Genomic DNA, 109,475 nt, shown 5'->3' on the forward strand with positions numbered 1-109,475 from the left:
TGCTCCAAATATGAGTGTTGCAGCATGTAACCCGGGAGCTGTATCATTTTTTATCACCTAGCCTTGCATGACATGCAGTGTCATTTTGATCACATTCCATTAGTTACAAGTAAGCCATAAGCCCACTCAGATCCTGGAGTCCTAAGCCCACTCAGATTCCCACTCAGATTCTCAGCCCACTCTGGGGGCACATACCTTACCTCCTGATGAGAGGAGTGTCAAGGTCACATTGTGTCAAGGTCACATGTGGCAGAGCAGATATTGTTGGGGCCGTAGTTGGAAAATATAATCTCCCATACAGGGTTAGTTATTAAAAATAGAATGTGTGAAGTCACTGAATACAAGGTAGAGTGTAGAGGTCACCAGACTTCGTGGAGAAACAAAGTAAGGAGGCAGAAACTGCAGAATGTTTACATCCTCACATTCAAAAGAGCAAAAGGATCCAAGAAAACAGTGGGAGTTTAGTCAAGTCAGGCTAAAGTTTCAATAAAGGCTTCACTGCATGCTACACCGCAGGTGACCTGGCTAACGGTTCTCTTATGGCAATTCATTCATCATTTCACAGACTTTTAGTGAGTGCCTACTACATGTGCCAGGGACTATTCCAGGCTCTTGGTACAGATCAGTAAATTAACGTAGCAAAAAGCCCTACCTTCACGGAGAGTATATTCCAGTGGAGTCATGATATTAAAATCAACGACACTGCCTGCAAATTAAGTAAATGACGATTAGAGGCGAGGCTTCACGTGGTCTAACTAGCTAACTTTGCCCTGAAGAATGTTCTGTGCCGAGAATTTGCCAGGTAACTGTGCAACAAAGCGGCAAGGTCTTTGGGAAAGAAGTTTACAGGTAAAAGGGTTAATTTCTCCTGTGAGTTTAAGAGGGCTTCTAGATACCACTAATTTCTTGCTTCTCCCACACCAGGCTGTTTCTCATCCATCTTGTGACCTTTGTTCTACTTGTGGGCATCACTGCAGAAAAGAAACCCCTAGGAACCCTAATACTTCACCCCACCCTGTATACACACCCTTTGTCATGTAGCTTTGGAGTTACATAAAGACACCTTGTATTTCCTGAGGTAATTTGCCAATAGAATAAGGCAGACAAGAGTGTGTCAGCTCTGAGACCAGACCTAAAGAAGTCTTGCATGTTTCCTCTTGTGCTCTGGCCCCTCTGCCATTGCCATGCAGTCATGCCGGAGTTGAACTGCTGCAGGATGAGACATGTGGACCACAGCCCAGTCAACCCAGTCTCCCCAGGCAACAGCCAGCCCACCCCCAGAGTGCAGCCAAGATCCCAGACGCGTGAGCAATAAACGTATTATGATGCGCTACAAGATGTCGTGATGCTTGTTATGCAGCATTTTTTGGCAGGACGTGGGAGGGGCACACGACTGGAAAAAAGCAGAGTCCTTCTCTCGGACACCTGCTTCCATTTAATTCTGAAGGCAATCAGCCCAAGTCCCTTTCATTGCTGCTGCTGCTACCTTGGTGCTGGGCTGTGTGGAAGGATAATCAGAGCCAGAATGAACAGAGTTGCCTCTAGATTCATGACGAGGGTGAGGTGGGGAGGAATAAAGTAGAATAAGGCTTCATTTCTGCTTATGCAGGTTTGCAGTTGATGACTCCTTGCCCAAAGGGGCAAAAATCACTCCTAATGCCTACTACGACTGAGGGATGAGCAAGAAGCCCCAAGGAGAAACAGAACATTCCAGATGCTCCTTTGATACCGTTAGCCCATCACACTCCCTGCCTAAAAGTGGACTTAGCTTTTTATTATTATAATTAAAAATGAACCTGTTTCGGCACGTTACAGGAGAACGGAGGCCATGCCATCCACTCTATGGATGTGTCAGTCCTGGCGGTCACCTTGGCAAACTGAACTTCTCCAGAATACATCAAGCAAGGACAGAGGGGCAGCCTATTTAATCTCTGCTTCCAAATCATTGTGACAATTAACACTTTTGAGGAAAACAATTACCTCCAAGCAAAACTGGCCTTTCAAGTAAGTGGAGTTGCTGCTCTCCCAACAAAGTGTCAGAAACTTTTCCATGAGTCACTCATTCTTTTCTGTCTTGCACCGTCCCTATCAAAATGCAAATACCCCTGCGAAAGGTGAGCTCTTTGGCCTTCACTAGTCAACACTTTGGGAAAGGAAGAATTATTTCAAACAGCTGAGCAAAAGAAAGGCAATTCATTTGTTTAATTGTTCATTTTCTGTCTTTCCCACTGGACTGTAAGCTCCAAGAGGTCTAGGACCATGTCTATTTTGTTTATCCATCTATTTTCAGGGTCCAGGACCCATAGGAGACACTCAATACGCCTGTAGCGGGTGGGGGGGGGCGGCGGAGGAGCAGATGGGAAGAAACATGGGAAGGAAGGAAAGGAGGGAAGGAAGTAACTAAGGACACACAGAAAAGGGTCAAAACGCCTAATTAAAATTCTCAGCACCGTTTACCCTTATATTCACTAGTTAATGGCCTCAAGACATTTATGGGGCGCTCACTACGCATGAGTGGGGGTCGGGGGCGGTCTCTAGAGTAGGAGAAAGACAGACCCCCATCCCTTACCTTATCCTGGTGTGGTTCTTTGAACTTTTACTCCTGGATAGTCCAAGAAAAACAACACGACAGCCAAGGCCGAGAAAAAATTACCCTATGGGGCATTTCACCGTTTTACCGCACGAAACGTGCGTGATGCATTCAAATCCCTCAGCCTTTGGGATGAAACACTCAGAATGAGAAAGCCAAGTTGACCAAGACGAAAAACAAGTTTCAGGAGGGCGCTCAGTTTTTTCCCAGTAGCCTCTACTACTTGCGTGGCTTCTCAACCTTTACTGTGCATGAGAATCACCTGGGGATCTTGCTAAACATGCTGATTTTGATTCACTAATCAAAGACTTCTGGGGTCAAGTCTGAGCTGCTGCAGTTTTAACATGCTCCCAGGTGATGCTGATCTGCTGACTCGAGGAGGGCCACCCTGGAGTCCACGAGGGATTCGAGGTCTTCACCTCCGCCGCCAGGTGTGCGTATACCCAGCCTCGGCGTTCCGGATCGGTGTCCCGCGCGTTCCTGGCCTTCCGCCGAGAGGGGAGGAGCCGGGGGCGGAGCGAGAGGAGTGGCGCGGCCCCCGCGTGGGTCCTGCCGAAGATCACCTCGGCCCCTAGGAGAGGCGGCCGAGCTGCGGCGGCGCAGGAGGGGGCGGGTTCGGCAAGGGCGCGGCCTCTGTGAGGGGAGCGCGAGACGCACATCCCCCGCGCTCGCCGGGGCCACTCGGGAGCCTCGCGGCCATCCGGTGCCCCACTTGGCAATCCGCTCCGCGCTCCTTCCTCGCGCCCGCCTCCTCTTGTCACCTCCCGTCTCAGCCTCCTCGCTCCATTCCGGCCGCATCCACCGCCATCCGAGTGCCTCAAAGAGCGAGAGGTGGTGCGCGGGACCGCAAGGCGCGCCCTCCGGCAGACCCCAGCCCGGCCTTGGGGGGCACGGGCGGCAGCATGGACACCAAGCGCTGCTTCGCCAACCGCTTCGATGACTACCAGGGCAGCCTGCTGGCGGGCCAGTGCGAGGAGGCGGTGGCGCCCTTGGTCACCGCCACCATCGAGCGCATCCTCCAGGAGCTGCCCCCGCTGGGGGGCGGCGCTGAGGGCCGGGGGGCGGCGGCCGCGGCCAGCAGTTGCCAGGGAGGGCTGTACGGCGGCGTGGCCGGGGTGGCCTACATGCTCTACCACGTCTCTCAGAGCCCGCTCTTCGCCGGGGCCCGGGAGCGCTACCTGCGCTCGGCCAAGCGCCTCATCGACGCGTGCGCCCGCGCCGAGGAGTGGGGCGAGCCGGACGCCGACACCCGCGCCGCCTTCCTGCTCGGGGGCGCGGGCGTGTACGCCGTGGCCACGCTTGTGTACCACGCCCTGGGCCGGTCCGACTACGTGCAGCCGCTGGGCAAGTTCCGGTCTCTGTGCGCCGTCTGCGCGCCGGTTTCCTTCCTCGAGTGCGGCTCCGACGAGCTGTTCGTGGGCCGCGCGGGCTACCTGTGCGCCGCGCTCGTGCTCAAGCAGAAACTCGCCCAGGAGGTAAGAGGCAGCCCCGGCCGCGAGGCGGCGCTCGCCGCCTGCCCGGCCCTGCCCCGCCTCCCTGCCCCGGACTCGCGGCTCCGGGAACAGCGTCCCTGGCTGTTCTCCACCTCTCTTTGTTACTCTTTGTCTGACAGTGTCGTTTCTTCAGGTTTATCTTCAGGTTTACCTTCAGGTTTATCTCCTGGCTTTTCCCCTCTCCCTCTTCTCCCCCCACCCACGCTCAGTCTCTCGGTTGGGATTCTGAGCCTTCGCGCTTTGCTCGTGTTTTACGGCGGACGTGGCACCTCCCCAAAAGCCTCTTTGCCCAGTAGTTTTCTGGAGGCCCTTTCAAGTGAGATATTTTTTAATCCCAAATGAAAGAGATTTCCTTTCCTTTGACCCTCCTGTCAAAAGCTGAAGCACCCTCGAATGTTAGAGTACTAGAAAATAATAGAAGTATGGGGGTCTGATTATGCTATTATTGTTTCCATCATTAAGGTGAAGATAAGTGGCTTCTACGACCCCCAGGTCTGTAACCCAGAATAACTGCCCAGCTATAGGTCTGATGTGCTTCCTGTGTTGCTTTCTATTCAGTTCATTTTATGGCTCTCCTAACATGCATATCTGATGGGGTGTCCTCTTTTAAATAAATGTAGACAGAATTTTACCCCATTGTAATCGAATGTGTTTTTGTTTTTTTCATTTTCAAATGCGTCTTTAGGATTGTCAAGACGACAGCATACTTGACAGGGCAGGTTTTCTTAATGAATAGCTTTCCAGTGGCTCCTTGAAGTGAATTGGATTTCACAACTGCATATGGGGTGTTTGTTTGTTTGTTTTTCTGGATTCACTTTGAATGCAGCCTGTGGATATTAGAAGAGAATGTGCCAGTTCCTATAGAGTAGGAAAAAAAAATCCTCCAAAGGATCATAGTAACTAGAACTGAAAGAGAGGTACTTTCATTCATAACCCACTGGAGCCAAATACTGTTCTAGGGAGGACGTGACACATTTAACTTGGCTGTGCTTGGGCGAGAGCGGCGTTTGAAGAACAATTAAAGGCACACAGTGTTTTTAAAGTGTAATTAACTTAGATAACTTCTACAGAGGCAGGCTTGATTTTTGTTTTAATTTATAGCAGGTTAATTCAAGTGAGAAAAAAGATTACTAAAGACTGCACTGTGCTAGCAGGGAAGCAAAGGGCTGTGTGACAAAGTTGTCTTGAAATAGTTCACTCTGCTTCTGAGTCACTGTTATCTGCTGGCGGTTTCCCAAGGGCCCTTCCAGTTGTATAAACCCTTTGAGAAGGCCACAGGGCGATTTACATCTCATTTGCATTATATTTGCATCTGCTTCTCAGACCTTGCTGTCTGGCAGCAGGCAATTTTCAAATTGTGCGGGTTTTTCTTCCCCGCCCCCCCCAGTTGTTTTCCTTAAACTTGCTGCTTTCCCTTTCTTTGCTTTTCTCTGGAATGGAATGGCAGAGTGGGAGACCCATCAGGCTACGCAGGTGGCAGCAGATCAGAAGGACTCCTTGCCCCAAGACTGGTGGCCCAGGGCCAGTCTGCAATGCTGATTCACGAAGACATTTATTAAGACGTCTCTTTTGCCCTGCTGCCAAACCAGATCTCTCTTTTTATACTAATCAAGTTGAGGTGCTCTGTCCCCTGCTCCCAGGACATAGAACAAGCTCTGAGAGTAAAACAAAAAGCAAAACAAAACCCATCTCTTAGCCTGAGCAAATCAGCTAGTCTCAGTGCCAGCCTCAGCTGTGGTAACCCAAAAAGTTCAGGCTTGAAAGGCGCAGGGCAGAGGCTAAGCACGCCAGGCTGGAAGCCCTTTGAGGGGAAAATACACGTCTTCTGCACCATCCCCACCCCCACGTCCTAGCCTGCATATGGCTTTGCCCTCAGTAGATGATCCATAAGCCTTGATTAAATTGAATTGTGAACTTCTGTCATTTCTCTATAATGTGTCATTCTGTCCTGGGTTTCTTTTCCTCCAATGTCATTTATGTTGACTTTCCTCTGGCTCGGTCACCACCCTAGTCTAGCTCCGCCCTACCCTACTAGGCACATCTTTGCCACCTCATAAGTAGCTGAATGAATGAATCACCCTGTACTGGGATTAGTGCAATATATGTACTCTGAGCTGGCTTCTCTCACTCAAGCCGTTCCATGTATCTCTGAGACCCTAGGTTTCTTTAAAACACTTTTCATTATGTCACTACCTTGCTCAACATCCTGCAGTGGCTCCCTATTACCTTTTCTCTAGTGGCTGCTCATCTCACTCGCCGTTAGAGCTAAGATCCTTAAAATGGCTGACGAAGCCCCATGTGACCTGGCCCCTGCTTACCTGTTCTACTTTTTGCTCACTCGGCTTCAAGCAGACCACCTTCTTGCTGTTTCAGGTATTTATTGTCTCAGAGTGTTTGTACTCTCTGTTCCCTCTGCTGGGAATACTCTTCCCCTAGCTATTTTTATGGTTAGCTCCCTGACCTTGTCCAAGTTAGCTCCTCAATGAGGCCTTCCCTCTCCACCCTATTTGAAACTGCCACCTGTCCCCTGACTTATGCCCCTTTCTTACTGCATTTTACTTATTTTGTTTATGTATTTTTTTAAAATAAGAGAACATACTTTATTTTTTAAATTTGTTTATTTTTGGCTGTGTTGGGTCTTCGTTGTGGTGCGCGGGCTTCTCACTGCGGTGGCTTCTCTTGTTGCAGAGCACAGGCTCTAGGCGCCCAGGCTGCAGTAGTTGTGGCACGTGGACTCAGTAGTTGTGGCTCGCAGACTCTAGAGTGCAGGCTCAGTAGTTGTGGCGCACGGGCTTAATTGCTCTGTGGCATGTAGGATCTTCCAGGACCAGGGCTCGAACCCGTGTCCCCGGCATTGGCAGGTGGATTTTTAAGCACTGCACCACCAGGGAAGTCCCTGTTTATGTCTTCTTAATTAGAATGTACGTTCCATAAGAGTAGAGAGTTTTTGTTTGATTTCTGTACTTAAGCATGAAGACAGTGCCTGGTATATATCTGGGTACTCAACTTGGGTATTTGGTATATATCTGGGTACTCAACCTGCCTTGTTTTGGTGGTGCAAATATTATCTACTCTGTGGCTTGCTTCATCACTCAGTTTTAATGGCATCCCATTTATCAATATCTTCCTTTATGGTGGTGCTTTTGGTGTTAATGTTTAAAAACATCCTTTCCTATTTCAATAAAAACGTTAAAAAAATCCTTTCCTACTGCCAAGATATCAGTAAATATTGGTTGAATGCGTGAATAAATGGATACTAGTTTCGTACAAACTTGACCTCAAATCAAACTTAACCACTAGACCAGTGTTTGTTAAACTTTACCATTATAGGCCTCACCTGCAGATCTTGTTAATAAAATACAGATTCTGATTCAGCAGGGCTGGAATGGGGCCTGAGATGCCGCATTTCTGACAAGTTCCCGGGTGACGCTGATGCTGCTGGTCCAGGGGCCACACGTTGACCAGCAAGGCAATACAGTGCTGCAGAGATTTTGGCATTATACCAGCCAGGGCTATTAAGACACCGTTTTGTGAAGCTTGATACATTTATTTATAAGGTTTTAGTTTAGAATACTGATCACTATATCCTACCATGCTTTCATTATAAGGATCCACAAGAGGAATTTCTGTCAGGGCTTCGAAACAGGAAGAGTTGAAATGGATTGGAACTGGATTGGAAATGGATTGAATTTTTTAAATCTCCAGGATAAATTGTGTAACTGATTGTGTTTCTCACTTTATGTTGGCTACTAGGAAGCATATGGCAGAATTGTGGTCCAGGTAGCTTATGTACAATACCTTATCACGTGTATTTTTGCATACTAGACTTTGCCCCGGGTTTATCTCATTTTTTTTCGTCTTTCATTTACGGTTTTCTGAATTTTCTTCCTTACATTTGATTTTATTATTTTTGTTTATAAGATTCATACATTAAAGAAAGTGTGTATGTAGAAAGAGAGACAGACAGACAGACAGAACGAACCACTCTATCCAGGTAATGTATTTTTGGTTAATTTGGCCCTCCTGGAAATACTCAAGGGAAATAGCTTAGAGGGTTTGTTAGGCAGATAGCCTTGAGCAACGGAGCGCTAAAGTCTTAAGAAATCACACCATAAATACTTGCATTGGGTCTATTCTGCTTTCCAAATTGGTGGAAATGTTGCAGGGAAAAGGAAGTTAGAAAGTATGGTGGAGGGATTAAGGGGGAGGCCTAGGGACCACAGTTAAAATAATAACTTTTGCCCCCTGGTGACCTTGGACAAATAATTTAACATCTTGGAGCCTTAATTTCCTCGCTTGTAAAATGGATTAATAATAGCTTCCTCCTTCGCTTAGTCTGTCATTCATTCATTCAGTGAATGTCAGGTTTCCACGTGTGCCAGGCACCTTGCTAGATGCCAGGATTGAGCAGTGAACAAAAATCAATATATAGTTATTTTGTCAGAAGGGCTTGGAAGGAGGTAAACAGGAAATAAGTGCAGGTGGGGCGGGAGAGGGGAGGGGTGCCGCCTGGCATACACTAGCGGGGAAGCATTCTCTGCGGAAGTGATGTCCTAGCTCATCACTGAAGCATGAGAATGAAGTGGCTGCCTTAAGGGCAGGCATCCCAGGCCTTGCTGTTCCTAGGGGACAGCAAGGACAAAGCCCCCGAGGTGGGAAACTGCTTAGAGATTTCGAAGAAAAGGAAGGTGGCCTGCCCAGCTGGAGCAGAGTGCGCGAGGGCTAGAGGGCTGGAGACCAGGTAGCAGCTGCGAGCAGGGGAAAAGCAGATCCTGCAGGGCCAGGGCAGTCCAAGTGAGGAGTTCGCACTTGTTTCAGGTTAAAACGGGAATGTCTTCATCTTAGTCACCTTTCAAAAAAAGATTTCCCTGGTTTTCTGTGTAGATAATGGGTTGACCAGTATTAAGAAGGGTCACAAGGGGGGCTGATTAGAGGGGATCTAAACCCCTTTTGTGCCAAGGACTCCTTTGTAAATCTTGTGAAACCTACAGTACCTCTTTTTCAAGGACATTTTTAGATGCATAAAATACACAGGATTACAAAGGAAGCTAATTATATTAACATTCGGTTACCAAAACATTTATAAAATGTGTGATGCAGTAGCATACGTGCTGCTTGATTAACACATTCAATAAGGTTTTGCAGCGGGGCCTAAGGATTATTGTACATTTGTATCATGAGGGTCAATGATATTGCAAGATATCTTCAACAACTGCAGCGTGACATGAATATATCTGTGATTTCTATAGGTGGCAAAGTCACAAGTACTCCTGCGTGGTTCGTGGTCTGCATTCATAATGAAAGGAAGTGCCAAGTTGTTTAAATAAGATTGGAGAAAATATAGATGTGATTTTCTTTTCCCAAAGGGGACTGTTCTGGAAGTTGCTGCAATGACTCACCCTAGATAAAGTGCCTAGTGTACTGCTTGACACAAAGTACCTGCTTAATGAGATCAATGTTATTTCCCTTTGCACCTACTAACAACAAATCAAAAGGGATTCTGAACATCACATAGAAAATTATACCCAATACAAGGAATCTATCTTACTGCCATGATTAAGGGAAAACACCTTTTGCCAGATTGTTAGTTGTGTCCTTAGCTCATTGCTAAGGCAGGTGGTTGGCAGCTGTCTAAGCGGGGATGCCTTTAGCTGCAAATAATGGAATGTCCAGTGGAAAATGATCTAAATCAGGTAACCGGGCCACACAGCAGGGGGTGAGCGGTGGGCAGACGAGAGAGCGAAGCTTCATCTGCTGCTCTCCATCGCTCACATTACCACCTGAACCATTCCCCCTCCCCCCCCCCCCCTCCCCGTCCATGGAGAAATCGTCTTCCACGAAACTGGTCCCTGGCGCCAAAAAGGTTGGGGACTGCTGATCTAAATAATGGGAACAGTATTACCTCACTTGACAAGGAGTGTAGAGCTAGGTCATTACAGGATTGGTTCAGCAACTCAGGAAAATCATCAGAACCCAAGCCCTTTCCGACCTTTTTCTCTGCTGTTCTGGGTGTGTGAGCTGTATCACTCTTAAAAATTGCAAGATGGCTGCTGCCATTCCAAGCATTGTGTTCCCATACAACTGGGTCTGAGGTTTTTTTCTTTGAATTTTTTTTCTTATCGTATGGAACATTCTATCCTTGAAGAATTTCCCTTCTGCCTCATTGCCCAGCACTTGGTCAACAACCCAGCCCTGGCCACTTCTTGTTTCTGGGGATGCCGAAAAGGCTAATATCCTTCATTTCTAACCTCTGACCTCTAGTGGATGCAGGTTCTGACAAGAAGAAAGGGGAGAGCAATGGCTGTTGGGTCGTTACCAAAGTGTCTGCCCCTTGGCTCCCTTACCAAGGTCTGTCTCATGACCTCCCACTTGGCTATTGTCAATAATGCTGCAATGAACATGGAGATGCAGATATCTCCTCCAGATCCTGTTTTCATTTCATTTGGATAAATGCCCAGAAGTGGGAATTCTTGATCATATGGTAGTTCTAGTTTTACTTTTTTGAGGAACGTCCATACTGTTGTCCGTAGTTGTCGTAGCAACTTACATTCCTTCCAACAGTGTACAACAGTTCTCTTTCTGCATCCTCACCAGTACTTGTTATCTCTTGCCTTTTTGCTGATAGTCATTCTGACAGGTGTGAGGAGATACCTCACCTTGGTTTTGATTTGCATTTCCCTGATAGTGATACTGAACACCTTTTCATCCAACTGCTGACTGTTTGTATGTCTTCTTTGGAGAGATGTCTGTGCAGTTCCTCTGCCCATTTTTTTAATTGAGTTGTTTGTTTTGCTATTGAGTTGTATGAGTTCTTTATATTTTTTGAATATTAGCCTCTTATGGTTCAAAAATATTTGCTCCTATTCCATAGGTTGCATTTCCTTTTTGTTAGTAGTTTCTTTTTGCTGTGCAGAAGCTTTTTAGTTTGATGTAGTTCCACTTATTTTTGATTTTGTTGCTTGTGCTCTTGGTGTCATATCCAGAAAGTCACGGCCAAGACCAGTGTCAAGGAGCTTTTCCCCTATGTTTTTTCCCAGGAGTTTTACATTTTCAGGTCTTATGTTTAAGCCTTTAATCCATTTCAAGCTAATTTTTGTAAGTGGTGTAAGATAGGGGTCCAGTTTCATTTTTCTGCATGTGGTTATCCAGTTTTCTCAATGCCATTTATTATTGAGACTATCATTTCCCCGTTGAGTATTCTTGGCTCCCATATCAAGTATTAGTTGACCATATATGTGAGGGTTTATTTATGGGCTCTCGATTCTGTTCCATTGGTCTGTGTGTCTGTTTTTATGTCAGTATGATACCATTTTGATTACTATAGCATTGTAATATAGTTTGAAATCAGGAAGTATGATGCCTCTAGCCCTGTTCTTTTTTCTCAAGATTGCTTTGGCTATTTGGGGTCTTTTGTGGTTCTGTATGAATTTTAGGACTGTGTTTCTCTTTCTGTGAAAATGCCATTGGAATTTTGATAGCAATTGGATTGAATCTATAGATAGCTTTGGGTAGTATGGACATCTTAATATCATACCTGATCCACAAACACAGGATCTCTTTCCATTTATTTATCTTTAATTTCTTTCATCCAAGTCTTAACAGTTTTCAGTGTATATATCTTTCACCTCCTTGGTTAAATTTATTCAGAAGTATTTTATTTTGATGTTATTATTATAATGGGATTTCTTTATTTTTCAGATAGTTCTTTTAGTGTACAGAAGCACAACTGATTTTTGTATGTTGATGCTGTAACCTGCAACTTTACTGGATTCATTTATTCTAGCAGTTTTTTGGTAGACTCTTTAGGACTTTCTATATATACGATTATGATTATATCATCTGCAAACAGACAATTTTACTTCTTCCTTTCTGATTTGGATACCTTTTATTTCTTTTTATTGCCTAATTGCTCTGGCTAAAACTTCAGTACTATGTTGAATAAAAGTGAGAGTGGGCAGCCTTGTGTTGTTCCTGATCTTAGAGTAAAAGCTTTCAACCTTTCACCATTGAGTATGATGTTAGCTGTGGGCTTGTTGTATATGGTATTTATTAGGTTGAGGTATATCCTGTCTATACCCAATTTGTTCACTTTTCATCATTAAAAGATGTTGAATTTTGTCAGATTCTTTCTTTACCTGCATCTATTGAGATGATCATTATATCTTTCATTATATTAATGTGATGTATCACGTTTTTAGAGGAAAACATTTTTTTATTTACTCATTCAATTACTTATTGAACAGACTATGTGCCATGCAGTGTCCTTTGTACTATGTATTCATTTTTATTTTCTTTTTTTCAGCTGTACTGAGGTATAATTGACAAACAGAATTGTAAGATGTTTAAAGTGTACATCATGGTGACTTGATATATGTAAACATTGTAAAAGGATGCTCACCATATAGTTAATTAACACATCCATCCCCTCACATATTTGCATTTGTTGAACCATCCTTGCATCCCAAGGATCAATCCTACTTGATCCTTGGGTATGATCCTATTAATGTGCTCCTGAATTCAGTTTGCTAGTATTTTGTTGAGAATTTTTACATCTCTATTCATCAGGAATATTGGCCTGCAGTATTCTTTTCTTGTAGTGTTCCTATCTGGCTTTAGTATGAGAGTAATGCTGGGCTCATAAAATGAAGTCAGACATGTTCCCTCCTTCTTTTGGAAGAGTTTGAGAAGGACTGACATTAATTTTTCTTTCAATGTTTGGTAGTATTCACTAGTGAAACCATCTTGTCCTGGACTTTTCTTTTTTGAGAAGTTTTTGATTACTGATTCAATATCCTTAGTCATTATTGGTCTGTTTAGACTTCTATTTCTTCATGATTCAGTCTTGGTAAGTTGTATGTTTCTAGGAATTTATCCATTTCTTCTAGGTTGTCCAATTTGTTGGCATATAATTGTTTATAGTAGTCTCTTATATTTTGTATTTCTGTGATATCAGTTTTAGTGTCTCCTCTTTAATTTCTGATTTTGGGTCTTCTCTCTCTTTTTGTCTTAGTCTAGCTAAAAGTTTGTCAATTTTGTTTGTCTTTTCAAAGAACCAATTCTTAATTTCATTGATTTTTTTCTTGTATTACTCCTGTTCTCCATTTCATTTATTTTGGCTCTAATGTTTGTTTATAATTTCCTTCCTTCTGCTGACTTTGGGCTTAGTTTTTTTTCTTTTTCTGGTTCCTAGAGGTGTAAATGTTAGGTTGTTTGAGAGTTTTTTTCCTGAGTTTTTCTTAAAAATTATTACTGTCATACTCACAAGGTAAACACAAACAATAAGAGAATACAGAAAGATATACAGGCATACCTCAAAGATATTGTGGGTTCAGTTCCAAACCACTGCAATGAAGCGAATGTCTCAATAAAGCAAGTCGCATGAAGTTTTTGATTTCCCAGTGCAGATAAAAGTTATGTTTACTCTTATATTGTAGTCTGTTCAGTGTGCAATAGCATTATGTCTAAAAAAACAGTGTATACACCCTAGTTAAAAAATACTTTATTGCTAAAAAATGCTAACCATCTCAGCCTAACAGTAGCGAATCATGATAGTAACATCAGAGATCACAGACCATCATAACAAATATAATAATAATGAAAAAGTTTGAAATAGGGGGTGAATTACCAAAATGTGACTCAGAGGCACAAAGTGAACAAATGGTGTTGGAAAAATGGCTCTGATACATTTGCTTGACACAGTGCTGCCACAAACCTTCAATTTGTAAAGGAAGAAAAAAAAGGCAATGTCTGTGAAGCACAATGACGTGCATAAAACAAGGTATGCGTGTTTAAAAAATGTCTTCTTTGAACATTTTTAAAGAAATATTCTGGATATATAAAATACCTATATTTTTATCCATTTATGTGATATTCTATATGTGTGTGTGTGTGTGTGTATGTGAGTGTGTGTGTGTATTGGGTTGGCCAAAAAGTTCGTTTGGGTTTTTCCGTAAGATCTGATGGAAAAACCAAACGAACTTTCTGGCCAACCCAATACATGCATACACACACTACAGCTTGTTCTTTTATGTGCCTTGTGCATCTTTGCACATTACTGTGTAGAGAGATCTCATTCTTTATACTGGTTTGATTTAATAGCTGTACCATAATTTAGCTATTATTGATGGACATTAAGTTGATTCAAACTTTTTTCCTTTTTCGCTATCAAAATTAATGCTGTAAAGTATACACACTACTACATATAATGTGCATATATACGTATACAACATTTACATATACATACATACATATGTCTGTATATGTATCTTTGCCTTCTGTTGCAAGTATATATGTAGGATAAATTTTTAAAGCCCAATTGCTGAGTCAAAGTTTATAGATATTTTCCTCTTGATGGAGATTATCAAACTGTTCTCCAAAAAGGTTACATCAGTTTCCATTCTCTCCTTGAGCGTTTGGGGGTGCCTGTTTTCCCACATTATTTTCTTTCTTTTTTTTTTTTACATTTTATAATCTAAACTGTTTTTTTGAATATTATTTATTTTTTATGCAGCAGGTTCTTATTATCTATTTTATACATATTAGTGTATACATGTCAATCCCAATCGCCCAATTCATCCCACCCCCACCTTTTTATGGCTGAGTAATACTCCATTTTATATATGTGCCACATCTTCTTTGTCCATTTGTCTGTCAATGGGCATTTAGGTTGCTTCCATGTCCTGGCTATTGGAAACAGTGCTGCAGTGAACATTTGGGTGCGTGTGTCTTTTTTTTTTTTTTTTTTTTTTTGCGGTACGCGGGCCTCTCACTGTTGTGGCCTCTCCCGTTGCGGAGCACAGGCTCCAGATGCGCAGGCTCAGTGGCCATGGTTCACGGGCCTAGCCACTCCGCGGCATGTGGGATCTTCCCAGACCGGGGCACGAACCCGTGTCCACTGCATCGGCAGGTGGACTCTCAACCACTGCGCCACCAGGGAAGCCCGCATGTGTCTTTTTGAATTATGGTTTTCTCTGGGTATATGCCCAGTAGTGGGATTGCTGGATCATATGGTAATTCTATTTTTAGATTTTTAAGGAACCATCATACTGTTCTCCATAGTGGCTGTATCAATGTACATTCCCACCAGCAGTGCAAGAGGGTTCCCTTTTCTCCACACCCTCTGCAGCATTTGTTGTTCGTAGATTTTCTGATGATGCCCATTCTAACTGGTGTGAGGAGATACCTCATTGTAGTTTTGATTTGCATTTCTCTAATAATTAGTGATGTTGAGCAGCTTTTCATCTGCCTGTTGGCCATCTGTATGTCTTCTTTGGAGAAATGTATATTTAGGTCTTCTGCCCATTTTTTGATTGGGTTGTTTGTTTTTTTAATATTGAGCTGCATGAGCTGTTTATATATTTTGGAGATTAATCCTTTGTCCGTTGATTTGTTTGCATATATTTTCTGCCATTCTGAGGGTTGTCTTTTCATCTTGTTTGTTGTTTCCTTTGCTGTGCAAAAGCTTTTAAGCTTCATTAGGTCCCATTTGTTTATTTTTGTTTTTAGTTCCATTACTCTAGCAGGTGGATCAAAAAAGATCTTGCTGTGATTTATGTCAAAGAGTGTTCTTCCTATGTTTTCCTCTAAGAGTTTTATAGTGTCTGGTCTTACATTTAGGTCTTTAATCCATTTTGAGTTTATTTTTGTGTATGGTGTTAGAGAGTGTTCTAATTTCATTCTTTTACATGTAGCTGTCCAGTTTTCCCAGCACCACTTATTGAAGAGACTGTCTTTTCTCCACTGTATATCCTTGCCTCCTTTGTCATAGATTAGTTGACCATAGGTGTGTGGGCTTATCTCTGGGCTTTCTATCCTGTTCCATTGATCTATATTTCTGTTTTGGGGCCAGTACCATATTGTCTTGATGACTAGCTTTGTATTATAGTCTGAAGTCAGGGAGTCTGATTCCTCCAGCTCCGTTTTTTTCCCTGAAGACTGCTTTGGCTATTTGGGGTCTTTTGTGTCTCCATACAAATTTTAAGATTTTTTGTTCTAGTTCTGTAAAAAATGCCGTTGGTAATTTGCTAGGGATTGCGTTGAATCTGTAGATTGCTTTGGGTGGTATAGTCATTTTCACAATATTGATTCTTCCAGTCCAAGAACGCGGTATATCTCTCCGTTTGTGTCATCTTTGATTTCTTTCATCAGTGTCTTATAGTTTTCTGAATACGGCTCTTTCACCTCCTCAGGCAGGTTTACTCCTAGGTATTTTATTCTTTTTGTTGCAATCCCACATTAGCTTCAGTACTACGTTTCATGAGACTTTTTAGTATATGACAAACTGATGGGTAAAAAATGAGGTTGGAAATTTCTCAGATAGGAAATGTGTCCTCTTTTCGTTCCATTCAGCACTCACTGAACAAAATGCATATGCAAGATTTCACGCAGTCTGAATTTAAGTGGTCCCTGGTTTGTAAGCAGCTGTGTGTTGTTCATTGCATAAGTAAACCCTGCAGTTTGGCTTGAAATGACAGCAGGTTGGGGAAGCTGGATTTTTGTAAGCTGAATCCAGTTCCTAATTGCTCGATTATAGACCTATCAGGAAATGGGGCACTTCTGTGGGCTGCATCCTAGATCCTTTGTTACTCTTGATCCAGAACCCTGTGATGGCTGAAAGGACATAAGAGCTAGCACTGCTTGATCCCTTGTTGTGCACACTGTTGTAAGCACTTTACAGATATTATGTCATTTAATACTTATGACCTAGGCACCAGTACTATCTCCATCCTCCCCAGTGAGGGAACCGAGGCACAGAGAGGCTGTGGAACTTGTTCCAGGTTACACAGCTAGTCAGCGGCAGAGGGGGGTTCCATCCCCACAGGCTGGTTGCCAAATCTGTGCTTTCAGTGCGCGCTCTTCACACTTTAACGTGCACGCAGATCTCCTGGGGATCCTGGTAAAAATCAGGTTTTGATTCAGCAGGTCTGGGGTGAGGCCCAAGATACTGCATCTCTAGCAAGCTCCCAAGTGACGCTGCTGCTGCTGGTTCCTTGAGAAGATTTGAGTAAAAAGCTTGAAGTCACTATTTTTTTTTTTCAATTTTATGGGGTTGCCTGTCAACAGATTTGACTGATCCCCCCCCCCCCACCCGCCTCCGCCAAACTTCATGATTTTCATCGTTTGGCCTTTGTACTGAAAATGATTTCTTCCACAAATGCCAGAATATCAGCTTTCCAATTCGGGGGTGACGCTGAAGGAAAGAATCCCTGCCTGGCACATCTTCTTGCAGGTTTAAGGACTCTGAGTGACTACATGGATTTCTTTTTTTCTGATAAATGTAATTTTGCACTATATACACAAGTATTTTGTTGTTATTATTGTTTGTTTTTTACATTTCTTTAAAGGCCCAAATAGACCATGCTCCAGCAGTTTTAAATCCTTTCATAATAAGAGACACTGTCATTCCCAGATCAGAACGAAAACATGATGCTCATAGAACTACTCCCATTTTAGAATCATTCAGTTAAATTTACCTGTGTGACATAAATTAAGTTGAAGATGCGTAGACTTTTTTCCTTTTTTTTCTTCTGATACAGTAATTTAACTCAGAATAATGTGGATTTCCTTGGAGATAACTTGTTTACCCCTTTTAATTAATCTACTAATATACATTCCACTAAAACCTGAACTTATCGTTCGTATTGTAATTACTTGGAGAGAGCATGGTTCATAATTTTCTTATTACTGAAGAAGTAAATTGGGGAAACGTGCATAGTAAAAATTATTTTTTTGCTGCACCTCGTGACACGCGGAACTTCCCCAACCAGGGGTCGAACCTGTGCCCCCTGCATTGCAAGTGCAGAGTCTTAACCACTGGACCACCAGGGAAGTCCCAAAATTATTTTAAATGTACTGAATTATTTGTTTTGCCAATAACCTGACCTCTCAGTGTTCCATAAGAAGGTGGTTTTAATGGAATTTCACTATATTTATTGACTTCTGAATGTGAAAATGATAGATTGTATTAATTTTTTATTAACTTGGCTAATTTCCTCTTTGCTGGTTAATGAGAGATGTTTGTCACTCGACTGGCTCCTACACAACACACAGTGGATTTCCTCCATGTGGAGGGGGTCCTTTAATATTCCCATGTGGTGATGGTCTCTTGGTAAACTTGCCATGATGTGTCCAAATAAGCATTTCTCTTCGTGATTCACTTTTACTGATTACTCTCTGACCTACATTCACTAATTAAGTACAATGCCTTGGACGTTGGATGTTTGGTTTGTCTCAAAAACATGTTTTTCTCATGCGTTATTTATATATATCTAAGTACCTCTTATCTTTTCCTAGTTACTTTCTTTATGGATCTAGCTACTAAGGAAACCTACCAAGTTAACAGACTCATTATTCTTGGGGTGCTAGCCACTTGGACAAATGGAATTTTCAAGAAGTCATTTGATCCATTCGTTCTTTTTTTGTTTGTTCTTTTTGTTTTTTTTTGCGGTACGCGGGCCTCTCACTGTTGTGGCCTCTCACCGTTGCTGAGCACAGGCTCCGGACGCGCAGGCTCAGCGGCCATGGCTCACGCGCCTAGCCGCTCCGCGGCATGTGGGATCTTCCCGGACCGGGTCACGAACCCGTGTCCCCTGCATCGGCAGGCGGACTCTCAACCACTGCGCCACCAGGGAAGCCCCTGATCCATTCTTAATTTTTAGCATAATTTTTAGCAAGCTGAACAAAGAAGTGTTTTGTGTAAGGTCACATTTCCTTTTCTGAATAGCTTTACACATTCAACAACCCAGACAAATGAATGCCTTTGACACTGTGAAGTGTGAGCATTGCTACCTGGGCCATAAAGAAGCTGTTTCCCACATGAGAGGCAGTCTTACAGACTTCATGGGTGAGAACATCACCTGAATGAGAGGTGGCAAAACAAATATTGGTCATAGCATTATGTGAAGTTAGCTGTTACTGTACCCATCTACTGGCTCCATTGCTTTGCATAGAATGGATTCCCCCTGCTCAGTGGTGTATTGAAGTCTGGTGTCCATGACAACCGAAGCATCACCAATCTCAAAGCAAATACTATGGGGACCAGCTGAATCTCCACTCCTACAGTGACTTTAGGAGGGAGCCACATTCCTAACAAACTTTCCAGCTATCTAAGGCTGAAGAGAACCAGTGCTCAACCAGAAAGGAGGTATTGTTCTCATGCACATTTCAGTAACATAATTTTGCTATTTAAAATGTTTCCTCTTTCCTTGTAAGACAAAGAGAATTGCCCGTGTATCAGTTGCAGCTGTTGAAATAGGTTAGCGTCTCAATGAAGGTATTAAAAGGTGATGGTTAAGAATAGGGCTTTTGGGACTTCCCTGGTGGTCCAGTGGGTAAGACTCTGCACTCCCAATGCAGGAGGCCTGGGTTCCATCCCTGGTCCGGGAACTAGATCCTGCACACATGCCGCAAATAAGCAGTCCACAGGCGGCAGCTAAGAAGCCCAGGGCCGCATACCGCAACTAAAGGTCTGTGTGCTGCAACTGAGACCCAGTGCAGCCGAAATTAAATAAATAAATTAGTATTTTTTTTAAAAAAAGAGATTACTTAAAAAGAACAGGGCTTTCAGTCATATAGCCTTGGGATTGAATCGTGGCTCCATCACAGTAGCTGGTTGACCTCAGCCATGTTACTTAGCATCTTTGAGGCTTGATTTCCTCAACTGCAAAATGTAACACAAGCTATTAAATGCACCCACTTCATAGGTGTGGTATGAAGATCCACTGAGAATGTGCATGTAACATGCTTAGCAGAGGGTCTGCTAGGCACAGGGTAAAGACTCTGTATAAGTCAGTCCTGTTTTATTAGTATTTTGAGTATTATTGTCATTAATGTAAGTGAGACCCTGTGTTAACTAAATAATACAAGTATGCTTTTTGGACATTCAGCCCGTCTAATATTCCCTGTGGTGTTAGTCAGAGCTGCTGTGCCCCTGATAACATAAGCAAGGCTTTGAGATCTTCAAACAGAGGCCATAAAGGGCTGGAGGGAAATATCCTCTGCTCTGCCACACAGGAGATTAAGCTGAGCAGCTCACAGAGATGGTGTCAAAGTAAATTGAGTGGCTGGTCACCACCCCCGAAGCCCGAAGCCATGCAAGTTACCCTTTGCACTTTGCTTCCTCCAGGAGGGTGTTCTTTTCTCTTTTTAAAATTTCAGGCTCCTTGAAGACTTAATCTAGGAATTGGCTTTCCTGTGTCTGATTTGTACTCCTCAGAGTAAATCACCTAATTGGCTTTATCGGCAGTAAATTGCTATGCAGGTGATGTTGGAATGTTTGTTTTTTGCTCTCTTCCCCCAGAACCTGAGTGGTAGATTCAAGGACCTCTTTCCTGCTCTTAAGTTCTCTTCTTTGCTTCTAAAGATCATTTGCTTGCATGGCGCTAATTCAGAATTTCAGACAAATTTCAGTAGTTGTGTCTCTGGCGAAATGACAACTTCAAATGAGTTTTCCTCAGCAAATGTTCCCGATCATGTACAGTCGGTAGCTTGTTTCAGAAAAGGATTAATACAATTAAGGATTCTTCCAAGTGTTTCTTCAGCTTCTGGGCCCAGAAATTATGTTTTTCTTGCATTAATGCACTTTTCTATTCGCATTTCAAGGCTATGTCATATGGACTCACTGTCAATCTTACAAACTTAAATCTATGTTTTACTCTTTAGCTGCTATTCATATTCATTTATGACATGATGATCTTGATATGTATAAACTATACTACTCTGTTAGTAGAGGCATCATTGAGTTCTTATCCCTAGTCATTGAGGTGTCATGTATAATCATTAGTTCTGCTTACAATCTTCAATACCATACCAAGTTTCTAGGTCTGTGGCCTTCATCTCCATGGGGGTCTATTATACCTTCCTCTGATCTGTGGCCTTAGGTCAGTGTTTTGCACACTTGAGGGTGTATTAGAGTCCCTTGGAGGGCTTGTTCCATCCCCAGAGTTTCTGATTCAGTAGGTCTGGAGTCAGGCCTGAGACTTTGCGCTGTTAACAAGTTCCACTGATGCTGATGCTCGCCTGGAGACTACTTTTTTAGAACCACTGCCTTAGACCATACCCTTAACCTTGGCTGAGCGTGTCTGACATGTGGGAACTGGGCGAAGGCATGCGGTGGTAGTACCACAAACTTATCACCACCACCAGAAAAGAACTCAAAAGACAGGACTCAGATTTTCCTGGTGGCGCAGTGGTTAAGAACCCGCCTGCCTATGCAGGGGACACGGGTTCGAGCCCTGGTCCGGGAAGATCCCACACGCCGCTAAGCAACTAAGCCCTGTGCACCACAACTACTGAGCCTGCGCTCTAGAGCCCGCGAGCCACAACTACTGAGCCCGTGCACCACAATTAGTGAGGCTGTGCTCTAGAGCCCGTGAGCCACAACTACTGAGCCCGTTCACCACAATCAGTGAAGCCCGTACTCCTAGAGCCCGTGCTCTGCAGCAAGAGAAGCCACCGCAATGAGAAGGTCATGTACCACAACGAAGAGTAGCCCCCAGTCGCCGCAATGAAGACCCAACGCAGCAAAAAATAAAATGTAGATAAATAAATAAATAAATATATATATAAAGCTAGGACTCACTATATTACAGGCACTGTGGTTAACATATTATATCCATTTCAGGGGAGAAAACTGGGACTTAGGTTCAGTAACTTGCCTGTCATCACACAGCTGGTCAAGCAGTTAAAGCCACATTTTTCAGACTACAGAGCTTCCTTTAGAGCTTTAAGTCAGGTTAGATTTCTGCATGTTTTTCTAGTAATGTATACACTGCCAAGAGGAGAGTGAGTTGTACCCCAAGCCATATGGAAGGATAGTTTTAACTTGGCTCTCTGAACCTCAAGGTGTTTCTGAAGTTCAACTTAAGATTGAATAAAAATGGCAGTACAGGAGAGGGCTCTACATTGGTCCCAAAGTTCCAGAAGCCTGTAAGACTCAACTTCAACTTTGACATTTACAAGTTTGATAGAGTGGTTAGACTCCGGGATCCTTTCCCAAACTCGAGCAGCTAGATGATGGTCTTAGGCCAGGTTCTCCAAAACCTGACTCAGATATGGGCACGCTCCATTAAGGAAGAGTTCTCAGGAGAAACCAGTATGGGAGTGGGGGAAACAGTGCAGGGTCAGAAGCCAAAACAAAGGTGTGATTTTAGGCTAAGCCCCAGCTTTCTGTCTCATTCTGTAGGGGAGCTCCGGAGTGTAAATCACATCTCAGAGTTTGTCCTGACTAGAGGTATCGCTCTCCCACCAGTAATTCACTACAGCTGCGTGTGTGTGAGGGTGATCCTCCGGGTACTTCAAGGCTTCTGAAACCGTGGGGCAAATGTGAAGCCACATGAGTTGCTGGATTTAAGGGGCCCACCAGCAGGTTGGATGGAAAAAGAATAAAAAGAGATTCTAAAGGCTTCTAAGAAGAAAAACAAAACTGCTTCCTTAAAAGGATTTGCACTGGACTTTGAATAGCAACTTAAGAAGCTACAGGACAATGGAGCAAGGCCCCCAAAGTTCACTAAGAAAATTCTCAACTAGAATTCTATAGCAGCCAAAATTATCAAACGTGAGAGTAGAAAAAAATCTTTGCAAGTTCTCAAAAAAACAGAACATTTTTTTTCTTTCAAAAGCATGAGGCAGAGGTAACCTAGCTTCACAGAATGTGTTAAAAAAACTTAGGGGCCAGACGTTCCAAATGAACCAGCCACCATGTGGAACACTGCAAGAGCTGGTAAAACATTTTTAAGGGGGGTCCATTGTGATGGGAGAATGAACCAAGAAATAGGAAAATATGAGATCTCAAAACCTGGAGCTCCAATGCAGGTGGGATCAGAAAACTTCGAGAGTGATGGTAAGGGACAGCCCGAGATGACAGCTCGGTATCAGGCCTTGAAGGCAGCTGGTAAGTACTGAAGCAGAGCTACAGCCTGGATGACGCTAAGAGAAAAAACAAAAAATAGAATAGGCAGCTTACCTGATATGTTTGGCTGTACCTAGGGGAGTTTTGCAAATTTGTTGGAAAGTTTGGGCGTGAATTTGGTGTAGACAAAATAGAAAACCGAACAATATTATAAGAAAAGGAAATTGGGCTTCCCCGGGGGCACAGTGGTTAAGAATCTGCCTGCCAACGCAGGGGACACAGGTTTGAGCCCTGGTCCAGGAAGATCCCACATGCCACGGAGCAACTAAGCCCGTGTGCCACAACTACTGAGCCTGTGCTCTAGAGCCTGCGAGCCACAACTACTGAGCCTACGTGCCACAACTACTGAAGCCCACGTGCCTAGAGCAAGAAGAGAAGCCACCGCAATGAGAAGCCCACGCACCGCAACAAAGAGTAGCCCCCGCTCGCCGCAACTAGAGAAAGCCTGTGCAGCAACGAACACCCAATGCAGCCAAAAATAAATAAAAATAAAATAATTTTTTTTAAAAAGGAAATTATTAACTTGTGCGGGGGGCACGGGGAGAAAGGAAATGGTAATCACTGCACATGGCTTTGTCTAATGGATATTGATTTAACCTCATATTGTTTGGGAAAAAAAGTGATATAACTGTTTTGGGTATTTGGGAAAGGAAATGTATGTGTGGAGAGATTATAAGAGAGCTAAGTCTTCATCTTCCATGTTAGGAGATTAATAGATAACACCTTTGATGGAAAAGTCAAGAAATAGCTGTACAAGTATCTCATCTAGAAATATGAAGATAAGTAGCTAGAAAAAATGCCCAAAACAATGTTTTCAGTTTTTGCCTTGGAGGAGTCAGAATGTGGATGGGGAGGGGTGGGGCAGGAGCCTGCTATTATTTTAAAGAACTCTTCACTTTTTAAGTTATGCACATGTATTTCTTTGAGAAATATAAATGCCAAGAAAATAAGAACTATTTTTCTTAATCTCACCTGTGCTTTTTAGCTGTGATTTCTCCATATTCTCTTCTTCACATATATCTTATTCCTGCTCGATGATTGTTCTCAGAGAGCATCTATGGAATGTTCCTAATAATAGAATTGATGTCATATATAGATAAATTTTGTCAACATATTTCCCCATCAAAAATATAACTGGATATATGCGTTTTATTCTTATAAATAATACTAAATTAGGATTTAGTGATGACATTGTATTAGTTTGAATGGTCGAATAGCTCTGTGTCAATTAAAATCTTCATATGGTTTAATTTAAATAGTTGTGCCTTCCTTAATAAAGTATTGAGTAAAATCATGAGGATCAGAGCTATATTTATTAAGCTGCTACCCAAGAAGAAGGAGGAGAGAGCCCAGTTAAGATAATTAAAAGTGAAAAGATAGGGCTTCCCTGGTGGCGCAGTGGTTGAGAGTCTGCCTGCCGATTCAGGGGACGCGGGTTCGTGCCCCGGTCCGGGAAGATCCCACATGCCGCGGAGCGACTGGGCCCGTGAGCCATGGCCGCTGAGCCAGTGCATCTGGAGCCTGTGCTCCGCAGCGGGAGAGGCCACAACAGTGAGAGGCCCGCGTACCGCAAAAAAAAAAAAAAAAAAAAAAAAAGTGAAAAGATAGATGGTTAGAATACAATGAAGACTGGTGGAACCACTTACATAAAGCAGAATAAGAATAATTTTTTTTTTCGAGGCAATAGCTCTAAGCCGCTCCAAGATTCTAAAATGCTTCCAAGTCATTGCAGCCAGTGGTAACTAATTATTATATAGAACATTAAGTCAGCTAAGTACTTTTTACGTAAGCTGTCCCATTTAATTCTCACAATATCTCTTCGAGTTACATATTATTACTACTACCATCTTCTGAACAGAAAAGAGAAAGCATTGCAGAGAGGTTGAGTAACTTTCCCGAGGACGCAGGGTCGAGGAGTAGGATAATATTTATTGCCCAAGCAGGATACTTTTGGTAGGAACCAGCCAGTTGAGAATGTAAGACAAGAGAGAGAAACCAAGACTTGCCTATGGGACTTACGGTCCCCAATTGATGAGGTTACATGTAGTCTAGAACTCAAGTTCTTCTGCAAACTCATGCTCTTTCTGCTACCTTGGGCTGGTGGTACCCTTAGTGTTAAACAAAGTTCCGCATTCCGTAAATACACCGATAAATGTTGACTGATAAATGGCAAATTGTTTCTGTTGAGAGAACCCTCGAGGGAGTAGGTGGAGCTTCTGAATCAGTTCTGGGGCTTCAGGACCAAATTAGTTGCTCACTCTCACCCCAGATTCCACATAGCAGCTTGAAAACTCAGAGAGGAGGTGTCTGGAAGGCATTCAGTTACAGGTGACAAGTTCCCAAATAGAACATGGTAAAAAAAAAACTGGGGGTGTGATATTGGAGCCAAGCATGGATGATTAAGTGTGGGGATTGAAAGTGGATGGCAAACTGTGAGAGAAAGGATGCTCAGCCGGAAGTGCCTAACACCACCTGAGTTTCTTTTGTTATTTTCCCTTTTTTAAAAAATTATTTATTTTGGCTGCATTGGGTCTTCGTCACTGGGTCTTTGTTGCTGCGTGTGGCCTTTCTCTAGTTGTGGTGAGCAGGGGCTCCTCTTCGTTGCAGTGTGCGGGCTTCTCATTGTGGTGGGTTCTCTTGTTGCGGAACTCGGGCTATAGGGGCACGGGCTTCAGTAGTTGTGGCGCGCAGGCTCAGTAGTTGTGGTGCACAGGCTCAGTCGTTGTGGTGCACAGGCTTACTTGCTCCGCAGCATGTAGGATCTTTTGTTATTTTTCTCACAAGCCTTTTTTCTCAATCGATCCCTTTCCCCGGCACCTCTGGCTGCCCGTTTTGGATGTACTGTTCAATGCACATATCGTGTTTGTTTCCATCCTACATGTTTCCTAGGGAGCCTTGCCTGCAGCATGACTGGGGCAGCTCTAAGCTCTTCATCTCCACTCTGTTTTTACTACTACTGAGCTGAATAATAGGCAGACTCCCGGCAAACAGAAGATTCTTAATACATATTCACGGAAGGAAGGAAGGAATGAAGAGGAACTGTTTTTAATTTCATGAAACTAAATAATCCCCTGTATCTGAGTCTCAAGAAGAGACAACCCACATTTTAAAAGGAGCTCCTATTGAAATGTGTTTTAGCTTTTTGGGGTTTGACAGAGCCACATAGGATGAAATACCTGATGGACAGGATAGTTGATTGGTCGTGAATATTGTCATATTTTCGTTTGCAGTCAGCCTTGTGATAGCCAAGAGATGGTAAAATTCTACCACTTTTACATTACAAAATGAGAAGAGTGCCCAGCTTGTGACAGGTCAAAATGATCCACTTATGCATTTCTGTGCTGACACACAGAACTCTCCGATTGTTAACATTTAATAGACTTTTTAGGAAACTCTTAAGTCTGGACTTGTACAGTACGTGACATCTAAAAAGGCTTTTGTTTTTAAAATAATCTGTTACTTTTATATTCATGCGGGTGATAAAAACTTGTGTGTGTTTCTCAACCTTTATCTCTCTCTTTAAAACTTGCATTCACTCTTGATAAATTAACCACTGACAGATGTAGACACATAATCAAATCAGCTGTTAGAATTTCTTTTTTGTTTGTTTGGAAGGACTTATGCTTTTCCAGCAAAGGAGAACTGAATGTAGAAAACTATCCCTTTAATTGCATATCGAAATACCGTTCCTCAAACAACTGTTAAAGTAAATATTTATGAATAAGAATACATAGGGGAGTAGAAGAATCAAAGCCAGTTTTCAGTAAGTATACTTTTACTACAGCTAAGAAATGAATAGCTCATCACGTCCATCGCATAGTGAATAAACAAATACCTGAAGAGATAACTAAATCAGAAATTAGAAGGAAAAATGTACCCTCAGCATTTTTCTACAGCATACTGTGACTTAATATTTCTCTTCATCTTAGACAGCATGAGCTTTTAATTAGCAAGGCAGTACCCCGTATGGCACAGCTATTTCTGATTTATACTATTGAATATTGACCAACACATAACTAACTCCCCATCAGTATTTTTAGCAGTCAGAGAAGAGTCCCCAATTCTTCTTGGTGCAGGTGACTTCTTAGAGATTCTAACTAAAACTCTGTAAAATGGCTTTTGACATTTAGCTTTCAAGCTTGAGGCATTCTTTTTTCTTTAGGGAAGCCGTGTTCCTGGCCAAATGTGAATCAAAGACAGAACAATACTCTTGATTTCTGTTACTGCCTAGTGTTTTGTTTTTTTCCAGAGATTTCAGGCCAAAGGTGCTACCTTCTGCGTAGTCTCTTCTCCTGATGTTCTGGCAGTTAAGGTGCTATGATGCTTTCAATGTGTTCGCAATGCCCTCTGAATTTTGATTGCCAGGGATTTCCTTGTTTTGGGCTATCTGTAGTTTCACCATAGTGTGTCTAGAGTAGATTTCATGTTAATAACCCTCCTTGTTATAGGTTGTGCTTCTTATATTTATCGATTTGTCTCTTTAATCAGTTCTGGAAATTTCTCAGTCATTGGCCCTTCAAATATCACCTCTTCATTTTTTAACAATTTTACTGAGATATAACAATTCACACATTCAAAGTATACAATTCAATGGTTTTAATGTATCCATACGGTTGTCCACAATTGATTTTATTTATTTATTTTTTTAACATCTTTATTGGAATATAATTGCTTTACAGTGGTGTGTTAGTTTCTGCCGTATAACAAATTGAATCAGCTATACGTATAACACAGTCGATTTTAGAAGATTTTCATCACCCCAGAAGGAAACCCTGATGCCGTTAGCAGTCACTCCTCTATTCCATCCAACCCCTCCTCCTAGTCCCACTGCTCTAGGCAACCACTAATCTACTTCTTTGTCTTTATGGATTTGCCTGTTTTGGACATTTCATAGAAATGGAACAATAGCCTATGTGGTCTTTTGTGATCGGCTGCTTTCACTTAGCAAAATGTTTTCAAAGTCCATCCATGTTAGAGCATGTATCAGTACTTCATTCCTTTTTATTACCAAATATATTTAATTGTATGGATATATCACATTTTATTCATCCTGTTCTGTGTTGATGGACATTTGAGTAATTAAAAGTTATTGGCTACTATGAAAAATGCTTCTGTGAACATTCTTGTGTAGGTTTTTGCTGTGGACATCTGTTTGCAATGTTTTCACTTCTCTTGGGTGTATACCTAGGAATGGAATTGCTGGGTCATATGGTAATTTTATGTTTAATATTTTGAGAAACTGTCAGACTGTTTTCCAAAACAGCTGTGCCATTTTCCATCAACACCAGCAACATACAAGGGTTCTAGTTTCTCCACACCCTCACCAACACTTACTATTATCAGACTTTTTGATTATAGCCATAAGCGGGTGTAAAGTGGTATATAATTGTGCTTTGATATGTTTTTTCTTGATGACTAATGATGTTGAACATCTTTTCATGTACTTATTGGCACATCTTTGGAGAAATGTCTTTTTAGATCCTTTGCCCTTAATTATTTGTTTTTTATTATTGAGTTGTAAAATTTCTTTATTCTGGATACAGATCCCTTATCAGAAATATGATTTACAAATATGTTGTACCATTGTGTGAGTTATCTTTTAACTGTATTGATGGTTTCCTTTGAAGCACACACAGAATTTTAATTTTTATAAAGCCTTATTTATCTACTTTTTCTTTTGCCAGATGTGCTTTTGGCATCACTTCTAAGAAGAGTGACTAAATCAAGTTAGTGATCTTCGCCATTTTTTTTTTATATTAGTGCTTCTCTACCTTGGCTGTACATTAGAATCCCCTGAAGAGCTTTAAAAATTCTGAAGCCCAGGCCATGCTCTAGAACAATTAAATCAGAATGTCCTGGGTGGGACCTAGGCATCAATAGTTTTATAGCTCCACAAGTGCAACCAAGGTAGAGAACCCCTGCTCTACATCCTTCTGAGATCCAGATGCATGTATATTCCATCTTTGTATCACTTCATATTGCTTATCCTCTGTTTTATGTTCTCCATTTACTTATTTCTTTGTGCTGCATTCTAGGTAACTTCACTAGATCTATCTTCCAGTTCACCAGTTCTCCCTTGAGCCACGTTTCACCTGCCGTTAAACCCATCTGTTGAGTTTTACATCTATCAACTTTATTTTTCTTTTCTGTAAGTTCCAGCTGAGCTTTTCTCATGGTTTCATATTGCTTGTTAAGTTTTGTGATTTGACCTTTTTGGGGGAACATTGAATGCAGTTTTGGGGGGTACCTCATATCTGGTAATGTAAATGTTGGAAGTCCTTGATGGTGTCATTTTCTTGTTTGTGGTTTCTGCATACTGTCACTTATGAGGGCTTGTTTCCTTGGGTCCTTGATCTTCTACCATGCACATATATTTGGTTGATTTTAATATGTGGTGTCTAAATGGAGGATGCTTCTTTGCAGAGATCTGTGTTCGCTGCTTCTGGGATTCAGGAATACTGCCAGCCTGGAACCATTTTAGCCTTTTTCCTTGGTGTCCCCAGCTCGATGCAGGAGAATGCAACATTTGCCCTCAGGGCGACCTTGTCTGGCTGATCACTTGTGGTTCTGCTCAAGCTTTTTGTTTCATTTTGCTTTTTTAGGGGGACTTGGGGCTTCCCCTTGCTGTACTTGAGCCTAACTATATACTGGTAAATAAGTTTCATAAAGGATATGCGGTATTTAATCAATTACAAGATTCTGCCAAATTAAGATGCATTTTTTATGTACCAGTAAGAAAAAAAAGGTCCATTAAACTGACGTAATACTTCTTATCACTAGCATTTTACACTTATTGAAAGAGCTCGTTTAGAGTTATTTAGACAGTGATTTTTTATCATATATCACTCTTGTGTATACCTAGGAGAAAAATATAAGCAAAATAAATTCGTTCATATTCACAACACTTTCTTACATTCATACTCCAGCAGGCTTTAATTACTTTCTGCTTAGAGTCGCTAGCATCTGTGATTTTTCTGCAAAATATCATCCTCTGTGCTGTGAAAAGCACTGGTGATGCAGCATTTCTTTAAAAAGTGTTCCACTTTGTCTCTGGCATTTTTCCAAGTGCTTGACACCCATTGTGGAGGTTTTGATGCACCGTGCACAGACCAGGAGAGCTAAGTCCTACTGCCTTTGGGGAGATAGTGATTTTGAGATACGTTTTAATTACAGAGATATTAAAATTTTTAAAAATGGTGCATCTTAGAATCCATAAAATTATGCAGTTCCTCTGTTATAGGGAAAGACCTTTCTGAGTATCCAGATGAGTGCTACTGAAAGTGTGGCTTGCAGGCCAGTGCCATCCTGCAAATTTGTTCCTGGTGTAAAAGGATATAAGTACAGAAATGGAGAGTTAGGCATTTAGGAACTTTTTTAGTAATTATACCAAGTAATTGTTTTGTCAGTTGGATCTAGTAAAAAAAATTGGGACTCATATTTCATATGTCTTTTCCATTTAATTTTCTGGCAATATATCAGGATGTTATTTTACAGAAACATCAGCCCATGATGTATTAGAAATAAACAAAATTGGTCTTTTCACCAAGGATAGTTAGTAGATAGCCTTGATCTTAATGGGTCTCAAAGCTTAACTTCCGGCAGAATCACCTGGAGGGCTCATGAAACAGGTTTTAGGTGGGTCTGAGATAGAGTGTGAGAATTTGCATTTCTAACAGGTCCCCAGATGCTGCTGATGCTGCTGTCCTAGGGACCACAGTTCCAGAGCCTCTGCCCTAGACTCCTGTATTGCTGGAAGCAGAAATCTTATTGCCAAGGATTTCCGGCTTGGTTTGTAGGACAAGCAATCCTGATGCTCTCTTGGAAAGTTCCTGCTTCCAGTGATCACTTTTTTTTTTTTAATGAATTTAGAATAACTGCTCTAAACTTCAGTTTGTTTCAGCTCCATTCCTTGGTACACCGTTCAGAACACCACTGACTTTCAGGGCTGTCACAATCAATGTAGGCTGCAAGGTATATGCGATCGTATTTGGTTAGATGTTCCCACTCTCCTTAGAAGAGCAAAATGTGCATTTTATTTTTTCAGTGAATTGATGCCATGGTTGGGTGTAAATAAGCTCCCAGTTCTTTTGATAATGCCATGGACAGTCCACTGACAGCATTCTAGGGTCTGGTCAAATAGCACCAATGCCCAAGATAACCCTTTCCACTGTAAACCAGACCGCACACCAGACTTCTGAGCTATTTGTGTTGCCTTGTTGAGGTGACAGGAGGAAGCATCTTCATGAAAAATTGGTATTGCATATCCACTGCATAGTTCCTAGCAACAACTCTTGTTATCACTGTCGTCTTGAAGAATATAAATTAACCTCAGAGACCTTGATAAATGACCCTTTAGGGGAAAATTAATATCTTTAGGTGAGTCAAATATATTAATCATTGGTGGCATGGGCAGAATAAATTTCCTTCTTGCTGCCATGGCAAGTGCTGTAAATCCTTGCAAGGTCCACAGGCAACATTTATGGCCCTCTGAATATTGGGCAATGCCTGCCATTCGCTGGGGTGGGAGTAATTAACATCTCCTGATTTCAGGTGTTATAACATGTTAGGAACATTTTTAGTGTTCTAAACCAGTGCTTCTCAAACTTTAATGTATCTGAATCACCTGGAGAATCTATTAAAGATCTGGGATGGGGCCTGAGATTCTGCATTTCTTAGAAGCCCCTAGGTGATGCCAGTGTTCCACTGAGTGGTCCTTTGCTGAACACTTTTGAACAGTGTGCTTTCATAGAGTACCCCTTCTTGCAAACTAGCAAGTGGGGTACTGGTATACCTCTTCACCCAGAAGCTCAGCCTGGTCACCTAAAGGCATTACCTGCTTCTTTATGTTCATTTAGTAAAAAACATTCTGCTTACTCCGTGGACAGTATTCACATTAGCAACTACTGCTTTTATGTCTGTGTCCTTTAAGAACTTTTTACCTTGGTCATTAGAAAGGTCAACTTTATTTTCATCAGAAAATGCTGTTGGGAGACTTCCTGGTGGTCCAGTGGTTAGGACTCCACGTTTCCACTGCAGGGGGCACGGGTTCGATCCCTAGTCAGGGGACTAAGATCCTGCAAGCAGCACCGCACGGCCAAAAAAAAAATGCTGTTGAGGGAAGAGTTGTCATGAATGTCATATTGAAGGTAATTTCATAGCATTGTAGCAGAAGAGAACCCCAAATCCCAAGGAGAGAGATACAATGCAGACTCTGTGCTGTGCCATTTAATGATGTCCTCAGAAGGGCACAGCTTTCCTTTGTAAACTTCAGCTTGTGATCAGTGGTGCATGAGACCGAGTATTACTTTAATAAAATGGTTTCATTGCTTGCTTTGGTCTTGGGTGAAACAGGAGTGATGAGAGATATTATTAGAGCTTGTGTGCGGCCATTGCTTACTGCGAGGCACTCATATGTTTCTATTCCCAAGGAGCAAATTACCATAACCTAACAGGGATTATTTCAAACAACGATATCTACTCAGATCTGAGGGTGGAAGCTGGATTCCTTTCCTGGCCAGATGTATCACTTACCAGTGCTTTTAGCTGTAGGTGACAGAAAACCTGACTACGGTGGCTTAAACAGATTAGGCTTATTATTCTAACATGTAAAGAGGTCTGGCATTAGATGGCTGCTGGTATTTGTAAAATGAGTTGGTGCTGTCAGGGTCTTTCCCAGGTCATAGTTGCAGAATCTGTGGGGAAGCTCCAGACACCATGATTTATATTCAAGGCAGGAAGCAGAGGGAAGGCTGTACTAAGTATGTCTGAACTGACCAGGGAAGCAAAAGCTGTCCAAGACATCACCAAATTTCTCCTTGTATCTGTTGAGCAGGGCGGTTGCATGGCCACACAAGGGAGACTGGGAAAGCTTTCATTTATCTGGGCCACCTTGAAAACTGCTGGGTTTCTGTTAGGAAGAAAGAGGGGATAAATGGATATTGGGTACGCAGCTAACTATACGCCACACATAAAGTAACTAGAAGTAAAATGTCCCTGCCTCTGTCATTCAACTGTTCTTAGCAGAATCCAATATTCACTACTAGGAGAGAGAGCCAGTGTCTGCTGGGGGTAGGGGCTGGGTTTGGTAGAGTGAAGAAGCAAAGGTCAAACAGCCTTTCAACATCCAAAGTCCGTTTCCTCCGAGTGAGATAAATATACATATTGGGTTTTGAAGGCGCAAATTACACCTAAAATCAAAAGGAAAGGTAATAGACATCACACTACACACAGAGTAGTTTGGAAATTCAACAACAGAATTTCCAAAGTCATAAATATGGTGGTACCCGTTATCCTGCAATTTTATTAGACAGTTCAGGTATTAAACAGCTTCTGTTGTCAGCTTAATGAATCCCTAAAGATTTTGAAAAAAAAACCTTGTACTATTAATTATAATTAGACTGCCTCTTGGGACACTTCAAGATTCAGTTCTTGATAAGGAGAAGTCGATAAGGTCTTTTGATAAAGAATGAAGCAGCATGGAACACGAACATCTTGGGGGGTATTATATTCCTTTTAGAAACGTCCTTTGGACATCGATTCTTAAATAATGACTATCTTTCCAAGGATGTTACTGTATATTTTCTGTTGATTTTTAGATGACCTTTTGCATCAATTAGAGTTAATTAGACCTGCATTAGATGAGGGTTTTGCCCACTGTGGAGCTGGGTAACTGCTTTTTTAATTCTTCTTCATTTAACCTTATTAAAATAATTTAGTTGCTAGGAGTTCACTCTTATTTTGAAGATGAAGGAAAATACGGTTTGGTGGGGGAGAGGGTGGTGTATTTCTCCTTCTTGATTAAAAACAGTGTGTGTATATGGTCAAGATCAGGCCTTTTAGCTTGGCTTTGTAACATTTTGAAGGTGATCGCCTTGTTTAATCCTCTCTCTCTGTGCTTTCTGGCTCTGAAGTAGCTCATACATTTTTATCTGTAGCCTGGTCACTGGGTGAGAGGGAATGATGATTTGTGTGGTGCAGGTTTTAGAATTTGGAGGAGAAAGGTGCAATAAAAGACAACTTTTCATTTTGTTTCATTCATCTAAAGGCCATAGAAGTGTTTCACAGATTCCCATAGAAAGTCTGGCAGAAGATGGAGATTGGGAAGAGAGATGGGTGCGCTTCTTTTGCTCTGTCTTGAATCAGGAGATGAGTTCTTACACAGACTTCCCATTCCTGCTTTCCAAAGAGAATGCGGAATAGCTTGTGTCAGGGTCTAAAGGCCCGTTGGGGTCCTGGTGGGATTGTGTGGCAGAGATAAGACAAAGTAGAGTTTTAGGGTTTTCCGTGTGTACCTCCAAGTGGATGGCCTGAACTCACACACCCTGGGAGAGGTGAACGTTGGAGAGCTGTGCTCTGATTTGACATCGGTGCCTCCGCCCTTATTGACAGACCCCGTAAGCATGACTCCCTCTTTTGTGTTCGCCTAGAACCTGGAACCTGCTCCTATCATAGCACTTGGCACTTTGTGTCCAGAGCTCTGCCAGGGCAGAGGGCTCTTTGAGGGTAGACCCAAGGCCTCAGACTCCAAAGGGCAAGGAGTGTGTCGGTCTTGCTTCTCACCATGCACGGTACCAAGTAAACGGACGCAGGATTGAAGCAGCCCACTGTGATGCTTCGATTTGAGTTCATCTCTCATCTTATGATCCCCATTTTCAAGGGAACGTTATGGCTGCTTTCACTGTACTTCTTCCGCTCATGTTGAGAGAGTTCTTGGTGTGACTTCAAAAGGCACTCAAAATATCTTGACCTTTTCTTTTCAGAGCACAATGATTAAAAGGGGATACCTGGTGCAGCAGTCAAGCCAAAAAAAAAAAGTGGGGAGTTGAGGAGAATGAAAAAAGCATGGACGTTGATGGGCATGGATACATTCAGGTTTTCAGTTAACTTGACATGTCACTGCCCAAGAAGCATACAGTGAAGTGGGCAGCTCTGTTATTCTTGGGAGATGAGAATATTCTCTGAGCTCTACAAAATGAGGCTGTGATATTGAAACGCTGCCAGTCTAACTGCTGGGCAGCTTGCCTGCATTTCACCCAGGCCTTGAGTTCTTTCTCAGCTGCTCTGGCGTCTGCGCCCTTCCTGCTGTTCCCCGCTTTGCCAAAGGCCAGCCTCCCTGAGCTGGGAGAGAATCTGCCCTTTGTTGTACTTGAGCAGGGACTGTTTCCAACATTTCAATTGCTCTTCTCCTGGGGAGCTAGAGAGAGAGGGAGAGGGAGAAGCCGTGTGACAATTGTTTGACTCTCAAGCCAAAATGTAAGGGTTTTCCCAAAGCGAAGCATCCCATCTTTAAAGTGAGTGGCCACCCTCCAAGCCCTTCCGGCTTTGAAATGGTTGTCAGACCTGCCTTTGTCCTGAGAGAGCCCGTGAGAGATTCTGCAGTGATTTCGACTTTGAAGCCCCTGTCAGGAGGCATCTGGAGAGCTTTTGCAGAGACATTCAGGCTTGGGCATGTGTCTCAGTTATCTGTTGCTGCCAAAGAACCTTAAAAGTTCCTGGCTTCTGTTTTGGTTATGATTTAGTGCTTCCGAGTCCATCTAGTGGTTTGGCTGGTCTGGGTCAGGCTTGGCTGATCGTGGCTGGGCTTGCCCACGTGTCTGCACTGAGCGGAAAGGTCAGCTGGAACTGGCTGGTCTGGGGTGACTGAACTGCAAGAGTGAGGATGGAAGTATGCAAGGCCTCTGGAGGCTTTGGTTCGGAACTGCTGCATCACCACTTCCGTGCCTGTTGACTGAAGCAAAGTCACGTGGGCAGTCAGTGTCAAAGGGTAGCCAGCTGGACTCCACCTCTTGATGAGAGGAAGTACAAAGTAAAACTGCAAGGGCCTGGATGCAGAGGGGGAGAGACTTTGGCCAGCCTTGAAGTCTGTCAGTGTGTGATGTCAGAGGCAGCATGAAGTCGTGTGTTGGGTGTGGATGTGTGTTCTCAGGGTTCTAGGCTTTGGGGAGGTGTGGGGAGGCAGGTGTGCTGGAGAGGGGGCGGGGCAGGTGCTGAGGAGCTTTCCACATCCCCTTGCCTTCAGCATCTCTCATTAGGGCTGCCGTAAACAGTCCCCAACAGCTTCCTTCACCTCACGGGTATCATAGACCCTTTATCCTCCTGCCCTTCCCAGAAGGCCAATGCTAGGTATTAAATGTATATAACTACAGAGTGAGGCCAGAACAGTGTGGTGGTGTTCAGTAACGTGCTTTTGCCGTTTGCTGTTCACATGAAGAGCCGAAAATGGATAGTGATTATTTATCCCAATTATTAAGCAATTAGAGTTGACCCTTGAACAGCGTGGGGGTTGGGGGCAGTGAGCTTCTGCACAGCTGAAACTCGGCATTATAACTTTACAGTCAGCTCTCCATATCCATAGTTCCACCTCCATGGGGTCAGCCAACCTCGGATCATGTAGTACTGTGGTACGTATTTATTGGGAAAAAATCTGCATATAAGTGGACCTGTGCAGTTCAAACCCATGTTGTTCAAGGGTCAACCCAATATGGTTGCTTTTGCCATAGTTCTTGCCTTAAGACTGAAATACAGGGGCTTCCCTGGTGGCGCAGTGGTTGGGAGCCCGCCTGCCGATGCAGGGGACGTGGGTTCGTGCCCCAGTCCGGGAGGATCCCACATGCCGCGGAGCGGCTGGGCCCACGAGCTATGGCCGCTGAGCCTGCGCGTCCGGAGCCTGTGCCCCGCAACGGGAGAGGCCCCAACAGTGAGAGGCCCACATACCACAAAAAAAAAAAAAAAACCTTTGAAGACTGAAATACAATGACTCGACACCTGAGATTTTTTTCCCCTCAGACCAACCCAAATATACAGCCTACTTACCAACTATGAAGGTCCACGGTGTACATATTTTTGTGTAGTTACCCCACCCTTGGCTTCATCTTAGTTATCCTGCTTATTTTTATTTCTTGTTATCTTCATGGTGGCCTACAAGGTCCTATATGTTGGGCATCCTCCCTTCCTGGCCTCACCTCTCTGACCTCATCTCCTGCCTATCTCCCCCTGGCTCTCACTGCTGCAGACACACCGGCCTCCTTAAACACACAGATACCCTCCCACGTTAGGGCCTTTGCATGAGTTGTGCCCTCTGCCTAGAAAACTCTTCCCTCACACATCACTTTGGCTAGTGTCCTCACCTCTTTCAGGTCTTTGATCAGACGGCACCTTTTCTACGAAACGTGCCCTGACCCTCCTGTTTAATACAGAATACTGTACCCCTCCCTACAACCTCCCAAACCTCCTTCCCCGCTCTACATTCTCTTCTCTCCGTAGTGCTCATCACCTTTTAGTATACTAGATACTCGTTTATCATATTAATTGCATGTTTTCTGAACCTCTTCCTCCTGTGTTTTGGGGGCCCCCAGGACCACCCCAGGATTGATGATGCACTCAGAGAACTCAAAGGACTCAGCACACAGTCATGACCATGGTTATGATTTACTACAGCGACAGGACACAAAGCAAAATCAGTGAAGGGAAGAGGTGCCAGGAGTGAAATCTGGGGGAAAACCAGGCACTGGCTTCCAAGGGTCCTCTCCCTGCAGAGTCAAAAAGGACACGCTTCATTCCCCTGGCAGCTAGTTGTGACAACACATGGGAGATGTGGTTTGCCAGGGAAGCCCATTAGAGACTCAGCACCCCGGGTCTTTACTAGGGGCTGGTCATGTAGGCGCCCTCTGCCCAGCATGTATCAAAATTCTAGACTCCCAGAAGGAAAGCAGGTGTTCAGAATAAACTATATTGTTTGCACAAACAGTTGAGGCACACCTTTACTAGTCCTGGGCGTGGTTGTCTAGAAATCCAAGTTCTCAAATGCCAGCCAAGGCCAGCCTTGCAAACAGGCCTCTCTAAGAATGGCAGTCTCGGGCCTGCTGTGATAACTTTTTTCTCCATACCACGCAGGAATCTAAGCTCCTTGAGGACAGAGATCTTTGTTTTGTGCCATCATGCGCCCCCTAGAGCAGCGTCTGACACATAGTAAGTGCTCCAAGTGCTTAACAAATATTTATTGAATGAAGAGGGGGAACACAGGCCCTTGGGTGGACCATTCCCTGTGGCAGAAATACCTCACAAAGGAGGAATAGTCTCCTGATTTACCCCTACGGGGCTTTACCTGAAGCAGCAGGCCCATATACGAACTACTCCCATCCAGACAGCCCCTGTCCAGGGGACCTGAAACAAGCCCGGCCTCCACACCCTCACAAGTCCATTTGTCCAGGAGCAACGTGTTCAGAGTAGTTGCTTGGTGAGGATCCAGGTCTTTTGATCCTGGTTTTCCTCTTCCCATGTTTGTTTTTTGCCATCCCACAGTGCCGGGGGTTGGGATGAAAACTGGCCTAGTTGTGGACCATTTGACTTGACCTGCATCTGGTTGTGACATTTATGCAAGCAATGTCTTAGTTTCTTCTTCTAGTGTTGATTTTTAAAGGCAAAAGGGCCATGTGAAAGGACTTTTCCCTCACACGATACACATTTCCTCCTTCTCTGTTTCCAGATTCTGAACCATTTTTCACCGTGACTCTGTAAGCTCTGTAGTTTTACCTATGATCAGTGACTCTTCAGGGTAAAAACCTCAGTTTTTCATTCTCCGTTCCCTCAGTAATTGAAAGATTAAGCTAATTTCAAAACTACTTGTGTCAGGATTTCATCCCATCTGGAAAGTCTGTTTCATAAAAGGCTTGCTTGTCTCATTCTGAAGTTTGACAAATTGATGGAATGAATCATTTGTTGAAATTCAGCAAAGAGCGCCCAGCCCCATATTCTATGTCTCAGCTTAAGATTGGTCTCAGCTCAAAAATACTAAATTGCATTTATCAGCAGGAAAAAAAAATGAAAGGTTTTTTAAATGCATATCATAGTACCATCTGAGAATATAAATCTCATGTAACATTCGTCATCAAAATTAAGGTTTAATATTATTGCAAGAATGTGTTGACCCATCATTCCTACCAATAGAATAGGCTAGGTTGGCATATTAATAACAATTCTAACTAATGCTGAGTCACTTTTGTATAGGGAGAATATTCTTCTGAATGGAAGGAATTATGAATCTACTCTTAAAATATGGGCAAATAAAAAATGGGCAAATAAAAAATAATTGCCCATCAAGATTGCCAGACTGATCAGATGAATTAATATTTCTGGCTGAGAAATGGTAAATTCTGAGGGAGAAAACTGTCAGGGAGCATTCACCAGCGACTTTAACAAATGACTTGGTCTTGACAGAAACATTTTAAATACAGCTTCTAGATGTTTAAAGTATTTAGTCATCTTGACAAGATTGGGTTAGCCCTTCCTGAAACTTAAAAAAAAACAAAACAAAACTGACATGTTAGAATAAAGGGAATCATATGGCAGGATATTACAGTACTCGGCCAGTGCTCTTGAGGACAGTGACTTTGTTACTTTCTGGAGCTGGTAAGGACCTAAAAAAATTTCTGATCCATGTCCTTCTTTTTTTTTCTTTCTTTTTTTTTTTTTTGCAGTACGTGGGCCTCTCACTGTTGTGGCCTCTCCCGCTGCGGAGCATAGGCTCCGGACGCGCAGGCTCAGCGGCCATGGCTCACGGGCCCAGCCGCTCCGCGGCATGTGGGATCTTCCCGGACCGGGGCACGAACCCGTGTCCCCTGCATCGGCAGGCGGACTCTCAACCACTGCGCCACCAGGGAAGCCCCATGTCCTTCATTTTATAGGTGAGAAAACTGAGGTCCAGAGAGGTGCAGTGACTTGATGAGAACCACACAGTAAACTAAAGCAGAGCACAGAACAGAACTCAGGTTCTTTCACTTTCAGATTGCTGTGCCATTCTGATCCAATGATATGGTCTAAGGCAGGGGTCCCCAACCCCCGGGCCGCAGACCGATACCAGTCCGCAGCCTGTTAGGAACGGGGCCGCACAGTAGGAGGGGAGCGGCGAGCGAGCGAGCAAAGCTGCATCTGCCGCTCCCCATCGCTCACATTACCGCCTGAACCACCGCCACCACACCCCTGCCCCCATCCGAGGAAAAACTGTCTTCCATGAAACTGGTCCCTGGTGCCTAAAAGGTTGGGGACTGCTGGTCTAAGGCAGGGGTTCTCAAAATCTAGGGGCATCAGAATCACCTGGAGAGCTTGTTAATACACAGTTTCCTGGGTCCTACTTCAGAGTTTGTTTCCATAGGTCTGGGATAGGGACAGGGAATTTGCATTTCTCTCAAGTTCCCAGGTGATGCTCTTGGTCCTGGTCCAGTGACCACAGTTGGAGAACCCCTGGGCTAAGGGTTGGAAGGGATAGTGAGGAAACTAAGAATAAATGTGGAATTTTCTGCAGGGGAAGAGGGAATGACTGACCGATTGATTTTAGCTACTCCTGAGTATCTTCATAATCAGAGAATAGAAGGTCTGTTAGTAATTTTACGTTTCCTATTGTACTTGTACTTATTGTTAAATAAGGTTTCTACTATTAGCCCAAGTGGTAAATTTCTTTCCTGACTCAGAATTATGACCTATTGTGGGCCTGGATAATGGGTAAAGGGGACCACAGCAAGTCAGTGCCAAGGAAAAGAAAATCCCTAAGAGGTATTTTAAAATATGGAATAATGGTTGATTGTAGACACCTCTTCAGAATCAAAATCATTACCAGGAAATCATCGAGTTGCCTTTACTCATCTTGAGCGTCCCCATTAACATAGGGAAAAAGAGAGCCAGAAATGGTGACTGCAGACAAAAAAATTGGTTAATTGAGTTGACAAAGAGAGTTGAACTTAAAGCAGGAATTTTATCGCTCCAAATTTTGTTTTTCTGGGCCAATTAACAGAAATGTGCTTTACGTTTCCGTTGGTGCTACAGAATGTGAACACTGTCTGATAGTAAGATGATGTCTAAAAACCAAGTTCTCATGGTAGATTCTAAGCACATCTTTTCATTAACATAAAGTTTATCTTTATTTCTTCTTTTTATCTTTTTGTCGGTATTCATTAGCTAGTTAGATTGAAATGGATGCTTTATAATACATTGAGACAAAATCAAAATTGTTGGTCGCAACCTTTCCTCCTGCCTCTTTTCAGAAATCTCCTACCTGCTAAAAAGAAACCCCTATTTGCCTGCTCAGAATCTCTCTAAATTGTCCCCTTCACCTTCCTAGAGTAGGAAGAAACTATTCCTTGCTGGCCTAGAGACTAAATCAAAGTTTTGGGAGAAGGGGAGAGAAGACAGAGTGGAGAAAAAGAACCCAAAAGGATTCTGGGGCTCAACAGATCATTTGTGTGTAAAAGGTTCCAAAGCAACTGTGAGGGACAAAGGAATTAGTGATTGGGGAAGGGGTTGAGAAAGTGTTATGTGGGTTATGAAGGGATCTCTGTTACTATGTTTTGAAAGACAAAGAAAAGAGCTGCTTTTTCGACGGTCTGTAGCTACTAAAAGAGACACTGATCCAAGATTAGACCACATGCGTCCCTGGATTTATTAAGTTTACTGAAAGTACCTACGATTCAGTCTTTGCTCTAATAAAATTTGTTTGCAAGAGGGAGTCAAGGGAATCCATGGAAAATTAGGTTTCCAAGGAAACCAGCCTGGATGGGATAAGAGGAACATTATGCCTATCTATCAATTAACAAATATTTACAGTCACATGAGGGCTCTTGCTGTTGGTGAGAAGGGAAACATTCCACACTGCTCCAGCGGAAGTGGTAAAAGATATAGGGGCATGGAGGTACAGGGGAGAACTTGAGACTTACAGGCCTCAAAAAGGGAAAAATATACTGTGGTTTCAGAAAAAAAAAAAAGGTTCTAGTAAAAACTCTGAGTCACCTTTCCATTCTGGGGAAACTGAGTGTATCAGTTACCTATTGCTGCATGACAAACTGCCTCAAAACTCAGTAGTTCAAAATAAAAATCTTTTACTTTGCTCAAAAATGTGCAGTTTGGATAGGGTTCAGCAGGGAGGGCTTGTTTTTTCTTCTGCTTTTGTCTGCTGGGAGGGCTCAACTTGAGGCTAGAGTAATTATTTTCAAGATGGCTCACTCACATAGGTGGCAAGTTGGTGCTGGTTCTCTACTGAGAGCTCATCTGGACTTGGAGCCTTGGTTTCTCTCCCCATTGGCCTTTCCATAGACTGCTTGTGCTTCCTTACAGTATGGTGGCTGGATTAAGTGAGCATCCTAAGAGAATATGACAAAAGTGCATGGCATTTCATGCCTAGCCTCGGGTGTCATATACTGTCACTTCTGAAGTACTCTGGTCAAAACAAGTCACGGTGTCCTTTGAGGCTCAAGGAGAAGGGGAATGGAAAGGCCCTGGAAAAGCACATGGATGGACATTTTTGGGTGATCTGCCACACAGGGAAACCTAAGGCATGATCTAGGCTTTGAATTGGTGTTTACAAAAGTCAAACACATGTCTCAGTGCTTCTCACCTTGCTTCTTTTCCTCCTTTTATCCCTTAGACAGAATGCTTAGCCCTTACTAAAAGTCCAGTCCTAGAAGCAGCAACCCTAATCTTCTCCCATCTTTTTTTAAGAGGACAATTTGGGCCATTTTTAAACATTTCAGGTCACAGAGCTGGGAAGGAGAGAGTCAAAAAGAATTACACAAGAGAAGCGGAAGTTGCAAGTATTAATCAGCAGCCTTTCCAACCGGCAGCGGCCCTCCCTAACACACTAAGAGATTCGCCGATTCTGGAACTTCACCTGTAGCGGGCACTATGTTAGTTGTGTATACTCCTTGTCTTAGTTTGGGTTTCACTAAAGTGCACCCTGGGACAAGGATTTGGGAGCAAGTAGTTTACTCGGGAGATGATCTCAGGAAGCACAGTGAGGGAGTAGAAAGTTGAGGGAGTAGAAAGTAAGGGAGGGAAGGGAGGAAAGCCAACGAAGTGTATGATACTGAGCCGCTTCCCCCGTGGGCTTCTGGGACACAGTCCCATGGGGACTTTTGATAGATGGTGTAGAACACACCCCAGAGCTATCCCTTAGGAGGAATGAGGAGAGTGGAGTGTTTATCCACCAGTTCCTGTCCCTCGTTTGTTGGGGGCATTAACCCTGACACTTCTAGCCTGCCCCGTGCCCAGACCAAACACACTCACGAAGCCAAAGGAGGGCTTCAGGCAGACAGTACCCATCGTGATATTGTCTCCCGCATGAGACTCTGCTTCAGCCCAAGACAGAAAAGTAAACTGCTGAATGCCGACTAGCTTTCTCTCCCCCTCTTCCCACGCAGCACCCCTAGCCCTTGTGCATCTCCTCTGCTCCACGGCTCTGGTGGTTTCCTTTTTTTTTTTTTTTAAATTTTTTGTCCCCCATCCCAAACCATGGTTAGAAGGATGCCTTTGCTTACCTATCTCACCATGGTTTGTGTCATATTCCATCCTTCTCATGGAGGCAGGCCTAGTCATCCTCTCATTTTAAAAAAAAATTTTATTGGGGTATAGTTAATTTCCAATGTTGTGTTAGTTTCAGGTGTACAGCAAAGTGAATCAGCTATACATATCCACTCTTTTTTAGATTCCTTTCCCATATAGGCCACTACAGAGTATTGAGTAGAGTTCCCTGTGCTATACAGTAGGTTCTTGTTAGTTATCTATTTTATATACAGTAGTGTGTATGTGTCAGTCCCAGTCTGCCAATTTATCCCACCCTCCCCCTTCCACCACCACCGCCCCCCCCCCCGCCGTAACCATAAGTTTGTTTTCTACATCTGAGTCATCCTCTCATTTAAAACAAAGAGGACAGGGCCTGTCGCCCGTTCTGATGTGGGAAATGGAAGGGTTCCTTGAATGGCCAGGGTCAAGGTCATAGTAATTATAGCTAGAGGATGAAGGAGTTGAAGAAGACTGATACAGGCCTGTGTTCTTAAAGTGACACTCCTCCAGCACCAATATACCTGGCCTGCTTGGTGTGAATACGTGTCGGGTGGCAGTAGACTGGGGTGCTTCCAAGCTTTGGGTCCAGTTGCCCGAGTTTGAATCCCAGAGTTCCTCACTAGTTGTATGACCCTGGGCAAGTTACCTGAGCCTTCTGTGCCTCATTTTCCTCCTCTATAAAGGGTGTCATATGATTGTTTTGTGGATTAGATGGGAGAGAACATGAAATGCATATAGAATGATGCCTGGCAATTACTTAGTGCTCAGTGGTACTTGTTGTTGTTTTCATTATCATTCTTGTCCATATCCCAGACCTAGTGAATCATAATCACCAGAGATAGAGCCTGGAAACGTTCATTTCAAACCAGCCCCTCGTGTGTGATTCATATACATCCTGAAGTTTGAACACCACTTCTCCAGGCTGAGAGACGGAGAGAGCTATCAGGTGATGTCAAGGCAAGATTGATTAGCCCAGCAGCATCTCATTTCCAGCAACTTCAGGAAACGAGGAGTTTCCTGTAAGTCAGTTTCTCAGATGTCTGGAGCTGTTCTCTTGTTTTAAACACCCAGTCATAAAAGTTAAAACTTGATGTATTATTCGTCCTGAAGTCTAAATTCTAGTACACGCTTGCACAGAGAATTCTGGAAATAGTAGTGTTGTTAGCAGTACTTTGGGAGGAGACAGTCATGCAGATGGTAAATATTTACAGACGGCCTTGCTGTGTCCCCTTAGTGTGGTAGGTGCTGAGGATACAGTGACAAACAGGACCAAAACCCTGCCTTCAAGATGCTCACCGTCTAGTGAAGGAAAGGCCAGGAAATGGCGCTGATGCAGCAAGAGGGCTGATAGGACAGAAGGCGGTTTTGAGCTTTGTCACAGCGATGTCCTAAAGACTGTGGAAGTGGGAGCGGGGGGTATGTGGCCCTCATGCTGGGCCCTCTGAGTGCTTGGTCCTGCCAGTTGATGCTCCTGCATCCTTCCCTAGCTGTCAGTTGACACTCCTTGCTTCTGTCAATTTGCCTGCCTTCAAATGACATTCCCGTCCTCATCTAACGCACTGCTTCTAATCTGCTGTGGGCTGGAAACTGGATACCCTGAACTGGCTGGAACGTTGCCCTCTCAGAAAGGCCTTCTCTGACCTTGCCGTCTAAAATAGTGTGCCCCCCTCCCCCCATCACGGTCGGCAGCCCCTTACACTGATTGACTTTCCTTCGTGGCATTTGTCGCCTCCTGATGACACGTTACATGTATGCATTTGTGCTCGATGGTCTGCCTTCTTCACTAGGATGTAAGTGCCAAAAGGGCAGCTTGGTCCACCTCTGCATCCAGCACCTGGAACCTGACCTGGCTCAGAATAGGGGTTTTTTTTGTTTTTTGTTTTTTGTTTTTTGCAGTACGCGGGCCTCTCACTGTTGTGGCCTCTCCCGTTGCGGAGCACAGGCTCAGCAGCCATGGCTCACGGGCCCAGCCGCTCTGCGGCACGTGGGATCCTCCCGGACCGGGGCACGAACCCGTGTCCCCTGCATCGGCAGGCGGACTCTCAACCACTGCGCCACCAGGGAAGCCCAGAATAGGTTTTTAATAAATATTGAGTGAGTAATAATAATAGCAGATAAATTTCTTTTTTTTTTCTCTTTTTCGTCAGGGTATAACTTGCACTCAGTAAAATGCACCCATCTTACGTGTTCGACTCAACGAACAGGTGTACGTGCATGCACACATTGTAACCCCACCCAGAGCAGGATACAGCGCCTTTCTGGCACCCACCCAGCAGTTCCCTGAGACCCCTCCCAGTCAACACCTCCTCCAGAAGGTACCCACTCTTCTGACTTCCACCACCATTGATTAGTTTTGCTCATTCTTGAATTTCATGTAAATGTAACCATGTAGTCTGTGTTCTTATGTGTCAGCCTTCTCAACACTACGCCTGTGAGATTCATCCATGTTGAGTGTAGCGGCACCTCATGCTTTATTTCATTACTTGCAATGTTCTGAGTGAATTTATTGCAATATATTTAACCCATTCTGCTCACGTGTGGATTGTTTCCAGGTCTGGCTGCTAAGGAAAATAAGGAAAATAAGTTTTGAGAATGGTCCTGCAAAGCTCTGTGAGTTAGAGGGCATGAATGTCATGGCAACTTTTTTGGATGGTTTACTCTTACCCCATTTTCTCAGTCCTCCATTTCTGGAACTCTGCCCCTCCTCCTATTTTGTCAGGGTTCTGATTATGCTTGGACCTGTGATGTCTGCCCGGAACTCAAGTCAAATTTACAAAACCCCTACTTGGCCTGGTAGAGCAAAGCCACATTCCTGGTGGTTCATTCCCAAGACATAGAAGCAAAACGCTATTAGCTATCCCTCCTGGTGGCCTTCCCTTCTCTTCCTCTTTTGTCCTTGATTCTTGTTCACTTTCTGCTAATTCCCTCCACTAACTGGGGTCACCTTTGGGCCTCATGTGTGTTATAACAGGGGTTCTCAACCACAGCTGCACATTACAATCACTTGGGGAACCTTGAACACCACCATGCCTGAGCCCCACTCCAAAGCAATTAAATCAGTGTCTCTGGAGGGGTGATGCCTGGGTATCAGTGTTTTAGGTACGTTTCCCAGATGATTCTAATAGCCAGCCAAGTTTGAGAACCATTAGAGGACACATCTTATCATAGGAAATGGTGCAGATGTGTAGAATCAGCTCAGCCCCTTTCCCCCCATCAGACAGAATCAACTTGTTTCTATAGGACTTACTAGATAGGGCTCGTTTGCATGTTGTCAGCTTTATAAATTGCAGGGAGCAATTTATATTAGAACTGCTTAAAAATGAGGAAGTCAAGGAATGTGGCTTTTTCTTCCACCATATTAGTCACTCCATAGTGTCTAGAGCAGTATTAATTCAAGTTTGGTTCATGTATTACAATTGAGATCCACCATTTAAACTCCAGGCTGTGGCAGAGACGCCTTGAGTACCATTGGATGGGTACTTCTGAAAGACTGTTACTTGTTTGTTTGTTTGTTTTTTAATTTATTTTATTGACGTATAGTTGATTTACAATGTTGTGTTGATTTCTGCTGTGTGGCAGAGAGATTCACTTATACATAGATACTCATTCTTTTTCATATTCTTTTCTATTATGGTTTATCACAGGATATTGAATATAGTTCCCTGTGCTATACAGTAGGACCTTGCTGTTTGTCCATCCTACATATACCAGTTTGCATCTGCTAATCCCAAACTCCCAGTCCATCCCTCCCCCACCCCCCTCCGCCTCAGCAACCACCAGTCTGTTCTCTATGTCTGTGAGTCTGTTTCGGACTTGTAGATAGGTTCATTTGTGTTGTATTTTAGGTTCCACATATAAGTGATATCATATGTTATTTGTCTGAAAGACTGTTATTTGTGATTATTTTTAAGTGGGCACCACATGTAAACAGAATTAGTACCACCAGGTCAGAAGTGGCATGAGGTCAGGGTCTATTTTTTAATCATCTGTTTCCTGACAGTACCCAACAGTATTTTGTCCACTGCAGCTAACATTTGTTATTTACTGCACTCGGCGTTTAAAACTGAATTAATCCTCAACTGTAACAACAGCCTTACTGAACACTTATGCACTGTCCCCCTTTTTTTTGTTTGTTTTTTTTTTTTGCGGTACGTGGGCCTCTCACCGCTGTGGCCTCTCCCGTTGCGGAGCACAGGCTCCGGACGCGCAGGCCCAGCGTCCATGGCCCACGGGCCCAGCCGCTCCGCGGCATGTGGGATCTTCCCGGACTGGGGCACGAACCCACGTCCCCTGCAGCGGCAGGTGGACTCTTAACCACTGCGCCACCAGGGAAGCCCCACACTGTCCCCTTTTCTAAGCTCTTTGCATGCATTCATTCATCTACTCTACTCAACAGTCCTATGAGTTGAGTTTTTATTATTATCTCCATCTTATGCGTTAAGAAACTGAGGCACAGATTGGTTCAGTTCCGTACCAAGGGCTCACGGCTGGTAACTGGTAGAGCCAGGATTCAAGAAATTTGGGCTCAGAGGCTGTTTCCTTATCATCTACCCAGTGCTTCTCAAATTTTAACGCATGTAGAAATCACCTGGGGATCTTGTTAAAAATGCAGATTCTGGCTCACTAGATCTGGGGTAGGACCCAAGATTTTGCATTTCTAACAAGCTTTCAGGTGGTGTCGATGCTATAGGTTCATAGTCCACGTTTTGAGTAGCAAGGACATGCCCTGTGAGATCGTTTCTATTTCTGTCCCCACTCTCAGGTGAGTACTCTGAGGCTCAGAGAGGAGAGTGGTTTCACCAGCTTCTCGCAGAAAATATACAGTGAAGCTATAATTAGAATTCATGCAATGGGGTCTCAAAGGTGGTGTTTTAACCAATATGCTTGGATCCTTGGTATACAGCTATTGAGTGAGTAAGTAAAGGTATAACTTGCACTCAGTAAAATGCACCCATAAGTAAGCATTGGGTGCTGGGTCTAACAGATCACCAGTGTGTAGCCAGAGGTTGGAATATAATGAATAGAACCCAGGTAATCACGTATCTTCTGTCGGTACTTTTTACACCTTGGAACTGAATCCACGATCAGCTTTTATCTTGACCACATTTTCTTCTCATGGCCTAAGCAGGTCCTTGCACCTTTGCTGTTGATAGAGCATAAAGAAAACAGCTCAGCAAGTGTTCGTTGGGGTTACCTTTCCGTGTGTCTGTTGCTTTGGAAAAAGTGGCACAGATCTGGCATCCTGCTGACATGAATATTTCTTACTAAACTGAACAGCAGTGTCAGTAGATGTAGAAGCAATATTCATTTGGAAATAATGCCACTATTTAAGGTTTTGTCATCAGCAAAGAGATTGTCTTCCACTTTTTGGAGGAAAGAAAATATTTCCACGAATAGCCTTGACCCCTGCCTGCAGTTGCACAGGAGGCCCAGTTCAATTGTGCGGTGGATGAGATTCAAGCTCTCACCAGCCACTCTGTCCTGATAACAGAGATTTACTCCCTGAGGGGCCTCCTGAGAACAAGGCCATCGGAACAAAATAAGAATGAAATTTCATGTTCCTTGCAACAATTCAACAGTTATAGGTTCCGGGAAGAGCTCTCTGTGCACTCCCACCACCCTGGACAATGTTTTCCAGCTAGATAATGCATCCAGTCAGCCCTGCGTATCCATGGGCTCCGTGTCTGCTGATAAGGAGGGCTGACTGTAGGTAAGGGACTTGAGCATCCTCGGATTTTGGTAGCTGTGGGAGGTCCTGGAAACCGTTCCCTGTGAATAGCGAGGGATGACTGTATATGTGACAAAGAGGCTTTGCCTGGAAGAAAATTTATTTACTTATTAGGTTATTTTAAGAGGCACTTCTTGGCTCAGAACTGGAGGGAGCAAAATGTGTAATAGAAAATACGTGACTTATAAAAAATATGTGATTTCATGCAACAGAAATCAGAGTGAAATCCTAGCATCTCTACATTATAATGGGGTCCAGTGTTAAGCAAAGGACTCTTGGCTGTATTTTATTGACTAGAATTCTGAAGCTGTTATTCTCTCTGCAGAAATGTCAGTTGAGGTACTGGTTGTCTCATATTAGTCACTGCTGGGAATGAGAAATTAGACCTGAAGATTAGCGGCTGTATTCACTTCACTCACTCACTCATTCATTCATTCATTCATTTCATTCAGTTACGCAATAAAAGTTGTTGAGTGCCACTGTGTTAGGTACTCTGAAGGTCCCAAGGAACATAAAACATGGTGCCTGCCCTCAAGGCGTTCACAGAATTACTGAGGATACTGTACAAAAAGGAAAGAGGTTAACAGCAAGAGCTAGTATGTGACAAGGATAATACAAAAGGTACACAGAATCAGAACCTCTGTGGTTGGGACCCAGGGATCTGTATTTTAAGCAAGATCCTGAGGTAGTTTGTAGGCACATTAAAGTTTTAGAAGCACTGTTTTAGAAGATCACTTGTAACAGAGGAAGAACACACTAAGGTCTTCTCCTCAAGGGTCTGCAATTTAAAGGAAAAAATGCAATTTGAATATGACTGATCGAATGTGATAAGAAGGAACATTAACAGATGTTACATGACTGTGGGAACAAAGAAGGACGGGAGGTAGCGGAATTTTGCTTGACGGCGGGTGGGGAAATCTGTTTCCTGGAGAGGGCCTTGGAGGATAGGAAATGTATTGGCTAGGCAGGCCCTGGGCTGTCAGTAACAAAAGCTGATTGAGAGTGAGTTAAGGAAGAGGGGTGGTTCTTTCTTACAGAAGAAGTAGCCTGGAGGTAGGTGGCCTCCAGCGCTGATTCAGGTACCGAAGGATGTCTGCCCTCTTTTTTTTTCCCCTTAGGGTCACAAGATGACTGTGGCAAGCTAGGAATCCCATCTTCACCCCACTGTATTCAAATGCAAGACGCAGAGGGCCATAGGGCCTAAGGATTCTCCTTCTGCTTTCTTATCAAGGAGGCAGCTGTTTCCCAGAGGCCTCCTAAGCAAACTCTCCCCTCGCCCCATTGACTAGGACTGGGGCATATGACCACAAGGGGCTGGTCTACCCTCCATGGCTTCTAGGAATCCTAGCCCAATACTTATGTCGAATTGGGCTTGTTTCAAGCAGGGAATAAGTATTTGTAAGTGGCAGAGCTTTGGAGTAATCCACCAACACTGTATGGCACAGGACTTCAGTGGGTGAAATCAGGAGTAAGGGCGTTCCCAGGAGAGGGAGAGGCATTAACAAAAGCACGGAGAGTGGAGGGTGTGTGAAGAATAGTTACCAGATGAGTTTGACTGAAGTGCAGGGGTCTACAAAGGAATTTCCAGACATTTATTTTTATTCTGTGGAAGCCCAATTCACAGAGGAGAGGAGAGCATAGCTGCTTTGATCAGAAGTAGGATGGGAGTCCTGGAGCTGGCCTGCTCAGCCTCTGGCCTACCCCAGCTGAAAGAGGGCTGCTGCTGCTTCCCCCCCTCAGTTTTATTGAGATATAATTGACATACAGCACTGTTTGAGGTATCCAGCATAATGATTAGATTTACATATATTGTGAAATGAATACCACCATAGGTTTAGTTAACATCCATCACCTTGTATAGTTACAAAAAAAAAAATTTGTTTCCTTGTGATGAGAACTTTTGGGATTCTCCTCTCTTAGAAACTTTCAAATATACCATACAGCGGTGTTAACTATAGTCACCGTGTGTTGTACCGAAAGGGCCTCTTAAAGGCCAGACTGAAAAACGATGCCCCAGGCCCTGCTCCTATGACCCTGCCATGCCCGAGGTTCCATGGGGCCCTCTCCTTGCAGGAGACCATGAGGTACAATCAGTAAGGTCCCTTATCTGGCCTCAAACTGGAACTTCACAGCTATGTATGGGAAATAATAATGATCCAGCCTGGGTCCACGTGCTTGTTTTTTTGGGTTTTTTTTTTTTTTTTTTTTGCGGTACGCGGGCTTCTCACTGTTGTGGCCTCTCCCGTTACGGAGCACAGGCTCCGGACGCGCAGGCTCAGCGGCCATGGCTCACGGGCTCAGCCGCTCCGTGGCACGTGGGATCCTCCCGGACCGGGGCACGAACCCGTGTCCCCTGCATCGGCAGGCGGACTCTCAACCACTGCGCCACCAGGGAAGCCCACACGTGCTTCTTTTTATGGTGGTGGGCTTTGAAAATGCCACATGGGGCCCCGCACCTCTCAATCCTCTTCCTGACCCTGAATCACCAAAACAGGAATTGAGGAGAGCCTCGTGAGGAGACGGCCAGAGGAAGGGGAGCTGTGTTCCTTGTGGGAAGTGGCTTGCCTCCTCGCCTCCTGCCCTCACCAGCCTGTATTAGTTTCCCAGGGCTGATATAACAAAATGCCACAAACTTGGTGGCTTAAACCACAGAAATGTATTGGCTCACCATTCTGGAGGTCAGAAGTCCAAGACCAAGGTGTGGGCAGGACTGGGTCCTTCTGAGGACTGAGGAGGAGAGTCTGTTCCAGGCTTCTCCCCTAGCTCCTGGTGGTTTTCTGGCGGTCTTTGGCACTCCCTGGCTTGTGGATCTCTGCCCTCATCTTCACGTGGTGTATTCCCTCTATGCCTTCACGTTGTCTTCCCTGTGTGTGGGTCCATCTGTATGTGAATTTCCACTTTTTAAAAACATTTTATTGGAGTCGACTTGATTTAGAATGTTGTGTTAGTTTCAGGTGTACAGCAACGTGATTCAGTTATACATATACATATACTCATTCAGATTCTTTTCCCATATAGGTTGTTACAGAGCACGGAGTAGAGTTCCCTGTGCTATACAGTAGGTCCTTGTTGGGTATCTATTTTATATATAGTAGTGTGTATATTTTAATCCCAACCTCCTAATTTATCCCTCCCCCACACACATTTCCCCTTGATAACCGTAAGTTTGTTTTTGAAATCTGTGAGTCTGTTTCTGTTTTGTAAATCACTTCATTTATATCATTTTTTTAAAATTAGATTCCACATACGAGTGATATCATATATTGGTCTTTCTCTGTCTGACTTACTTTGCTTAGTATGAAAACCTCTAGGTCCATCCATGTCGCTGCAGTTGGCATTATTTCATTCTTTTTATGGCTGAGTGGTATTCCACTGTGTATATATGCCACATCTTCTTTATCCATTCCTCTGTTGATGGACTTTTACGTTGCTTCCAGGTCTTGGCTGTTGTGAATAGTGCTTCAGTGACGAGTTTCCACTTTTCATAAGGACACAGTCACATGGGATTAAGGCCCACCATAATGACCTCAACTTAACCATCAATTTCTAAATAAGGTCCCACCCACGGGTATTGGAGGTTAGGACTTCAAAATCTCTTTTTTGGAGCAATATAATTTAGTCCATAGCACATCCCGTATTCCAAACCCCCACTTCCCTTTCTCTGGATCCTTCCCCTCCCACTCTTGTTCCCAGTGGTCACAGTCTAGTCACTTAATTCTTACACCAGTGGAATTTAGTGGGGGAAGGTGGGTGATTTCAAGGAATATTTCAACCTGACTCTTCTGTTTGAAGGGATGATTGTGTAGAATAGTGTATTAAAAGAAACTCTGGGACTAAATTATATACCTATATTCAATCTTGTGCATGGGATCCTAAGTTTGAAGAAAAAAGAATGGAATCAAAAGACTGAATAGGGCTTCCCTGGTGGCGCAGTGGTTGAGAGTCCGCCTGCTGATGCAGGGGACGCGGGTTCGTGCCCCGGTCCGGGAAGATCCCACATGCCACGGAGCGGCTGGGCCCGTGAGCCATGGCCGCTGAGCCTGCGCGTCCAGAGCCTGTGCTCTGCAACGGGAGAGGCCACAGCAGTGAGAGGCCTGCGTACCGCAAAAAAAAAAAAAAGACTGAATAATAATTATTATAATTTTACCACAATTATCATTTGTATAGCGCTTTCACACATTCTCATTCGGAAACACGTTCCTTTTTTTGCCAGTGGTCAAGATCCCTTGTTCCCATCCCCTTTTACCTCATAATAAGTTCTCCTTGAGGATGTTTTCTGACAGGATTGTCTGCAGAAAACCCTTTACTTAGAGATGTAACCGGATCTTCCTAAATTGAGCAGAGTTCATGCCACACTGAGCTGAAACCCAAGTAAGGGAAGATGGAGAGAGAGAGTAAATGAGACACTGAAGAAATGTGGAATAGAATTTATAGAAAAAAACCCTTTTTTTTTGGTAAGGGCACTGACAAAGGTGGGGTCAAAATTTGGTTGAGCCAAGTTATTTTTAGGTTATATGGTCCTAATTTGGCAACATGCTTTATTTTTTAAGCTTGGAAACTTGCTAATTAAATACTAGTTACTAGTGACAAAAATCTGCCCTTGATCAAGGAAGCAAAAAGGGGAAGTTACGACACTAGCTTTGGTCTCTCCACTTTCTTGCGTTTGACCAGTTGTCAGATGTTACGATCATTTCCTCTTACTCAGTGGAAATTTCCTCTTACCCCATTTTCTCTGCAAATGAAAAACAGCTGCACAGAACCTCCATTCAGCCCTCCCTGTACTCAGAGATTCTTATTCGTGTCATCACGTCTTCTCTCTCCTTTATCCCAGTCCATCAACAAGCTCCATTCATTTCTCCTCATCAGAGCACTTGACGCGTGACACCAAACCATTGCTTACACTGTCATGCCTACCTAGAATGCTTTTCCCTCTGAATTTTCTGCCAAAATCTCTCCTTTCTTCATTGAATACTTAGCCGAGGAGAGAGTTCTGGAGCACATCTAGGAAGCCATAAAATGGGGAAGCCCCCAGAAAGGCAGGTAAACACATCCTGAGGTGACGCAGCTTGGCTTCCTCATCTCTCCCTGTAGCCCTCCTAATCGGTCATGCCTCAAGTGCTCATTGTTATCGACCAGTTGGGGTTTTCCGGATCTCTACTTTCCTAAAACCCAGCTAACTTCTAGGATGAAATGCAGTGTGTGGGAGTCTCCAGAGAAAGAAGGCCCGAGGCGAAAGAGCAGGTGACTCTTGAGGTCTCAGACACGGGAAGACAACTACGGCCAACAGGGCACACTTGGAGGTTTGGGTACCACTTGGCTGCTGAAGGATGAAAGCTCTCCTAAGGAAGAAAAGGAGGCAGATATTCAGACCTGTGATAGAGTCAGTGAATTTCATCTACCCAGTTCCCATCAGGTCCAGGGAAACAGGGACCAGCTCCAGAGTCTGTGTGGTCTTACAGAAGCTGGGGCAAGTTGCAGAGAAGTTCCAAGGACTTAAGTCCAGTGTGGCCTGGATTTGGGTACCACTGGAACACAAACTCTTGCCTGCCCATGCAGTTCTTAATTGCTGGTGGCCCCACGTCCAGAACCAGAGATCCCAGCATGCCTATGGCCATTTTGCATCCAAGTGCCGCAGGGCACTTGAAAATGGGGCCAAGACTGTAGAACTAACCATGAGACTATGGCCAGGACTGAGGAGTTCAGCTATATTCTTCAACGCCTTCAGAGCCTTGATAGCAACTGTTGAAAACTGATAAATGAGATCTTGTCTCCAGTACAATCATTTGGATCCTTGGCTGTCCTTTAATGTTGAACCCCACATGCCCGACTTAAAGGAGTGTCCTTGCCAGAGACGCTTGAGATGCCCTTGCCATCACACGAGTTCTTCTAGAGCACTCCTGGAATGACCTAAAAGGGCCGGTGAAGTGGCACCGACGCTTAGCTTACAACTTCTCAACGCTGATCCCCACAGATCACATCCTAGTTTCTGTCACATCAGTAGCTCGCCTGTCTCATTTAAATCCAAATGAAGAAAATCTTGATACAATCTTTCATCGTTTCCAGATTGGACCAGGCCGGCTTTGGGTATCTCAGTAACAAGTACCTTTGTCCTTTTCAGTCCATTATTTTGCTCCTGAGGCAGTGTCTACAGCTCTGATACAGTATTTGTGTAGCCCTGCCCCTTTTGTCCAATTACACATGCTTTGAGGTCATGCACTGTGTCTTTTATTAATTTTTCAGACTCTACGCAGAGCTCGACACAGTAGTTGCCGGACACAGACATACTATTGCTTAACATGTAAATTCAAGGCGTTTGGTTGATTCTGAAGAAGATCAGTTATGTAGTCTTTCTCTAGCTGTAGGCATTAAGTTCCAGAAAACCCAGAGGCTAAAGGAAATCCTGGTTGAAGGTCATCTTCACGACAGAGGTAAGGGTGGGTGGATCAGTGGCAACCCATTATCAGATATTTTCACATTCACTGAAACAAAACATTAAAACCGGCATTCTAAATAGGATATTAATAACATTTTATCACCTTCAGTTAATATTTGGTGATTTTTTTAAATTTTCCTCACCTTGCGTGAGAATTATGTCTTCTCTCCAATTGCAAGAAAATGATTTACTTTCTTGCAGAAAATATTCGTGTGTGAAAAGCCAGTTTTGGCCTGTGTCTGGTCCTGTGTCCAGCATTTCAGTCCTTCTGATTTTACGACTTGAACTTGTTGACCTTGAACTTCAAGTGGTCCACCTTAGTGAGCCACCGTATCCCAGGAGTGTGGAGGCCCGTGGAAGCTTGAGATGGAAAAAGCTCTGTTGGGGTGGATCTAGCTCAGCTCCTGCCCCAAGCCCCTTAACTGGTGGGATCCCTTCGCCCCCCACCCCCACAAGCCCAAGCCAGGGCCCCTGCCATCAGCTCCTCTCACATGCGTCTCTCTCCGGTGCCCCTAAGGAGAGTTTCCAGTTCTGAGGTCAAGGCTGATCTCATCTTCCTTTGTCTTTCCCAAGACATCATTTCCAGAGCCCCTGCTGCTTCACCATCTGTTTTACCTCCTAATTCTCAGCTCCCTCTTTATTCTAAGAGCCACCCCCCTCCCAGGATGGACCTCCCACATGGCATCTCACCAGTTCTTAGGGTGGTGAAAAGGCGTTAGATTGTATGTATGTGAGAGGGGAACTCAAGTTGGGGAGAAATTTGGGTACTCATCATGGAGAGCTTCCAAAGTTTCCATGTCCATACTGTAACTCAGGGGTCCCTAACCCCCGGGCCATGGACCGGTACTGGTCCGCAGCCTGTTAGGAACCGGGCCACCCAGCAGAAGGTGAGTAGCGGGCGAGCAAGTGAAGCGCCATCTATATTTACAGCTGCTTCCTGTCGCTCGCATTACCACCTGAGCTCCGCCTCCTGTCAGCCTTATGGTGAGTTGTATAATTATTTCATTATATATTACGATGTGACAATAATAGAAATAAAGTGCACAATGAATGTAATTCGCTTGAATCATCCCAAAACCATTCCACCCCCGCACCCCGGTCTGTGGAAAAATTGTCTTCCACGAAACCGGTCTCTGGTGCCAAAAAGGCTGGGGACTGCGGCTTTAACTCATTTTACAAGCCATAGTTTATAGACCTTGTCCTTGGATCCCTTCCTTTCTCTGGAAGGGGTTCCCCATTGCCTCCCTGCTGTTCCCCAGAGTCGTGATATAATTGGAGGTTGTGCAAAAAGGGGGACTTTTGGTCAAATATTTTCTTCGCAAACTCTAACCCACTCTTGGAGACATATACTACACTGAGAAATTCTGCGTTGGGGGAAAAAAACCTCACTTTTTTTTTAGCTTAACACTTCTCAAATATTTAACCACAAAGACCAGGACCGTGCCTTCCCCCTCCACCATAGATCATCTGTTATCATCGAGTAGGACAGAATTTTGCAAACACTAGGGTAATACATGAGTTGCACACTTCTGCATGGTTTCCAAGCCTGCTGCAGAGTGGACTGAGCTTCTCTACTCAGCCCAAATGTTCTCTGTCTCTCCTTCAGAATGTGATATACTATGCCACCGGGGGCCATTTTCTGCATTTGCTGGCCCTCCACCTCTAGGCCTTTGCTCGTGCCTTTTTACCCACCTGGATCCTTTTACCCTTAGGCACAGCTTATGTTCCATATCCCGTGTGAAGCCTTCTCCAGCCCTCCAACTGCCAATACGCTTTGTCTCCAGTCCTGCGCCAAGTGAAGGCCTAATTCTCTCCCAGCAATGAAAGTGTACATTCCCATTAGGCATGACCGTATCACATCCAACTGCACCGTTTCTCCTTCGCTTCTTTTGAGGATGTAAAAAACGCACTAACCACCTCTTCGTTGGCTGATGGATAACAAGGTACCATACAAGTGGCACCTTTTGATCTGCAGTTTTGGGGGCATGGAGTGCGGTTTCCCTAACCAGGTACAGTTCACTTCTTCCCGAGAATGCGGCTACCCTGTATTTACCCCCATGAAAGCCTAGCATACTTATTTCTACTTTAAGGAGAGAATGAATGTTATGGGGTTTTTCCCCCCTGATTTAACAACAGTGACGGCTTAGAAATTTCATAATGGCTCAGTGCCTAAGAAACACTTCAGTTCTCCCTGGACCAGTCATACCACAGTGGTAACTTGAGGGTCTTGTTCCTTCCACCTCTCTGCAGCAGAAGTTGACCCATGACGATAATGCAGACATTGTCTTTCATGTGTCCTCAGAGTTATGTAAATGACCCTACCTTCCTTACTGACTGAAAAACTGTCATTAGTTTGCTTTTCAGGTCATTCTCTGTCTACTGAATGAAATTCAATAGTCCTTGGGAATTCAGACTTCTGCAGTCTAATCACTAGATCATTGTTTAAAAAAAAAGCTTATCCTTTTAAATGCATCAGTTTTTCTAGAGTAATAGAAAGGCAGTTAGGTTTTGTTTTGTTTTTCCTGTATACCTTTAGGGACTGTTCAGTTTTTACTTTTATTAACTAGATTTTCATTTTTTAAAGTATTGCGTGTACTTGGTAAACACACACATCCAAGTGTACAAAGGGTACACATTGGGCCCTCCGTATCCTCAGGTTTCTCGTCCACTGATTTGCAGATCAGTTGGTTGTATCCGGGGATGGGAAACCCAGGGATACAGAGGAGGGCCGACCGTATTTTTCGTACTACACCATTTTATATAAGGATCTTGAGCATCTGAGGATTTTGGTATCTGCGGGGTCCTGGAACCAGTCCCGTGCAGATACGAGGGACGACTACATAAAATGAAAAGTAAGTCCTCCTCTCACCTCAGATTCTCAGTCTCCAGTTACCCCCATGAGGGAACAGTTTTACCTGTTCCTTGTAAATCTTCCCAGGAATATTTTAACATCTCCACCACACATGCACGTGTGAGTGGAACATGCTACAAACACTGTTATACACTCTACTTTTTTTTTAATCCAACCAGGTAAGCTGGAGAACTTTCCATATCAGCACACATAGATCTACTTTATACCTTTCATTACTGAATAATATTTCATTGAGTGGGTGGTACCACAATTCATTTAACTAGTACCCTGGTAACAGGCATTTTGGTTGTTTGTAGTCTCTTGCCATTGTATATAACACTGCAGTGCATTATACATATATCTTCGTACACCTGGAAACGAATATTTGTTGAAATTGCTAAGACAATTTTTGATCAGTGTTGTGAAGTTCCTTCCCAAGTGGCAGCACCTATTTACTTTCCCCCTTAATAGTGTATGAGTGTTTCCCAACAAGTTGCCTGTGCTACAAATTTTACTTACCCGTTTCTGCCCCTCTGCTAGGCTAAACATGGTATCTAATTTTAATTTGCATTTCTCTGATTATATGCAAAGATGATCTTTGCATAAGTTTTATTAAGGTTTTTGCATATCATTATATGCAGATTCTTTGTTCATGTCCTTTTCCTTTTTCCTTTGAATTGTTACTCTTTCTCTGACTGGTTTGTGAAATTTTAAGTGTTAATATCGTCTGTCATATATTTTGCCAACATATGTAAAATCATTCCTAATGTGTGTTCTTCTACAACTTTTCTGATTACTTTTTAAATGTTGTCTTAATATTTTATCCATCTGGAAATTATTTTATTATACTAAATGATTGTAAGTTCCATGGGAATAGAGGCCAAGTTTTAAATTAGCCGTTGTATACCTAATATCTCACACATTATTTTAGTGCCAGTTGTGGCCAAGATACAATGGGTAGCACATTTCTGGCATTTTCTTTGCTCGTTTTACCAACTTTCTCTCAAAAGATTCTCTGACCTGAAGTTTGGGAGGGATAAGCCATAGCATACCACACTTTACCGAAATAGCAGCAGTTGGGCAACAGCGGTGGAGGTGATGGTGATGGTTAAGGAGTCGACCTCCACCCTGACCTCCATCACTTCCTCCTCATGATGGGCCTTGGATAGCACCCAGAAGCGTATCACCCCACATTCAGCACTTTCCTGGCACTCCCACGTGAGATTTGGTCACCTTCAACTGTCTCTGAGTGGAAGAAAACGCACAGTACTGTATACCAGTCAAACTGAGGGCAGTGGGGAGAGGGGGATGTCCTAGAAGATTCTTTGGAATGTGCTTTGACTAAGGTAGCTACATGCACTGCCGTGTGCAGACTCCCCTGGGTGGTTACACATCCCCTGGGTGGAGCTCACCTCTAGCATTAGTTTGGAGTCTGGAACTGATAGTAAGGTGGGGCTGAATGAACTTCAAAACATTGTTACCATTTTAAAATTTCTTACAAACACCCCTAAATCACAGTGGCTTACAATGACAAACATTTATTTTTCCTCACTCCTGGGGCAGCTCCGTGTGGGTTCAAGTTGGCTCCATGTGTGTCCTCATTCTCCTTGGGCTGTCAGTTACCTGGAGGATGTTCTTCTCATGGCAAGTGCAAAAGGATGGGCCAAGTCACATTACCATATTGAGCTCACCAAGGTCAAGTTGAAGGGATTTCCAAGTAGCTTCTGCCTACCTCTGATAGAACACAATATAGGGAACTGGTGAAGATAATGGACATTGGAGCCTGACAACACTGGGACGGCAGACACTGTTGAATGCCTGCTCAAAAACTGTCTCCTCTTCCTTCCATGCTGGTGGACACTAGTTCCCACAGTACGGGCTTATAACGCCAGATACTTTTCTAGCCTCTCTTGCAGCTGTAGGTAGCCGTGTTACACAGTTTTGGCCAATGAGACATCAGGAGAGCCCTGCTGGGTGCCCCTGGGAAATTATTTTCCTATTTGAGTAATCCACTTAATTTCTCAACTCCTCGACATTATCTGCAAGTTGGGGCTAGATATATTTCACAGTGTTGTTGTATTAGTCCGATTCGCTTTGTAACAAACAATCCCACATCTCGGTAACTTACAATAACTAACATATATTGATTTTTCTTGCTAATGGTCTGCAGGTTATCTGGAGGGGGTGGGGTGGCTCTGCTTCAGGCCATGAGTAGGATTTAGCCCCACTTCACGTGTTTCAGAACAAGACAAACTATGCAAGCATGTTTAAAGCTTCTACTTATGTCACTAACATTCCTCTGACCAAAGCAGTTCACATGGCCAAGACCGTCAATAAATAAGGCAGCAAAATATGCTCTGCCCACAATGGGAAGTACTGCAGTTATGTGACAAAGGTGTGGGTGTATAATCCTGTAAGAGTAGAATGAAGATTTAGAATAAGAATCCAACCTCTCGCACTTGCTAGACGTGTGAGCATAAACAAATCACTAGCTTCTTAGAACCTTCGTTTCCTCATCTTCCAGATGGCACAGGGCTCTTTGCTCTGGATTGGTATGAAGATTAAACATAGACCATGTACCGTAGGTGGCCCTCCCCTGCCCCCACAACCAAATTCTGATTGTTCCTTAATGAGTTCCTCCCCCAAGTCAGGTGTGGCATGTGATTTAATGTTGGCTTCCCCTGAGGTTGATGAGTGGATTGAGAAGTCAACATCAAGGCTCCCTGCGGAAGGAGGCAATCCGTTTATTCACTGAATACCTGAACCCATCATTTCAAGGTCATTGTCATGCTTTCATGCTTCAGTAAACCGTAACTTTTTTTTTCTTTTTTTGGCACATGACACTTAATTCAGTCTGACAAGAGCATACAAACACTGGTATTTTAGGATTGATCTTTGGCTGTTTCATAGGCTCCCTCTGCTGGAGTAAAACATCAGGTTTTGTCCTCAAGACTTGAACATCCTTTCCCTTTAATTGAAAGCAAATGTAATCAAAAATTTGCTGCATGGCTAGACTGACCTTTCACACAGTGTTTCTGCTGCCACGTCCTAAATTTACCTGCCACAGAGCTGTAATACCAACCGGCACTCTTGCCTTTTCAAAACAGAGCCTTACAAAAGAGACTGACTTTAAAGAATTTGCCAGAATTGTGAATTGTTAACAATAAGCAGGTTCTTGTTTCCTGTGAGTAATGCCCTTGCTACTTCAGTTTCTAACCTTCTCAGTTTTAGAACATCTGGGAGTATTATGGGAAGGCTGTGACAAGCCTATTTAGAGGTGCTTTGCTAAAAGGAAATTAGCCTGAGTCACCAGGTTTGTTATGTTATGGAGGTAGACTATAATTTTGTGTAGAAAAGGTGAGGATTGCTGCAAAGCCAGCACTGGCCCCTGCCAGGGGCGGGAGCCACCCTTTCTCAGGACACACATGTTTCCAGGGCCATCAAAAGGAGATTTCATGTGATTTTTTTTTTATATATAAAGCCACTGTTCACTGCTTAACGTTTATGGAGTTCCACTTTATTTCTGGCTTGGCAGGGTGCCAAATATGTCGTCTTCTCCTTTTTCACCTCTCTATCTTTTGGGAGTCACGTTTTGGATTTAAATGACTTAGTAGGGTATTCAGTGAATTCTGAATCAGTAGACTCAAAGAAGCTTCTGTGTGATGGTATTTAGAGCAGAGGGGAATCTCACAGTAATGCTGACTCCAAGGTGTGTGTGGTAGTGTTGGCACCTCCATTTCTGCCACAGCCAAAAACAGTCTTCTCCGACAGTTCTGGAACTCCGAGTGTGGTCTGAACCAGCGCCACCGGCATCACCTGTGGACTTGTTAGAAATGCAGAAAATTCAGGCCTCACTCCAGACCTACTGAATCTGACTCTACACGTTCACAAGATCCGCAGGGAATCCAGATGCATGTTTAAATGCGAGAAGCGTTGGTCTGGAGTAAGGGGAATCACACAGTAATGCCAAGCCTGAGGTACGTGAGAGTGCAGGCACCTCAGAAGCTGCCATGGGCAGGAACACCTTACTCCTGCCCTCATCTGAGGTCTGTGACTAACACCCATGGGCCCAAGGCCAGCTCCACCCATCAGCTTTATAATGCCAGGCAATGAGCCCATAATCCCTGCCCTGCAATCAGTGTTTACGTTCCTTGTTGACCGGCGCTTGCCAATTTTGACCTCGTGGACGCTGACTTCCTGGACCTATACCTGTCTGCTCTCCACCGACTTAGCTGACTCAGGTGACTCCCGGAGTCTAACAGCTGGTCTTCTTTGGCCCAGATGCCTAAGTTCTGGTCCTGTCCAGCTGGGATGTAGCCAGGCCTAAGTGGTGACACACCTTACTGTTGAGACAGTATTAAAAGAGCTTGTGTGTGTTCAGCACTCACACAAGCTCTTTTAATACTGTGTGTATAACTTTTAATACTGTGTGTATAACTTAAAAAGTCTCAGATGGTGGAAATTCAAGTTGAAGTAGCTTAATTCTAAAAGGGTGGAGGTGGGCGCCAGTATGGATCAAATATCATGACGTCACTTCTGGGAGCTTTCTGCCCCCAATACATAAGTTGAATCTGATCATGAGGAACACTGTACACATCCAGATGGAGGGCATCCTATAAAATAAGTTGCCCGTACTCTTCCAAAATGTCAAAGTCAAGAAAGACAAAGGCAGGCTGAGGGTGTATTCTAGATTAATGAAGTCTAAAGGGCATGACAACTAAATGCAATGTGTGATTCTGGATTGGAATATATATATCTTTCAGGGGCATTAGTGGGATTATTGGAAATTTTTAAATATGGACTAGAGATTACATAATAATATTTGTATCAATGTTGCATTTCCTGGTTTTTGATAAATACACTGTAGTTAGGTAAGAGGATGTCCTTGTTTGTAAGAAATATACACTGAAGTATTTGGGGGTAAAGGGGCATCCTGTCTGCAACTTACTCTAAAATTCCCCCTTCGAAAATAAGCAGTGATAAAGCAGATGTGACAAAATGTTAACGAAAGATGACTATGGGTAAATGGTATATGGAAAATTTTGCATCATTCTTATAATCCTTTGGAATTCTATACTGAACATTTACAAAAATAAAATTAAAAGGGGGTTTTATTAACAGAATCCTGGGGAACTTCACAGAATTAAATGAAGAGATGTCAGACTCAGGGCAACATGGGGACCTTGGGAACTTGAAGTGAAGCCACCAGAGCAAACTCTGACCTTGGTAAATTTCTTTAACGAAATGATAGAAACCTGGAAATTTAGAGCAAGAAAGGGCTCTTAAGGTCCTTTCATGTCTCCATTTCATGGATGAAAAAACTGAGATCCAGACAGCAAAAGTGATTTGCCCAGGGAATCACAGATGATTACTTCAGTTTCCAACTGTAGAGGTTTAGAATTCCTCTTCATATTGGTTTATAAATGGATCCCCAAAGTTTATTCTTTTCCTTAAACTTTGAAGTTAGGATATGAGTTGATGTAAGAACAAGATTAACATGTATAAGTATGCAGTAACATGAATGTAGGTTTTATGAACAAATATCTAAACAAGATTCCCCCCCATGATTCTCCCCCAATTTTGTCATTACATGTATATATGATAAATACAATATTTAAACATAAAAAGCAATGTCGTTGTCTTTGAACACAATTCTATTTGTATGTGAAAATCAGCTAGAATATTTGAATTTCTCCACTCACCATGTGGGTAGGTACATTCTGTCCTTTCCCGTGCCCCTTTTCTCACCTCATAGAATACATTGTCTGTCGGTGGAAAGGTAACGCTAATCGACACTTGATTCTTGGAAATGTCCCTAGTGCTTTGGAGAGACTGTGATTGCCGACCATTTAGAAAGCGTAATATCAGGCATGTAGGGACTCCTAGAAGTCATCTAGTCCCACCCATTCCTTTGAAAGGTGAGCCTGCCTGCGGTTGGCTACTCACTCTCACCTCAACTCCTACACCTGTTTCACACTAAGGAACAGATTTAAAATGGAATAGGATCTATTTGCATATACCGAAATAATTATCTTTGAGATCACTTCTGAAATAGTATAATTAGAGAAAGCAGAGCTCCTTTAATCATGCTTCCTGTGATCCTGTATTGTCTTTTGGTGTCGAAAAGGCATTTGTGTAGACTGGGAGCTGATAAACCTGCCTTGACAGCTTTTGAGAGAGAATGCAAATCCTAGCCAAAGGATCCTAGGTGGTGGAGTGCAAAATCGAGTGGCTTAGCGTGTGGTGAGAAGCAGTGAATTTTTTTAAAAGAAGGAATTAAGTGTGCTTTCCATCACCTGTGTTCAGACGTGATCATGAATGGCTAACATAAATTTTTCAGAGAATGTGGATTCCTATAGTTCATTCTGGTGCCAGACACTGCTGCCTGCCAGATACTCATTTTCCACGTTGTCTTTACTAACAAAAGCCTAATCTTGTTTGGCATAGCAATGTTCTCAGATAATTATTTGGTTTTCCAACTTCTCCGTCAGGGTGGCTGTGTCAAACAGTACTAGCTAATGACATGTCAATATAAGTCTGCTCGGGAGTTTGGGGAAACCTTTTGCTTTCCTGAGAAAATGGACATGACTGGTGCTGGCTTCTGCATTTCTTCCTGCCTTGAATATAAACATGACGCCTGGAGTTACAGCAGCCATTTTGTGCCTATGGGCCAATATGAGGGAAGGAAGAGAGAATTGTGACATCCTGGCTGTGACATCACAAACCAGTAAACATTATCAGCAGTCAGCCACTTCTAGACTTTCTTTCATGTGAGAAAATAACCTTTTATTTGATTAAGCCACTGGAAGTCGGATTTTCTAGTAGTTTATGAGTGTAGTAGACCCTTTTAGGGAAGTCTCCCTGGCTCAGAATAATCCCAGTTCTTTGTGAAACACCATCCTCCTCCCTCTCTGGGTGGATTTTTGCACCCATATTGATGCAGTTGGGGTGAATGCACCTGACCGAGGCTGAGCCAATCAGATTCTCTCTCAGGGATTTGAAATTAGGTTTCAGTGGTTCTAGTTGATCCTGAAGTGTGACTAAACCTGAGGGACACTATAAGACTTGCAAGCTGGTGTGTATCATGGTGTGCTGGAGGTCACCTTCAGCCATAGAGAAGGAGAGAAGATGGGTCTGTAGAAGGTGAAAGAGAGAGGCAGAGAGCAGTGTCACCAAAAGAGAGAACACTGCCTGGGATATGGCAGCTTTCTGGCTTCCAGTGTGACTCCCTTCTCAGGCCTGGCTGCCCTCAGATCCCTAGCTTCCTTCCAGAGGACTGGGCAGCCCTGTGTGATTGGCAGGGTTGTGTCCTGCACAAGGGCACCTGGCCAAAAGGGCGAGGGAAGTGAAATCCAGCCTCAGTGTCCTGGTCACTAAGCCTTGGCCTGGGGCTGCATCAGCCCAGAGGTAATGTGCCACTTTATGCAATTCATCTGCCTGGAAAGGAGACCACCTTTTTTTTTTTTTTTTTTAATTTCACACAAGATTTAGGAAGGCCCTTCTTCAGGATACCTAGCAAAGTTGGTGTCTTCTGACCAAAGGACCTTGACATTCACACAAAATGTGTTAATGAACAGCTAGACCATTTGTTCTATCATTTGATAGATAAGCTGTTCAATACCTTGATTTATTTTGCTTTTTAAAATTGAAGTATAGTTTACATATAGCAAAATGTATGAATCTTAAGTGCATAGTTCAATGATGTCACTGTGACTCATATATTTATTACCCAGATTAAGAAAAAGAACATTTCCATCATCCCAGAAAGTCCCTTTATCCCAGTTAGTACCACTTGCCTCACACACACACACACACAAAAGATACCGGAAGAGGGACTTCCCTGGTGGTGCAGAGGTTAAGAATCTGCCTGCCAGTGCAGGGGATTCGGGTTCGAGCCCTGGTCCGGGAAGGTCCCACATGCCGCGGAGCAACTAAGTCCGTGCGCCACAAGTACTGAGCCTGCACTCTAGAGCCTGCGAGCCACAACTACTGAGTCTGTTTGCCTAGAGCCCGTGCTCCGCAACAAGAGAAGCCACCGCAGTGAGAAGCCCGCGCACCACAATGAAGAGTAGCCCCCGCTCGCCGCAACTAGAGAAAACCCGCACGCAGCAGCAAAGACCCAACACAACCAAAAATAATTAATTCTTTTTTTTTTCTTTGCTGTACGTGGACCTCTCACTGTGGTGGCCTCTCCCGTTGCGGAGCGCAGGCTCAGCGGCCATGGCTCACGGGCCTAGCCGCTCTGCAGCATGTGGGATCTTCCCGGACCGGGGCACGAACCCCTGTCCCCTGCATCGGCAGGCGGACTCTAAACCACTGCACCACCAGGGAAGCCCTAAGTAATTAATTTTTTAAAAAAAAGATACTGGCGGGCTTCCCTGGTAGCAAAGTGGTTGAGAGTCCGCCTGCTGATTTAGAGGACGCAGGTTCGTGCCCCGGTCTGGGAGGATCCCACATGCCGCGAAGCGGCTAGGCCCGTGAGCCGTGGCCGCTGAGCCTGCGCATCCGGAGCCTGTGCTCCGCAATGGGAGAGGCCACAACAGTGAGAAGCCGTATACCGCAAAAAAAAAAAAAAAAAAAAAAAAAAAAAAAAAAAAAGATACTGGAGTTCACCGCTCTTCTGATCTTTATCACCATACTTTGATTCTGCCTATTCTTGAACTTCATATAAATGGAATCATAGAGCAAGTACTCTTTTGTGCCTGGCTCCTTTAGTTCTGCATGTTCATGAGATCCACTCCCTGTTGTATGTATCAGCAATTTGTTCTCTTTATTGTTGAGTAGTATTCCATTGTGTGAATATTCCAAATTTATTCATTCTCCTGTCGATGGACATTTAAGGTGTTTCCAGGTCTCATGAATAAAGCTTATGAATTAAGCTGCTGTGGACATTCTTATACTAGTGGACCTAGGTACTTCTTTCCTTTGGACGCTGATGTACTGTAGTAGAAGTCCAAATTGTACATCTTTCACAGTAAATCTATTTATCTCGCATGCATTTATCACGTGGATCAGTTTTGTCTGGAGTTGTTCCGTCATCGTGTAGTTGGGAGACCTTATTTTGTAAGTGCCTCTTCATAACTAATTATATATTTAATGTATCTCCCCCCTTTACATATTAAACATGGGGCTCCTCTCTCAGTATCACGGAGATATACGTGCTTTTGAAAAATTGGTAAATGGTCAGTAGTATTTTGTGTTACAACTAACGAAGCATATTTATAGAGATGGTTCCTGGCATCAAGCTTATAATTAAGAGTCTAGTCCGTGACCAGGAATAGCAGCAGCACAGCTTACATGAACCACATAAGATTAAGCTGAGTTCCTTGTTCCAACCACCCGTGCTATTTGCAATACTAAATCATGCTGGATTTGCAATGTAAAGCAATGTCTGTGTCCCAGCATCCTGAGTGGAGCTTTTGTTAAAATAAGATGAGTGTTCAGTCCTACCTCCTATAAAATCTTGGTATAGACTGGGAGCTCTGTTTTTAAACCTTTCCGTGTAATTATCTGCTATAGCAACTGGCCAGCTGGACATTTCTGTCCTATGTACATCCTTACACTTTTGGTGATTACCCTCAGTTGAACATCGGAGCCTGTGAATGGATTTCATCTCCTGTTAAATTTTTCCCAGGCAACCTGAGATGTGGCACACAATTTACTTAACATTGATTTCTTTATGAACACAGCCCCATTAAAATAATAACAAATTATGGAAAGTGGCCGCATAGGACATATTGGGGGCAATAAAATATGGAGCACAATATGCATTTATTCAGACTGGAATGTCACCTCCACAATGGCAGAGGTTTTTCTCTCTTTTGTTGACAGACGTTCTCTGAGTGAGCCATAGTAGGGCTTGATTAACATTTACAGGATAAAGCTTATATAAGACAACGACCTTAGTTACTAACTCACAACGTTGTAAATCCTGCTTTGCTTAGTACTGGTTATATAACCCGGTGATTCACCCCAGCCTTTGTAAGGACCAGGAAGAAGCCTCCCTAGCTGTGTTGATTCCATAGCAACCACGTGGAAGTTGTGGATACTGAAATCTAAGGAGGCGGCTTTGGGGAGTTCGGTGTCCTTAACAGAGCAAAGGTGTCGATTTACTTCACTCTTCTCTCCTCTCTCCTCTTCAGCCACAGAGCCAGCTCCTCCTGAGACCCTCTCTTCTTCTCCTTCCCCTAGGCCTAAAATGAAAATTGAAAGCAGCCACAGAGACTCTTTTGTTCATCCTGGCTGCCTGGTCCCTAATGGGGTGGGGTGGGGGGAGGGTGGGGGGTGGCCACTCCCCTCAGCGTACCTGCATGCCCAGGTCACCTCAAATCTCCTTTTTGGATATGTTGTTTATATAGAACGCGATTCTTTCGGAATCTTATAACCTAGCTCTCCTAAAGACCCCTGGCTACAACTGTTTCCGAAAAGAAACCAGAAAACAAAAAACCAGAATCATTTTCCCTTCGAAGTACCTGAAAGCACGGTGTCACCATAACGAAACTACTTTGGACAGGATCACACGGAGGATTCCCTCCAATGCCTCAATGAATACAAGAGGAAGAAGGAAAGTTCGATACATACTTATAAACCATCATGAACCAGAAAGGTCTCGGGAAGTTACTTGGTCACCTACCTCATTTTACCAATGAAGACTGAAGGCAGAGAGGTTACATCACTTGTTCAGGGCCATATAATGACAAAGCCAGAAATTCCGAATTTCCCAGCCACGGCCACCCAGTCCACCCCCCGCAATAGGTTTAGGTTTTATTTTGCAGAGAAGGTACTATTCAGGGCCTTAGCTTCCTTTAGTCCCAAGGAACACTTTTTTTTTAATTGGAGTTTAGTTGGCGTTACACGGCTGTGTCAGTTTCTGCAGTGCAGCAAAGTGAATCAGCCATACGTATACATATATCCCCTCTTTTATGGATTTCCTTCCCATCTAGGTCACCACAGAGCATTGAGTAGAGTTCCCTGTGCTATACAGTAGGTTCTCATTAGTTATCTATTTTATACATAGTAGCGTATATGTGTCAATCCCAATCTCCCATTTCATCCCACGCCCCCGCCAGGAACACATTTATTAAAATGTATTTTAAGGTATTGGGGGAGAAAAGACAAAAAGATGTAAGCCATTTTAAAGAATCTCCACCACTTGTGACCTTCAGGGCACCCATCAATCCCACAGGCCCATGGAAAAGAAACCCTCCTAGCTTACTTTGTCGAAAATATCTAGGTGAAAGAGTTATTGAGCTTTAAAATGTCGCAAATGGCTCGGATATTGTTCTTCTAGGACCATTTTCGTGACTAGCTCTCTCAAGTGACAGGGCAGGTAGTACATAATACTGTCACTTAAGTTGAGGTGACAGCGGTTCCTGGTAAGGAAGAAGATTGCTTCACAGCACTTGTTGCTGAGGCTCCCGCAAGTCTCCTCTCTGTCTCCCCAAATCGACTTTGAGGATTGGAGGATCTACTGTCCTGGGGGCAGATTGGAGAGTGTCCCTTGTCCCTGACCTGGAGCAAGATAAGTGGAAGGAATAGGAAGGTCACCCAGGGCAATGGCAGCAAGGTGACAGTGTGTTCGCCAGGCTTTGTCTCCGGGCTCTAGGATAGCACTTAACAAGAAAAATCAATCACAACCTTGTGAGTACAGCCAGCACTGAAAACTGCATTTGAATTTGTCCACTCAGGCAGTCAGCCTCACTTTAAAGAGCTCCGGAACTAGAGGTTTCCATGGAAGCAGAGAAATATGTGGGCAAAAATTGCTTTACAGGGAAATGAATGCTAGCAGTGCTGTTAGGTTGGCACTTTACAGCTGCCCAACTGATGTGAGTTTGTAAGTAATCCAATGAACAGTGACTTTAAAAAAGGGAGTACTTTTTCTCTCATAACAAGGGTCTGCAGATAGGTGCTCCTAGTTGTGGTACAGATGCCCAACGATGTCCACAACCCCCAGGATCTTTTTCCTCTATCATTCTGTGAGTGTTGGTGTTTCATCCACAAGCTTATTGCCTCAGGATGTAAAGTGGATGCTACAGCTCCAGACCTCACATAAACATTCAGGGCACCAAAAAGAGGAAAGGCAGGTAACAGCCAAGTCTGTCCAGTTTATTTCCATTTATCATGAAATCAAAAGCTTTCCAAGAAGCTCCCACCTCAGCAGATTTCTCCACTGATCAAAGTGAGGTCACATAGCCAACTCGAGCTTCAAGGAAGGCTGAGAACTGAGTATCTGGCAAGGGACAATAGGATTGACATGACTGGCTGAAGCTCATATTCACTATCACCTGGAGTTAAACACAATTGTCAGCCTAATAAAATTGAGATCCAGTTAGCAAGGAATAAGGGGAGAACTTTCCAAGTAAGAAAGGCATTTACTCGATACCTGACTATCCACAACTACTCATCTCTGTATTCCTGTAGTCTCTAGCCCAGTGTCATGCACGCAGCAAGCACTTGAAAAATGTCCGTTGAACCATGGTTTGAGACTAGTGCAATGACATAACCGTGGCTTAGAGGAGAGTCTGACGTGAAATGGTCAATTACGCATCAGGCCTTAATAACGTGGTCATTCGCTTTGGAGGCATCGGGAGACAAAGACTCCAGTTAGTCAACTAACCAATGCCAAGAGGCTAAAACAACTTCTAGTTTCCTAAGCTTTCTACTAGGAAGAAAGCACATGAGAGAATATGCATCTTTTTTTTTTTAGTAAGAAGCTACGACTTTTTTTTTTTTTTTTTTGGCGGTACGCGGACCTCTCACTGTCGCGGCCTCTCCCGTTGCGGAGCACAGGCTCCAGACGCGCAGGCTCAGCGGCCATGGCTCACGGCCCAGCCGCTCCGTGGCATGTGGGATCTTCCCGGACCGGGGCACGAACCCGTGTCCTCTGCATTGGCAGGCGGACTCTCAACCACTGTGCCACCAGGGAAGCCCTGGAAGAAGTTATGACTTTTTTATTGAAGTATATAGTTGATTTACAATGTGTTAATTTCTGCTGTACAGCAAAGTGATTCAGTTATACATATATATATTCTTTTTTATATTCTTTTCCATTATGGTTTATCACAGCATATTGAATATAGTTCCCTGTGCTATACAGTATGTCCTTGTTGTTTGTCTATGTTATATATAGTAATCTATATCTGTTAATCCCAAATTCCCAATTTATCCCTCCCCGCTTTTCCCTTTGGTAACCATAAGTTTGTTTTCTATGTCAGTGAGTCTACTTCTGTTTTGTAAATAAGTTCATTTATATAATTTTTTAGATTCCACATATAAGTGATATCATATGATATTTGTCTTTCTCTGTGTGACTTCACTTAGTATGATAATCTCTAGGTCCATCCATGTTGCTGCAAATGGCATTATTTCATTCTTTTTTATGGCTTAGTAATATTCCGTTGTATATATGTACCACATCTTCTTTATCCATTCATCTGTACCTGGACATTTAGGTTGTTTCCATATCTTGGCTATTGTGAATAGTGCTGCTATGAACATAGGAGTGCATGTATCTTTTTGTATTATAGTTTTGTCTGGATATATGCCCAGGGGTGGGATTGCTGGATCACATGGGAGAATATGCATCTTCATAAAATAAGATGCCTAGAATAGAGGTCAAGTTAAACATGCACTATAATCTCATTGCAAAGGGCTTTTTGCCTAGCCTGTAGAAAATGAAACCACTGAAACATACCATCCGATCCACATCCCAGAATTAATGCCCAAATAAGTATTTATAGATTTGTAAAATGGTTGTCATAAAGTGTTGAATCACAAAATGACAAAATACTATTGATGAAAGACACATTAAAGACCACCTCAGCTTAACTCCTTGTTTTTTCAGGTGAGGAAACTGAGGACCAGAGAGGTTACGTGATTGGTCTAAAGTAACGAAGTTAGTGACAGAGACTTGTCTAGAAACCAGGTAAACTTGAGAAGTAGTTTTGAAAGAGCAAAGCAATGTGGTTTGGAGATAGTGGGACAGTGAAACGCCCAAAGTGTGGCGATGAGGAAAGAAAAGTAAATACACAGACATGAAGAGCCGTACGTTACTAATCTATGACTTACAAGTTACGGTGACTTAGGAATGCAAGCTGACACAAGCTGGTCCTTGGATGGAAGATGGGGTGCGGGAGGTGAGCAACAACAGCAGGCTTATTTTTTGAGGGAGATTCCGAGCACAGACCTGCAAGGCCTGTGGTGCTGAATGGTGGGGTTGGGTCACTGCTGGACTTGCAACGTCTATCTTAACCCCAGCTTACTGCATCGCACACGTGCCTCATGGCACGAATTGTGCTAAGTGTCTTATATGGAATCCTCATAACGATCCAGTGAGACAGGGAGGTCTTATTATCGATACTTTTTACAAATGAGTAAACTGAGGCTTAGAAAGTACGAGTAACTCGCCTAAATCCACACTGCTAGGAAGTGGTGAAGCGAAGTTTCTCAGTGATTCTCAAACTTGACCGCACTCTGGAATCACCTGGAGAGTTTTCATAAATACTGATGCCTATGTCCCACACCCTGAGAGGCTGATGTCATCGATTTGGGGTGTGGTCAGAGACTAAATTCATGTTGTTTCTAGCCACCAAGTTTAAGCAGCAATAGAAAGCCAATATAAAAGTTAACAAGAAAGTAAAGTACTTCTTTTTTTTAGTTGAAGTATAGTTGTTTTACAATGTTGTGTTAATTTCTGCTGTATAGCAGAGTGATTCAGTTACACATATATATACATTCTTTGTCATATTCTTTTCCATTATGGTTTATCACAGGATATTGGATACAGTTCCCTGTGCTATATAGCAGGGCCTTGTTGTTTATCCATCCTATACATACTAGTTTGCATCTGCTAATTCCAAATGGGAACTGCTTTTTTAGTAATAGTCTCACCATCACCTGAGGAGGTAGGTGGGGCAAGTCATTGTGATCCCCCTTCTGTAGATAAGGAAACTCAGGCTCTGAGACATTTCGTGTCTTGCAAGAAATAGAACAGGAAATCATCTAGCGACCCTTGGTGCAGACTGGGTTACCAGGTACTTGTAATAAATCTTTCAAGCCAGCAGTCAGTCAGCAAGAATGGGGTAAAACCTGTTTTTCTTTTCTAGTTTCCATTGTTTTCTTGGCTTGGGTTTCTTGACATGAGAAGGGAAAAGAAACAACTTTGAAATGGTATCTGGGACCAAGTGTTTATAAGTGAAATTCTCTGTTGAATCCCTCTAAAACATTGGAAGATAATCATTAAGTAGAGCAATCCCCTTCTGATTCCTCATTGCCCAGCATAATTATGGTCAGGGAGCATCAGGAAAACCAGATGGAAGGGACTTGCTTATTCTGCACCAGCACATGCGCCCCATTTGGAGACTAATTAAGAAAATAAACTTGGCCACATTGGCTAAGAGAGCTCCCCACTGGGTTTTGCAGATTTAGACACACTTTTCCTACACATGGCCTATTGGAAGAGAATTTCCCATTGTTGCCACTTCTCTTTTCTGGGTAATGTGGTCATTGAAATTATGGTGTGCAGTGTTCTTGCCTGGTGTTCCCTCTTGCTTCCTTGAATGTCTTTGGGGACTTCCTACAGTTCCTTCCAAGTTCTCACCCTTCCCAAGAGAAATCCTCTGCCGCAACCAGCCTCTGTGCGCCCATAATCCCATCGCTTGCTACTTCAGGTGTGGTCCTGGAACCAGCAGCAGCCTCGCCTGGGAGCTCGTTAGAACTGTATTCTCCTGGCCCCGTCCCTGACCTACTGAATCAGAATCTGCATTTTTAACAAGAGCACCAGGTGATTTGTGTGCACATTGCAGTGTGAGAAGCATTGCCCTAATACACAAGGTTTTCCACATCAGCCCGCAGCTTAAAATACCCTCTCTCCCTCCCATCCACCCGCCCCCCGCCACTTGCATTTATCCACTTCCTCTTTGTCCTTCAGAGCTTAAGCTCATGTCCCTCTCCCTCTGTGAAGCCCTTAATATTCGCTCCCTCCACCTTACCCCTATAGATCATAACTTTGAGAATTTAAACAAATGCGAAATACTTCATTATTTAAATGATTCACCTCTTAAGTCTATTTGTTAAGATGGTATCATCTCTCAAAGTGCCTGGCACAGGCCTGGCACATAATATGAATTGTCTGATTCATCAAGATCTGTTTCCTATTCGAAAGCCTTCCCTTAGCCCTACTTTATCTCTTTAAGCTTCTTCTGCATCAAAGCAGCTCCCCTGAGTTTTTGTCTTCTCAACACCTGAAGTACATCTCCACCCACTCCAGAGATTTCCTGAAGGCCTGGCCCTTACCTGTAACCTAGTGGCTTCCAACTGAATCTAAGCCCCAAACAGGCCTCAAAAGTAAAACTCTAACCATATGTTTATATTGACTTTGTACCCAAAAAGTGTCCCTAACTTTTAAATTTGGGTAGTGAATTTTTTTAGAAAAATTTACTTTAGGGTATGGGATGTTTTTCTGCTCCACCGTGGTACCCACAGGAAACTCAGGATTGTCTCTGGCTCTCTTGTGGACATGCCATGCAGCGGTATCTCTGTTACTGGCCCCAGACCCTGAGGCAAGAGCCACATCTTTGAGGCTGCCATCTCCCCAATTCCAGGTGGGAGTGGGGGACACACATCCTAACTACCTATAGATCCCCAAACCTTTTGGGGGGATTATAGGATCTCTCCCTAATGCTTAGCGCAAGGGAGTGGGGCTAGGAGAGCAGGAACTCCACACTGACTTTCACTTTCCTGGTTTCGCCTCTTTCCACCTTGAACAGATTTAGCTCCATCCTGACTCTACATATCCTTCAAGTCTGTTGTTTGTATTATCAACTTCAAGTACTAAAATACCCAGTCTCTACAACTCAACAGCCTTTTTTCCTCAGAGCTATTATCTCCATGGGTCTCAACAAAAGAATGAATATATGTATATGTATAACTGATCACTTTGCTGTACACCTGAAAGTAACACAACACTGTAAATCAACTAGACTCCAATAAGATTTTTTTTTAAGTTAACCTAAAAAAAAAGTCATTTCGATGTTCATTGGTCATCAAATGGCTTTTCTCTCTCAGGCAGAAGCTTGTGCTACCACCAGAAAGGCAGGGCAAAGGAGTGGATGAAATAAATTGCTGGAGGAAATCACCTAAGTTAATGTCAGATTCTTGCTCTGTTACATATGTGTTTGGCATGATATTGGAGTGACCTTCTGCATTCCATCTGGATGGGCAGTCACATACTTTGGGCATTTTGGACTGCTGCTTGCTAATGCTGGCGGTGGTTGATATCAAGCTAGCAAAGACTGCCACTTCAGAGGGCCTTTGGGCGGGACACTTAACCCTGGAAAGGGGTCTGTGGTGAGGCAGGCTTTCTGTGGCTTGGCCCATTTCATTCATTTCCTTAACAAAGGTCCTCTCTCCTCAGCAGGGAGTTGGTTGCATCAGAGCACAACCTTTAGGCGGGGCCAGGAAACACAGAATGGGCTTTATTACTCTCTCGTCTCTTCATATTCAGAGCCCAGCCCAATGGGACTATTTCACAGCAAACACCTCTGTTCAAGGATCAGCGAAGGCAATCGATTAGACTAATGAAAATATTTACACCAAACCACCAGAGACTTGCTTTGTATTTTTGAGATATCTTAATTTATTTCAATTCAGTGTAAAAACAAATTTTTATTTAAAGAACCAAATCCAAATACCATATGATATCACTTATATGTGGAATCTAGTGAGGTGGATGGACCTAGAGTCTGTCATACAGAGTGAAGTAAGTCAGAAAGAGAAAAACAAATACCGTATTGCTAACACATGTATATGGAATCTAAAACAAAAAATGGTTCTGATGAACCTAGGGGCAGGACAGGAATAAAGATACAGACGTAGATAAACAACAAGGTCCTACTGTATAGCACAGGGAACTGTATTCAATATCCTGGGATAAACCATAATGGAAAAGAATATTAAAAAAATGAATGTATATATGTGTATAACTGAGTCACTTTGCTGTACAGCTGAAATTAACACAACATTGTCAATCAACTATACTTTAATTAAAAAAAAATGTTTTAAAAAAGAACCAAATCCATCCAAGACATCAACACATGCATAGCCTTATGTGCTACAGATACAGGAGAGGGAATTTGGGTTTGTCCTGATAAAGGCCTAATGCGCAGGGAGCCGCTCTCTGCCATCCCCAGTTACTTTTTTCCCCAGTGGAAATGCCATTTCCTCATTCCCAAGGCCTCAGAGTGTTTCAGCAGCACGGAGGCCGTCTTCTTGGAAGTGTGTGCGCTCGTGTGCTCCTCTGTGCTGGGAGTGCGGCCTGGAGGGATGTCTGAGAGGGCAGACAAATGAGAGAACACGAAGCAGCCCCTGCCCGGTGTCTCATCTCCTTTCTTCCTAACGTACTGTGTGTTGGGCGGGGACCGGTACCCTCTTCTTCAGTGCTCTCCTCTGCACACTTTCATGTACACTGTTTTTCCCCTTTTTATTTGCTGATCAATAAAGCCAAGGGTAGGTCTTGTCTGTTCCCAGCGATAAAGAACTGCACGCATAACTAGTCTTTATCCGGCCCGACAAGCGCCGTTTCTCTTTGTTTTTCACAGTGTTTCTGCAAGATAAGAGGAAACCACCCAGACATGATGCATGACCGGGGAAGTTTTGAAATATTTTATAAACTCATTCTCTATTCTGAGCTGTGGATCAGGGATGGAAAGAAAGAGGGCACCACATAGAACCAAAGTTGATCTTCCTTTTCTGGGTTAAAAACAAGCAGGTGGGGCGGGGAGAGAAAGGAGACATGAATAAATGTTCAGCTGAGGAAAGAATAATCCAGTTTTCAATTATCAGCACAGAAGTCAAATAGGGAGAATTCTAGTCATTCAAATGAGTACGTACTCGTACGCTGAAAATCCAGTGGCCTTTTCCTGTCACAAAAACTGCCTCTGTCACATGGATTCAAGACCAATAGTGGCATACAGGACCTCAGTTAAGGTGAAGGGCCAGATATATTCCCAGGAAATTATGGGATGGGACCAGGATAGACTCCTCTTAAGTTCATGCCCTTTGAGGTTCTTGGCAGGTTTCTGAGAGTAAGCCAGGATGGGGGGGTCGATATGAGGCTGATGATGCAAGATATTACATAGAGTAAGACTAAATGTGAGGTCAGTTGGTGCTGATAAAGGTACAGAGAGAGCAAGATGTTGTCAGTGGCAAATGAAATTTTGGTAACAATTCGAACGGATGCAGAGGAGGAAATCATTTAGGAGAAATGTGCCGTCCATCTAAGGAAAGACCGAGGCTGAACCCTGAAATGGCAGTGGGAAGACATGGGAAGATAGGGTCTTTAGGATTTCTAGGCAGAAAGGAGAAGTAAACCCAAGAGGCAAAGATAGGTACCTAATAAAAGGGAAACTTAAGTTGGAACCCATGATGTAATTGTTTCTGAGCAACCAGATGGAAAATGAGGAGATGAAGTCTTAGTGAAGCTGATGTGTTAAATATTCTGCATTACTGTTTCTTTCCACCCCTGCCTGGGTTCATGAACTTTTTAATTAAAAAAAATTTTTTAATTGAAGTATAGTTGATTTACAGTATTTCAAGTGTACAGCAAAGTGGTTCAGTTACATATATATATATATATATATATATATATATATATACACACATATATATATTTATATATATTCCTTTTCAGATTCTTTTCCCTTATAGGTTATTACAAGATATTGAATATAGTTCCCTGTGCTATACAGTAGGTCTTTGTTGTTTATCTATTTTATATATAGTAATGTATATCTGTTAATGCCAGATTCCCAATTTAATCCCTCCCCCGCTTTCCCCTTTGGTAACCACAAGTTTTTTTCTATATCAGTGAGTCTATTTCTCTTTTGTAAATAAGCTCATTTATATCATTTTTTTGGGTTCCACATATAAGTCATATCATATGATATTTGTCTTTCTCTGTCTGACTTACTTCACTTAGTGTGATAATCTCTAGGTCCATCCATGTTGCTGCAAATGGCATTATTTTTTTTTTTAAATTTATTTATTCATTTATTTATTTTTGGCTGTGTTGGGTCTTCGTTTCTGTGCGAGGGCTTTCTCTAGTTGTGGCAAGCGGGGGCCACTCTTCATCGCGGTGCGCGGGCCTCTCACTGTCGCAGCCTCTCTTGCTGCGGAGCACAGGCTCCAGACGCGCAGAGCTCAGTATTTGTAGCTCACGGGCCCAGCTGCTCCGTGGCACGTGGGATCTTCCCCGACCAGGGCTTGAACCCATGTCCCCTGCATTGGCAGGCAGACTCTCAACCACTGCGCCACCAGGGAAGCCCGCAAATGGCATTATTGCATTCTTTTTTATGGCTGAGTAATATTCCATTGTATATATGTGCCACATCTTCTTTATCCATTCATCTGTCGATGGACACTTAGGTTGCTTCCGTGTCCTGGCTACTGTAAATAGAGCTGCAGTGACCATTGTGGTCATGTCTCTTTTTTTTTGTTGTTTTTGCGGTGTGAGGGCCTCTCACTGCTGCGGCCTCTCCCGCTGCGGAGCACAGGCCCCGGACGCGCTGGCCCAGCGGCCATGGCCCACGGGCCCAGCCGCCCCGCGGCATGTGGGATCCTCCCGGACCAGGGCACGAACCCGCATCCCCCGCATCAGCAGGCGGACTCCCAACCACTGCGCCACCAGGGAAGCCCCATGTCTCTTTTTGAATTATGGTTTTCTCAGGGTATATACCCAGTAGTGGGATTGCTGGGTCGTATGGTAGTTCTATTTTTAGTTTTTTAAGGAGCCTCCATACTGTTCTCCATAGTGGCTGTATCAATTTACATTCCCACCAACAGTGCAAGAGGGTTCCCTTTTCTCCACACCCTCTGCAGCATTTATTATTCGTAGATTTTTGATGATGGCCATTCTGACCGGTGTGAGGTGGGCTCATGAACTTTAATCACTGTATTGTAGACTTTTGTCTATGTCTATCTCCAGTGCTGGATAGTAAGTTCCTTGTAGGAAAAAAAATGTGTCCTAGGCTTTCTAGAGTTTCCCCCACAATACCTACTAGAGGGCCTCACTGGAATAGTAGCTCAGTAATGTTAACTGGCAGAACTAATTAATGAACAACTTCCTCTTCTTTATGTGATTATTTTTCCAAATTAAATGCTGGATTTGAAGGGGCCACAACCTGGATTATATTTTGCCCTTCTAATGTTGCATAAATCAGAGGAGCAAGTTATGACTTAAGAAATTAGTTATTTCAAAAGGAATGGGTGTGTCTAATGGCAGATATCAGGTAGGAAAATTGGATGTGCGAGTCTTCGGAGAAAGGCCAAAATCCAGTAGATTGTTCCTTGATCCCAGATTCATCCAGTCAGGCCAAGGCTGAACTTTAGGTGATTTCTTCTTTCTTTGGTTACTCTGGCTAGTACTTTTCCTGTGTAGGTCTGCCTTTTTGGAAGGTTGGCTTCATGAGAGTAAAGGTCTTGTCATGTTGTTCACTGTTGTATCTCCAGCGTCTAGAACAGTCTTTCCTGCTTATAGTTAGGGCTTAAGAAATAATTGTGGAAGGAAGGGGAAGAGGGAGGGAGGGGTGAATAAAGAAAAGAGGAGAGGGGGGCTCTGCTTTTCATGGCAGTCCACCTGGCACTTACTCACTCATCAGTTACCAAAGGCCCCCTCGGGCTCAGAGTCAGGAACCAAGGATACCAAAATGACGAGACATTACAGTCTTTGCATCTGATCATCCAGTAGAGAGAGACAGAACGCAACAGGTGTCAAGTGCTGTGCCAAAGGGAGCATCCAGTGAGCCCCGAGGCAGACTGGCAGACAGAGAACATTGCAAACGTGAGCAGAACCCTAATAAATGCAATGATGCTATGTAGGCTTGAGAACATTTTAACCTGTATAGCCCTAAAACTTACGGTACCTAGATTGAATAAAATATGGGAGACGGCCTTTTAGCCATTCTCTATTCAGCATCATTTTGATAGTAAAAGTTCCTTTGCCTTGGTCCTGGTCCTTATTGGACTTAGGTTTCCTTCATGGACTGCAAAAGGCTCCAGCGGGTCTGTCATGCAGCAGCTTGTCATAGAATTGTGGCTTTATGAGCACAGTCGAAATGACACAAACTGAAGGCCCATTGTCTGAGCCAGACCCGCGCCATACATCAGAAGTAACAGCTTTGCCAAGCATGGTCGCTTAGGACCAGTCTTTGTTCTTTCCTGAGCAACTTCTTGTTCCTGTGACAAGGATTAATGATATAACAGCTGTTAGGTGGCCTCTGCCATTTATAAAAGCCTATAGCAGTAAAGGTGTGTGTTTCCCATCAGAACTGCAAATTTTCTGAAGAGGGGAGATAAACTTGACAACGAAGAGAGAATCAGTGGTTTCCAAAAAAAAGGTATGGTGGGCTGAGCTTATTTACAAATAGGAAAAGGACTGGGAGGGGGGGATATGCTGATGGACTTTTTAAGCAAGAAAGTCCAGTGTCTGAGGAATAATGATGATCCTGACTTGACTTCTGCCTCTTTTCCTTACTCAGGTGCTGACCCCAGCACAGATCAAATCAATTTGCCAGGCGATCCTGGACTCCGGGAAGCAATATGCCATGAAAAAGAGGAAACCATTCCCACTGATGTATTCTTACTATGGAACCGAATACTTGGGTGAGTGAGGGTGTTGGCAAAGGCCTGGAGGAGAAAGGCAGTCTCTAACAGCAGCATTGGCTAAAGACTGGAAGATTTTGTTTTTGACGTAGGTCATCACTATTGCTTTCACTGGGAACCCTTTGAAAGGCCATTTAAAAACAAATATTGACGGATACTACAAAGCACAATTTCATATTTGTTTTCAGAGTCTACCTGTCAGAAGTGGAGCTATTTGGGTGGGAGGCAGACGCAAGAGGGAGGGGATATGGGGATATATGTATACATATAGCTGATTCGCTTTGTTATACAGCAGAAACTGACATGACATTGTAAAGCTCCAATAAAGATGTTAAAACAAAAAAGAAAAAAAAGGAAAAAAAAAGAAATGGAGCTATTTTAACAATGACTTTCACTAAAGACTCAAATCCTTTATTCTTGATTGTGAATTCACTGGCCTAATTTTGCTGAAAATTAACAGCTTATATGCTCACTGCCAATAGTACCTCTGCACAGGGAAGCAGGATTCAGCCACTGACAGTTTCAAGTTTTTAATATTAGTGGATTAATAACAGACTACTGAATCACAATGAGTACTTTTGAGATATGAGGCTTGTAAAGTGAAAGTTAGTTACTACCCCTTTGAATCCTTCAGTGGTTCCCCATCACTCCTTGCAAGCATGACTTGCAAGCCCCTTTGCAGATCGCCTGCCTCCCTCTCCAAACTCAAGCTTTATCTCTCCCTTCCCTGGTTCACATTTATAAAGTCTCCAGCAGGCAAAGTGTTCTCATACCTTTGTAACCTTTGTGCCTGTTCCTTTTGCCTAGAATGCCTGGCTTTCCCCAACCCCTTCATCAATCTGTAATACTTACGCCCAGACTTCAAACTGGTTCTCCTCCCAATTATGTGAATTAATGATGCTGTGCTTGTCTGTATAGGAGCAGCTCATGGCCTGTCGTCCATCCTCCAGATGCTTCTTTCTTACCATGAGCACCTTAAGCCCTCAGATCAGGAGCTGGTGTGGCAGAGCGTGGACTTCCTTATGGAGCAGGAACAAAACTGCAACTGGCCACCTGAGCTCGGCGAGGCCATCGAGCGGGAGAACGAGCTGGTGCACTGGTGCCACGGCGCCCCAGGTCTCACTCATGTTATTATCTGGTAGCATTCCCTTTCATTGGGCTTAGCCAAAGACGGGTGCCTTTTCTGAGAAGTGAGGGTATTTCTCATCTTATGCCATTACCGTGGGAGATGAAAAGGTCAAGATGAAACTTTTCAAAGCCAAGAAAGTCTCCATCAGTAAAGGATGTCCAGAAATGATCCTGTGTTTAAAAAAATATATGATCTTTATCTACAATATTTGTATACAAATTAAACTAGTGCTGTCCAACAAAATATAATACGAGCCACATATGAAATTAACTTTCTAGTAGCCCTGTTTAAAACATAGAAAGAAACAGGTGAAATGAATTTTAATAATAGATCTACCCCAATATACGCCAAATATTATTTCAACATGCAACAAATTTAAAAATCGAGTGACTTCATATTTTTTAAATATCCAGTCTTTGAAATCCCGTGTCTCTGTTATACTTACATCCCATCCTGATACAGACTAGCCACGTTGCAAGCGCTCAGTAACTTCATGGGACAGTGCAGATCTGGAACCTGGCAGTTCAAAACGTGGTCCCTGGACTAGTGGCACGGGAGTTTGTTAGATATCCAGAATCTCAGGCCCCACCCCAGCCCCACTGAATCCGAATCTGCACTTCAACAAGATCCCTAGGTGATTTGTATGCACATTAAGGTTGAAGATGGACTATTCTGTAATTCTTCTCCAAATGACGGTTTCCATTATCACCTAATGAAAAGTCTAGAGAAATGAGAAGCCATTTGCAGTGAACTCTCTGGAATCGAGCCTGGAAACTTATCAGACCCCATCTTTTCCTTTTTTTTTTCAATCCCATTACACTGCTAATTAGGCCTTAGAGAAGGGGCAATTCAAAAAAGACAGTGCATTTTGGTCGATTGGCCAGAGAGACTTAAAATACCAAAATAACACACACATTTTTTTTTATAAATTTATTTTATTTATTTATTTTTGGCTGTGTTGAGTCTTCATTGCTGTGCATGGACTTTCTCTAGTTGCGGTGAGCAGGGGACCACTCCTCGCTGCAATGCACAGGCCTCTCTCTGCGGTGGCCTCCCTCGTTGCGGAGCACGGGCTCCAGGCGCGCGGGCCTCAGCAGCTGTGGCACACAGGCTCAGTTGCTCCGCAGCATGTGGGATGCTCCCAGACCAGGGCTCGAACCCGTGTCCCCTGCATTGGCAGGCGGATTCCCAACCACTGCGCCACCAGGGAAGCCCAACACACACATTTTTGATTAGGAGTGTTATTTAATTTTCAAGGCTATGCTTCAGTGCCATGAGTACAGCTTTAAAATATATTTGATTTCTCTTTCATTTGTTACCTGATTTTTATTACTTCCTTTCCCCTCCTTACCTAATTAATGTTCTTTAATCCAACTGGAATTTCATTTTTTCTTCGGTACAGTTTGAGGTGACGAATAATAGAAGTGTTAGTCCATTGGCCATATTTTCTCTGCCTTCCATTTTTACTTAAGGAAGGACTTCAAAGGCTCCCGTGTGTGCTTGTACCAGCGCCAGGGCATTCATTGTGCATTACGTCCAGGCTAATTCCCACCAGTGATCATTTGAGCCCACCTTTTTCTTGCTTTGAACTTTCTGAAGAAAAACAGCAGTTATTTACTATTCTGGAAATGATATCTCTTCATGTTACGCTCAACGCTCCCATTTCCTATTCCCTTTCATCATTTTCAGTGAAGGCCTTTGGGTATCCTCCAAGCACCCCAGGATCCTTGAATTTTGGAGATGTTCCAAATTAAATACAGCCTATTTTGAAAGGATTCAATGTATAGTAAAAGCCCTGTGAAGAGTGGGAAGATAATTTACTAAAATGAGTGGCTGGGTCACTTAATTGATGTGGGGTTCTTGAAGGGCGGTTATTCCTTTCTCTCTGTACATCACATCCCATCTGTCTTTGTAAATCATGGACCATAACAGTACAGCAGAGTATTCATCACCTTGGGGACTTTATTTATCCTCATTTATCATTCATGTTCAGTATCTTGGTTAGATTAAACGCAGGTTGCAGGGCAAAATCATTCAATCCTCATATTCACTGGACTGCCAAAAATAAACGAATTCACAAATGAATAAAGAACCAAATGGAGCCCATTATGTCTGCCAACCCGCACTTCCATCTCAAGGGTATTGGTCTTCCTTTTAAGAGATGTGCTAAAAATAGCATCAGGAGTGATTATAAATCTGATAAGTGCAGGTTAAAGACCATGAAGATGCCTCTGAAGTTGGCAACAGTAAGCTCTCCAAAAATTCTAAAACAAGAGATGACCTAGAAAAATAATTCTCACTTATGTGAGAAGATTTTTTGAGAGTAGATTTATGAACAGTGCAGATGGTTTGGGGCGGAAGACTGATTCTGTGATTTAAAACCTGCCAGAAATAATCCACAGTGTGGAACTTCATCAATGATACCTTATCTTCATCAATGATACTATAATTGTTTCCCATTGACTTTCCTTCAACCCACCTCTACAGGTGACAGCCTTAGTTATCATTTATGCGCTGTGAATATACTTCTGGACTCTTAAGTTAATAACTCCGGGTTCTAATTATAGTTCAGACACTAACCAGCTAAGTAACCTTGAGAAAACCACTTTGTTTCTTTTGTGTCTTTGTTCATCTGTGGAAGGAGCGCATCGAGGTGGAGCAGTGAAACTCAGTCTTTTTTTCGCCACAGACCCCTTTAATCCTGTGGACCCTTACCGTTCGTGAGGGATATGGCCCAAAAGATTTGCAGGCACCCACATTTATAAATACCCAGCGCGACGTAGAGCTTTTCTCACTAAGTACAACGAAGTATAGCAGGCAGATTCACCTGACCCCTTCCTAGCCTTAAAGATTCTGTAATACAGGACAAAAATCATTTGCAAAATCATTAAAACAAATGCTGTGGCTAAAAGAAACTCTAGATCGCATTATGCTACATCATCTGTGGTCACACTGACAGCGCATTTCCTTTACTCTGGGTGAAACGCAGGTGTAGCTATATTTTTTTAAATCATTTCATGAGGGCTCCTGCGTAGGTGACTTTGAATAGAGAACAGTAAGTACTTGTACAGTGCAGGTGTCTTTGGTCACTAAGCTTTATAGTGCACACCGTACAATGCGTGCTTCAGTGAAATTCCGGATCCCGGAATGGACCTGTGCGCTGATTCTGTAGGATGTTGAAACGAAACGTGCCAAGTCTGGCTATCACGAGGCTCTGCTGGGTCACATGTTTCCAAGATTTAGCCTCTCAAACCATACTTCTTAAGTAATAATTCATTTTCCCATTTGTATTTGACAAAGACATATATCATTGCTGCCTCCGGGTTTCATGGCAGTGCACAATAAGCAGTGTTCCCAGGATGAAATGACACCGTTCCCAGCAAATGCAAAGAAATCCAACGTCCTTTCCTTTTAGGTTAAGCCACCTTATTGTGGATTTCATTAGGTTAGGTAAGGAGACAATAGGTGTAGAAGTTTTTCAAGGTCCTGTCCGTGTACCATTCCATGATCCAGGCTGCAGGAAGAGGCCCTTTGTCTCTGGCCAGAGCCATAGGATCAATACCCATTAAGCTGCCTGGGGCTAATGGCCTGGTTTAGCAATTAGACCATCTCAACCCGTCTTCCTTCCACATCTTTCATCTCCGCTTCAGCATCAGCCTGCGCTGGGGTGAGAAATGGGACATTATAGCGTCAGCAGACATTTGTGGAGTCCTTGCCATGTGTCAAACACCATGCCACAGATTGGGGAGCAAAAATGAACAAGACAGAGTACCTGCCCTTGGGTAGCTGGCACAATACTAGGGGCGGCAGCCATGAAAACAAGTAATTTCAACAGACTTACAGATGTAGAAAACAAACTAGTGGGTACCAGTGGGGAGAAGGAAGGGAGGAGGGGCAAGATGGGGGTAGGAGATTAAGAAATACACACTACTATGTATAAAATAGATAAGCAACAAGGATATATTGTATAGCACAGGGAATTATAGTCATCTTGTAATAACTTTTAATGGAGTTTAGTCTGCAAAAATACTGGATCACTATCCGGTACACCTGAAATGAATATAATATTACAAATCAACTATACTTCAATTTAAAAATTATTTATATTAAAAAACAGGTAATTTTAATATGATACTGTGTGAGTGCTAAGGCTTGTATAAGGAGTGATGGGAGCTCAAAGGAGGGATTTCTGGTCCTCCTCCAGGTTCCGGGAAGGCTTCCTGGAGGAGATGATGCCTGAGATAAGTTAGACTAAGAAAGGTGGGAAGTTTGTTCCGAGAAAAGTCAGTCAGAGGCATGGAACCACATGGTGAAGGAAGGGGAACTGTGGGGTGGTTTGGTTTCACTGAAGTAAACGCTTCATGGAGGGCATGGGGGAGAAGTGGCAGGAGGACAGAGTAGAAGCTGGGTGGCAAAGGGCTCTCTGTGTCTCACCTGGAGAGTAGCTTCACCTGGATTCTGGGTGGTGGGGAAGCTAAGAAGCACAGATGACACCACAGAGTTGCTCTGTCTTGAGGCAGCCAATCATTGGCCAAAGCCTTCTAGGGGAGGTGCATAGCATAGCCACCCCTTTGGCTGAGGCCGTATCTCCCAAGAAGAGGGCAGCAGTGAGCTTTGTCAGCAGTCAGCTCACAGCAGCTGGGGGATGGGGCACCTGCCAGTAAAGTAAAGGGATCCGATAGAGCACCAAGGGCTCCGGTTCACCTGGCCTGTTCCTCCTCCTCCTTTGGTACCCAGGTTAGATGGTGTCATTTCACCAGTGGGCCTTTCCTACCTCCAAGTGTCGGTTAGGAGCCTTCCTCTGTGCTTCCTCAACGCCTCTCTGTCCCCTCACGTAGCCTAATGAGTGCCCCAGTTAGGTTGTAAAGACTAATGAAGGCAGGGGCTTTTATTTATTTTTTAAACCATCTGCTTCTCTTTTTTTAATAAATTTATTTATTCATTTATTTAATTTTTGGCTGCGTTGGGCCTTCGTTGCTGCACGCGGGCTTTCTCTAGTTGTGGTGAGCTGGGGCTCCTCTTCGCTGCAGTGCGCGGGCTTCTTATTGCAGTGGCTTCTCTTGCTGTGGAGCACGGGCTCTAGGTGCACGGGCTTCAGTAGTTGTGGCTCATGGGCTCCAGAGTGTAGGCTTCAGCAGTTGTGGCTCGCAGGCTCAGTAGTTGTGGCGCACGGGCTTAGTTGCTCCGCGGCATGTGGGATCTTCCCAGACCAGGGCTCAAACCCGTGTCCCCTGCATTGGCAGGAGGATTCTTAACCACTGCGCCACCAGGGAAGCCCTGGCAGGGGCTTTTAAAAAACCTTAGTACCTACTACTGTCCTGGCATATAGTAGGTGCTCAATTAATATCTAAACAGCCATCCATCCTGTGAACTGTCTCTTTCATTAGCCTCTTTGCCATCTTTCTGCTGACACGATCAGCTCATAGCTACCCTATTGCCCTTCTTTCAGTCTTGGTTGACCCCACAGTGGGGCATTTTGTCTATAATACTAATCACATCATTAAAAATATAAACCAACCAATTCACAACAAAACAGTCCCACTGGTTCCCTACTGCCCACGAATACAGTCCAAGCTGCCCATCTGGAATTGTAAAATCATCCAATATGTGAGCCCAATCTACCCTTCCAGCCCATGGTCCTGTTGCTTAGAACACTGCCCCACTGGTCTTCATGTGACTTGTTTATTGTGGCTTAGAAACTTTGCACTTGCTGATTTGATGCCTGGAATGCTCTCTCTCCATCTCCTCAGGCCTGCAGTTTCCTATGCATCCTACACAGTCCTGAAGAAAGCCTTACTTCCATCAAAGCTTCCCCTGACTGTCTCCCTCAGGGAGCTTCCACTTTTCTGATCCCTCTAGTATTATTTTCAGGGCCATTCATTTTATGTCCCCACAGCATCATGAACTACATGTCTTATTATGTATCAGTCAAAAGTACATAATTTTCTCTCCCTTTCTAGACAGTGCCTTCCTGAAGGGCAGGAATCGTGTTTAGCATTGATTTTATATCACCCAGTGCCAGAACTGGTGACATAATTTGGGGGACCCAGTACAAAATAAACATGCAGACCCCTTTTTAAAAAATGATTAAGAATTTCAAGATGGCAACAACAGAGCATTCAATCCAGGGTGGGGCCCTTCTGGAGGCCTTTTGTGAGGCTGTACAGGTCACATGCCCATGAAGCTGGCCCTGCTTAGGGCTGTGCATACAGCAGATCATCAATGAGCACTTTCAAATGAATGGATACAGTGAATGAATGAATGTGTAATTAACTAAGTTCAATTCTTTTAAAAATCATTCTTTGTGGGAATGACACTTTCTTCCTAAAACTGAAGGAAGACAGTGCTATAGGTGACCATTGTCAGTGGTTGACTGGAAAGCACTGGCTGAGGAGAGCCCGTTGTTATGTGTTTGTCACAGGGAGTGTTAAAGGATACATTTTTTTTTTTTTTTTCTGTACGCGGGCCTCTCACTGTTGTGGCCTCTCCCGTTGCGGAGCACAGGCTCCGGACGCGCAGGCTCAGCAGCCGTGGCTCACGGGCCCAGCCGCTCCGCGGCATGTGGGATCTTCCCGGACCGGGGCACGAACCCGTGTCCCCTGCATCGGCAGGCGGACTCTCAACCACTGCGCCACCACAGAAGCCCAGGATACATTTTTAAAAGAGAATAAAATCATGACTCTCAAACAAACATAAACATATGTCAACAATTTTAACTCATAAATTGATGAGGGAACCACATAGGTATTACAACTGGTTCAAAGGAAAATCCGGAGTGGACATAATTTCTAGGCTATTAGGAACGCTGACATGAATTTACTTAATAGATGCAGAAACTAGCTGCTTCCACGAAGACTGAGGGAAGTCATTGCAGCATCTACCGTACAGAATGTGAGTTTCTAGAGACAGGTATTATTTACATTACTGTCAGTTTTCTACAAGGTAATTTCTGTCTTTACACAGTTGTAAAATAGGCTAGTCAAAGACAAAGGCAGAGGTAACCTTGACGGATGAGCTAGTCAAAATATCTACTAAATTCCAGTCTTTCCCACTTTCTATATGAGAAGGGTAGGCGAGGCAGGAGAGAGAGTGATCTTGTGTTACTAATCTCCTCTCTGAATATGAGCACCTGGAATGTGGAGGAAATTGTTTCTATTAATAGCTGTCACTTCTCTTGTTTCCATTCCTGCCTGTGTAATTGAGATTGCCTTGGCTGAGGAGTTTTGAAAGAACGTGTCTTTCCTTGGAACAATCAAGTGGGGAGGGCCTCACTTCGCGGCTGAAGCCAGAGTCTTGGCCAGGTCACTTGGGATCATTGTTGTTTTTGGAAGGACTCCCAGTTTGGCTCTTAAGAAAAGGTGTGTAGTTATAAGTACTTTAACATTAGGAATTCTGAACATCCGTGGGGGGATGGGCAAACTGTGTAAACATTTAGCCATCCCAAATAGCCACATATGCATAATGCTTACCAGGGTATGTGTCATCAAATATTAACCCATTTGTAAATTATGGATTTTGCCAATCTAGATACTTGTTGCTCTTTCTCTCAGGGCCAGTATCACCATACAATTCAAACAACTTAAACTAAATCTCACCGGTAAAATAAGACTCCCCTGGAGAAGATCCTATAGCCTTGCTACTCAAAATGTGGTCCCCGGAAGGGCTGTCATTAGAAATGCAGTGTCTCTGGGCCCACTTTAGACCTACTAGATTAGAGTGGGTATTCTACCAATACATTGGTGATTTGTGAGCCTCTGAGTTTGAGAAGTTCCTCTCTATAGTATTAAGCCCTGAAAATCACCTCTAATGTCTTTGATGTTTTCACAGGAATTGCCTATCTGTTTGCAAAAGCTTATCTGGTTTCCAAGAAACCACAGTACCTGGACACATGTATCCGGTGTGGGGAACTCACGTGGCAGAAGGGCCTGCTAAAGAAGGGGCCAGGGATTTGCCACGGGGTAGCTGGCAGTGCCTATGTCTTTCTGCTGCTATACCGGCTCACGGGAAACTCTAAATACATCTACCGAGCCCAAAGGTCAGCCTTTCTTTGCATGTTTTTTTTTTTTTTTCTCCAAATGTTAATACAATTAATGTTCTGAACAGGTAATAGAGTCACATAGTTTTAAAGTGTAAAAAGAAATACTTCCACTGTGCACTATAGCAAGTTAGTTCACTTCCCAGGAGACAGTCAGTTACCGGTCTCTTAGTTATCTTCTCAGGGATATACATATCTGTAGATATACACAAGCAGATAGGCATATGTGTAATATTTTGTCCCTCTTTTTTGTTACAAATGGTAGCACTTTGCTATCTTAACGATCACCCTAAATCAGTAAATAAAGGACTTTTCATTTTTATTGCTACATAGTATTACATCTTCTGAATGAGCCATAGTTTACTTAACCAGTCCCATATGGAGGGCAATTTGGATTCTTTCCAATATTTTGCATTACCTATGATGCTATGATGAAAAACCTTGTACATATATCATTTTGTTCAGGTATGGGTACATCTGTAAGTAAATCCCTAGAAGTGGAATTACTGGGCCAAAGGATATGTATTTTTGTGATTTTTTTTTTATTGTGGTGAGAACACTTAATATGAGATCTATTCTCTTAGCATATTTTAAAATGTACAGTAATATCTTGTTAGCTATAGGCACAAGGTTGGACAGCAGATCTCTAGAACTTATTCACCTTCAGTAACAAACTTTATATCCATTGAGCAAAAACTTCCCATTTCCCCTCCCCCACCCCAGCCTTTGGCAGCCCTCATTGTATTCTCTGCTTCTATGAGCTTGACTGACTTGTACATTCCTCATGTAAGTGTTATCATGGAGTATTTGTCTTTTTGCGACTGGCTTATTTCACTTAGCATAATGGCCTCATTTATCATTTAGAACAGCGCCTGGCACATAGTAACTGCAATGTAAGTGTTCACTGTTATTATCACTAACAATTTGAGTTATATCATTCTAGACATTTCTCTGTGCATGAATGTATGTTCCTATATATATATGTGTGTATGTATTATACGTACATATTAATAAGATCCAACAATTATGTATGTGTAACAGTACTATACATAATGTTTGCAGTTTATAATTTTAAATAAACAATTTTTAAGGGACATCCTTTATTTCAGTTTGTATAGATCTATCTCATTGTTTTAATGACTATATAGTTATTTATTATAGTTGTACCATGATTAATTTAACCAATCTTTAAGTAATGGACACTTGGTATATGTGCAATCTTTACTAATACAAACAAAATTGTCCCAAATATCCAATACATACCTTTCTGTGCACTATGAGAAAAATTTTAAATTGAAGTCGTTAAATCCAGAGGTATTTTAAACTGTCTTTGTCTTTTGCCCATTTTTCCTATTGTGATGCTTATTTTGAGGACTGTAACTCTTTGTCAATATATGCTGTAAATTTTTTTTCTACTTTGCCATTTTTCTTTCAACTTATTTCATGGTCTTTTGCCAGACAAAAATTTTAAGTATTTTTCTTGATAAAGTTGTCAAACTTTAAAGATTTCTGGACTTTGTGTTATAGTTAAAAAGACCTTTCCCTGGGCTTCCCTGGTGGCGCAGTGGTTGAGAGTCTGTCTGCCGATGCGGGGGACGCGGGCTCGTGCCCCGGTCCGGGAGGATCCCGCATGCCGCGGAGCGGCTGGGCCCGTGAGCCATGGCCGCTGAGCCTGTGCGTCTGGAGCCTGTGCTCCGCAACGGGAGAGGCCGCAGCGGTGAGAGGCCCGCGTACCCAAAAAAAAAAAAAAAAAAAAGACCTTTCCCACTCTAAGATTATAAAAATATTAATTTACATTGACTTTTAATACTTTTATGATTTACTTTCATTTTTAAAATAAACTTGTACCGCTTCACCCATTTCTCCCACCAATTTAGAAGTTACTTTAACTTTTAAATCATTGATTAGTTTAGAGCTTACTTTTTAAAATAGTGTCAGATGGATATCTATCTTTGTGCTTTTTTTTTTTTTTTTGTGGTACATGAGCCTCTCACTGTTGTGGCCTCTCCCGTTGTGGAGCACAGGCTCCGAACGCGCAGGCTCAGCGGCCATGGCTCACGCGCCCAGCTGCTCCGCGGCATGTGGGATCCTCCCGAACCGGGGCACGAACCCGCATCCCCTGCATCGGCAGGCGGACTCTCAACCACTGCGCCACCAGGGAAGCCCTATCTTTGTGCTTTTTAATGAAAAAACAAAACTTTCCCATAACATCTGTTGGCCAATAACCCCAATCATCTAAAATTCCAGTTTTATCATAAACTGAATTTAAATAAATGTGTGGGTTTGCTTCTGGACTTTCTATATTTCATTATTCATTTATTTCTAGTTTTTCTTAGCTGTTCTCTCTCATTTATTCTTCCAGTTGTACTTTAGAGTCAATTTTTCAAAAATTAAAACATCCTACAGACATTTGATTGGAATTTCAATGAATTTATATGTTACTTAGTGAGAATTCACATTTTTAGAATATTGAGTTTTTCCATCCAAGAGTATGGTATGTTTTCCCTTTATTTAAGTTTGTAAAAATGTCATTTGGTAAAGTTTTGATCTTATGAAGAAGGACTTGTATGTTTCTTGTTAATTTTATTACTATGTATTTTATGTTTCCAGGATTGTGAGTGGAATTTTTTCCTCCCTTATGTTTTCAGGTCATTTATTACTGGCATTTATGAAGACTTAAAAAAACGTACATATTACTGCAGTTTAGCAATCTAAGACACCCTTCTCTCATATAAATCTGCATTTATCTTACAAACATCTTAGTTTTGATAAATATCAAAATGATATATCTGGCCACCTTACTGAACTCCATTCATCTTTCTATTAGATTCCATTGGGTTATCTAAGTAGGCACACATATTATCTGCAAATAATTATAATTTTGTTACTTCCATTCTCAACTATATACTCTTTTTTTTTCATTTCCTATCGCATGGGTCAGAATCTCCATAACAATGTTCAATAAAAATAAGGATAATAGGGGCTTCCCTGGTGGCGCAGTGGTTGAGAGTCTGCCTGCCGATGCAGGGGACGCGGGTTTGTGTCCCGGTCTGGGAAGATCCCACATGCCGCAGAGCGGCTGGGCCCGTGAGCCATGGCCGCTGAGCCTGCACGTCCGGAGCCTGTGCTCCACAACGGGAGAGGCCACAACAGTGAGAGGCCCGCGTATCGCAAAAAAAAAAAAAAAAAAGAAAAAGAAGGATAATAAACATCCTTGCCTTTATGCTTATCTCATTAAGAGTGAGTCTGTGTTTCACCGTGATCTTTTTTTTTTTTTTTTCTTTTTTTTGCGGTATGTGGGCCTCTCACTGCTGTGGCCTCTCCCGTTGTGGAGCACAGGCTCCGGACACGCAGGCTCTGGACGCGCAGGCTCAGTGGCCATGGCTCACAGGCCCAGCCGCTCTGCGGCATGTGGGATCTTCCCAGACCGGGGCACGAACCCGTGTCCCCTGCATCGGCAGGCGGACTCTCAACCACTGCGCCACCAGGGAAGCCCTCACCGTGATCTTTTAAATTTGCTTCTTATAATGTGTATCATGTCGGATTATGACACTCCTCTGTTCAGGATAATCTGATGGCTTCCCACATGAATCAGAGTAAAAGCCAAAGTCTGTTCTCTGAACAAAAAGCCCTCCAGGATCTTGCCTCCCATTACATCTCTGATATCATGCCCTACTTGTCTTGCTCCTGGTTCTTTGCACCACAGTGGCTTCCTTGTTACTCTGTTAAGATGCCAGGTACAACGTACCTCAAGGCCTTTGAAGTTTTTGTCTCCTTCACCTGTGATGTTCACTTTCTACTTATATGTCCCAGTTCTCTCACTTCATTCAGACCATCACACAAAAGTCATTTTGTCAGAGAGGTCTTCCCAAGGCAATTTTTCTAATATTCGATCTTTAAAAAAAACCATAAACTACCCTTTATGATATTTGCATGTATGCACAGAAGGAAAAATACTAACATATGTGAGTCCCCCATTTGTAGCTCCATTGTTGTAGAAGTCTGTTATTATATTTTGATTAATGGCTCCCTAATCTGTTTAGGTTGCAACCTGACCCTTTATTTCCCAAATATAGGGAAAAAAAGTCATTTGGGATCTTACTTAGGCTAATGTGATATCACCTTTGGAATAAATTTCATCGGGGTTGTCATTCTCTAGAAAGCCTATTAAAAAGAATCAGAACAACCCCTCTATTTTTCTGGGACACTGGTCCTAGTTTACAGAGTCTTAATTATAAGTCTGGGATTACAAGGCCCTTCAGACAACTTAAATTTCTCACTTACAGGTAAAGACTGAAAATGTGCAGGTAATATCTGAATACTGTTTGGGCATTGCATTTAATTGTTTAGTGTACTGAAATTTCCACTTCATCATAACTCAAAGTTAAATATGGTGTGGTCCAAATTGGGGAGACATCCTTTGGCCGTTCCTAAAACAGTAAAGTCAAACAATATGTACCTTCCTGGAATAAACATGGTCATCGCCTACTACTCTTTTAACACAGAGTTGGAATTTATCGTTCCAGAAAAATATTTGACCACCTTTTCAGTTTCCTCTATGATTATTTAATTATTCAGGTTTTCTACCTCTTTTTGAATTATTTTTGGTAGTGAATAAACTACTATAAAAGCATCTAGTTCATATGTATTTTCAAATGTTTGACATAAAGTTCTAACAGTATAGTTCCAGGATATTTAAAATTTCCCATGTCTGTGATTACATGCCATTTCACATTCCTAATGGTTTTCCTTTTTGGCCAGACACACCAGCATTTTGTCTATGTTGCTTACCCTTTCAAGGAACTGGCTTTTGGGTTTTATTAATTATTTTTGTTTTTCTCTTTTGTTTCCTAATTCATTGTTTTCTGCCTTTATTTTTGATTTTCCAGTGTTCCTTCCCTTTATTTTGTTATTTTCTACAGTTTTTAAAAAGTGCTTAATTAGAATACCTTCCATCTTTATAACATCAACAACAACAACAACTCAGATCAATGAATTTTCCTCTGAGTTCAGTTTTGGTCATAGTCAATAGGTTTTGATATGTAATGTTATCAGTGTCTGTAATTCTTTTTAGTTCCATAATTACCATTCTGACTTCTATTTTGACAGAGTTTTTTAGAAAAATGAATTTGTTTGTTTGAATTTTGCACCATTGGGTAGTTTTTGGAAACAATCATTTTCACTTTAGTATGATAACATGCTGTGTAGGTCAGAATACAATGAAACTGCTACTCTCACACATTGCTGGTACTCTTGTAAATTGCTATGTATCATTTAGAAGTTATTTTGAAAAGCACAAAAAATGTTTATCATATTTTAAATAAAAAAATATAGGATACTAAATATTATACAGACTATGATTTCAATAATGCAGTAAATAAATCTAACCCTAGGGGGGAAAAAGGTCAGAGGAGGGAGCAAAATTAACTGTGGATTTCTCTTAAAATGTGGTGGGATGGTTCTCTCTATTTTACAAATATTCTGCTATACTATGTTTTTGTGAAAAAAATTCTGTTTACCATGTATCGAATGCTTGCTCTCTGCTCAGAGCCCTAATTTATGGCATCTTTGATCTTTACAGATAATCTTATGCAATTCTGCAACTTCACCGTTTTAAAGTCAGATTAAGAAATTTGCCAAAGGTCATCTAACTTGAAATTATCAGAGTTGCATATTGCAACCCCAAAGCCCTTCCTCTTCCTGCTACACCAGGGCTTCGCAATCTAGGATTCGTGAATTTACTTGAGAAAAGTATTACATTTCAAGCTGAAATGTAGCATTTCTTTCAATTCTGAATCCGCAGTAGCTGTGACTCTGTCACCAATAGATGTCGTAGATATTCTCATGTTATTAGTCTTGTTGCAGATATTGTGAAATATATTTTACTCCCACCACTACTTAGAAATGTCAGCAGTTATTAGACCCACTACTAGATCTTGTTATTTAATGTGTTAATAAAGAATCCATATATCACTGTATCACAAATTCGGTTGAAAAATTTTTGCTAACCATGCTTTAATATAATTAATTTCCTTGGGAATCCTGTGTATTTTTCTTTACATATTTGAAGACTTTTTTTTTTTTTCTGAGGAGTCCAGGCTGCCAAATGATCCATAGCACTAAAACAGTTAAGACTCCTTGAAACTATACCACAAAGTTTCAGTGTGTAATTACAAATTTTGAATGAACTCTTAAGATGCATCATTATTCTACTGTTTAAAATTTTGACTTCCATTAAAAATTGTTGCATATTCAGGAAAACAGTTGAGAGAAAAATTGTCCCAGACAGAATTGCAGTATGTTTCCTGTTGATTTATTTTAAGCTACCATCAATTCAAAGAGCCCTAAAAAGATCAAACAAGTAATTACTCTTCATAGGACCCCCTATGTAGTAGCAGTAATCTAAATTTATGGCAGAATCAGCTGTCAGGTCTTTTCAACCTGTGAGCTCTAGCCTCTGAATTGGTGATTATGTTTGTTGTTGATGGGAATGGGTAGAGCAAGTCTGTAAAGAGGTGACAGCACTTTAAAACCTGTAAGCTACTAAAAATGTTACTCATTATAAATGATTTGAATAGGCTTTGTGGCAAATACAGGTAAAAGAAAAAAAGATCTCTCATAGAGAATTTGGAGGTCAGTGATTTATTTGTAAGGCAGGTGTCCTAAAAATAATCTATCTTGTAGCTGAGTTTGCTGTTTGATGTCATGATTATAAAATGTTGCTTGCCTTTTCCCATTCATCTCATTCTTTTGTTTGCCCAAAGCACAGATTGTATAAAATCTTGCCCATTTATTTTCAGTCTCTGCTCTCTGTCACATATAAATGAAACCTAGCTCAGAAATAATATGCCTGCAGAAACACAGCATATTTACTTTTTTTAAAGGCAGAGACCTATATCAGCTTGCTTCTATTCAAGATAAATAAAAGTATGGCTATTTATCTGTCTTTTTTACTTTTAATTATCGGATGACAGAAGGAATGAAATCCTCAGAAACTGCTTTGCTTTGCAAATGCTGAAAATAGTTGAATTTGCTTGCCAACATGATCTGTTGTGAAACATACACAATGGCATAATGGCTTCTCCGTTTTTTAACAGGGAAGAAGGCTTCCTTAAGATATTATACACGTCTGGAAAGAGAATGATGCTAAAACTTGAACTTAGTGGAGAGGAGGAAGAAGCAACCCAGGGCCAGTAATGTGGAAACACTCATGTGAAAACTGTTCATATTTTCTCCTTCTCTTAGGTTTGCTGAATTTTTATTTACCGAGGAATTCAAGGCTGGTTCCCGGGTTCTTGAAAGTATATACAGCTTGTATGAAGGCTTCTCCGGGACGGTGTGCTTTCTGATCGATCTGCTGCAGCCCAACCAGGCTGAGTTCCCTCTCTTCAGCGTCTTTGTTTAGAAGGCTCCGTGTCCCACCGTGGCCCTGCAGAAGGTTCCTGAGATTTCCTGAGCTTACTACCTGAGGCAGTTTCCACATAAGCCACATTCAATGGTATCACAACCATGAGCCTTAACATTGCTGTCGGAAGGGAGGGAGCATGCAGGTGAAGGCAACATGATACCTGATTGAAGGGAGAACCGCGTGAGAACCTGCAAACATAAAGACACCACGACTCTTCTAAAACCCCTAGAGATGGAATAGTTCAGGGTATAGATGTGAGACCAGAGATCAGAGGAAAAAGGGAAAGAGAAATCATCTGTCTTTCACTTGCGGGATAGAAAACAAAATTGAAATGTGGACTATGGCAATGAAATGCCAAAAATACCTTTGCAATTGGAGAGAGAATTTGACCATTTGTGGGTGCCCTCCACCCCTAAATTCAGAAATAGAGACGATCAGAAAACTAAAGTAATTGCCCAGCTAAAACTGCTAGGAGGGACGTGTCAGGTTGCCGAAGGACAAAAAGGGAAATTCTTGGTTGTCCTTTGCCTTTACTTATTGAAATTCATGATTTTAAATGAATGGATACATTTGCATATGAATCTCTATTTTTTATCATTACCCTGGGCACTTTAAAGAGATCATATCATAACTTAGTTTAAACCCCCAAATTCCAAGTTCCCTTGGGTCTTAGAGCGTCTCTCTTCCTGGGTTCCTTTTTCTTTCCGAAAGCTCAATTAGAATAGCAAAATTCACAGGCTAGCAAATACCGTAGCAAGTGTTATACTGTCAAGTGTTTTTCTCAATTTGAAGCATAAGCTGTGTACTGTCTATTGTGAGTAATTTTTTAAATGCTTATGTAATCCCTATGAAGCTATTAGCTGAACTGTAAAATATACTCATGGAAAAAATCACTCATCTCAAAGATCAGGGTAACCACTATGAAGGTGGGTCATTTCCGCCTTGGATGGAATACTGTGTCCCCTGGGACAGGCACACAGTGGCCTAGAAAGGGACCAGTGATTATGAAAAGAACACTGCTCAATATTATACTGTAAGATTAAGAGATGCGAGAACTCCCTGGCTGATCACCTTACCCTCCAAGACACAGGCTCCACTAGAATTTGTCTACAATACCCAGTGAGCCAAGTTGTCATATTAAATTCAGCCCTGCCATAAACACATAGAAGCTGTAAAACTACTTCAAGTAAATAGTGTTTCCAGAACGTTGTGGGAGCATCTGTCACTTCAATACTCAGAACACGAGTTTATCCATTTTCTAGAATTTGGCCAGTGTCAATTACATATATCAGAGTGAGGAGGGAATTGCATACTGTATAAGGTTTAACAATTATTTAAATAGTCATTAAATATTTGGATATACGTGATAGATGTAGAATATGTATCATTAAGTGCTTAGGTTTACATCAGGATGTATATATATCTAGATATGTATCTAGATAGATAGATAGATAGATACCTAAGCGCTTATTCAGTTCAGTAGTTCCTAACTTCTTGATTCATAGATGAACTTTGGGAGGAGTTGGGGAATATTTTGTTGCCTAAAAATTGTGTGTGTGTGTGTGTGTGTGTGTGTGTGAGCGTGCGCGTGTGCGCGTGCGCTCTTTTTTTGGGGAAGAGGATCTCTAGCATTCACAAGATTCTCAAATAATCTGGGGCTGAAGAAAGGTAAGAACTGTCTGGATATTTTCTGACTCTCTTTATGTTTGCACTCATCAGAACTAGGACAAAGTGGTTTTGAAAAGCATGTATGTTTGTAGCTCATTGTTTCATTTTCACATCCTCAGATATAAGTATATAAAATTGGCCTCAATTGTTCATCTTTGAACATACTCAGATTGGGGCAATACCACATAAATAGCAGCTTTCAGGTGACTCCCAAAGTTGGGTTCTACAAGTTCTTTCATGAATGGTCAAGGACCTCTCAGAAAGCCTTAAGACAAAATGCCTTCTACAAAGTAGTCTCCTTTTGAAATGATAGTGGTAGCTGCTTTCCACCATCTGGATTTAAATTCATTTCATCTGACCCCTATAGGCTGACGGTAATAAGCATTCAATATACAGGGCTTTATAGAACGCATGCGTTTTTCATCGTCCAGCAACCCTTCAAGGTGATTTATGTAATTGATCCAAAGTCTCACAGTTAGGAAGGGGCAGAATGAGGATTCAGACCCAGGGTTTCACTTCCCACGTGTATGTATTTGGTATTCTAGACTAGAACCTGGGGATACAGCAGTGAACAAAATACCCTAGGAAGTTAGCTTCTGTTTCTGTTTGCTGATCCTTCCACCATTCATCCTTAAAACCTAAGCACTAAGAAGTGATAATCTAGCTCAACATACCAGTTTCATCTCTAGGAACTTCAGAAAAACTGGATTCATTTCTGCTCACCTGCCCTTCTAAGGTCCAGTATGGTAACTATGATGTTGTTGTGCTAATCGTTGTGGAAAGGCAACCATTTTGTCAAATCCAAGAAAAGGCCATGTTTGTGTCTTTATGAATTGACACCTCAGTAAATTAGAAACAAGGGTAAGCTTGTTTAGCACTTAAACATGTCGATCGTTTTTATTTTCCTGAGAGTAGAATTACAAGTTTGGGTAGGTCTTCTAATATCTTGTTTTCCCAAGAAGTGGGAAAAAGACCCTTTAGTGTTGCTGTAGAAAAGTGTGGCATGTCACTTCTTGCTTAATTAACCAACCTGTTCCCTTCAATGTAATATCCTTTTTTGAATAGCACTGAAGTGTGTTGCCTCTTGAAGGCTATGAGGGTATTTTCACCACCACTAGTATAACTTTAATGTTATTTACTATATGTGATATGAACAATTATAAACCTGAAGGTAACAGTGGAAATTTGAGGATAGATTGAAAGAATCTCTCAACAATGGGGGAGACTGCCTTATACTTGGAGAACAGGAAGTTTTGGAAAATATTACAACTCCGTGTATTTTGTTTCATTAACAAAATTATGTATCTTCTCTTTCATGTACCGCCCCCCCCCATGTATCTTTATTTTGCCTAATCCCATTTCAGTCATCAGATTTTACTTTTTTATTCCATTTGTAACCTGGTAACTGAGAACAGAGGTTTGAGAGCATATATTCCCCTGTGCTTCTTTAGGTAATTGACTACACTATTAAGATAATTGTATTCACTTTCTGATAACTCTGAGAAACAGAGTCATTTTCTTGGCCTGTGCTAAATTGGAACTTTTCCATGGCAATTTGTATCTTTAACTTTCTTTGACACACTAAAGGTTTTAATCAAGACAGTGTTCAAATTGTTTCCATTTCTGTAGAGAGCAAATCTCAATAATTTCAATGCAACAAATGTAAGTTTGTGATTTATAGCCATGTTCAGGGAACACATGATTAAAAGAAAAAATATTAGTAATGCAAAGAGCCCTGTTTTGGAAATCTCAAATCCTTGCTCGGTGACCTCCATGGGCAGCTATAATCACCATCATCATCACCATCACCCTCTCCACCTCACAGGGTAGTCAGTGATAAAATGGATATAAGAGAGTTTTATAATAGGCAGGTCCTTTATATGTTTAAAAGGAAGGCTATATTTTAAGTACCTATTACGTGCATACAAAACCATGCTCGATTATGACTTCAAGTAGGCATTTCAGCCAAATGGAATCTCCCTGTCTGGATGCAGAGCTTGGAGTCTGGATCACTTGATGGGTAAAAACAAAGTATGTTCTTTATATTCTAGAACCAATCCTGACTATAGCATTTGTGCCTCAGAAAGTTCTGATTCACTGGGGCTGAGTAAAAAGGAATAGGCTGGTTCGCTGGGGAGCTCCTTTTAATGGAAATACTTATTTTGCTCACTAGAAACAAAGGATTACAGTGCCAGTAACTTGAGAAAAGGAGCTGCAGGCTAGGTCTGCAGAGAAAACATGAACTGGGAAATAAAGTAATTTGGGGTTGAGTTTGGTCTGCACTTTAATTCAGGCCTCAGAACTGCATGACATGGAGCAATAGAAATATACTCTCCACGGCATATAAGGCCTTCCTTTGGGGACGTGGAAAGAAACACTGTCCCAAATCGACAGAAAAATGACGAAGCCTCATATTCGCCAAGGCCAGGTGATTTTGGTATAAACTTGGCAAGGAAAGCAAATGAGAAGGCAGGCAAGGGGGTGGGTGGAGGAAAGCTTGCCTCAGCCCAGCATCTCAGCGTGAGTTGTGGAGGCACGTTTAATGCTGCTAAAAACCAGTCATCTTCTATACTACAAAGCTACAGTAATCAAGACAGTATGGTACTGGCACAAAAACAGAAATATAGATCAATGGAACAGGATAGAAAGCCCAGAGATAAACCCACGCACATATGGTCACCTTATCTTTGATAAGGAGGCAAGAATATACAGTGGAGAAAAGACAGCCTCTTCAATAAGTGGTGCTGGGAAAACTGAACAGGTACATGTAAAAGTATGAAATTAGAACGCTCCCTAACACCATACACAAAAATAAGCTCAAAATGGATTAAAGACCTAAATGTAAGGCCAGACACTATCAAACTCTTAGAGGAAAACATAGGCAGAACACTCTATGACACAAATCACAGCAAGATCCTTTTTGACCCACCTCCTAGAGAAATGGAAATAAAAACAAAGAAACAAATGGGACCTAATGAAACTTCAAAGCTTTTGCACAGAAAAAGAAAACCATAAACAAGAGCAAAAGACAACCCTCAGAATGGGAGAAAATATTTGCAAATGAAGCAACTGACGAAGGATTAATCTCCAAAATTTATAAGCAGCTCATGCAGCTCAATAACAAAAAAACAAACAACCCAATCCAAAAATGGCAGAAGACCTAAATAGACATTTCTCCAAAGAAGATATACAGACTGCCAACAAGCACGTGAAAGAATGCTCAGCATCATTAATCATTAGAGAAATGCAAATCAAAACTACAATGAGATATCATCTCACACCGGTCAGAATGGCCATCATCAAAAAATCTAGAAACAATAAATGCTGGAGAAGGTGTGGAGAAAAGGAACCCTCTTGCACTGTTGGTGGGAATGTAAAGATACAGCCACTGTGGAGAACAGTATGGAGGTTCCTTAAAAAACTACAAATAGAACTACCATACGACCCAGCAATCCCACTCCTGTGCATATACCCTGAGAAAAACCATAATTCAAAAAGAGTCATGTACCACAGTGTTCATTGCAGCTCTATCTACAATAGGCAGGACATGGAAGCAACCTAAGTGTCCATCAACAGATCAATGGATAAAGAAGATGTGGCACATATATACAATGGAATATTAGCCATAAAAAGAAATGAAATTGAGTTATTTGTAGTGAGGTGATTGGACCTAGAGTCTGTCATACAGAGTGAAGTAAGTCAGAAAGAGAAAAATACCGTATGCTAACACATATATATATATGGAATCTAAGAAAAAAAAAAGAAAAGAAAAGGTCATGAAGAACCTAGGGGTAAAATGGGAATAAAGACACAGGCGTACTAGAGAATGGACTTGAGGATATGGGGAGGGGGAAGGGTAAGCTGGGACGAAGTGAGAGAGTGGCATGGACATATACACACTACCAAACGTAAAATAGCTAGCTAGTGGGAAGCAGCCGCATAGCACAGGGATATCAGCTTGGTGCTTTGTGACCACCTAGAGGGGTGGGATAGGGAGGGAGGGAGGGAGGGAGACACAAGAGGGAAGAGATATGGGAACATATGTATGTGTATAACTGATTCACTTTGTTATACAGCAGAAACTAACACGCCATTGTAAAGCAATTATACTCCAATAAAGATGTTAAAAAAAAAGTCATTTTAGTCATGGGTTTTATTGCTTCATGGGACCACTAATCCCAAACCACCCCTGATTCAGCAACTTCTTGTCCTTCTCTTAAATAGTAGGTTCTGATTTTTTTTTTTTTTCTGTGTCTGGTTAATCATGTGACCTCCTGTCACCTGGGAGGGCAGGCTTTCTCCTTATCTCTTCCATCCATGTCAGTTGGTAGCTAAGAGCTCCAGGCTCAGGAAGGCTGGACTCCCCTCTGGCTGGAAGGGCCGATCTCAAGGTCAGCAGCAGAAGGAGTTGGACCCATTCTGCAGTCAGATCACAGGTCCAAGACAGGCTAGCCGGGGTACAGCTGTTCAGGAGAGGAGAACAGCGGCCGTGTTTATCCTGCTTCTCCTCCATAAAGAAACCTGGTCATTTTATTTGTACTGCTGTGGGGAAAATTAAAAAAAAAATCATGCTACATTAAATATCTGGGCCTCCTGCATTATCATAAATCTCATACTGAGGGAGGGTGCCCTCTCTCTCCTTGTTTCTTTAATTGCAAGTGGTAATGAATTGAGGCCTGATGGATGATGCCTGTGGGGTGGAAAATATATTTGTTTTTATTTTCTCTAAGTACTGAAGCTTGTCTTTTCCACGTGGACTTCTCCACAAATGGCAAAGTCCCTTATCTGCAGAATTTCCTGCACCTCTTTTGCGTTTGTGTACCCATTACCCCCCTGAACCGAATTTGAAAAAATAATTTAAAATGAAAACCAAGTCATCCATATTTTTATTCTTTGCCAGGGATGGGGGTTGGTGAATAGCATGATTAAAAGAGCAGATGACCCTTTCTTTCCTTGCCTTTCTCCTCCACACACAATATCCAGGAAGGAGAGGGAGAGGGGGAAAAAGATACACAAGCCTTGACTGCCAAAGACGGTGAAAACACAGTTTGCAAGGACTTCCTGTTTGTTTCCTGTTTGGGTTTTTTTTTTTTTTTTGTCCCTATAGGAAATAGTTTGTGTGTGTGTCTGTGTGAGTGTGAAAGAGAGAGAGAGGGAGGGAGAGAGACTGACTGAGAGTCAGAATCACATATGAAATAATACCCCATATTTAGCTCGGAGATGTATCTGAACGAACAGATATATGCAAGCGTAAACATGAATGAGGGGCTCTTCATTGTGTGTTAACTGCTCTCTAAAAAATTACCACGTATTTAATGAGGGCTCTAGTTATACTTCGAGTTGTCTATCTTAAGCATTCACTTTCATTAAAACTTCTGCTGCCAGGTTAAAGCCATTAGTAGCCATCTTGTAGAAGAGAACAGATGTGAGTTTCACAAATAGAGCCGCAAATGTGAGCCACATATGTAGTTTTAAAATTTTCTAGCAGCCACATTAAAAGTGCAAAAAAAGTGAAATTAACTTTAATGATGTGACTCTTGATTTAACTCAGTCTATCCAAAATATTATCATTTCAACATGTAATCAATATAGAGTTATTAATGAGATATTTGACAGTTTTGGGTACTGACTCTTCAAAATCTGGTGTATATTTTACACTTACTACACACCTCCAATCAGACTAGCCACACTTCAAGTGCTTAAGAGCCACATGTGGGTTGGCTGTTGCGTTGGACAGCAGGGCTAGCATCCCTCTGCCGTTTCACGGTATTGAGAAGGTCCTCCTACAGCGTATGTGTATTTTCGTTGTTACAAGAGAAAAAGGAAACCAAACGCTACATGTTACTTGAGTACTGTGGTGTTTCCCCAAGTGTAGGACACTAGGATCAAGAGCTGTGGAAAAATAGATTCGGTGATGAAATAAGTTAGGGAGGTTCTATTCTAGTACCCCCTTTTGGAGATTTACATGGTGTGCTAACATAGCACAGACTCTGAGAAAACTCTCTTGGGTAAAGGAGCCTATTGGAAGTTGGCTTCTGTGTCTGTAGGGTTCCACCTCCTGAGTGTGACTGTTACCCAGCTACCACTATAACAACATGGTTAGTCTGGCATGGTACATTTATGGTATGCTTATAATATTTTTTTTCCTCCCGAGGTGTTCTAACACCCCTTGCAAACCTCCCCCGCGCTTACCCCGCCAGGCCCATGAAAGATACCAGAACAATGGTTCTGTCCCTGAGTATTTATCCCTATTAATTATCTTGCCCTCACAAAAATCTGAGGTCATTCTTTACTACACTTTTGGGGACGAGAATTCTGGAAATTGCCACAAGTGTCTCTGCGTAAGGAAAACTGTGTCTTCCCTTCCTCCAGCCTTTTCAGAGCCTACCTCTACTTATTCTTTGTATTCAGAATCACCCGAGAGCCAAGATATGTCTTCTTGATCTAGAACCACCTACTAAATTGAAACCGGCAGATGGCTGTAATGTCTTGTATGTGGACACAGATTTTCAGAAAGTACCCAAATACACACCTTCCTCTCATTCTTTCAGAAATGATGAGCACTCTACAAAGATGAGGGGAGAAACATCTGAATGTGTATCTGTGTAAACACAGAATACAGTTTCATAAGTACAGTAATACCGTTCCTGCTAATGCTTTTTTAAAAAATATTTTGTGTGTGGTGTTAATTTACATGCTTTAATGTGTACTGTTATTGTAAAGTGTGTAAAGTAGTTGTGATAGCAATCAGTTTGAAGAAGATATACACTATACTTGACAACTGTCAATCTTTAGCAAATGATCTTTTTGCCTTTGTTTTAGTGGGACCTCTGAAGCTGCCCCCGTAAGTTTTGTTTTACGATCTGTACTTAAGTGGCAATTACCAGTTAAATAACTTCTATCGCTGAATTTGGTCCAAGTTGACTGTAGTAATGCTTATATGTGGATGTATTTAAATAAGATTGATTTAAATGATCTGTTTTGTCTCTGTTTTTCAGCACTTCAGTATTTCAATATTAGAGATGTCTTCTGAAGACCCTAGTAGCAGTAGAATCCCTTCGCTCTTGAAAACACAAATTATACCATGAGTTTCACATAGGCTTTCCAGAAGTAGGAGTGGAACATTCTAAGTGCAAAAGTTTGGCTTTAGAATCTGTCTGATTAGGAGGGGCAGCCCATTCCCTAGAAAGGTAACAGCCTTCCCAACTTTGAACATCTCGGGGAGCTCTACTTGGAAAAGAAGTCTGAATTTTAATCTCATGGATTTAATGGCACTAAATTAACACAAATTTTTAAAATGGATTTTGTAGAATCCAACTATTAGGGGAAATCATTTAGCAAAGCCATATACTGGGGACTAGCCAAACACCACGTGCTAGTTTTGGAATGTGCATTTCCCAAGTGAATAGAATTTACTTCACCAAAAAGATTTTTTTGCACAATTCACAACACTTACAGAAATATGATTGTATCACTGGAGAAAAAAAAAAGCTCACCTCTCTAATGATACATTTCACATTCATTAGTAAACTAGTGTAATTCCTTAATTATTTGGGGGGGATGCAAAAAAATAATCTGTCCATAGAATATAACTGCTTATTCCTAACTGTATTTAGAAATGAATATATACTATTATTTAAAGTACTATTGAATTTTGAAGAACTGCTCAATAAATTCGTATTATTAATAAAATTGTACTCTTTACATTTGCCTCAGCACAAATGCAGTTAAAAACATAAATTTATTTTAAAATACACCAAATAATACAGGTTAGTTATCATGACTTTAAAATTCTAATTTCCAATAGCATTAAATCCCACACCAGTCTTTCTTTTCAACTTTGTCTTGCACACAAAATGAGAGGCTTCTTCAAAAATGCCTTTTTTGCCAAAAACAGGTTCTACGACCTATTGCTAATTATTATATTTCTTTAGGGGTACTTTGAAGCGCTTTCAAAGACGTATCTGTAGCAGTTAGATCTAAATTTAGAGCAGAACATTCTGTCAGATACTTGGCCATATCACAAAATGTTGTAGTACTGTATTTTATAATAAAACCAAATTCTCAAGTATTCTGATATATTACATATTATTATACCCAAAAACCACTTTCTAGCTGTCTATTATTGTGTATATAATATTTTAAGAAAATAATGGGTATTTCAGTCCAAGCAAGAAAGTATAATGCAATACGTGACATTCAGTCGATCTTTAGTCAAAATCCATTTAGGTATTTGACAGGGAAACTAGCAATCATAAGCTTGAATGTATACATTATTCTCAAGAACAAAATGGCAAACGATAATACATAAAGACATAGTCACTGGGGCCAGTTAGCTGGTGTGCAGATTGAAAAGGATCAACTTGCCAATGCTCATCAGATTTTTTGTTATTGATTGTTCCTGGAAGGGCAAGTGCTACAGTCAGTTGATGTTGCCTCCCCTTAGGTGGGGGACTTGCTCACAGTGCATGGTATAGTGAAATCTCTTTGGAAGCAGGGTTGAGTCAGAAGCTTAGAGATGCACCTCACTGTCTTTAAAACTGCTGTTACAATGTTCTGAACACTGTGATCTTTCCAAATGTGTTTTCTATATTTGTTTTGTACTGTAGAAAATAATACGCCATAAACTGGACTCTGTAGTGTTTCAAGCAACGTTATTTATTGGCTTATTGCCCCTCACATATTTATGTAGTTTACTTAATAATATAAAACCTGTGATAATCCTTTGCCTTAAAAATAAAATCTAATGCTAAATATTGTGTTCTAATAATTTTAAGCTACAAATTGATTTTTCCTTTAACACTTAAGACAGTGTCAAATAAAATATTACACGAATACTCTGTGGAGTGTTGCTGCCTATTCTGTTCTTGTGACAGTGTGTGTATCTTGATCCAGGACATGATGACCTGCTGGTTTCTATAAATAGATATTAGTAATCCTTTTAGAGAATGGGCCTGGCACTTAGCTGTGAGCTGAATACCTCCCCTTAACTCTTATAAATAGATTTTCCCATGCCACAGAAGAATGAAGAAAAACAGCCCTTCATGTGCTCTCTCTCTACAATTTTTGTCTTGATTCCTACTGAATCTTCACATTTTATTTGTGTTGCCATCATATTCCTAAATAGAAAAATGCAAGAGATGCCTGAAGATGGATGAAATCACCTAATTTCAGCAGGGAAAGGTATCTTGCAATTATTCAAGTCTAGTTTCTTATGGAACAGTTAGAACCCGAGTTGTAGAGAGGTTTAGTGACTGCTCAAGCTCTGAGCGACAACAGTGGGCTGACCCCATCCTGATGTGCAGAAGATTGTCACAGTTCCAAAAAGTGAAAAGGAACTGTGTTAGTCTTGGGGCTGGCACACAGCAGCAAGTAGAGGGAGATATGGCGTGGGCTAGAAAACCGTTTCCTTATTAGGTCCTGGTCTTCGCCTGGCTGATTTAATCACTTACAGAGGAATATATATATATATATATATATTTTTTTTAACTTATTTATTCATTTTTATTTTTGGCTGTGTTGGGTCTTGGTTTCTGTGCGAGGGCTTTCTCTAGTTGCGGCGAGCGGGGGCCACTCTTCATCGCGGTGCGCGGGCCGCTCACTATCGTGGCCTCTCTTGTTGCAGAGCACAGGCTCCAGACGCGCAGGCTCAGTAGTTGTGGCTCACGGGCTTAGTTGCTCTGCAGCATGTGGGATCTTCCCAGACCAGGGCTCGAACCCGTGTCCCCTGCATTGGCAGGCAGATTCTCAACCACTGCGCCACCAGGGAAGCCCACAGAGGATTATTTATTTATTTATTTATTTATTATTTATTTATTTATTTTTAGCGGTATGTGGGCCTCTCACTGCTGTGGCCTCTCCGGTTGCGGAGCACAGGCTCCGGACGCGCAGGCTCAGCGGCCATGGCCCACGGGACTCTCAACCACTGCGCCACCAGGGAAGCCCCGAGGAATATATTTTGAAGGCAGTTTTTCTGGGAAAGAGCGTTGGCTCTTGGGGATTATCACTGATGCTCTTTCACCTTGGAAGCAATGCTTCAGACTTGGCCCAGTGAAAAGGTACATCCTGGGTGCTTGTACTTTGAAAAGCATCTGTGTGGTCTGCTTATTTTTAAGTGACCGGAAACGCTGGTTCTTTGAGGAATTAGGAGTTATTTAGGTCCAGAAAATAGAGACTGGGCTGGAAAGGCATCCTGACCCCGATTCCGGGCCCCATGGGCTGCGGGTTTTCGAAGGGATGTGACGGTTTCCCA

General features: G+C 42.7%; 1 protein-coding gene and 1 non-coding gene across 2 annotated transcripts; one reads left to right on the top strand and one right to left on the bottom strand.

Moving 5' to 3' along the window:
- The first annotated feature begins 3,183 nt into the window (after positions 1 to 3,183).
- LANCL3 (LanC like 3) lies at positions 3,184 to 101,904 on the top strand. Its single transcript, XM_032620975.1, has 5 exons — positions 3,184 to 4,065; positions 80,860 to 80,983; positions 81,902 to 82,099; positions 89,940 to 90,147; positions 97,393 to 101,904. The coding sequence occupies exons 1-5, from the start codon at positions 3,493 to 3,495 to the stop codon at positions 97,550 to 97,552; spliced, it is 1,263 nt and encodes a 420-aa protein (XP_032476866.1). The 5' UTR covers positions 3,184 to 3,492; the 3' UTR covers positions 97,553 to 101,904.
- TRNAA-UGC lies at positions 17,838 to 17,910 on the bottom strand. The gene has a single exon. It is a non-coding gene; the product is annotated as a tRNA-Ala (tRNA).
- Positions 101,905 to 109,475: the final 7,571 nt, after the last annotated feature.

The sequence above is a fragment of the Phocoena sinus genome, chromosome X (genome assembly GCF_008692025.1).
Source record: "Phocoena sinus isolate mPhoSin1 chromosome X, mPhoSin1.pri, whole genome shotgun sequence".
NCBI lineage: Eukaryota > Metazoa > Chordata > Mammalia > Artiodactyla > Phocoenidae > Phocoena > Phocoena sinus.

What these genes read in the sequence shown, in the direction of transcription:
- LANCL3 (XM_032620975.1), top strand. Translation starts at nt 3,493, where the DNA reads ATGGACACCAAGCGCTGCTTCGCCAACCGCTTCGATGACTACCAGGGC. An exon ending in AGCAGAAACTCGCCCAGGAG is followed by an intron (nt 4,066 to 80,859) that starts GTAAGAGGCAGC and finishes TTCCTTACTCAG; the next exon opens with GTGCTGACCCCAGCACAGAT. An exon ending in CTGGTGCCACGGCGCCCCAG is followed by an intron (nt 82,100 to 89,939) that starts GTCTCACTCATG and finishes ATGTTTTCACAG; the next exon opens with GAATTGCCTATCTGTTTGCA.